Raw genomic sequence first — 128,223 nt, forward strand, 5'->3', positions numbered from 1 at the left:
CTTGTGAAGTTTTTAGTCGAAAACTATCACTTTTGACTAAGAAACAGTGTTGGGCATTTTCGCGAAAAAAGATTAAAAAAAATTTTTTTAGATAGGTACATTTAATGTTTTTCCTACTCAGAATCACGAACCCTTTCAATCCTACTAAGTGAAAAAAAGCGTCCCAACTTTATTTTTTCAATTCGTTACCATTATTCAATCACTTAGTACTACAAGGTGGAAAGTATGACAGTCCACGGAGTTTAGCCGCTGCGTGAACTCCTATATGCCTGAAGAGGGGCCTCCAAATTGGCCCGAAACATGTTGCAGCAATAGCGATATAATAACGTAAAAAAAATTTGGTTGCTCCTATCAATATTTTGATAGTCGTAGTCAAGCATCTTGATTCCATACGAGCCTAATAAGATCTTAGACAAATCGAATAAGGTAATTTTGATTGCTTTTACTTTTGCAACGTAACTGAATCGATTAAGATCTTGTTCAATAATTCCATGAAAAATAATTACGTTAACTAAATTACCTTAGTAAGTTCAACTAAGGATTGAATCAACCTATGTTACATATTTATACCTAACAAGTTCATAATTGATTCAAGGTGTACAATGGTTAGGAATAACAAAACACCTAAGTTATTAGTTCAATCATACATTCCCTTGTTGTTTTTAGTAATCAGCTTTATTTGAATTATATAAGATCGTAATTGTAGTAATTAACTTAACGTCAACTAAGAGAATACTGCTCTTAGTTGGTCTTCATTTTTTAGAGTGTACAACCGTAGATTCATTAATTATTTGAATATGTCTCACGAAAGTTTAACGTGTACGATGGTATTCTTAAAACGAATCTGACATCCGGGCAGGAAAATTAAACATTTGTATGTATTCCGCACCTTAAGAAAAATTTTCCCTGTCCTCTATAGAACCAACATCTTAATATGGGAATGGAATGTTGTAATGAAATCAAAAATCTATGAATGCGAACTTGAATACACTACAGAAATACGTACTTGAGGAAAACAGTTTAGGCCTTTATCACTTGAAATATTTATATAAATTATAAGACAAAAGTGTATACAATACAAGTCAAGCCCATACCTTTGCGGGGACAATATATTAAATCAATGGCTCATGAAGTAAGGGAAAACCCGCTAAAACCCTTACTTCGCCTTATTAATGTAACGTCTACATACAATGTCTACATAACGTCTATAATTATGCTCTATTTAAGACAACAATACAATAATTCATTAGGAATTGTAATAACAGAATTTCCAAGACAGTTTACTCTAAACACAGTTTGAGTTATAATAAATGCACATGTTGTTTAATCTGTAGGATATAACAATATAATATCGGTCGTCTCGTTTCAATCCTTTACGAAATTAGATAAATTAGATATCTCAGGAACTCGAATCCTGGTTTCAACAAATATATATGGAATATATTTAACATAGTGGCGAGGCTCGAACTCGCACTAATATTCATCAATAAAATGTCATACAAGATATGTAACACAAAGCTGAAGAAACATTATACAGTTACTTTAAAATACTAATTAACCATTACGAGGTTATAGAATTTGTCCCAACAATAAATCCAGATTATAACGCAAGAATTGAACTTGCCTTGCACTTGAACAAAGATAATTAAAATATGTTGTGTTACTTAAAATACAACTTGAGACGCTGTTTTGATAAAAGAGGTACTTAGCTCGTTTATCGCCGGATCCGGAACCACTGGCTTTATCTATTTTCTACTATAAAGAAGTACTAAATTAATCTTTAACAATTATTACAATTATACATGATCAGGGAACAAATTGAAACAAAGCTGGAAAGACTTGGGTCTTTCTTGGAGTCTAAAATCAGAGTGTCCTCAACTCCCGGCCTTCATCCTAACTGGAGTCCCTGCAACCCCAACTTATTTCTAGTTACGCTAATATCAACTTTATTAACAATGATATAAGGATTTCGTCGCTACAATTATCCAATTGCGCCCACGCTTTCTCTATGGGATCTTATCCCTTCCAAGGCTCTGATTTGTGCGCTGTCTCGCTCTCTCTTACTGCAGCGGTGCACGTTGTCTCGTTCGGCGTGGTCGGGTCTTCATAGGAACCCCCCGCTGTCACTTTTGCAACGAAGGGTACGGTCATGGTCAAATGCCTCGACACATGGGCTCCAGATGTCCTGGAAACAGTTTACCAAGGAGAGTAGACTTTGTATGGAATAATATACCATATTAGAGTATAATTACGTTATAGGTTTGGCGTACTGTGCATTGTGCGATAGCGGTTTTTCTGTTGTTCCAGTAAACTCATAAATAAATCTTATAATGGGTTTTGTTTTTAAAATTCTATAGAATATCTTTTAACTAAAATATTGGTCAATTGAAGAATGGGAAACTGCCTGCTTTCTATTTTTATTGCCGCCCTTTTTTTTTCGGCTAGCCATTTTAGATTTATTACTTTTAACCGATGGCAATTTTAATCACCTATTTATAACTACTTAGTAAAGCACGTATTCACGTATGTGGAATACGGGTTGCCATCTCACGCCCCTCTCTGGTTAGTCGAACAAAATTACCCTGTCTTCCACGTAACCTATATAACATGAATACGAGAACTTGGAAAAAATGTAAACTCCTTTTATTTATATCTTAATAATTATCGATGGAATCTGGCGTTACTTTGTGCACGTCCACAATACTCAAATCTAGAAAACTACTTTATTAATCCGCGAAAAGGTAGCGCGCTTGTCAATCAATGCTATCCTGCTACTCGCGTCTTTGTCCCAATGTTTACAAAACGAAAGGTAGCTTTAAACAAGTTAATTATGCTTCTTTCTTCTCTAACAAAACCACACTATGAGACTTGTAATGGGCAATAAACCAATAACAATAATATCTTAGCGCTGGCCTATACTTCTGAAGGAACTACCTGACGTTTGGGCACGGATAATAAAATAATAATGAATTTAATATTTTAAAATATAACAATTTTTATTGCATCATATTGTTTGCACTTAGACCGTTACAATTACTGCCTCTAACTGATTAACCATAATAATATGTCTCTTTGCACAAATGATAGCCTATCTTAGAGCGTTATTTGCTTAATGAAATTGAATTAATTTTGTATCTTGTATTTCAAGCTTTATGCGTTTTCATGAAATTATCTATAGTTCACGTTAACCGAGTACTACAGTTTGTGTTAACAAGATCTCTTGACTCATACATCACCATACAATCTTCGAAATTCACACATCGTCACCTTCCCAAGATACTAAGTTGCAATCACACATCTCCTTTCACAACCACGCATTACCCTGGCCAGGGATTTTCCACACAAAGTTCACACATAAGACCTCTAGTTTACTGATTACAATTTACAATCAACTTTCAATAATACTTGATAGCTTGTAGTAGATTATTACATATGTAAATAACACCTATGTTGTCGTCAAGAGATCTCGCATCTCAAATTACACTGATCAAAATAATTTTGTGTCATATAATTTATATTGTGGCATAATAAATGTCTATTTTCTATTTAGGGACATTTATTTACATCATTAAATTTGTTGAGTATAGCTGTCATAAAATAAAACCCTTTGTCATCTCTGTTCTTTAGGGTATTTAGATAGTATTATGATAGTGATGCCAGCTAAATGAAAATTCACTTTAACTTTTGTTAATAAGTGATGCAATTGAACTTTTGTTATGAAATAATGATTTGAACAGACAATGGCCTGACCATACGTCATGTAATGGTATTATGGCTCTATTTAGTAAAGTTTGGACAGACAAATACCTCAGCCACACACCTCAGAGTCACTTCCTCACGGACAGGGCCTGATCTACTATAAAACGCGTTCGTCTGAGACGAGAGAATTAATTCTCGGGTCACACTGCGTCCAGCGTGAGCGGAGGCGTAGAAACAGTCCTTCCTAAGCGTAAGTGAGATGTACTACTCAGGGCAGCCCTGGGTGCCAAAGCTTCTAAAACTGATACTACAACACTGATTTTAAGTTACATAAATCGCGGGAACAATACGTTTATGTTACAACTGACTATTGCTATTTAAATATCAGCACAAAACACGCCATTGCACACAAAACACACGCAATAAAATTCAATAGAATAAAAGTAGGTACACTGTCTTGGAATTTCTGATAATAGTTAAAATATTACAGCAAACTGCATACACAAATATTGTCAACAATGCAAATTATTATAGCACTTTATAGAGCAACCTAACACCCCTCTCAGACTCTTCATAGGTAATCGAAGTGATCGTCATAAGTATTAAGTTTATAAAATTTAAGGTTTCCTACGTTGTGTTTAGTTTTTAAAAGTTAGAAGTTCTTTTTCTAGTTGTGTCTTTTTATAAATGATTTTAGACACAAGCACTAGATCCTGCGTCACGAGCGCCACGTGTAATGGTATTGGGGGACCTAAAATACCATGCTGAAGGCTTTAGAGAATTAAATAAATTAGATTGATTAAGGTGTAGATGAATCTAAGGAGTCTGAGCTACTATATGGGGTAGTTGTAAGGAAAGGCACATGGCGATTTATAAAATTGAAATATATTATCGCAAATTTATTAAGGTATAGGGCGTTCCTATCAAAGAAATCTATAAGGCATTCGTTATATAAAATGAAATCAAAAATCTATGAATGCGAACTTGAATACACTACAGAAATACGTACTTGAGGAAAACAGTTTAGGCCTTTATCACTTGAAATATTTATATAAATTATAAGACAAAAGTGTATACAATACAAGTCAAGCCCATACCTTTGCGGGGACAATATATTAAATCAATGGCTCATGAAGTAAGGGAAAACCCGCTAAAACCCTTACTTCGCCTTATTAATGTAACGTCTACATACAATGTCTACATAACGTCTATAATTATGCTCTATTTAAGACAACAATACAATAATTCATTAGGAATTGTAATAACAGAATTTCCAAGACAGTTTACTCTAAACACAGTTTGAGTTATAATAAATGCACATGTTGTTTAATCTGTAGGATATAACAATATAATATCGGTCGTCTCGTTTCAATCCTTTACGAAATTAGATAAATTAGATATCTCAGGAACTCGAATCCTGGTTTCAACAAATATATATGGAATATATTTAACATAGTGGCGAGGCTCGAACTCGCACTAATATTCATCAATAAAATGTCATACAAGATATGTAACACAAAGCTGAAGAAACATTATACAGTTACTTTAAAATACTAATTAACCATTACGAGGTTATAGAATTTGTCCCAACAATAAATCCAGATTATAACGCAAGAATTGAACTTGCCTTGCACTTGAACAAAGATAATTAAAATATGTTGTGTTACTTAAAATACAACTTGAGACGCTGTTTTGATAAAAGAGGTACTTAGCTCGTTTATCGCCGGATCCGGAACCACTGGCTTTATCTATTTTCTACTATAAAGAAGTACTAAATTAATCTTTAACAATTATTACAATTATACATGATCAGGGAACAAATTGAAACAAAGCTGGAAAGACTTGGGTCTTTCTTGGAGTCTAAAATCAGAGTGTCCTCAACTCCCGGCCTTCATCCTAACTGGAGTCCCTGCAACCCCAACTTATTTCTAGTTACGCTAATATCAACTTTATTAACAATGATATAAGGATTTCGTCGCTACAATTATCCAATTGCGCCCACGCTTTCTCTATGGGATCTTATCCCTTCCAAGGCTCTGATTTGTGCGCTGTCTCGCTCTCTCTTACTGCAGCGGTGCACGTTGTCTCGTTCGGCGTGGTCGGGTCTTCATAGGAACCCCCCGCTGTCACTTTTGCAACGAAGGGTACGGTCATGGTCAAATGCCTCGACACATGGGCTCCAGATGTCCTGGAAACAGTTTACCAAGGAGAGTAGACTTTGTATGGAATAATATACCATATTAGAGTATAATTACGTTATAGGTTTGGCGTACTGTGCATTGTGCGATAGCGGTTTTTCTGTTGTTCCAGTAAACTCATAAATAAATCTTATAATGGGTTTTGTTTTTAAAATTCTATAGAATATCTTTTAACTAAAATATTGGGTAATCCGAGAATGGGAAACTGCCTGCTTTCTATTTTTATTGCCGCCCTTTTTTTTTCGGCTAGCCATTTTAGATTTATTACTTTTAACCGATGGCAATTTTAATCACCTATTTATAACTACTTAGTAAAGCACGTATTCACGTATGTGGAATACGGGTTGCCATCTCAATGTTCTAGATCAAAATAATCAGGCGTAATATTTTGAGATCCTTCGATTGCTTTCGAGAAGGCCGTCCAAAAAATAATCCGATTCTATTTATTTTATTTCATCCACTTGAGTAGAAAATACTCCATTTCATTTGAACGTGGGCATCGTGAAATGATTATCTAAAATGTAATGATTTTTATCATCATACATTTAAGTTTTGATCATACATTTAAGAGCTGGGCTCTTGTCGGTGAAGCAATCTCCAGCTATGTATTTCCTGGGCTTTTTCTTTGACAGCCTGATACGACACGACATTAACTTTTTCTTTAACTTGGTCTATGTATGCCCTCCTTGGCTTTCCCCTCTCTCGTCTTCCTTCTACTTTCCCTTCTATGATGATCTTGATGAATTCGTCGTGTCGTAACAGGTGTCCCAACATATTTCCTCTTCTGCATTCAACAGTTCTTAAAATACACCTCTTTTCTTTCACTCTGTTTAAGACTTCCACGTTTGTGACTTTCTCTGTCCAACTTATTTTCTCCATCCGCCGCCAGCACCACGATGATGATGATAATGATTTATTTCGTCATCTGGCCCGTTTATTGGACAGGATAATAAACAAAACCTGCTCAAAGTCGGGACTTAATTAATCTGTCACACGCGGTGACTTAAAATCAAATCGAATCTATCGAGTTTTGACATTTCAGTTAGATTTTATGGCGCGACAGTTTGTAAGGTACAAGGGGGAAATTTCGACGGACAATAAATTGATTCGTTTTCTATGTTTTACATTAGTACATTAGTACTCTTCAGTAAAAATATTTTGATTAGTTGTAAAACCTACACAAATATTTGGTTCAGAACAAATGCAATTTAAAAGTCGTGGCGCTAAAAGATTTTCAACTTTTTAATTTACAATTTCAATATTTTTTAAACTTTTGAAAAGTTTGTTATTAAACATTCAAAACAATACAAATACACCATTCATTCATTATAAGTTATATCCGTTCAATATTCTTACCTAGATTGACTAAGATAAGCTTAGAAGGCTTTGTGTTATTGGTAGATGCATAAAGGTGTAAGTACCTACCTATTAAATAACACAAAATTTTCTAAAACATAAAAAAACATCAATGACACGAGGAGGTTGCAAAATATAAATACTATAATTGACTACTGAAATACTTCCTTTCACTTGATTCCTTGATTAGCGGTCAATAACTACCTATAGCAGTCACCCCACTTCGCCTGAAGTTGGCGACTGCTGAAAATATTGTATGTATGTACTGGCAGTACTGGCCAAAATTTTATTTCCGCCATTTGAGCCATTTGTACTTGCGCACCTCGTCGTACAACCTACAAAATGCCTAGCTTAACTTTATTTTGGAAAAAGTCTTTCAATGTTTGGATTGACTTGACTTGCGCTGACGCAGGAGAGTGCGTTGACACGCCAAACGAAAGCGATACGCAATACGAAGCGCGAGAGAGATATCTACTAGTCCAGAGATGGCCATTCGGCTATGAGATGGTATCGTGCGCATTACGCGCGCGTGACCCTCCCGCACCACCGCGTTATCGCGCGCATGACGGACGGGCCGCTTGAAACCGGAGCCCTCCGAGAATCTCCTCACCGAACCTCCAATCTGTTGCCATAACTCAGCCCGATAACAACAAGCCCAACAACTGTTAACGACAAATAACATAGATAACGCAACGGGCACGTAAGCGGTTCTATCTACTCGATAATATTTAATAATTATTTACATAATTATCTAGATGCATTTATCAGATGTGATGACGCGTGCGCTGTGACTAAATCGCCTCCCAACTTTTCGACTAATTTGTTTTAGGCGTTTAGTTACTGCCGCTGTAGCGATAAAGTTAAATATTCGTGATACATATAACATTATTTTCAGATAAGAAACTAATAGACAGCTTTAGTTGAACAGTTTCACGAGTAAATTGGATTTCCTGTTTGCTTTTCGAAGAAGCCACAGTGGCGAATTAAGGCGTTTTTCTAATGAGGATGGTTGTCGGGCGAGTTTTACAGCGATTGCCAACAATTAACTGCAGCTGAAGCACAAGGCGCCACAGGCTAATGAACAGAATTAGCATAGAACGCCGGCACTCACTAAATAAATCTAATGACCAACTCGTTACTACCCGCCACGATTATATTTGTTTTGTATGTTTGTACCTAATGGTTCAATTAGTGGGAGACTGATAAATTAAAATGGGTAGAATTATTAATTTGTATAAATGTAAAGGTACCTACTTACCTAGTCTATAGAAACGGAAGCTAAGAAAGGCAAGTAATATTCGGTCGGCTTATGCTGTCGCGATACGAGGCATAAGAAAACTGAACAGTTTTTATGGATTCTGGCCTTAATTTACAGATGCACCCATGCCGTAGGTATAACATGCACTTTATAAGTAATTAGAAATGGCTTTGAAGTCGCAATAGCTGAGATGAGATGTTTCTAGGATGTTGTTCTTGAAGTCGATGTAAGTCATTTAAGGCTTTATAGTTTGTTTATTACTTTTCCATATAAAAACCATTTGCCTTCTCTAGATTTATTATGAGTAAACAAAACAAACTTTTCCCTCAAATTACTCATCTCCGACTAACGCTAATAGCTCATGCGAGGTTAAGAAGTTATTACATGAGTAAATAAAACTTCCAAGTAATTAATCAGAGACATCAATACCGATCGATGTCCACGCCGTATTTGGAAGCCGGAATATACCTACTTGAGATCCTTTTTAGGGTTCCGTAGTCAACTAGGAACCCTTATAGTTTCGCCATGTCTGTCTGTCCGTCCGTCCGTCCGTCCGTCCGTCCGTCCGTCCGCGGATAATCTCAGTAACCGTAAGCACTAGAAAGCTGAAATTTGGTACCAATATGTATATCAATCACGCCAACAAAGTGCAAAAATAAAAAATGGAAAAAAATGTTTTATTAGGGTACCCCCCCGCCCCCCCTACATGTAAAGTGGGGGCGGATATTTTTTTTCATTCCAACCCCAACGTGTGATATATTGTTGGATAGGTATTAAAAAATGAAGAAGGGTTTACTAAGATCGTTTTTTGATAATATTAATATTTTCGGAAATAATCACTTCTAAAGGAAAAAAAAGTGCGTCCCCCCCCCTCTAACTTTTGAACCCTATGTTCAAAAAATATGAAAAAAATCACAATAGTAGATCTTTATAAAAACTTTCAAGGAAAATTGTTTTGAACTTAATAGGTTCAGTAGTTTTTGAAAAAAATACGGAAAACTACGGAACCCTACACTGAGCGTGGCCCGACACGCTCTTGGCCGGTTTTTTTTGTAGTAGGTATCGCGGTACGTACAATTACAGCAAAATTCAATACGAACTACGAGTAACTGTCTAAATGAAATTTGTAATGAAACGTATTTTAAAATTTTACATGTCATAAGTCAGCTATTTGACTTGTTTTTGGCAGTAAATACGTTGCCTTACTTTAAATTTCAAAGGGATCAAACAATTTTCCCATGGTTGAGTTTAGATTTTTTTTTTGTTGTAAATATGTCCATTAGGTACTTATTGTTGTTTTCGACATGAGACAATTAATGATATTCCAACACAAAATGGTTCATAAATAAGTATCAGTAATATAATTTTAAATTATTGCACAGTATTCCAAGAAAAATGTTAGTACAACCCTGCCTTGAGCTCGGAACATACTCCACATATGTATTCCACAGAGACTCACCCCTTATATGTTCGTGGAAATATTGCGCGGCAATTACCAATGACCTGCTTGAACGCCACGAATGGAAATAGAGCAATTGTTTCTAATGATTGCAACAGGACAAAACTTCAGTTTTACCACGTTGGTGGATAATACGACCCGCCCGATGGTAAGATGTCACCGTAGTCTATGTACCTACAAAATAATAGGTATAGAAGTAACCTAATAAATATTAATTAAAAACTAATTAAACATATTCTAATAACTATTATTAACCTTCGCAGTAAAAATAATAAATTGCTTTCATAAAATATCAAAGTTGGAATTAATTTTACGCTGATTGCCAGCCTAGAAATAATATTAGAAACTGCAAAAGTAGAAACAGATAACTACCAAAGTTTTCAGTTAAAATTCATCATAGGAGTGAAAATAGGAGTAAGTAACTTTTTTGAAACAAATTATTTTTAGCCCGGATTGCTAAAGAAGACGACTAGACCGCCTTATTTCCTTATTATATGGCATCTTATTTGAGTTTTGAAATTCGAATAAATTGTTCACACATAAATTGATGATTACGAATGTAATCAGTGTTATTTAAGCCTCTTCGTGTGTCAGGGACTCAAGCACATCTCGACCGCTGATAGAGATCTCAAAGATTTACGTGCACTTTACTCATTAAGGGATTAATTGACATTGTTAACTGCTCAGTGCCATCTGTAGTATACTGTGTGTGTGCACATGCATGGGTACTCGTCATATTTCAGATAAATAACTAAAAGACTAATTCGATTAATCCATAGTTTTGTAAGACAAATACACTTCAAAATAAACCGATTGAAATTTAAAGAAAACAAAATGTAAAGGTAAAGGAATCATATCATTTTTCTCTCTATAAACTTTTTTTCTCTATAAACGGTTTTACTTCGTCACTTTTTCTCGTCGTTTATAAGGCATTGCAAAACCTATCGCACTGGTATCAGAATGCTGGTGTTATCTGCCACAGAACTCGTCCGCGGTCGCCATCGCCACTCAGCCCGCTCTCACTTAATGTCATAAATAACTTTGTCAATCTGCTAACTTAATAGCATAATTTATCCGTCGCAGGACAACATAACGAGCAATGCCGATAATAAACCAGAAAAGCCATGAGGTGATAATAGCAGTACGTAAATAATGATGCCTGATTGCCGGTCCACACCTCATCGCAAGGAAATATAATCCTCGTGACGTAACCCCGGCACTTATAATGCCCATCTAACAGGCCATTTTGAGGCTAAATGATGATAAACCCGCTATAAATTTGAGGATTTATCCTCTAAATTAATGTATACTGCTAGATACTGATAGTATTCAGAATAATTCAGATGATTCTAGTATATATTTATATTTCTGTCATAAATCTTAGCGCTACATCATTTCATTTTGCGTTTCTACTTAATTTTGGTAATAACGACAACAAACACGAGATATTTCATCTTCTACTCTCTCCTTTTCCCTGATTATTCTCTTAAAATCAAGGAATAAATGTAAGTACTGATTTATCTTTAAGTATGATGATTTTATTTATTCGGATTTCGGAGGTATCTCAGACATTTATCACACACACGTCGTTTCGATCAAAAATCTAATAAAAATCAATATTCAAAGTTTTCATCTATATGGTGCTAACATTTACATATTTATAATAGAAATGGCCTTTCAAAAGGCGCTATCTATTGTCGACGTGAACAAGATCTGACCTCCAGCATGTCTTTTGCCTCGAATGCAATCTAAGCTAATTAACTCTCGGACATGGCGAGGATGTTCCGATTAGAGCAGCGCCCGTTAAGGAGAAACAATCACTTCTCCTATATGGTATATCTTTACAAGGTTACTTGTTCTGGTTATGTGTACCCAGTGTTTGCACAAGCGAGTAGACTTCGAGGAAACAATGTGCGCATCTGTAGCAACTTAGCGTAAATTGGAAACTCTAATATTATTTCGCCTGGTGTCGCTCTAGGTATTACTAGCTGAAGCATATATATTCATGAAAACATAAGTTGGAAGTTAATCCCACCGACAATGAACCGAATGAAATTCTGACTGCATTTAATCCATACTAATATTATAAATGTCCGTCTTTCACGGAAAAACGGAGCGACGAAATGCATTTTTTAAGTGGAGATGTTGAAGGGATTGACATATATATTTTGTCTCTTTCTAACGCGAGCGAAACCGCGGGCAAAAGCTAGTTGGTTATATATAGCGGTCACAAAGTGACCTAGAAGCCCATTACGCGAGACTTCATTTATTAGATTACAGCAAATAAATAGAGTACCTTTCAGTTATTTCTAGGTATTAGCTCAAGAGACGAACACATAGAAATTTCGTTGTACTTACCCAGATACAAACGAATAAAATTGCTACCGTATGTCGCCACTAGTTGGGCATAGCGGTCACGGAGTGCCCTAGCCCGTTACGCGTGCATTGCCGTGTCACACATTGAATGGGCCGGGTGTCCGAGCTGGGACCATTGGGAGCTCCAGTCTCGATACGTGCCCCGATACGCTCGCCGACACCATTTATTCATGGTGCAATAAATTCAAATTACCGGATTAACAATAGTACGGATACCATCTCCGGGAGCGATGCTGCCCGCCCGATACCAATAGGTAAATGCATGCTTCCGAGTTTACGCTGCTTGGGCAAATTTTATTGTTTTCATTCCGAAGGTTTACATAGTTACGGCACAGTATAATAAAGAATACTATCGTACAGTATGGCCACTCCCGCTCCCCGCTGAAAGTGCCGCCCACCCCCTCTCGGTTACCTCACAGTTACCGCCTGTCAAAAACGCGAACAGTCGACCTGTCATATGTCACTCATACAAGCATAGTACTCGTTCACCTACACGAGCTTAGACTGTGTGCCAGGAACGCGCCTCTTTCATATATTTGACCGCCAGTGTCCGAGGTGTGGTTACGGAAAACTACTTACTACTATCTTAAAACAAAAGTTTTTAGTATTTGCAGATTTTAACTACTACTACGAACTTACAACGACATAATAGTACATTACGATACAAGTGCGTAAAAAAAGGAAGTTCGAAACGAGTGGCGATAAATTAAGATGTTTTTGTACACACCTCCATTAGTACCTAATACGTGTCTGGGAAGTACAGAGGTAAATGATATGTACCTAACTATTTGTAAAGTTTATGAAATACCCACTGACGCTAAGAGGACAGAAGATTGTTTCCTATGGTCAATCGTAACCTTTTGTCCAGCATTTTTAGTATTGGCACACACGCGTTACTGCCACGTTCACTCTGCCGCTGCGAAGGCTTAGACCTCAGAGCCTAGAACTTTGACTATGAGATTTAAAATTTAAAACGTTAGCCTGAGAAATAATTCATCATCATCATCATCATCATCATCATATCAGCCCTTTATCGCCAACTGCTGAGCATAGGCCTCTCTTCTAGTACGCCACTTCTCCCGGTCCTAGGCTAGTCTCATCCAGTAGTGACCTACAATTTTCCGGATGTCGTCGACCCAAAGAGCCAACGGATGCCAGGGACTTCTTACATTTGTTAGCATTTTTGCATTTGTTTGTTTGTGAAATAGTTCGCCGGCCCATTAGTTCGTGTATATTGAAACACTTCCCCTATTTGGCTGCTCGATACTCCAGAGTCCAGATTCGAATAACTATATCAATTCAACATTCATATTTTGCGATTGAAATTGTTAGGATCATCGTGAAGCACAAGTTTACATGTAATAAAAATTACAATGTCGATAAGATATCTTACATAAAGATACTAGGTAGGTACTGATAATTTTACTTACGTACGCATATATAAATACGTTGAAATAGTGTCGTTAAATCGAAACTCTTCAGTTTAATCACTGGTTTTGATATTAAAATACATTCAGCATTCAAAGATTTCCTTCGCTTAAACGTGTGACATGCAGCACCGTAAACCGACTTGTGTGAAATTGGATCTAATTTTAATAAACACAATTTTGTAGAGACATTGCAATCAATATACGTCGCTGCAAGAAAGGGCATGTCGCGAAGACACATGGCTCTGGGGCGCAGATTACATAATGCTATCTAGAAGAGATACAACGCTCGTACGAAAACAAAGGGCAACCAAAGGGTTTGACAAGTCTAACTTAACTTTGGGGTAGGTACGGGAAATTATTTGTTACCTTACTGTTTTAATAGTTTATCTACTAAGTAAAGAAATTAGCTGGTTGTAATAAATTTGGATCTAAATTCTGCTACAATATTCCAAGAGAATATTATTTGTGACCTAACCAGAATATTCCGCATTGCCTTGAAGTAACTACTTTAAGAGCCATCGAAAATGGGATATATGAAGGTCATTCAAATCTCATTTTTTATTCAAACGAAATTTTCAAATCGAGCTTAAGATTCCTTAATCCTTGCGGCGTTCTGTAACATTTCATACGCTTACAATACACGTAGCGTTTGTGCCGTAAATCACCTAGAAGTATCACCAAATAGGTCGTAATGAATCTTGGTTATTTTGGAGGACATGAGTGCTTAGACAAGTGTAGCACCTTGCATTTCGAGGTCGAAACGGTTTGCTTCTCTATATTATCATTCCATCGAAAGAATTACAATTGCGTTTCATTGCGCACGCACTGTAATGTTGGATAGGCATCCTTGTCACCTAAGCTCGGTAAGAACTGGGAATAGACGTTGAACGACCCTCGCGGGCGGTGCAATGAAACCAGACACCGCGACGAATCGAACTCGGGCCTGTCGCATTTGAGCTCCGCACAATATTTCTACCTTTTCACGGAGATATCCGCGCCCGTGTCTGACGCCGGACGTGAAACACAATATCGCGTCGCGTCCGATTTATAGCGTCGCACTAGCCTCGATTCGGGATAAGTACTCCAGCTAATCATGGGATTGTGCCTGTGAGAGCAATAAAGCTTATTTAATATGTGTGATCTTATCGCTAACTTTATTTTGTCGATTTGTTTTAACAACCCCTTAAGTTTTGTTAACTTGAATAGACAACTATCAATAGGATTGAAAGTTAAAACAAAACAGGACGTTCGCCGAGTTCGTCTGGCAAAACTAGTGCCGACAAACCATCACGCTCACCAAACAACCCACCACACCAAAATTGATGAATTGATGAACTAGATTAGCTTTGCTTCTATGTATTACCTACTTGGGCTACTTGTACTAGGAAATATACTGTAACAAATAAACGGGTAAAAAAGTACCTAATATAATTAATAAATGAAGGTAATCTAAGAAATGCATTAAGTACCTAATATGGCAACTCGTATAAAGAGATATTATAGGTATTTTATGTAGAAGTACCAAAATGTATTCCGTCCAATAAGTATTTCTCTTCGAATACAGTGCGTAAACCTAATAAGGGCGATAAATGAAACCAGGCATACAATTCAATATTGTTATCATCAATTAGGAGTTGTTTTTGAGTTAGTCTTAACTTTCACCCTATAATTAATTTTTGAAAAAATCCAAGCAGCAATGTACTGTAAACGTGGCTGCAATGACAATCAATGACAACTGTCAACGAGCGTTTAACGCGAGTGTGTTTGCATTACGTTGCGGGCTGAATTAATTTGTATGGATAAAAAAATATTTCAATTTTAAGTAAAAGTTATCTCATTTTATTTTTTATGTCCTATACTCACCACCGTTAAGAGGTTCGCCCATATTAGGTTTACACCCTGTATAAAATTAGTATTGATTTTTACTTACCTCCAAAACACTTTAACACCAAAAGTTTTTTTGAGTTAAACTTAGAGGTATTTCTTATTTATGTTCTTGATTAGTTTCATTATGAACTTTAATTAAATACTTTCCCGATAAGTGAGAGTTAAGTTTGAGAAGTGTAGGTCTTGTGTGTTTAAACTATAAGAGGGTAAATATTAATACAAGTAAGCAGATATGTAGGTAATCTCATTGCTTGTAACACAGAGATGCGAAAGTTACAAAAACCTTTAACATATGCGTGTTAAGCTTTTGTGTTTCAAATAAGGTGGGCTGTAACATTTAGCAATGTTTGGATTGGATATTATGTCTAGTCGGTTGGATCCTTAGCAGATTATTTCTGCTGCTATACCCTCCTCATTTAAACTCATACTATCAATCATATACTCGTATTGGTGATAATACTTACTCATAACGTTATCCAGATACCCGGCTCTCCACAAGACTAATCAATAAATAAATAAATATAAATAAATATTGGGGACACCTTACACAGGTCAACTTAGCCCCAAACTAAGCAAAGCTTGTACTATGAGTGCTAAGCGACGATATACATACTTAAATAGATAAAAACATACTTATATAGCGGTTATTATATATATGTATGTATAATATATATTTATGTATAATATATATTTATGTTTAATATATATTTTATTTTATTCTGAATATGTATTTATTATATGTATATAAGTAGGTTTATTGCGATAAGTATGAATACTGACTTGTGTTTTCTTATTTAATTTTTAAAATCCTGCACCAAACTAAGCTTTCTGTTTAGCCCAATGGTTTACTGGTAGAGAATGCCTAAAGGCGTTAAGTCCGCCATTTGTACTCTTTTTTGTAAATTTGTGCAATAAAGTTTAAATAAATAAATAAATATACATAGAAAACATCCATGACTCAGGAACAAATATCTGTGCTCATCACACAAATACATGCCCTTACCGGGATTCGAACCCAGGACCGCGGCTTAGCAGGCAGGGTCACTACCGACTAAGCCAGACCGGTCGCCCACTAATGATCATTTCGTAGTCGTAGTTGTTATTCGCATGTCTTGTTTTATTAATATTTTTTCAATACTTGTCCCGCATAAGGAATAAAATGGTCTAGTGAAACCGTAACGCTGCAAAGGTTTTATAAATACCTATCACAAAAAAAATGAAACGAATGAAACTTTTCCATGACAAATCTATAAATACAACAATATGGAGAGAGGACTAGACAACAAAATACTTAAAAAAAACAAGTAACGCCGCCGGAGTGCGTAATTGCACGCAGTCTTGCGTCGCGTTTACCTAAATAGATTCAAATGAATGCGCGCGATTAGCTGGCTTTGCTGGCGCATACGGCGCAGAACACATCTCAAAAGAAAGTCCTATTGCTTATGATTTGTGCCATTGTGGAGGTTGTCCATCGTCATCATGGAGGTATTTGCTTTGGTTAGGCAAGGCTAATCGATTCACTAAAAAAACTCCTACCATAAACATACTATAAACATAGATAATATTGTCAAGAAGAGAGCAAAATACTCATCAGGTTCTGTGAAACTTCGCCACACTAGGTATTTCACTAGAAAGAAAAGTCGTTTCACTTACATTGTCAAAAAATATATCAGATCTTATGTTTAAGCTTTTAAGATATGTAACACTGCCGGATTCTACCGGACTACCGGACTCTTCAAATGACTTCATAAATTCTAGCACGATCTGTCTGAGATCAACAAAACGGCCAAGCTTCTTGGGCTTGATTCGGTTCGGGTTTTACTTTAACGGCAATGACACCATGCGCCAGCATGAGTGATACTTTCATTCAAACACAAACTATGTAAGCCTTGTAAGATTCATGTCTCCAAAGAAGTTTTGAACTACGCTGATTTCTTTAGAACACAACGTTTTATTGACAAAACTAGACTGAACCTTCTTCGCCCAACTTAATCTACATGTCAGATCCTCGCCAGCAAACGGGTTTGATGTGTTACTATATTTTAATTGGGATCAGACGTGAGACTGACGGGTCGCCTCGGACGCGCCGATCGGGCCGTTTACGACTATTACCTACGAGATATAGATCTCACCTTCTTTATGGAGCAAAACAGCAATTAAGAGCTTCTAACTCTGTACTCGACTTTTCTGCAATAAGTGTTTTGTTTTTCTCTCACTTCTCCTTACACTGCTACTCTTTACTGCATTTGTCTTCTCATTAACAGAAAAAGTTACAAGTTTTTTTTTTCCTTTACCGTTTACAAGAAGATGGAGCACGGCTAAGCTATCAATCAATCAATCAATCAAAAATATTTATTTGTATAAATAAGGGTACATAATAGATGGACAATACATTTTCATTTTCAATCCTTATTTTACCACAGTTTGGCGTTTTAATATTTAATTCTTATAACTAACTTAGCTTTTATACATTATATGTACAAGCATTAGGTATAATTTAAATGGCACAAATTAATTAAATGTCTAGCACTAATATCTAAAAATTAAATATAAATGATTTTGCAATTATATTCAAATGAATTAATTTAATAATACATTTTAAATATACTATAATCAATGGCCAATTCCCTACTTATAAATCACACTGTTCTAAAAACTCATTAACAGAATAATAGGTACATTCCATTAAATGTCTATACAATTTTTTTTTAATAAATGAAATGGGAGTTCCTTAAAATGATCAGTGAGACAATTAAATATTTGTATTGCCATTCCATAAACATTCTTCTTAGGAAGAGATATATTTGTCAGCGGCATAAAAAGTTTGTTCCTATAATTACTTAGCTTTGATGTCATAGTAATTGTTCTAAAGCAAGACAGGTTTTTCCGAACAAAAATACAGATTTCGTATATGTACATAGCGGGTAATGTCAATATGTTTTTCTTTTTGAACAATGGTCTACAAAGCTCGCGAAAGTCGGCACCACATGCTGCCCTTATACATTTTTTTTGGACCTTAAAAATTATGTCTGAATCCACAGAATTCCCCCACAAAATGATACAATATCTTAATTGCGATACAACATAGCCGTGATAGGATGTCATCGCTGAGAATTCCGAAACTACATTGTGAAGACGATGCGAAACATATACAAAACCGTCTAATTTAAGCGGTAGAACGTCGACGTGAGCCTTCCAATTACAAAAACAATCAATGGTCAAACCTAAAAATACTGTTGACTTTACTTCCTCTATATGAGACTCCTGGTAGTTAATGTCCATCGCTATATGATTACTTTTGTAAGTATGTCTGAAATTGGATAATTTTAGTTTTACTTAGATTGATATTCAAATTATTACTATCAAGCCAATTTACAACGTCCCTAATTGCGCTATTAATATTTTCTTCAAATGACTCGACATTATCACATTTTACGAGTATTGTGACATCGTCTGCAAAAAGTAAACACCTATGTTTAATGACCTTTGGAAGGTCATTGATATATAACAGAAACATCAATGGGCCTAATATACTACCCTGTGGTACACCGTAAAAATTAGTTTGGTAGCTTGATCTGTTGGTGACTCTAACTCTACCATGAAAATTTGTAGTTTCCACACACTGTTTTCTGTTTTTAAGGTAACTACCTAGCCACTCTAAAGCTGGGCCTCTTATGCCATATCTATAGAGCTTGCTCTTTAATAATTCATGTTCCACAAAATCAAAAGCCTTGCTCATATCTAGTAATATAGCTACTATAGGAGTTTTACAGTCCAGACTTTCAGTTACGGTTTTTATTAAGTGAAAACATGCTAAGGCCGTTGAACTATTTTTCCTAAAACCGAACTGATATTCTAACTATAAAACTCCCGTGAGACTCATACATATTTAAAAATATTTTAACGCTATATCGACTTAATACGTGAGTAACCCGCTTAAAATATTTTTAAATACGAACTGATATTCACTTAAAATTTTGTGTATATTTATAAAACTTGATAGTCTATCATACAATAATGCTAACTACGAGTATGCACGTTATTTTAAATTCTTCACTTATTAACAATCAACAATTCACGTCAAGTTCTTTCGTAGCGCATCCCTGGCTAATATCGTCACCAAGAGTTAAAGAATTCCGATTAGCTGCCTGAAAATTACATCCGGACCGGATCCGGACTTGGGTAGGCTTTATGTTATTTTATATTTATACTACCTAATTATGTCAATAGACTTAATTTTCTAACGTACGAGTGCATGTCTAGAGCAGGCAATCAATCTAGCTGACCGTCACGGCTCACGCGACGAACTAGCGATGAACATGCGAATGTTAAGCGACGCGATGCGACGCGATGCGATCAAACCGCTGTGTTCATATGGGAGTGTCTTGCGTAAGCGACGGCCCGCGACGGCCCGCGACTGCGATGCGACGCGATGCGATGGCGATGGGCGCGCGATCAAGCTATTTGATTTTTAGAACCAAATTCAATACGTAGAGAGGTCGGACTAGAGAAATAACGATTGATTACTAGTCTCACATTTCATTCTTTATATTTTCTTATAATAAAAATTCAAAATATTCAAATTAACATAAGTTGACCAGAGGAGTAATGTGTCTAAAAAGTAAGGAAATGACAACTTTTGTAACTTGTATTGACAGCCTTTGATTATGTGCACGGTGATACGAGATTGTCTGCGTAAAATATTAAAATTTAAGTGTGAACTAAAAATATGAAACACTAGTGCGATGACCTTACGATATATGTACTAGCACTTGACTTTGGTGAATAGGATCACAAAATTAACTAGTTATTACAACGGGCTCGTAGCCTAGCGGTTTCGACGTCTGGACGCCGCGCCAGCGATGTGAGTTCGAACCTCGGCTGAGGCGTGCTTTTGCAGTTTTATTTTTGTTTCTTTTATTTTCTATTATTTGATTGTTTACTTTTTCTTTCTGTAAGAATCTTCATTCTTATTTTTATTTTATTTTTAATAACTCCGGCTTAACTAACAAGGAAAGGTACCCATACAAAAAAAATATAATTAGACTACTCTTTAAGGGGCGTTCATTGTAATTCCTGCGATTCCTGCATTTATTGTCTCTTAAATAATAATATTATCCTAAACCAGAACTTCTTGTTGCCATATAAAAAAAAATACATATAAGACATACCTTTGTGTCGATAGATATTTTTTAAAGCACATAAAATTCGAATAAAATACACTGCTGACACGGGCCCGCTCACTGCTCAGGGTGGCTAGCCGAATGGCACAATCGCTCACGAAACGCTCACGAAACGAAGCGCTAGTAGATATCTATCTCTATCGCGCTTGCGTATTGGCGCGACAGAGCCAGCGGCGTATCGCTTTCGTTTGGCGTCGGAGAAATGCCATTCGGCTACGGGGCCTGTTCAGTCTGCGCCCAGCGCTCATAGACAGTGGACCTACGTTCGATAGTCCGGCGCACCGTGCTCTCGTAAGCGTAAGCAGCTAGGAAAATTGTCACTGAAAATACTAAGCAATTCACTGTTTTCAACCGGTATTTTAGTGACAAATCCCATATGTGAGATTCAAAAACCGGCCCCCAGGATGAGGTTCTGGTTTTCATGGTGGAGTCAGGATATGGTCAACAAAACTGCTATTTTACTCATAATAACTCCACTATGTTTGGGCTTATTACATTTGGGCTGATGAGCAGCGTCGATCTCGATGATGTCCAAGGTCACATGATCGAGTCAGGAAATGAATAACAGAACTGCTATTCTACTTATCGTAACTCGACCATGTTTGATCTCATTAGCCGGGCCAATAACACATGTAATTTTTTGCACACAGCTCAGCTCTTTGAAACTGTTTATTTTAAGTTACTTACAATTAGTAGGTACCATATAATAATAATATATTCTTATCTCTTGTAAACTTTACAAAAAAGTTAACACATGAAACCAAAAGAATTGTTACTAGCAATTAAATTCAAAACTATCAAGATCACTCTTGCCTGTGTGTTGCGTTACCGGTGGCTCGCGTACCGAGCGCCAACGCCATCTATCAATGGCTATTTCACGAAATTGATGAACGCTCTAAGGAATAAGGGCTCTTAGTGTAGTGGTTATGCCAGTCGACACTAGATGGCAGCATTAAAAAACACTGGGTTACACTGTATGACATTTTTTCATTTCAACATTAAGTAAATAGCATTCGTTATAAGTAAATAGTATACGTTAATTCGTCGCTCAGTTTTGCCGTGAAGGACGGACAAATAAATAGACACACACACACTTTCCCGTTTATAATATTAGTATGGATTAAAATAAACATTAAGTTAATAAAAACAAAATGCAGTATTATTGTGTGCTACTTAAAACTTTCCTTGTTAGTATAAAACCCGGAGTTCTTAAAAAAAAATAAGAAAGTAGAATCTTAGAGAAAGAAATAAGCAGGTAAACAAAATCAAATAATCCATACTGATTAAACTGGAAAGTGTGTGTGTGTCTGTTTGTTTGTCCGTCTTTCAAGAGAAGCCGCGGGCAAAAGCTAGTAGAACATAAAAGAAAAAAGTAAACAAAAATGCAAAAAGATTGCGTGAGCCGAGATTCGAACTCACGACACCCATGGCTCAAACGATTCCACCTAGAAGTCAAACCCGCTAGACCATTTGCACATTGTGAAAGACGGCGAATCTTGTGATTCTAATCACCAAAATGCTAGTGCCGAAGTTTTGCGCGATGGATACGCGATGACCTTGAGCCATCGCCGTCGCATCGCGTCGCATCGCGTCGCGTCGCGTCGCGTCGCCCGTCGCTCACGCAAGACGGAGCGTCACATTGCGCACACTTAGCCGGGCAGCGATCAATCAACCGCCGTGTCCCAATCTAAGACCGAGAGCGCGTCAATCCAGGGCTTGGCCGAACTAGCTTCGTAACGGTGGGATATCATGACCTCTTTCTCTCACTTTAAATTAATTAATTTATTTATTTATTTTATTGTCTCTTTTACAAACGTAGTGCTATATGCTTTTCTTTGTATTTTCACGGAAATGTAGAGGTTTTAGAGTAAATGTAGAGGATTTCAGCCAGTCTCTATACATATAGGACGTATTTACGTTAACTGAAGTAGCATGATAAATACGAACATTTTCAAGACAATACGATGAAAAACTACTATAATTATGCTCTAAATCTTTACTTTCCGTTTCTGTTGTATTTGTGACTGTTCCAGTGTCAGTGAGATGAGGTAATCATCTGGGCCACCAAGATCAGCCAAGTTGCAGCGTACTTGGTACAGAAGCGGTGAGTTCAACTCTAACCCAAGGCAGTAATCTTCCAGCATCGATTGCAGACGTTTCCGCTTGTAAAAAAAAATAGAAGACATACATGTCATTCCAAATCAATTCATTAGTTAGTACTTAAACTACTTAATACACATCAGTACATCACTCATGTTCGCTTGTACTTATTTATTTGAGAAGATACGCCAGCTTTTGACAAAATAGTTTTTATTATACCTATTAAGGAACAACTTCACTGATAAGTTACAGCTGATTTTGAAATGATTTTTAATATATTTATCATTATGTTAACAATGATGTTTCTCTCTCTGATCCTTCAACTATGTTACGTACATTTATACTTAATATTTACTAAAATTACTCGGAAATGTATGATATATCGTCGATTGATTGATAGGTTACGTATTTATTTTCTGAGCAGGTATGTACATTAAATTGAAAATAACACCGATTTCAAAATTCTTTACCAACATCGTCGTAATTTACACGTTGCAACAATGTTCCTGAAGAATTTTGATAACATTCTAAAAATAATCGACCGCTGGCAACTGCCCAAAGCAAATTACCCGTTAACAAATTGATAACAATTTGTTAGCATTAAGAGATCGCAAAATATAGCGACACTTATGTATGAACACACTTAAACAAAGATTAAACATGCAATATTGTCGGCGGTTCGTTTATAAATCCATGCAGTGTTAGGCTGATGGTAAATCAGGGTGCTGGCTTCGGTGTTTAAGCAACACGAGCAAAAAGTATGTAGTGAAAAACTCGTGCCTAGTTAATTTCTGCCCTGCGGCTTCGTCCAATATTTTTTTTGCAAATTGCCACTTATAGTAGTTAATTTTTAATAGATTTTGATCTACGATTATAACATATAATTCAAGAGGTCATTTGTAGTTTGTACGGGTGTTGCTGTTCTTCAATCTGGGCCATACCTTGCTATGGCATATTACCAAAAAAATTCTAGGTAAATATTTGTGCATACTTATTGTGTGCACTTACGATAACTTCGCTCTTTCATCCGATGGTCGCGCTGCAAACAATTTATGCACCAACCACGATAATGGCCGTATTAATGGAAATTGACACCAACCTCACCTCGTGGGACCTCTTCCATGCCCGCTTAAGGAAACATAATATTAACGATGCAATCGTGATATAATAATCTCGTCCTCACACTCCGAAATTGCCTCTCTGTGCGTCCATCATAAGGCTAAGCGGCGATAATTAATTCGTCGATGGCATCAGTTTTCAATTTACTATTTATGATTATAGCCCGTTTTTATTTCACTTGCTTTTTGAATTATTATTGGGTATTGCTTTACTCGAATGCGTGAACGTAACCATTCCACGGTTAAATTCATTTCAAATTATTATTTTACTACTGTGTTAATTTAGTTTACGCAATCCTCATTATTTTTATTGGGTATTTAAATATCCGTTTATAGAAAACGCTTATACGTAATCATATGTGTATTTACCGTCATTTCTATTAGTGATCATTACCGCGACATGAGTTACCGCGGGACTCGAGCGGACTGTCTCCCGCGTTATTTATTGGCATGTAATGGCTTCTAATGGGGGGCTATTGAATCCGCCACCTGGGCCTCTTTTATTTCTGGCGAAGAGGGCGTGCCTTCGTCTCGGACCATGTGAATATTCATATCGCGGGCCCGATTCAGCCAATTTAATTGATACCCGACCGTGCCCTGTTGTCTGCAACTCTGCACGTATGGACAAAACGTAATTGCTCGTTAAGGCCCGATCCGCGATTGTTTCTTGATTATGAAAATAAAAACAATCACGACTGTGAGAAGTATCTTAAAGGAAACCTGACAAACGATCCAACAGCGGGCTGTTATTATTTTGCATTTAAAAACATAATTATCGTTGTAAGGCGATGCGTACTCATAAAGTTCGTTAACTAACATATATAATGAAAATGAGCGCACGGTTTTCTACGCGTCTGGGGTAGATGATGATATCAACGGTGCAACAAATAAGTACATATTCGAATTTATTTAGACCTTTCGTCGATAACACGCAGTACTCGGTTCTTTTATTTGTGCAACACGACAGACGCAAGTGCAATTTATTGATACAGTGTTCGATAACCAGTAGGTTGCATCCCACGCGGCGCGGACACAATACGACGCGAGATGAGCGCCCAATGCCCAACATTTACAAGTATTGTGCTCGGAAGGAAATAGCGAAGGTTCATGCTAAATACGCCCAATAAATAGTGAGTGTTATGGTGTCGTAAAAACAAAGCACAGATCACTTTACATCTAGAAGCAGCATAGGATCAGACGTAGACGCCTCACTCGTGATACAACCATAGATTAAACCATAAATTTGATTTTTTTTAAACACGTTGTTCCTCTTTCGGTAAATTAAATAGTGAGAAAATTGTTGCATCGAAAAAATACAAATAGTCAGAAAAAAAAAAGTATTATGTATAACGTTACAAGGTTTTTTATTTCCATGACAAAATATTGTATTGTTAATTATCTATATACTGGCAAGTTTACGTCTAATATTTATGATAATTATGAGAGCGCAACTGTCTTCAATCAAATAATTCCATCAATTGAGGACATTGAGGTTTACTTAAACCTCAATTGATGCAATTATTTAGTGCAATTATCGTAGATCTTTCTTCTTCATCTCTTCTTCTTCAAACTTAAGAACTCTTGTCGGTGGAGCAACCAACTTGTCCGGTCTTCTGCCAACTCCTTGACCTTCTGGTTGACTGAAACCTTTTCTTTTATTTGGTTAGAATAGTGTCTTATAAGGTCTTCCTCTTCCGCTCTTTATTTCTATTTTCCAATGTATACTTTATAGTTTCAATATTGAGATTATGGTTATTCACGAGCCCATGGTCTGTTATAGAATAGTGTATTGCAATGCGGAGTGCACGGAAAGTGGTCGATTAAACAAAGTCAAGCTGCGCGGACGGCGATAAGCTACGAGAGTCATCCCGCGTGTCCGAGTCGCATTTGCATTGTTTCGAGCGCCTTGGACCGTGTACTTTTATGATTGGCTGACTGTTACAATATGGCACGGAATACATAGTACCTAAGGTACTCTATGAATAGTTCTACGTGCTATAAATTTTAATAAATTATGTTTATAATAATATAATCTACAAATATACCTAACTAAGGCATATGTGCATAGACAAGGATCACAAGGATGTCAGACGTAAAATTTTAAGAATAATCTGTATTTTCTAGTTTTTGTGCTTTTAACTCTAGGTAAGCACATAAGGATTGTGTCAAATTATGTCAACTAACGAAATATTAAGTACTAGCTTTTGCCCGCGGCTTCGCTCGCGTTAGAAAGAGACAAAAAGTAGCCTATGTCACTCTCCATCCCTTCCACTATGTCCACTTAAAAAATTACGAGAATTCGTCGCTCTGTTTTGCCGTGAAGGACGGACAAACAAACAGACACACACACTTTCCCATTTATAATATTAGTATGGATTGTTCCGAATGTGACAGTCGTCTAGCGTCTTCTTTCAGTTTTACTACCTAAAGTTACAATTTACATACCTAAGTAGGTAATTGACGATAAGTGCATCCTGATTTTAATATGCAGTACTTATATTTTATGTCATTTTAATGTAATGGATGTGCATAATTAGAATTAAGAAAATATTACGATATAAAAGTTCTCACGGCTAAAATAACTTTTCAAGTTAATAAATTGTCGTCTAATGGTGTAAAAATCAAAACATACAATTTTATTACAAAATCCTACTAATAATGTGCATATCCACTCCAGTGAATTTTATTTTACGACACCCTGTTTACACATTCTATTAAATTCTTATAATCCAAACTGCATAAATTATATTTAAATAAACATTGAATTTTCCAATAAACGTGGAAAACAAATAAGATGTGACAAGTGACAGTCGGTTATGGGCATTACGGTGCTTGTCGCCATCACGGCCGGGAACTAACACGTTAGAAAACACCTCCGAATATCGTTTACAAGGGCCATTCCGCCTGCATACAAGAGTCGCAACTAGACATAAACCAGTGTCAATGCTGTATTTAGTTTCGTGTCTGATCTCAAATACTCAGAAAATGGAGAAATTCACAACCTACATCGTCAAACTCTAAAGAGAAATCAAAACTCTTCGTCTACCTACGTCATGACCATGAAACCGAATTTTACTCGATAAATAATTGAGTGATTTGGTGAAATCTTTGTTTTGGCCATTTCCCTGCGACATATACATAGAAAACATCCATGACTCAGGAACAAATATCTGTGCTCATCACACAAATAAATTCCCTTGCCGGGATTCGAACCTGGGACTTAGCAGGCAGGGCGATGGCAGCAAATATTTCCATTGCCTATGTATTTTTCAGTACAGATGGTGTTTTTTTACGCACTAGTGCGAGAAGTGGTTCATTATATGCCAGGTCGAAACTTCGGCTTCGGCTCATCTGTACTGAAAAACGTCGTACAGTCAAGTGCAAAAATACGTATCGATTTTATCCGCTCAAAAATATGTACCGAGACCTTATTCCGCCGACATAAAGTGCTATGGGACATATTTTTGATAAGTTGTACGCAGCCATATTTTTACACTTGACTGTACGATACACGTGCGAAAAGGAAATTCGTAACTCGTGTCGATTTAAAATTTAATTTATCGCCACTCGTTTCGAACTTCCTTTTTTACGCACTTGTATCGTAATTTACTATTTTGTATAATACTAAAATGTCTATTCGGTATTTTGATTAAATCTGCAACGGTAATTAACTGTTTTTCTTTATTTCAAAATTGTAACTTTTTTGTTAGATTTTTCATAATAATTGATCATTTACCTTGTTGTCACGGGTTTCAATCTCAACTCAAATTGGTGAAATTTGTAAAGCTTCAAGGATCATATAACCGACTCACCAGAGCTCACTCTATCGATATCGTTAGGAATATCTATAAAGTCATTTCGGATGCTTCACCGTATGAGAATAATCTACGCACGCTGTGCCGAAGTCTCTAACGATCAAAACTGCATTAAACCAAAGGAATCTTGCATTAAGTTTAACTGCTTACAAATATAACATTTTTTATGACAGAGGGCTTTGACACTTTCTACCATGGCTATCTTGGTAGAAACTTAGCAATGTAAGTAATTATGCACATAGCATTCAAAATGATATTTGACAAAATTACGTTTTGGGTCAACAAGTGTAACTAGGATCCAGGTGCCGAGCCGAATGGCATTTCTGCGACGCGCTACGAAAACAAAACGCTGGAAGTCTGGCTCTGTCGAGTCAATACGCAGGAGCGATAGAGATAGATATCTACGAGCGTTTCGTTTCATGAGCATTTGTGCCATTCGGCTACGTACCCAGAAGTGGAAATGGCATTGGATTGGACATGTTCTCAGAAAACCTCATAACCACATATCCAAAGTGGCCCTCACCTGGAATATGCGGAGACCATGCCGCCCTAAGAAGTCGACTTGGCGTCGGTCTGATCAGCATAGAGCTGTTAGGGATGGGGTGGGAGGAGGTTACCCAAACTGCCCAAGACCGGAGTCGGCTCGAGGTTCAGAATAAACAGAATTCTTCATCATCATCATTATCATATCAGCCTTTTATCGCCCACTGCTGAGCATAGGCCTCTCTTCTAGTACGCCACTTCTCCCGGTCCTGGGCTAATCTCATCCAGTTGTGACCCGCAGAATTCTTACACTTCCTCAAAACCTTACTCTGAAGTTGTACCTATCTTGGTTATCTCTTTATTGACTCTTGCGACGTTCTTTTCATATACATATTTACCTAAGCAATATTTTAGATATGCCCACTAAGCACGTATGTGTGCTACGAGTGTTGATCAAAACCGTCAGTAATTGCGTGTGCAATATTGTGAATCGCGAGTAAGTAATGGTGAGAGAGCTCGCTCCTCCGGCACAATTATAAGATGCCCTCGGGCGGACGCGTGGTGCCTTCATCACCACTCCATTCCAAAAAGACATATGTCTCCTTATACTCTAACATATTTACGCCCTTGCAATAAATAAAGGATTATACCAAACGGCTACGCGGCGCCATCAGAAGTACCACTATTCTAGGTTTATATGCTGCTGATAGTCTGGTTGCTATCGTAATTTTGTACAATAACATTGCTCATTCGAGTATTCTGTGTAATTATAGGCCGGAATAGTACCCTGTATAGTAATACCCTTTAATTTTGAGAAATATTCATATTTAAGACACCTGCCGTCCCGTCCACACCATTCCCTTCGGCAAAGGCGAGTTACATAGTAGATATACATATCTTAAATAATTAATCTATTATTGCTAATATAGTAACTTATCGTGGTACCTAACCTATGGAATCAAACATTACCTATCTGAAACTGGACACAGATATACAACACAAACTGTCTTGATTAGAGGGCAGCGACTCCGCCTATGAGTAGAGTAATGGAATTTATGTGATGACCATAGATATCAGTTACTGAGGTAAGTACGGGTGTTTTCCACGTAGGTACATATCGTCACTACTTTTAAAAAAACTTGTATCTTCGTCTGTCAATGAAAAGAAAATTGTAGTAAGTGTGTATGGAATGCATATAGACTTGCTGCGTTTTAACTTTGAGGAGCAGTGTGAGATACGAGATTTTTTCAAAGTAGTGACGATATATAAGTATGTAAATAAAATACATATATTGCATTATCGCCTAGTGCCTATAGCTTAAACTTCCTTCATTTCGAGGTACTAACTAGGTGGTCGATCGTGTATGATGTCCCAGGGATAAATATTTATTGACCTGTTACAGTTAGGTCAGCAGTTCTCAAAAAGTTTGTACATAATTAGCCACGTCAGCAAATTTTAATTGATCCTATTTTGTTACCAACATTTAGTAATAAGTCGACTTTCTAACAAATCTTGGTAACAAACTAGGAATAAAAAAAAACAAATTTAACTTTTTCCTTTATTTTTTTACCTACAAACTTTTTGAGAACTACTGAGGTATGCTAATAAAATTATTTAGTTTAAAGACTAAGAACACTTTTGTTTGTATATGTCGCAGTAAGATAGATAAAGCCGTTATATAGTTATAACCCTAGGGATATAATTATATGCCGTTACATAGCTAAACGAAAGCGATTCCTTACCATCTTACTAGGAATATAATTATAATACGTTACTAGTTTAGTCATACAATTATGTGACTGGATTAAGTTTAGTGAAATGATTGTAGGCAGGAGTGCGGCGGTGCGGCGGAGGTATAGTTATAACCCTAGGGATATAATTATATGGCGTAACATAGCTAAACGAAAGCGATTCCTGACTATCCTACTAGGAATATAATTATAATACGTTACTATTTTTGTTATATAATTATATCATTGGATTAAACTTAGTCTAGGGATATAATTATAATACGTCTCTAGGTAAGTAATATAGTTATATTACTGGATTAAGTTAAGTAGTTTTAGTTGTAGCAGTGTAGTGCGGGGGTGCAGTGGAGACGGGGGCGGGGGTTTACCCGCTACCACAAGGCAGTCGTTCGGCATCAATTTAAATTAAAACTGCCGTCGCACAAATCCAAATGCAGATACAATTTAAAAAATGAATAAATCGGACATTTTGAAAAGAACCGGGAGCACCGGTTCCTAAATTTATGTCCCGGTTCTTTCGCCACCATAAAATTACCGGAATATCCCGGGAAATCAAGAACCGGGAAATACCGGGAGCATGCCCTAACTGTTACGTTTTAACTAATAAAGCTTGGATTCGTTTGTTTAGTAACCAAACCTCGTGTACTATGTTCGATACAAAATAAACTTTGTTCTAACGTCAGTGACGGTGTTGTTATTCCTAATCGTCCCGCTATACGTATTATAAAACACTGATTTAAACTTTTTTTACACATATTTAAAATTTCAAGCGGGACTTAATACATAGTAATACGCGATTAAGTCCCGTTTGCAATTTTAAATACCGTATTATAATTATATTCCTAGTAAGATGGTTATGAATCGCTTTTGTTTAGCTATGTTGCGGCATATAATTATATCCCTAGGGTCATAACTATACCTCCGCCGCACCGCCGCACTCCTGCCTACAATCATTTCACTAAACTAAATCCAGTCATATAACTATATGACTAAACTAGTAACGTATTATAGTTATATTCCTAGTAATATAGCAATTAATCGCTTTCGTTTAACTATGTTACGACGTATAATTATATTCCTAGGGTTATAACTATATAACGGCTTTATCTATCTTACTGCGACATATATACCACTAGCTAGACTAGGTTTTACTTTTATTGAGATCATGAATATGATGATGATGGAGCTGCATAATCAAATGAAACTAGTTTCAAGAGATAAGGCAAAAATAATAAGCCTACTCAAACAGTATGGTGCTAGCCAGTGCTGGTACGTAAGTGTCAAAGTTATTTACACATCGTAAATGTATTAATTGCCTTTCGATTAGTTAGATTTACAGACGGTGGATATTCTTCGTTTTATTTGAATCGTAACTTTAGCTAGTGACCAATTAATTTGTTATGCAAACTGCTACTTAAGGCATATTAGAAAACTGTATTTTCATCGTCGCTTAGGATGCTTGAATGATGATTTACTAAAGTTCATTTTATCTACTAGTCGAACGGAGCGCGTTTTAGGTATGTATCTTTATAAATTAATATTTAATTTGCAATGACTAGGAACATCTGCTTTACATTTAGGTAGAATTTTAAATACCTAATAAGTTAACAAAGGAGAGTAAAGTAGTCCTAGTTGGTAGCTAAGGTACTTACAGAGAATATGCCCTGTTTATCGTAAAGAGAGGAGACTAAGAGAAATCATGGCGGAATTCAATTGTACCTATAGAAAGGCCCTGCAGGTCTATGTTGAGCCCGAACTTCCCATGCATCAGAAGCCAGTGGAGATGGAGCTAAGTAATAAAGTATTTCCTCAGTTAAAAACTCAAGTTGATATCACCACTACGAAAACCACTACATCTGCGCCATTGTTTTCGACGGTACTGACTAAAGCACAGATTCACGAAGAGTCTAAACCAAATCCATTATCGAGCCCTCGAGAACAGCGAGTACCAAGGAAAGTGCGGCGCCATGATTTAAAAGAGAACTTTAATTTGGACCGGGAAGAAGACCTGGATGAACCGATTACGCGCGAGACGGAGTCAGAAACAGAGGCAAAAGGAGACAATGCTTTTCTTAGTGAGCTATTAGGCAAATTAAAAGACATAATATTTATTAAAAAAATCAGCTTCAGTGAAAAAGTGTTCCAAGTTATTAAGTGTTGCATCGAGTGGGTTATTTTGCTGTGCGTAGAAAATGTTACAGACTGGCCGGTTGTTAAAAACTTAATAGATATTTTAAATGGGAAATTTAGGTAAATTAGTTAAATTGAATGTGTTGCAGTGGAATGCTCAAAGTCTTCGTCCTAAACTTTTGATGTTTGAAAATTTTTTGTTAATGGAAAAAATCCATGTTGCAGCCGTGAGCGAGACCTGGTTAGAGCCTGGCAGTTTTTTAAAGGTAAACAATTTTAATATTTTTCGAGTCGACAGAGACGATTCATATGGTGGTGTAGCCCTTGTAGTTCATAAATCCATAAAATGTAAAATCTTACATATAGAAAACAATAATCGTGGCATAGAGATAGTGTGTGTAAAGTTGTTCAACTGCGATAAAGTTGAATATATTCTATCAGTGTACTGCCCGTCTTCAGTTAAAACAAGTCATAACGATTGGGAAGTCCTATTCTCAAAACTTAAAAAGAAAACTTTAATTATGGGTGACTTCAATGGTCACCACACTAACTGGTCGTACAAAATTGACCAAAGGGGATCCCAGCTGTTAGATAGTTCAAATAGTAATGGATTTGTGTCTCTTAATAACGGTGAGTGTACTCGTATGCGGATAGTCAACGGTATTTTACAGCAGTCGTCACCAGATGTCACTTTCGTATCGTCGGATATTGCATTGTACTTTGATTGGAAAATTTTAAATGAAAGTTTGGGTAGCGATCATTTTATGATTAAAACTTCTGCAATTTCTGGGGATAACTTCACAGGAGACCCTATTTTAAGACATAGGAACTTTAAAGCAGCGGATTGGGGTTCTTACACAAGTTTATTATCTAACATGTTTGATGGTTTTAAAGTAACGGATAATTTGCAAGCTACGTATGATAGCTTTATACAATATATATGTATGTCAGCAGACGTACATATCCCATATATTAAAATTTGTAGCAATCCTAGCAGCAAGTTTTCACCTAAACCTTATTGGAATACGGCCCTGTCGAAATCAGTAGCAATGAGGCGGTTAGCACTTTCACAATTTAGAAGAAATCCAACCCCTAACAATCTAGAGGTTTATAAACGCAGAGTACAGGAATCCCAAAAATTAATTCGAAAAGCGAAAGACACATCATGGCAAAATTTTTGTTCGTCTCTTAATGAAAATATTACACAAGCTGATATGTGGCAAAAAATGAGGTGGTTTAAAGGATGTAAGAACCGTCATACCTATGTGGACCAAGAACGAGCGCAAGAGCTTTTAAACAGTTTAACACCGGATTACGTCAGCAGAGAAGACTTAAATTTTAATTCTTGTAATTTACATTTAGAACGCCCTATTACAAAACAGGAGTTAGAAAAAAATATTCGCCATAAAGACACTTCACCGGGGCTAGATAATATCTCGTATTCAATGATAAAAAACTTACCCGATAACGCGAAGCGCATTCTTTTAAATATGTTCAATGTTTTTCTCAATACCGGTTTTGTACCACTACAATGGCGAGATATTAATGTCATACCTATACCTAAGCCGCATTCGGAATCTTTACGACCTATATCGATGATATCCTGCTTGTGTAAATTGTTTCATATTATTATTATGAATCGCATGGAATGGCATGTGGAAAGAAAAAATCTCTTATCGCCATCTACCACCGGTTTTAGGAAATGTAGATCAACATTAGATAATTTAACATACTTAGTGTCAAAAATTCAAACTGGTTTTGCGGATAATCAGCATACTATAGCATGCTTTGTAGATGTGAATAGCGCATATAATAATGTTGATGTGCATTTCCTGGTGGGTGTAATGGATAGAATTGGAATTGGTTCAAAAATATGTCGCTATATTTGGAATTTCTTGAAACACAGAAATTTAAATGTATTTATAGATGACAGATCGGTTATATGTAGAAGTACCAGCCAAGGCTTAGCACAAGGGGACCCTATGTCACCTTTTCTTTTAATTTGGCAACCATAAACATATGTAAGACCGTCAAAAATTACGAAGATGTGCACATATCACAGTACGCAGATGACTTTGTTATATTTGTTACGGGTAAGAAATTAGGGGACAGCATACAAAAACTGCAAATCGTGCTTAATATATTTTCTGGGTTATTGTCATCCATAGGATTAGACATTTCAGCATCTAAAAGTAAAGTTTGCGTATTTAGGAGAGGGTTCTTGAGGGATCAGGTTTGCCTTAAAATAGAGGATATACCACTGGACACAGTAGATTGCGTTAAATATTTGGGCATGTGGCTAGACCGCAACTTAAAGTGGAACAAACACATAAAAGTTATCGTAGAAAACGCTTTCCGCTTTTTAAATGTCTTCAAGATCTTAGCTGGCCCCGGGTGGGGCATGCACCAGACCTATTTAAGGAGACTTTATATCGCATCTATCCGTAGCAGAGTAGACTATGCTAGCTTTTTATATGATACTAGTACTAAAAAAAGTTTGAGTATGTTAGATAAATTACAGAACCAGTGCATGCGCACAATAGGCGGATTCATAAAAAGTACGGCAATACATGTTATGGAATATGAGCTTCACCTCCCACCGCTTTATATTCGTAGATTCTATTTGGCAGGTAAATACTGGCTCAAATCGAGGTCTTTTGATCATGCTGAAAACATGGATACTCTAGACAACCTAACTGTAAGAACTGAAAACCGGTTATGGAGACGGAAAAAGAAACCACTGTTAGTCAAAACACACGAGCATCTTAAATCGAAAGTTATGTATTCAACTAAACAATTAGAGATGTTTTCCTTAAATACGTGGGTCAGCGATATAGATTTAACCGAGATTTTAAAGTTTGATATTCCTAACATAAATATACCTAAACGTCAATGTAACCGCGTTAGTTTGAAAAAAACATGTATTGACTTTATTAAAACGACCTATTCAAATTATTATCACATATATACAGATGGTTCTAGGGATAAGTGTGACTCTGGTCTGGCCGTATTGGATCCTCAGACAAATAGTAGTATTAAATTGCAGCTCAAGGTCAAGACGTCATCTATGAATGTTGAATTGCTGGCAATCGCAGAAGCCCTCTCTTATATTGAGTCGTTCGAAACGGGCAGCTTCGTAGTATTTACAGACTCAAGAAGCGGTTTACAACACTTGGCTCGATGCACCTCGAAGTATCGAGGCGCACCGATAGCCTATATTATATTAAGGTCAATTCGTAAATTGCAAGCAAATAAAATAATAATAGTTTTACAGTGGGTACCGTCACATATTGGAATACAGGGTAATGAGGAGGCAGATCGACTCGCTAAACAGGCGGTTACGGACGGGCTTGTTACTAGGTGGTTACCATGTCATAGTGATCTTTTGTATGGAGTCAAACAAAAGTGCTTTGATATGTGGAAAGAGTATTTTAACGAAAGGTCACTAAGCAAAGGTATCTGGTACCGAACTATACAGCCAAATTTGCTGCGTATTCCTTGGTTTGTAGGTTTAAATATGGCTAGATCAGATGTCGTTACTGCTCTCAGGCTTCGGTCCGGACACATACCGCTAAATAGTTTCGGATTTATAATGGGTAAGAACCAGTCACCAAACTGTACTGAATGTGGGTTAAAAGAGGATGTGCTCCATATATTGGCGGAATGTGTCCGAAACGAGGCTGAGAGGATCCATTTCATGCAGAAATATGGATGTGATTTATATAATATAGGTGAGGTTAACACAATTTTGGCCTACCCACAATCGGAAAAGGCAATAAATTTGTATGAAGTGGTAAATATAGGTATTAAGCGTAGAAATTAAGAGTGTACATGTTTTGCTATGTCACAATAAGGGTGACATTTTCATTTGTGAAAAAACCCTTTTTTTTCAATAAAGATTAAAAAAAAAAAAAAAAAAAAAAAAAAAAAATTAGGTACGTCATCATTTTTTTTTATGGGATAGGAGGCAAACGGGCAGACAGGTCGCCTGATGGTAAGCGATCACCGCCGCCCATGGACACCCGAAACACCAGAGGTGTTGGAGGTGCGTTGCCGGCCTTTAAGATGGATGGATCATATACATCGTCCATTCTTATACCGTAAATCCCACGTGAAAACAATTATTTTCATTTTATTCCCATTAGTACCCTGCATTCCTGATTCAAGTGAATGATCTGAAGCCGATCAAAACTCAACTTCGATTAAATTTACCCCTAAGATGAAGCATGCGCTGATAGGCAGTTAAACGGCCATTATTACATCATAAAGTCCATTTTAGGACTAATTGAAAAAGGAAAAGCGGAACCCAGTCACAAATTACCGACACTATATCAAGTGTTAAACGGCACTTATCGCCGCCGAATCGGCGCGCGGTTATTGACGATGAAAAATACACAATTTGTGGCAATAAATCTACGTCCGCGGCCGTCGGTAGCCGCGCAGATGCTTTACTTTATTATTTATTACTTAAAAGGTAATTTTTAAGAGGAAGCTCTTAATTACATGATGATGGTCCGAGCGAGCTTCTAGCTCGTGGCTAAGGCACTCAGGGCTGGCAAGTACCTTTCTTTGATACTTATCGTGCATTTTAAGATTTTTTTTTTATATTACTCATACATATTTACATGTAGGCATCTATTTTCGCACCTATGTTCTCGTAAGTTTATACTAGTATGTTGTTGTAGGTTACGCAGTCAACGATTCGTTCGTTTCTCAGTGATAACGCACAACGTAAGAAAATAAATATTAGTGGCACGAGTATAATACTAGTAGTCCCACAACAAATGTTATACCTACTTATGTAGTTTTTTAAATGTTATTTTTAGTTTAAAATTGAAACGTGTCCAATAGCATAGGTACTCTGATTAATTAACACTGCACTGTATCTGTATCGATGAAAGGAGTGATGATAACCGTGATTGGTTTTTAGGGTTCCGTTGTCAACTAGGAACCCTTATAGTTTCGCCATGTCTGTCCGTCCGTCCGCGGATAATCTCAGTGACCGTTAGCACTAGAAAGCTGAAATTTGGTACCAATATGTATATCAATCACGCCGACATTGGTAAAATAAAAAGTGGAAAAAAAAATTTGTTAGGGTACCCCCCCTTATTTTCGGAAATAATCGCTCCTAAAGGAAACTTGATACTTGAACAACTTTGAACTTGATAGGTTCAGTAGTTTATGAGAAAAATACGGAAAACTACGGAACCCTACACTGAGCGTGGCCCGACACGCTCTTGGCCGGTTTTTTTATTCATATGCATTAAAGTACTTGTCCTCTAACTAAAATAACACCATTGAAAATATGTTCATATATTATTTTAATAACTGAATTTGTATACTGATGATATTGTCATGCAGTTGGGTGCCCGCCGTGCCCGGCACTTTGTGACTTTCAGTGGCGATGATAATTTTACCGGGTACCTATAGTCTGTAAAGCCTGTAAACAAGTATTTGGCCCAACCCTGCAAGTAAACATTGAGAAATAATAGGACGAGATTCTATGAATAACCAATTCATTGTACTGCTATTTTTGCTATTGTGCACGGTCCCTATTGAACCAGCAGGGTTGAGAATGTCTACACAAGGAACCTGTGCGATAACCGAGAGACTACAAAGAGCCTTATTAATCACACTTGTACCTACTGATCATGTAACTATGGTAGATGGTTATAAAAATGTAGTATTGAAGATGTTTTTTACTAAATATAATTTATAGATCTTTACCATATTCAATAGTAAACTTCATGAGTAGGTATATTTGACCTAGAAAAATATTGATAAGTAAGTATTAGGTACTCTACTAGGTTGTTTTTCTCATACACTCTTGACAAAAAATATCTTGACAAATTAGAGTTTATTGTCTTGAGCAGTGTATCGTCAGTAGAATATATAATGGTATATTTAGGTACGTCATAAATGCCTTTGGCGCATCCAATAAACTGATCCCACTGACTGACAGTGCCGACTATATCGAGAAAACAATCACTGTATACGTTCTTTGAGAAACAAAGTCAATTTATTGTAAAACTAGTACCCATTGGCATACACGCGTACCGTCTCCATTTGTATTCAATACGCATGCTCTAATACGGAGCGCGACACAGACAGCCGGCGATTTATCTCGCCCGGGAATCGAACCCCAACCTTGCAATCGGTGCGTGTATTTCCTGCTGCACGACACCAAATTGCTTCTGCAAACGGCGAGGAATGTAGATTGTCCTATTATTGCTTTGTTCTAGCCATTCGTTGCATACGGTTTAGTCTTGCGCTTGGACATGTAGGAATTACAAGCTTGAAACCATTAAGTAAACACGGTTTCTTCTCGTTTAACCAAAATAAACATAATTATGAGGTTCAGTTTTTAATTTGTCTCATTTTTGACTAATAGTAATAGATTTTTACTTATTCTTTTAATTCAATTGACGAAGCTAGTGTACTTACTTACATATGCACTTAAGGCAATATGTATATAGTAGATATACTTACCTCTAAGTACCTAATTACTAGCAGTCATTTGAGGATGTGTGCCGGTATGATCAAAGTCTTGCACTTCGTGTGTATATCCTCGTCCTGCCCAATGTGATTTATAAAGGACATATTCCATTTTTTGGAAATTATGAATTAAAAGCCTGGATGGGCAATAATATCTATTTTTTTTCTTATGTTTTATCTAAATCGTAGTACAAAGGATAATCTACCCTATTCATTCAATAATTTGGTTTAAATTTCAATGTCTCAAGCTGTATATGGTGGGCATGGGCAGGACGAGGTTATAACCAACCCTGCACTCTATTTACATTTCTATATGTAGTAACATGTTCCAGGAAAATCCTTTTTACCAACAGGTACCGAGTACCTAAAGCTTCCTAAGTTGCAAACGGAAGGCGACGCCACCCACTTTTGAAAACCGTGACGAACATTAACAGCGTCTCCCGGAGGCGGCGCCAAGCCAATCACAGCTAACAGCAATAGTATCAGTTTGCCTAGACACGCCCAGAAACCTAGCGCATAAAAATGATATTCGTCAAAGCTTACTCTTTATCAAATACATTGAAAGAGAACAGAATGGATAGAACTCAAAGCAATATTTAGACAGACAATATGTTTACTGTTTAGGTATCTTTGAACTTTCCTCTATTGAAATATGTTTGTGAACTCGCAACAATCGAGATTTCAAAAGACACGTGACATTTCAAGACTGATTCCAGGCGGGGAGAAATTAAAGATATATTGTGCCAGGAATGACAGGATGATTCACGTACCTGCTGTGTATACAGAGAGTATATTTGAGCCATTTGAGGGCAGTTTGTTTAGACCCATTAACTCACTTTTTATAGGATTTAAGTATTAAAAATCTGAACAGGACGACAAAAATAATGAAATGCAACATTACAAGAAATATTTACAATATTTTATTGAAATGAAACACGTAAATGTATTTTCCCCTCACTAGCTCGGAAACACGTGTTTTGTCCTTTAATACCAGCGGGTAAAAACGCACTTTATCCACTAGTGGGTAAAGTAGTTTGACCTTGAATAAAGTCAAATTAACTGCTATAAAATTGATAAAGTAGGTGCATCTAGTAATAAAGATGATTTACTACCTGTGGAATTACTGGAGCAATTTTAAACGCATTTTTTTATTCGTTGTAGTTTCCTCGCTATAGTGAGGGGAAAAACACGTTTTCCGTGTTACACTCGGGTGCAAATGTATTTTACTTCTCGTTTGTTAAAAAACTCGCAAGTTCAGGATTCTATTCTCGAACCACTCGCTTCGCTCGTGGTTCAACTATAGAATCCTTTCACTTGCTCGTTTTTCAATTCTACACTCGGCGTTAAAATACAACTTTGCCCCCTTGTATAACAAATAACTATTCTCTTTGAGAATATAAATTAGATTTTAAGTATGACGTAGGTTTGGAGAATCCAAGAAGACTTACAATCTACTTATCTACTCAATATAAATTGAACTTATGGCGAATTACAATTAATAAAAAAAATTACTTATTTATAGATTCTGGGACATTGCGCAGTACTATAATTCCTCAGATTAATTTCCTATTGAATAATTGTAGTTGAATGCGGGCTCAGGACGTGTGCCGTGTAGCCGTCACGAATATTGATAGTCGGATTTGCGGGTACCCGCTTGAATAATCATAACCACGACGTGGTTAATTACCCCCCGCACACAATATTAACCGCATAACCTCACTATGCCAGCCATCTACCGCACAGCCTCAGAGTTGGCCCCGTCTAATTAATCTGTGATGTAAAACGCTAAATGAATAAATTATTTAAAAGCTTATTAATTGCACGTTTGTTCCGCCTCTTGGCCTTATTAGGTCGCGTGGGTTTCGTTCAGATCTCGATAATATGTCCTTAAAAGTACAGGTAATCGAGTTTGATTTTTTTTTCCAAATATAAAGACAACAACCGCCATTCACGACGTTAGAGGTACAGCATTTCAATCGGACTTGTATAAGTCTGACCTGTGATTATGAATAGTTGTGAGGTGTCTTGAGGCCGACATATACAAGGTTCGACGTTGATATAAATATATTATGAATGAAGTGGCAGGTTGTCGATAGTCGTGTCGGTGACGCTAGCGCGCGTCCATGCCTTATAAGTCGATCTTCCTATTCGCCCCCGCACCAGCCGCTGACGGAACCTCGGGCGCCGAACGTTTTTCCACCACCAGCCTTAACGATATGCTAATGCCAATAATTTAATTTTATTAATGGACCATATCGAGACCGTGATACAGAACGCTTACGTTAGTAAGTTACGTGGACTAAATAAAACCAACTTTGTCCAATCCAACAGGCAAGGAAAACCGTGCAAAGATTAATGATTTTATTTTTCTTGGAAAAAGGTTTTATAAATTATAATTATTTTGATTATTTAATAGTGATCTTGGATATAATCTGCAACAAGTCTCTATACAGGGTGTAACATTAATGCTGGTGATCCATTTAAGAGCATAACCGGTATCGAATAGCGGTTACGAATACCACTTCCTTTTTTTAAAATAAACACCATGAAAATTAAAGGTACTATAGAAGGTAATGTATAAGCCGTAGGATTTATCTTCGGCAATTATGTTACATAGTGTATTGTGTAAAATGTGTAATCTGATATAGGATGTCCTAAATACAATTTACTGTTTTCCTTATTTACATAGGGGAAGGTTGCTATCATTGGACCACTTAACTTCGCTGCTCTATAATTCATAGATTTTATGTCAAAAAATAAAACTACTATGAGAAGTTTTAATTCTTGACATCTATTTATGAATTACCCTATTCACAATAAAAAAAATATAATAAATTTAGAGAAAATTCGTGAAAAGGTTTTCATAAGCTGTTTTCTTGGACCAGAGTCGCCTTCATTGGACCACAAAGTCGCCACCAATGGACTTAAGAAATTAAGACTAATGGTCCAATCAAGGAAACTTATGGAAATCGACAAAAAATATTTTTTAATGAAATATTTTTATACAAATTTTATAATTAAAAAAATATATATATATTCTTTTCATATGTACTAGTTTTTTTTTACATATTGTCTATTTGCGTACGGATGAATAATTCTAAAAAAAAGTTGCCATGATTGGACCGGTCCGATGATAGAACCCACAGGTGGTCCATTGATAGCAACTAGGTATCACATCACAAATAAAAATATTAAAAAATAGAGAAAACAAAAGCCTGGAAACTGTTGTTTTAAATTAGGCCTAAGGTCACCTTGTACCTTACTGGATTCCATCTAGCACGATTAGATTTAGAAATATTTAAGTGGTCCAATCAAAGCGCTGGTCCAATGATCGCAACCTTCCCTTATAAAAATTTGGATGATACAGAAAATGTTGATGCAAAAAATATTCGTCATACCTCCCGCCGTTAAAAGATCGCAGTCGTTATTGTATAAAACAGTTGCCAAGCAGACATAATTGAACACATAATTGAACACATATTAAACAGTCGTCAATTACGTCTGTCACTGTTTTATACACGGGTCTTTTAACGATCGACATTGACGTGAATGTCACAAACACGGGTCGATCGACATTGACGTGAATGTCACGTTTATTTCGGTCCGGTTATTTATTTATCAGCCCTTATCTAAGTGTGGGGGATTATTTAACGGAAGACGTCATCGATGCGCGGCTTACGGCACAGGTGCGTCACACCTCGGCCGCCCAGGGCCCAGGCGTAGGCGCATCGCCTGGCCCTGAGCCCTTGCCCTTGGCGATTATCGCGTACGTCCTTATTACACAACTGAAAACCTTTATTACCATGGCCTCGAGTGTCATGAGAAATGCACGTTATCACAAGTAAACGGTTTGTTTGTACTTTGTACGGATCAAAAACTGATTTCCTGTAAACACGCATTGATATGCGGTGCAAATGGTGCAATAATTTGAAAAATTAAAACTGTCAAAGTTCTAAATTTCAGTTACAGCGCTTAGATGCATAATAAAATATGTAATACCTACCTACACCTTTTAAAAATTCGCATGATTCTGAAAGGTTTATCTTTTATTAGGAATAAATAGGGCCAGCAATACATAGTTACATACCTTATCAGAGATCAAAATAACAACGCAAAAGTCTAGAAAAATGCTCTAAATTCCTTATTAAGATTCTACACCGCCCTAGCTGGCCGTTTTCATGCTGCCTTAGCCTGAAACTAGTTACTACTACTTACTTACGGGTTATTTTCTGTCGTAGAGTTGAAAGGGGAAGCCCACGCAGGATCGAAGCCCCGCATAAAGAATGCACGTACTCCGTAGTACATAACTGTCGCAATTCGGCGGCGTGGGCGCCGGATGCGCGTAGGCCTATCAGTCGACACATTTTCACTATTTCCACTTCGCATTTGTTCGCTTTTGCAATCCGTCTTAACGTTATTGATATCCGCCCATACTCTTGCCTAATTAATATCGCGTTTCTAATAATAAATAAGGTTATGTCGAGACTAAATAAATTATTTCATAGGACGTGAAAAACTGATTCCTACAAAATTATTTTGGGGTTAGTGTAATAGCTACCTAGTGATAGATTCAGATTCTGCCTATTATTATTACGTGGAGTTTTATTTTTGTAACTATGTATTTTGAACATGTTTGAAATAACTAAGCTGTAATTTAAATTTACGCACTTTTACTTTTTATTGTATTGTATTGTAAATCTTAGAGATCTTACTTACTTTCTATTAAATCTGCATTATCGTAAGGTGTAGGTACAGAGGTAGTCTAAACTTTCAGCGGTACCTATAGCCTACAGCTGATTATTCATGAGTGATGGAGAATAATTCATAGCGATTACTAGGAGTTTTGTGGGTTTTGTATAAAGATAATACTGAATCCATTTGAACTAGCCAAATTGAGATATAAAAATAGTAACTTTAGGTACATTACGATCATAAGTATATTAGCAATTTCACTTGTAAACTATGAAGGCGGTGCCCTACTCCTACGGATGTCTGAATATCTGTACTCGCGTGACCTTTGCAATGATGAATACAAATAAAGGACTAAATAATTGATATCCATCCTCAGTACGCGGAGATACAATTTAGGGGCATTAAAACACCGCCTAGGTACTGCTGGGCTCGTGCACTCTGACATTTGGAGCGGATCAACAGGTGGTCGCCATGACAACGGCGCGACCTTGTTCGGGAATATCGCGTATCAGTCACCTCGCCGCCGGGAATGTTTTTTCCCCGGGGAACCCGCGCGTCTACCTACATACAATGTGTACGGCCGACCTCAAATATATTCTACGTTTTTCGTCCTATTGCAGGGGAATAAGACGCAAAACTGTAAACACATCTTTGACCTCTGTACCTACCATTGACATTCAGCCCATTCATCATTATTCAAATAAATTATTTTGTTCAACGTTGCTTCTCAAAATTAACAAACTGTCTACTTACTTAGTTTGTTTAGTCTAGTAAGGAGTTTAAGTTGTATCACATTGTAATGCCTAACATTGTTGCTATGTAATTAAGCGGATACTTTTATATCAATGGGACGTTACTAATTAGAATCATTCGATAATCTTATTTTTACTTTCAGTTGAAGTCCCTAGTTATAAATGGCAAATCGTAACCGTATTCTCGAATTAAAGAAACGTGGGTGAGTTTGTGCGTCAATAAATACTAAATATATATTATGGGGTAATAGAGGACCATTACGTAGCTATGACCAGGTGAGTATTTTTAGATGATTTATCCGTTCGCTCTACGTAATGCTGCAAATATTTAGACCAGAGAGCTCGACGTCACGGGCTCGTCTAATTACGGCGTGACCAAAAACAACCGCGCGCCGGCCGCGTAGCGCGCGCATTCGGACTGTGATTCATCTACGGGAAAAAAGTTAATTTAAACTGTACTCTTAAAACTTTTTCAGTGGTGATGTTGGCTCGTTGTTAGTAGTTTAGTAGTCGCGTCAGCATCGGGCAGCATGGCGCTACGTCACTTGCACGATCAGCCGACGCGGCGAGCCTCCGCGCCCACGTGCCGGCTCCCACGCGCGGCCGCCGGTGCTCAACCATCACTACACTTGTGCGCCGCGCGCTTTTCGCGCGCCTCCCTTCGTCGTCGCGACGCCGCGCCATTTCTCGCGCACGTGGGCGACGACGGCTGAGCGAGGGCGCCTGGCCCGCTCGCCATTAACGCAGCCGTCGTGAATGAACGCCGACCTCGACCGGGTGGCTGTCCATTGAACAGGGCTCGCGGCCGACGACCGGCCGGCGCTCCGGGGGCGGCAGCACGCCCTCGCCGCGATCACGCCTCAGTCGAGGATGTAGCGTCGACGACGACTCTCTCTCTCTGCGAAATCTGTGTTCATTTACCAGTAGATTCTGACTAAGTGATTATCGTGCCGCATATTCATACCTAGTTTCCTAAAAGTTCTGTGATCGCGTCAATTTTGTTAGGACATAGGTACCTAGGGATAATTAATAAGTGAAGTGTCGTGCGGGTTGTTGCCGGGTGCCGGTGGTGAGTGAGTGCGCACGAGTGCATGTTGTGTAGTGAGGCGAGCGGGGATGCGCGCGTGCGATGCTCTCGGTGATCGCGATGCGTCGGCCCGAGGACGAGGAGCTGGGGCGCGGCGACGGAGACGAGTTCGTGGACATCTCGCAGATGCAGCTGCTGGTGGAGGCGGGCCCCAGCGGGCTGCACTACGGCGGGCCCGCGCCGCCGCTGGCGCAGCCGCAGCCCTACGCGCAGCCCCCGCACCCCGCGCCCGTCACCTCCACCTCCTCCGTCGATGATCTCTTTGCGCTATACTTCACTCCGGCGCAGCATGGTGAGCATAAACTTCACTTATTCTAATCCCGTCGCCATGACATCGTCCATGTAATAAACCGGTTTTACATATTGTATTATATCTCTTTAGGTTAGCTTAGACTATTATATATCTCTTGAAATACATGTATGCAAACGGAACTCGTCGAACTGGTGATACGAAACATTTATCACTGTTCTAATAATATTGTGGTTTGGACAGCCTTTGACAATAGAAGTTTTGCATACGTTATGTTTTGTGTTTATTACTTTTACAGTGGTGTAGTTCAAAGAATATAGACACGAAAAAATTAAAAAATAGTAATACAGAGGGCTAATATAGATAGCGGGAATAACTAATCAATATTTTATCCATGTTCTACAATTATTACATTATTAATTAGTGTCCACTGGATACGATATGGAACTCAAGTTTATTTAAAATATATTTATTTATAAAGAAGATAACACAGAAGACATACATGGCATGAACATAAAGACTTAAAATAACAAATATCCTAAGATACAGATGCTTCTATATAGGTACGTACTGACTAGCCTTATCCACTCAACTTTATTTAAAATAAAGTATGCCGGTCTTGCCGGTCTTACCTTCGTTCAAATTACCCGCCAGCCGAAATTGTCTCTCTGTACTTTATTAAGTACATACGTCGTATGTTCTTCTGAAAACTACCCTTCTCTGGGTGTAAATTATTCAACCTTATCGTGTTACGTAACTTAATCTTCAGTTACAATTGAAAATCTTGCAAAAAAAATTTTTTTTTGCAAGATTTTCATTCAAGCTGAATTCAGCTAAAAACTCAACATTAAATCATGCACGGATATTGGGGGGGAGCCCGAATTAATCATACAAATTGACCACGACCAGACCTGAGTCCGAAGAAGCTGGATCCATCCTTGCATTAAATACACTATAGAGCTCGTTAAACCAAGCGTATATATAATAATTTATCCGACTAATAACACTAAATATATTCAAAACTTTCACTTTTTTTTTTATATGACCGAACCAATATTATTTGTTAGCCTGCAGTGTCTCGTTATTCAGCACCTCACAGCAGTGGAGCGTCTTCTCTTTCTTCCACGTTTACGTTTACGGCAAATTGCCCAAATTGGCAATGTCTGGCGAAATTTTTCGTAGGGCGTCACTATCGTGCCGCTATCTTCTTCGAGGTCTGTAGTCGGACCGCACTATGCCTAGCGTCCATACGGTACATTTCTTAGCCCAGAGGTCGTTTGGCATGTGGCAAATGCATCCCGCTCAGTCCAGAGCTTCGCTTGCAGCTCTGATTTTGGAGCGCAAGTTGGAATTTCTAATCCTGTCAGTCAGTTTGACACGAAGGATACCGCGCTTCATCGCTTTATGGCAAACCTTAAGGGAAAAGACCAAGACTGAGTATGAATGCTGTAGGGCCTGTAGGTCAGTATAAAACATACATACTTACATCCAAATTCAAATTATTTATTTATAAGGTACAAACAAACATTTACAAAGTTTGTGCTTATCCTAAGAATATGTACCTACATTTAACAATAATTTGAATAATAAACAAGTCGAATTGTTTGCCCGAAAGTACTTTTCCCCTATCATTATTTTCCCGATTCTTATTTCGCTGTAATTTTGTTTCGCTTATGATTCGAATCAACAGTTATTAAAATTCCTAAGAATCATTTGACAACTACTTTTTGTCGCGTAAAGTTTTTATTCCGAAATATTATTTAACCGCTATATCAAAAGTTCGAAATTCGAATTAACACTTATTAAAATTCCTAAGTATCATTTGACAGCAATTTTGTATGGCGTATAGTTTTATAATTCGAAATATTACTAAGCCGCTATATCAAAAGTTCAATAAATCCTTAATTTTCTAACAAAAGTTTGATCCTTACCCTCACGGGCGCAGTTCTTACTTGACCTATGAGTCCTTGCCATAAGAGTTTGTGGCAAAGGTTTGTTTCTGTAGGGTCGCAGTTCTAACCTAACCTAACCCACTTTCTTACAAATGTTTGTTTCTGTGAGGATCGCAGTTCTAACCTAACCTAACCCACTTTTTTGGCAAATGTTTGCTTCTGTATGGTCGCAGTTCTAACCTAACCTAACCCACTTTTCTAGCACAAGTTTGTTTCTGTATGGTCGCAGTTCTAACCTAACCTAACCCACTTTTCTAGCACAAGTTTGTGTCTGAATGGTCGCAGTTGTAACCTAACCTAACCCACTTCTCTAGCACAAGTTTGTTTCTGTATGGTCGCAGTTCTAACCTAACCTAACCCACTCTTATGGTAAGGGTTTGTTTCTGTATGGTCGCAGTTCTAACCTAACCTAACCCACTTTTCTTAGCAAGTTTGTTTCCGTGGGGGTTGCATTTCTAACCTGACCAATTTTTTTTGTAATGTTTCTATAAAATTATATTAGGGAAAATGACATTTCGATGTCGCGTAGCATCGGATTTATAAAAAGGTGGTTAACGAAACGGTTGTCAAATGATAAGATTGGCAACCGTTCTTCTGGTTATTGAGTTTCTATAAAATGATATTAGGGAAAATGACATTTCGATGTCACGCGAAATTTACAGGTCCGGTTGCTCTGGTTCCTACACTAGGCTCAGCCTGTCTCGTAGGTAGCCCAGACTCCAATGAGTTAATGTCTAAGTTTTCGATTTTACAGAAATTAACAGCGAGGCATCCTACAATTAATGAAATTTAAACTAATCACGCATACACGCATTTTTAAAGTCAGTTACAGGTCGAACGCGCTTAATTAATATGATTGTACCCTTTTTCCGAAGTTTCAACTAATTTGCAATACATGAGATTGCGTTTCAGCGATATGGAAAGGTCACCCTTCATTATTCATATTCGTTCATGAACAGTACCTTCCAATTCCAAGCATTTTCGGTACGTCTTGATCTCCTTTTCAAGTAACCGTAGCATGAAAAAATACGCCTTACACGAAATGATGTAGGTAAGTTCGTAGTTCGGTATGTTAACCAATAACCAATACAAGTTTTCCACGAATAGGCCTCGAATAAAATAAAAATACCTATACTTAACCCTTAAATGCATGACCTTGACAAAGATTTATTCAAATTTGAATTTTGACATGCTGACAATAGAGTCAAAAATGCATGATGCATGATGTGATGTATATATATCACTATGCATTTAAGGGTTAAAAAAAACAATTAAATTTGTTTTTTTTTTTATTTTTACCACCAAAAACTTTTATTACAGCAAAAGTCACTGTTTTAGTGCACTTAATTACCTATCAAAGAATGAGTTTATTTGGTCTTAGTATGCCTAATACTAAGAGACGTCTGTCTAATGGTTGGGAAGTGTGTGATCTTATATTTCTTTGAGTACCTCCTAAAGGTGTATTACGTAAAATACAAGGCTTTATTCTACAACCGATGCTGGATCCACCAGCTCCTCAAGTTGGTTATGCTAAATCTGTATGATTTCCTGTACTTAACTGCAAAGAATGTTGTACCAGAAGTTGAGGTTGCGTTGCGTTAAAGGACTTAATAGCTAGTCCTGCGAGAATATCCTAGACCTAGACCATGACGACGTTGATAAACCAATCATTAATTTAGTACGAAGATATGCAACCAAAGCAAGCTGCTCTCCAATAGACGTGCTGTGGTTTTAGAGGACCATCCTAGGGCGTTTATAAATTACAACATTTACAACGCTTCATCTTGATAATATTTAAGAAGTCGCAGTTTGGAAACTTTTTGACTTCTTATTGCCAAACTATAGGTACTTATTTGTGTACAAATTCTGTGTACTTATTGAGACCATGTCGGATGTGGCACCGCCACTATTATTCGTAAACATAAAATCGACTAAAACATTTGCAATAATGTTCTTCAATAATGTATCTGATGATAAAAATAGAGACTAGGAGGTATCAAAAAATAGTGTACCCGTTAATTTCTAACAAAAGTTATTTCCTGTTAGGTTTGTCTAAATAAAACACAAATATATTGATTACAATATCTCTTAAAGTTTTTGAAATTAATACTGATACCAAAAGGTTTTATTGAAATTTAATGCGTAAGGATTGTTTACATATATGGACTAAAGCGGCCACCCCTTTAGTCTTAAGAGATACCTATACATAAATATTATTTTTGTAATACAAACAGAGTACCTAATTTTATTAGTTGAGTTCTTCGCACTAAGCTATAAGTATCCATCTGTATAGTGTCGAAGTTTTACGGTACCTAAATAAGTAATGACTCACGTTGTAAATCTTGTAATGGAGAATATACAGTTATACAGAAGGCGTTGTTGCTTGAATGTGGTAATAATGTATAGGTATGAAGAGATCAAATCGGAAACGTTTGAGTCTTGTTATAGAGAGTGGCTCACTGATAATTATGATTATCCTGAAAATGATAGCTCCTATTTATAAGTGTAAATCAGTGAGAGACATATAATAACAGCCATTCAAGATAAGGGATACCGGAACATAACGACATTTTGAGCACGTCAAAATTGTGGTAAAATATGCCAATCAAGAATTTCAGTTACATTACATTATAGCCAAAAGCGGTGCTGTGGCTGATGGATCGCATACGTATCTTCTGTAAAGATGTATGTATACAAGGCCATAGGGCATTCAATAGATAACAATGACAGTCACCTGTGCGAGGATTCATTATTAAAGTACATATATAAAACTATCAGCCTCAGTCTTTTTTCAGACCGATCTTCAATCTCACAAGAAAGCGCACGAGGCGTTTATGCCCTTGGCTTGGCTTCTGTTAATGCTAGAGGCAATTTCAGAGTTCTTTACTTTTGATGGCTCACACGCAGACTGAACTGGTAAAACAGACTCAAAATAATGAAGTATCTAATGAGGAAAATAGGTAACTAGTAACTACCCTTTCAAATTGTAGTAAAATCAGCAGCTATGAAAATATCTGTTCATCTAGTAATTTTCTATAGGTAGGTAGATACAAAGGAGTTTCACTTTTCTCTGCTTTTTTTACCTTTATGACAAGCGTCGATAGGTTTTTTCTTCAAATATCAATTCAATCTTTATTTATATAACAAGTCGTGCATACAAAGTGCATTCGTGTTCTAAATAATTGGGATCAGCGTTGCGTTATCGGAACCGGACGGTACTAATCGGCGTCAGCGCAGGCTTATCAACTTAGACACATTATTAACGCTTTGTTTACAACTCTGCAGCTTCTGCAACAGTACAAAACCAACGGTTCCAATAAACGACAATTACTAGCCGGACGGGAAATACAGCGTAAATTTCTTTAGAAGGAACAGTTTCTATAAAATCCAGCCAAGTGCGAATGGGTACTATCTTTTTTTGCTCACCAGTTGGCGCCACTGTTGAGTAAGGTCCAGACTCCAGAGATATAGCTGTCAAAGTATCAGACTTATAAAATCGGGGCCGAAACAAAGTTTTGAATCTGATTAATTATTTATAAATAATATCTAGATTATCATCATATTTTTGTGCCTCTTTTTCTTCTTAATTCCGCTTTCAAAGCCTGCACATTCATCGCCAAATAATCCATATTTGGGATAATTTCACGAAGAATCACTTTCAATTGTTAAATCAAATATATATACAATAATAGTTAAATGAGCGTTGTAATAAATAATAATAAAAACCTTATTTGTCAGACATAGTGAGGCAAGTGCAGTTTAATTTAATTGTCATGCTGTAACAAATGTAATGTGTTCTCCGGGCTCGGTGGAGCGTTGAGCCTGCCATTGTTTCGAGAGAAGCCAAATTGTCACGCCGAGGCTTTACGTTTCCATCGCTTTAACTGCGTCGCCAGTGTTTAACTCAAACTAAGTTCTTGTCTGTAGTTACCTAATCTTGCAAAACTGCTAGGGCCCGTCAGTTGTTGGCACTGTCACTTTTTTTATTTCTAAATGACAGACCAACTGATCATCAGTAGGCTCCTCAATTGTACATCAACGTCCACCAACAATACCTCTTATTTTCGAAGTATTCCTGTTTTCATACAGTACAATCCCAAACTAGGCAGGTTGCTGCTGGTCTGGCCGGTGGTTGCTGGTCGGTGGTAGGCACCAGCGGTGCTTATAGCCCTGGTTTTCGTCCCTCAAATTCAGCTCCGAGCAGTAATGTGATGAGAGGGACGGCGCCATTGCAGTTGTGTCAAAACAATATGTCTTAGGGCCAGTTGCATCAACCACATTTGGACCATCATCGTTTTATGGTCCTATACATAAAAATTTGCTTTAACTGAACGGTCAACAATAAGTCAACAATAAGTTAAATTATTTCAAAAGCTGAAATATCTTCTAATTAAAACCACTGGTGACCGTAAGGCTGGCTCATTCCTCGCTCAGCGCATTGGCATCGCCATCCAGCGAGGAAACGCAGCTGGCTGCGTAAGACTGGTCTTATGGGCACATTAGGTACTGGCAGCGACTTGGGAGACACCTGTAGGTACAGTGTAGTCCCCCTAGGTTAAGTTAGGTTTAATTTAGTTTTAATTTGTTTCTATTATCTTGATATTTAATGTTTTAAAAATAATAAAGTTTACGTCAATACGTTATTGTTTTGTTATTGTTATTGTCAATACGTTATTGTTTTGTTACTTACCTTTTTAAGTGCGAGTCGGACTCGCCTCACCGAGGGTTCCGTACAAACTTTCTTTCAAACTACCTAGTAAAAATAATCTCATATTTTCATATAACTCTAATGACTTGACTAGAAGACAAAAGTATAGGCACTAATGAGTATTATAGTGTATAGCGCCATCTCCCGGTCAATTTGCTAACTAATTTGCGCGACCTGGTTTTTCAGGGATAATTCTTTATAATGTTAACCGATTTAAACAGTTTTTACTTTATTGGACAGAAGATGGTTTACGTAACACCTCGTATTAATTTGAAGTACGATATACATCCGCAAGGGTGGGTAAATTGAAAGTAAAAATCTGAAAAGTTTTTTATGAATTAAAAAAAAAGTATTCAAAATACAAACACGATTATATTTTTCCTGTAATATATAGCATAAAACCAATGTTTACTAAAATTTTCATAATTTTTCGTTGGTAAACTTCGGAGATAAGGGGGGAACGGTATTTTTTTTTACATTTTCCTTCAAAATTCTTTTTTTTTCCACAACAAAAAAATTATAAAAAATAGCTTATTTACGTTCAATTTGAGCTCTTTCCAACGATACCCCACTTGACCTAGTAACTTGAAATTTACAGTTTGCCCCCCTTTCATTTTGGCCATTTTCTACAATTAAAATTAATATATTTAAAAAAAATATACTTTCTATTTGTAGAGGTTTACAATGTTCACAACTATTCCAAATTTCAAGTTGATAGCATTAGTAGTCCTCGAGATATTTAGGAATGTGACAGACGGACAGACAGACGGACAGAGTCGCACCATAAGGGTTCCTGTTGTTCCTTTTTGGTACGGAACCCTAAAAATAAAAAATAAAAAGTCAGTTATAAACTTGACGAAACCTAAGTGTAATTGTTTTCTTAAAATATGTTTTACAGGAGTCCTTGTAATATCTTAAATTTTAAAAGTTCAGTAACCCTGATGCGTGTTAACTACAGATATTTTGGGTCAACTGGGAGAAGGCATCCGTCTATTAAATTTTCCATTTTACATATTCTTCTACAATCGTCGGAAATGAAAGAAGAACTAACACATTTCTGCAGAACCTCGATTTATGTACACTGTCGTGATGGCTACAGGCTACTTAACTGAAACTGTTTTCAAAGACTATGTAAGCGACGAGAACAACACCCAAGGTCTTATGGTACTCGTATGGCATTCGCCCAATTTCTCGTTTAGGTTCGGTGATTTAAAATAAAGCCTATTAATGTAAATATAGCCCTTTTTGTTGCCTTGCTCGTGTCAAGGTACTCGCACAACTTGGACTGTAAATATTCAAAGCAAAACTGGAGCTGAAATACAGATTAAATAATATACGAGCAGAGGTCGGACAAGGTGAGCTATTTTTCTTATAATTTTACTTCATATTATAGGGCAAAGTGCCCTTTTCTAACCCTGGCCCCGTAGCCGAATGGCATGTCTACGACGCGAAACGAAAACGAAACGCCGCGAAAGGTAGTCTGGCTCTGTCGCGCCAATACGCAAGAGCGATAGAGATAGATATCTACGAGAGTTTCGTTTCGTGAGCGTTTGTGCATTCCGCTACGCACGCTGGTCTTATGACCAGAAAATAAAGATGATTATTCGTCTTAATACATTACCTCAAGCTTTTACCAGCCTGATACAGTTACCAGAGTTTACAACTTTAATACCTACATGTTTTTTTTTAGAACAGGAATGTCAATCTTTAAATGTACCTACATATCCTATTCATATTGTATCTATATCTAATTTTCACGTATTAACGTTCGAATCAGGCCGTATACTTAACTACGAATAGATTAATAGGGATTGTATATCCAGATATTCCAATGTAGATACATATCTACATCAGGCTCTGAAAATAAAAACTTCAAAGCACACTTTATGAACCAAATACACCTATATCTTCTTGAAATCGTTTACAATTTATTTATTTATTAAAAAAACATGTTTACATGACCTTACAGTATAATAGTTTTGGTGATACAATAGTTTTGGCGTTCATTGACAGCATTGTCAACCTACACATGGTACGAGTAGGTAACGGTATGACAACTGTAGTTGTATTTTGAATTAAGTGTTCATCAGTATTAGTGTAAAGGTACACAGGTAAAGAAATTGGCTAAGACAGACTAACAGTGGTTAATCTAAATAGTAAATACATATATGTATTCGTAAAATAGGGGTCCAAATACCTAATTTTTACAATAGGAATGGGCGGAGTCAATTCTTTTCTTGTCGCCGATTGGTTACAACGTAAGGTACGTCAATAGAATGAGGCGGTGAAAGCTTTTATGCGTGGCAAAAACTTTAAAAAATTAGTCACAGCACATATTAGGAAAATAGTTTTATTTTATTTATTTAGTCGTATGGCAAAGAACAGAAACATTCACAAGTCAATAGTCAATATATTTATTCCAATTTTCCTCTATCTTTCGAAAATACAACATTTTTTCACACAATCCATCCAGCGTTGTTTGGGTTTATAAAAGGTAACGTAAAATTTTAATAAAAGGTATATTTTTACAAATAAACTAACTGTTAAACCCCGCTCCTTATCGTTTCTGGTGCAAAAGTACCCATAATACTTATGGCGTTACCCCTTTGGATGGTTATGGAAAAGTTAAAATTAAGTCCAATCAGCCATTTGATGGCCTCGTCGCTAAGGGTGATCAGGTCTTCTGGAGGTCCATTGGCATAGCGCGTTACAGGGCAATCCTCTATTATGTGCTGGATTGTTTGTGGACTCCACCCATCCACACCGGTGTTTATAGTAAGCACAGCGGCCATGGCCAGTACGGAGTCGGTTGAGGTTACACTAGTGCTGTCTTGGGAGACCGTATCCTTTGATTATGGTGCCTGGTACCATTTTTGATCCTAGCTTTCTCTCTATCAAAGACTTCACGACTGTGACCACTCACGGTACGCTTCAGGTTAAAACAGTCATCTACAAGACCCTTAAGATAATGTAGGAAGCACTCCTGGATTTAAAGCAGCACTTGGCTAGGTCAGAAATTCCACGTGAATTGGGAGACTTGGGTTCTTTTGAATTCTTTACCTTAGTTTAATTAAATTGTATATATGTACTACCCTACCTACTTAGTTACTATTTCAAATTTAAATAAATAAATATACAAATAATTGCTCTGTTTAAGCTTATTTAGTTATTAAGTAGATAGAGATATTTTGTCACCTGTCATTGCAAAAGTTAGTATAATCTTGACACGAAAGCAAAACCATAACCAATATTCGGCTATTTTCCGTAATGTTAAATATTAGGTTGTTGCATAATTATTTTCCCACTTTGAAATGCGACTAAATTATTTTGTAATATCTATTTATTGAAACAATTAATCGACAATATAATCACCATTATTATCTAGAACATGAAGCCATCTGCTAGGCAAAGTTTCAATACCCTTAGCCCAGAAATAAAGTAGCTGAGAGGCAAAACAAATTGCATGCCAGGTGATTTTTTAGGTCGTCGAAATTTTCGAATTTCTTTTTACGAAGATGCTGTTTTAAAGCCCGGAAAAGGTGATTGTCGGAAGGTGCCAGATCAGGGCTATAAGGTGAGTGAGGTATCGTAGTCCAAACGAGCTCCTCTAGAAATTTACGGGTCGTCTTCGCAACATGTGGTCTTGCATTATCATGAAGTAATGACACTTCAAGACGTTTTGGCCGTTTTTCTTTAACAGCGTTCGCCAACTTCTTCAGTTGATTCACCAAGGATGTATATAAGGGAAGGGGGTTCCGGGGGTTCAACCCCCCCCCCTAGGCAGGGCCGGATTAAGGGTAGAGCGAGTGGAGCGGCCGCTCGTCTAGGCGCTACATGGTAAGGGGGCGCCAAAATCGAGAATGTGGAAAGATCCATACAAAAAATTATACGTTGCGTGGGCGCGCACATATCACAAAATGGCGAGAGGATTCGGAAATTAATCCACCTATTGAAAATCTAGATTTGTAATTCAGATTAAGTGGAAAGTTGCACCATATTGCCATTCATAAGGGCGCTGTTGCTAGGGCGACGTAAAAGGAGGATTCTAGCCCTTGACGAACCACATTGTGCGGCGAACGGCAAAGTTACGTCGCTATCCAAATGCAAAATATGAGTCTACCCGATAGTCCAAAGCGGAGTTCCTCATAAAGCCAAAGACGCAAAACGTCTCAGGGAGGCGCAATTTTGTGAGTCGCAGCAGATGGTGAGCGAATTTCAAAGCACTCAGATCACTTAGTGGCAAAATACCGAAATGGGCGTCCCATCGATCCCATAAAAATCTTAATTAACTCTTAAGCATTATTATAAAAATAATAGTGATGGCGAAATATAAGGCCTAAAAGTCGGGAACATAGGCGCCCTGTGAAGTCAAAATACCCCAAAATATATTATGTCAAAGACCGCAGAGTGCAGACGATAAAAGCTTGAAAGTTCGCGGATTCGCCGCTGGCGGGTTGTCTTAATTAATCGAGTCAATAGGAAAAAAAATCGCGCTTACGATTTATAATTATCTGCTCTTTTAGTTAGGACAAATTCCGAATCTGCTTTCCTGACTTGGCCACTATAGTGCCCCATTTTGTTTGTTATTTTATGTACATGATATTCACGTTCAGCCACACGTAACTATACTAGGGTATGCGACTACGAAAGTTCAACCATTTGTCCCTTTCGCACTCTGTCTGATAAAATCCATAAATTTTGTATTGCGTTAATCTTCAAATTACGGCATTACTATGAAAAAATTTTCGGCTCGCTACGCTCGCGATTTATTTTCCTACGTAGTCAATCTTCTGCCCAAAGGCGCCAAAAATTTATGCCCTGGCGGTGAACTAGTGGCACCTCGTACAACTGGTCGCCAAACCCATCGCAATAATGTTCCAGGGGAAACTGCGGAGATATACTACCGGCGAAACGTATATTATCCTTTCTTGGAACATTTGATATCCGAGTTAGATCCGAGTCATTGGTCAACCCTGGAGCCTGAAAAAAAACCTAGACCTGAGACTTATTGGGACCATCGACCAGTGTGATCCAAATTTCTTTCCTTCGATCAGAAAGTTGCCATTGATACTGGCCACTTTGCCAGTATCAACAGCAACTGCTGAAAGAAGTTTTTCAACCTTAAAAAGGTTAAAAACATTTTTGCGTAATAGGACGGGACAAGAGCGCCTCACGGGGCTAGCCCTTATGTCTATCCATAGGGAAATAGCTGCCGTAATAATAGACGCTAATGATATTATCAATCAACTAATTTTAAGAAGAAAACGATTAAATATAGTTTTATAACGAAGTACCTACTCGTAGTGTCTTTTATTTTGCATCATTATTAATTAAATGTTCGAGACCTCTTTTTATCCGGTTGAGTTCATGACCCGGACCCCCCCCCCCCCCTTAGACTTTCTATATATACGTGCTTGTGATTCACGTAGACTTCGGCATCAATAGTCTGGTTATCCTCCAGTAACTCTCAAAACAACAAACCTTGCGAATCCCAGAAGACTGACAGGAGAAATTTCCGACCATGCGTACTGCTTTTCGGCAACATTCTGCTATACACCAGATTTATTCTAGAATATTCCAGAGAATACTGGAAAAGCAAGAAATTTTTGAAGTGGGAAAATAATTATGCAACAACCTAATAAAATAATAATTATAACCTAAATGTTAAGCCCAAAATAATCTTCATTATAAATGCTTACAAAGTACCAAAATAGATGTGTCTAATATTTCTATTTCAAACCGAGCGTGCTTCCATTAGAAGCAGAATAATTAATAGGTGAGCACCTTCCGCATTCAGGTAAAAATAAACATATAACCTTTCAACTTTCTTGGATATTTCAATAGGTAGAGATTATTATAGACGTACATTGTAGGTATCGTTAACAATGAACAAAGTACCTACCTACTAGAACAAGAGCCCAGAGCCGCCAAACCTTCCTAATTTTTTCAAGGATGAAACTTTGGGATAATGTAGAGCAATGTAGAGTTAGTATCGACGTTTAATGTCTGCTTATTATCTATGTACTTCGGCCCGAAGGCCATTTTTTTGCTTCAAGGTTTTACAAAAAAAAACACAAACTTTCCTTAATTTTTCAAAGCTGATTTTTATACAATGTATTGGCTTCGTGCGAAGTGCATGAAGGGGGTAAGCAAAGCGATCGCAGTGCTTGCGGTGGTCAAAATCGACACTGATTGTGGTTGTCATCTATCAAAACTCATAAAATATAATACAATGTATAATGTTTGATATGGGGCACCAATGTTGTTTCGTTGTTAATTGTAAAATTAATGGCATAAATAGTCGTTGCACGTTCTATGCGTTTCTTAGAGCACACTGGAAATTGGATCAAAGAAGTAAATGGATAGCTACCGTAAAAAGAAAACGTAAGTGACATGTCAAAACAAAACATTATAATAAATTATATTTAAGCTTTGTTTACCTAATATTGTTCAATGCGCTGTTATTATTTTTCCTACCGTAAAAGATTATGCTTAAAGATTCAGGCCTAGCCTGGGAATAGGCCCGTGTCGGATATTTCTGCGGCCGCGGACAATGGACATGACTAGGTACTTACGTTTAGATTTGTTTTACATGGCATTAACGGGACGGTGGTTTAGCGAATACCATATCACTCGCTCGTAGAACTTCTACCATTACTCCTATGTTCTTCAAGATTCCTTACATGCCCTGCCAGCACCAATTTATTGCCTCTTTCTGTAGTCTGGGGTTGGAAGTATAAACCGTGAGTAATGCTTTGGAAACTGATTTTTATTATTACATATATCCATGTCTTTATAATCTATCTACCTAAATTACACTTGAAATAGAAGGTCTTGTTATTCGATTTATTTAAAATTAACGAAAAATCGCTAAAATATATGCTTGTTTACATGTCATTTTTTGACATTTTCCACTTCAAGTTCACATGGTAGTGGGCGTAATTGTCGTGCACGTAGCCAATACTGTATAGGTATGTGTTAGAAAATTGATAATCATCATTTGCTGACCATTTTTGCCGGTCGTAACTTTTACCAGACGCTTGAAAGTCTCTACCTATTATTTAGGTGTATTGCTCATATATGCTCCATATGAAAATACTTTTGTACATTGTGTTGTGTAACATGGGGCGTAAAGTTAAATATTGCAAATGAGAGTATAGTTAAATCACAATCGCGACGGCTTGGCGGATCGATTTCTGCCACACAAAAAACATACTATATTTATTATATTATCATAGGGGAAAAAATAGCAAGTACCTACTCATTTGTAAATGTATATTAGGTATATGCATGCCTTATTTTCAAAATTACGTATAAGTATTATTACATTAAGTACAAATAATAAAATTAGGTAGCGTAATAAACACAGATACATATACCTTTATTATCTTATACTTTTAAACGAGCAATAAAATTCTTCTATATTTATTTATTTATTTATTTATACCGACGATCTCGGAAACCGCTCTAACGATTTCGCTGAAATTTGTTATGTGGGGGTTTTCGGGGGTGAAAAATCGATCTAGCGTAGCCTTAGATCCCGGAAAACGCGAAATTTCGAGTTTTCATGAGTTTTTCTTTCACGTTAGTAAACGTAAAATATGGTCGTTAATTTCGCCGCGCTCGCATCGATTCCGCTTAGCTCAGTCGTACGAGGTCGGTCTAATGTACAGTACGCAGATAGATAGTAGGTGTCAGGGCTTCGAATCCCGGCCAGAAATTAAGTTTTTGTTTTTTGTCTTTTTTTTGTTTTTGTATTTATGAGTTTTTTTTATCTAAAGACGTGATATATTAAAATAGAACCGAGCGAAGCTCGGTCGCCCAGATATGTAATTTATATGTGGACATTTGGACAACATTCCAAGCTTGGTATACAGTTACAGACTCTACATATAATAACTTTACATAATCTACATACAAACTCACTTGCAATTTCAACTGTGTGATTATTGTAAACTATATGTATGCTAGAGCAGATAAGCTTATCATACAATAACAAGTAAGTTTCTTTTAGCATGATTTAGGCCCACTTGCACCAACCACTAAACTCAGGGTTAGTGGGCTGTCATCTCTTAAATTCCATATAACATGGTGGGTTAACCCTCCATTTTCGTTGGTGCAAGTGCAAGTGGCCCTAAACAAATTACTTAGTGATAGTATCTGACATCGGCATGTAACATTATGAAAGGCATGTTTGTGGTGAAGTCGACGCGCACAGCGCCAAGATCTAAAACAAATGCCGTAGATATCTCTCCATCTTAACCAAGACGTGGCGCCTGTGATGTCGATTTGTCAAAAAGCTTCTGGTTAACCGCTGATACTGTCACAAAGGTGGGCATCCCACGCTTCGGAACCACAGAAAAGGCGGCTTGTCAGAGGTGCCCACATGCCGAGCTATTACACCTTTAAATGGCTCTCATGAAAGACGGAAGTGTGTTTATATTTCTATATACATATGCTGTTTTAAGTAGGTTTGTTACTTCTGGACGTTCCTAGATGCTTGATAGGCGCTCTCTTTGAGTGGCCCGCGGTTAGCAGTGGGGCCACGCACGTGCCTTTGTGGCGGGCACGCCGCCTCGCGTCACCGCACATAAATTGACAATCTAGCCTTCGCCAGACGAATACCGGCGAGTTCCCGCGCTACCGAATGTATCAAATCATACGTACGATCTCGTAAATTGCAAAACGCTTCCGAAACAACTTAAAAAAGTTGCTTAGAGCTTCTTTACGACCGCTTTACTTTGACGTGAGATCAAGGTGAATTAACATATCTAAGTACAACCAGGATATAGTAAGTAAGTAACTACCTACAAAAAAATATTGAAGGTATATAAGTAATGAAGTACCTAATAAACGATGTAAATCTTGGAGGATAAGGTTTGAGCTTCAGAAAATCCCAGAATTACTAAGAAACGACACAATGATTCCAAATTCCTTCTCTTACTCTGATTTATGTGACCATTCAATAGAAGCCTTTTTGAGTAACGAAAACTTTTATTCTAACAATGTCAATTCATAACTTTTTCATGGTTTCACGCTAATTTATGAATGGATTTTATGGAATTCGCCGCTGCTTAAACTTTAGAACTCCCTGCAGTTCACAAACTTTTGAAACATGAAACAAGAGACTTAAAGAGAAATGTCTAGTTACGTATAACGTAGGTATACTGGTACATATACAATTCATTCATTCATTTCATTCATCTCTTTATTTCTTGAACAATATAAATTGTGTTAGAAAAACTTACGAGCTAAGAACATGCTTATGATGTAAGTAAAACTAATCAATGAGTGGACATGTCAGAAAATAAATATAGACTTACCATAACATAATACAATTAACAATCAAATAGCAAGTGAAAAAAAAAACACAATATAATATATATAAATAAAAATAAATAAATAAATAAATATTATAGGACATTCTTACAGATTGACTGAGGCCCACGGTAAGCTCAAGAAGGCTTGTGTTGTGGGTACTCAGACAACGATATATATAATATATAAATACTTATATACATAGAAAATATCCATGACTCAGGAACAAATATCTGTGCTCATCACACAAATAAATGCCCTTACCGGGATTCGAACCCGGGACCGCGGCGTAGCAGGCAGGGTCACTACCGACTGCGCCAGACCGGTCATCAAAATATATAAATAAATATATGTATCAATAAATGGGACACTTGCAAGTCAGATATCAGACTTATCTTCGGAGATAGTGCAATACCGCGTAAACGTGCGGTCGAAATTTGAACGCTGTTACAAGGAAATAGGTCGGGAACTGTCTAACAGTTACACGGTATATTGCCCTAACCCTAACTTCATACTTATTTTAAAAAATATATTTCAAAAATAATTATGCATCTATCGATGGCATAATATGCAAGAACGTATATAAAATATACAGAACACATCAAGGCAGCACGCAGCACTCAATGGTCGACTCCACAAATACCTACACAAGAAGAGCTAGTGCAAGAAGAGCCATTCCTCCCGTAGGTACCTACCTACGGGAGGAATGGCGACTAATTGTTAAGCTTGCTACGATCCCTGAGATGTGGCCACGAGTGGTCGACGAAGAAGAACAACATATGCATACAAAAGTGTACAAAAATCTCTGAAACCGTATATTTTCCGTGAGTCCTTAACCGCACCTGCATCCAATGATGTAGAACAATTGCTATCATTAGGGACCATCGCCCGCGAGCCCACACACTAGTCAATATTTAAATAATGCCAACTACAATGCGAGTTTATTCCAAACCCAATAAATTATCGCTAATGCCCAATTTGCGTCGACCGGCTAACAATAGTAGTTCCCGCAATTACTTAAACGCGTGTAACTGCGTACGATACGATCGCCGTGTGTTTCCATCACTGAGTGCAGTCGAGTCGATCGCTCATGCTAGCAACTTCTTGGCTCGCTCACGAACCGAACCGCTCGTAGATATCTATCTCCATCGCTCATGCGTATTGGCGCGACAGAGCTAGACGACTACCTTTCGCGGCGGTTCGTTTTCGTTTCGCGTCCCAGATATAATATTATAGAGAATCTCCTAAGAACCCAATGGCCCGCTAAGTTGACAATCATACATCGACAAAGGCGAAACGAAATAGTTATTTGTTTTACAAGGGGGCAAAGTTGTTGTTTAACCGCACGTGCCAATATTGATCCCCGAGCGAGCGAAAGATTCCAATATTGAACCGCGAGCGTAGCGAGTGGTTCAAAAAGTGGAATCTTGAGCGTTGCGAGGGTTTCAAGGCACGAAGGTTAAACAAACTTTGCCACCGAGTGAAACACAAAATTTTTCACCACACCAACACGAACAAAATACTGAATATAAAACATGAAATTAAATCAAATCCATCAATTTATTCAATATTTATGTATGATTCAAAACCATCATTTGTAGGTAAAATCTACCTGCCCGCTTGAGACATCTAGTTAAAATTTGTATGAAATTACTTTGCACTCTTGTGGATAAAATGCAATTTTGCTATCCGTTTTCGAGTAGCAAAGAATGCCTTTATTAGTTGGTGTGGTGAAAAGGAAATTATATGGATGTGACGAGTTTTCTATCATCGATTGTCTTCTACTTACGATTCACGATCTTTTGAAATATCAGCTAAATGAAGGACTTAGGTGTCTGCTCTTCACACACAGCTACAGTGGGCGACCTTTCCGTTCGACTCCATATGCACTGAGAACAAAAGTCTCGCGACGTCATTGTCTCTCGATACATGCTCCGCAATTACACCGTATCGATTACAGTTGACTCAGACGATTGAACCGATTGACTACGCCATAAAACATACTTTTTAGTAGCTGCAATTAGTCCGGGTAACAAGATTAGCCTTCTATGTCCACGATCCTCCTTTTGAATCTCAAATAAGCCTTTTGTTGGCCACCGTCTTTTGTTTGGTGAGTCACGCTTGATTTTATTCAGAAAACGTAGCTTTAGTGTTGTCACTTTGAGGACTGTGTGTCAAAATCTGATTAACGTATAGTGATTCAAACGTATAACGGGTGATTCAAACAGTTTTGTTATCCTTAGATCGCCGGATGTTATTTACTTACTCGTTTAAATTCCTGTGTTGAAGATGCCAAAGTTGAAAGCTTTAGAAGCAAAGAAATCCTTACCACAAGTCTGTCATATTCCTACTTGGTTGCGATTTCCACTGCGAAATTTATTTTTTACCTATAATATTTAAACATAAACAAATTACTATGAATGCCAAGCCTACCGAGGCATTCCATTGATAAAACACTTTAATATGTAGGTAACGGGCAGACATAGGTACCTACTCCGTAACAACCACAAAGATGAAAGATAATCTGGCACGGAATTCCAGCAAGTGCGAGAACTGTACGACGTGACTGCCCTGGCGGGACCATTCACTGCGCACCGCACCATAAAATACAATTATTTTTAATAATGAAACAAAGCTATGTACAAAAAAAACTTTTTAATTCACTATTTATAAGAGAGCAAATAGTCTCAAAGAAACTAAACTATCACTGAAAACAAATTTATCAAACCATAAAATGTAGTACATCTCCGCGAGGGCCTACTGCGAAACACCATAAACTATATTTCGTTATCTGCCTCTGTATTGCTCCAATATGCAAAAGTGGTAGAGCGGCAGATGATATTTCGATTTTCGTGTTTTGCGGTAAGCCTCAGCTATTTCGTGCGTGCGCGACAAACGAGATGGGGACAATTTAGTATTATCAGTGCGCCGACTGGACGGGAGCCAAGTGGTTTTGTGCAATCGCCCTATTTTTCTAAACCGAAACTGTTGCACGCGACGCGACGCGGCGTCCGCGAAATGGGGCCCACTTTCTTCATTACACGAGTGCTACAATATTACCACTTCGCTGATCTTAAATACGAAGATGACAAGGGAAATACAAAGACAAATATACAATAATTGCTAGCCACTGTTCTCGTTGAGTCACTGTTTCCTCCTTGACCCTATGTAGATATAACAAATACACAGTTTCGCTAAACTGCGAAGCAATTTCTGTCCCTACGACCACAGGATCTGTTAATTCCATGTTCCTTGTTGTCCGCCGCATTATACGCGATCATTACGTTTATTCCGTCGTTCATTGTATTCAGCTTATAAACTACATTTCAGTATTTTTGAATGGTATATTTTAACCATGATTTTAACATTAACTGAGATACGCGTCATACTCGTGAACGGGTGCCGTCTGTGAAGACCGGTCTGTTTAAACTTACTGGGGCTGTTATAACTTAGTAACTTTAATTCTAATTTTTATTAAATTAGGACACTTTGTTCGGTTGTCGTTTGTTTCCTTTCTTTTAGTGAATATTTTAAATATATGATTTTGACTCATGGAGACCATATACATCTCTAAGGAGAATTAGATTAAGTAGATATACATTTTATTTTTAGTTGTGACATTTAGAGTCATTTGCACCTCTAAAGTAATTTTAGACTTTTTTTTTTTGTATTTGTACCTTTTATATTAAAATTTAGTGTAGTTCTTGGTTGTAATTCGACATTTAGAGACCTTCTACATCTCTAATTAATTGTATAGAGTTAACTTTAGTTAGAACTTAGAATTAGTATATAATAGTATCAATTGTAATTTCAACTCAATTTTAAATATTTTTTTAAATACCTATGTACATGTGACGTGTAAAAGTGCCCCTGTAGCCTATTTGCTGAATAAATTATTTTGATTTTGATTTTTGATTCATGTGGTCAATTCAATGTACCTACCTACCTACATTTTATCACCGATAAAAAACTAAGAACACCCGACAGAAGTACCCACCTACTGATATATAAAATAAACATTATATCGGTTGAATACGACAAATTAATACATTTTAAATTGTTTATTGGTATTAAATAAGTATCGCTTACCACCCACGTCGCCTGTTTTGTAAACCCAGGTAGTGGCGTGATTACATGCATAATAAAATTGTTGATTTATACTTTGAAATCTGGTTTCTAACTTCTATTTACCGTAATAAGTTTTACGTAGAATTGTGCTTACTTTGATAAACTCAATCGGATGATTCTGTTTACTTAGGTTTGGTTTACCCTTCTTTATTAGGTAGTACATATTAAAATAAATAATAAATAAATATTGTAGGACATTCTTACACAGATTGACCGAGTCCCAACGGTAAGCTCAAGATTCAAGAAGGCTTGTGTTGCGGGTACTCAGACAACGATATATATAATATACAAATACTTATATACATAGAAAACATCCATGACTCAGGAACAAATATCTGTGCTCATCACACAAATAAATGCCCTTACCGGGATTCGAACCCGGGACCGCGGCTTAGCAGGCAGGGTCACTACGTGCTAGGCCAGACCGGTCGTCAAAGTATTTCCTTTCGTAGAATGTTCATTACGGTTAATTCAAAGAGATGAAAACTTTTTCTCCGTAATGCGTAATCCTCTCTTTTCATATAAAAAATGTAGCATCATGGTGTGGTGTAGAATCCTAATAATTCATCCCATCCTATCTTATCGCGAGTTTCCTTCCTTCTTCAGTCGTTCTCTCAATGCTCAGGATTGTGAAATGATATCCTTCTGTTGAAGATCAGATCCTATGGATTAACGTTGGATTATGTTCCTCGCTAAGCGCATGGCCTCGTGCAGTTTTAATTGCATGGGTGCAGTAAATAAAGTTAGTTAATCACGATCTTAGATCACGATAAGCTAAATTTTTAAAATTAGAATTCCCGCACTGGAGCGATCGGGCGCGGACTGCCGGCCATTGCGTTAAACTAATTATCGTTGTCGCGTGCCCTCGCGATTGACTCACCAGCCTCGAGGAGCACTAATGTAATAAACGGCCTAATAGAAAAAAAGCGGATACTCTAATTGATGGGCAAGCGCAAGGCCCCGGCGATGGACTACAGACGAGTGACAACAGACATGTCTAAATTGTCTAAGTATAACAAAAAATAAAACCGCCTTCAAAAATAAGCGCGTTACAAAACACGGAGAAACTAAAAAGCCAAAAATAATAAACCTTTCAATTCAGATTTCTTATCGTATTGCAATAAGCTAAACATCCAAATTATAAACAAATCAATTATTATTGTAGTCGGTACCAGACCTATTCGTCGCCTTGCTATTGCCTGTTTGCCCCACCCAACCATACACAGGCTGGTACCGACTCCAAAAATAATTGATTTGTTTATAATTTGGATGTTTAGCTTATTGCAATACGATAAGAAATCTGAATTGAAAGGTTTATTATTTTTGGCTTTTTAGTTTCTCCGTGTTTTGTAACGCGCTTATTTTTGAAGGCGGTTTTATTTTTTGTTAAAAAGTTTATTTATTTGTTGATTTTTAGTGGTTCCTAGTGATATTATATGTATCAGTCCGAATACATGTACAGTAGTGAAAGAATTATCCTTTAACTCCTAACCATTGAGGAGTTGATCTTCCATCATCAGCTCAGCCACATAAAATTATTACCATCAGACGTAAATACTGGTGTACCTTTGAAAAATAGACTAAAAACATTACATGTGCCTATAACATTTGAAGAGTTCCCTCGATTTCTCCAGGATCCCATCATCAGACCCTGACTTGGTGCCAATGGGACCATCTCGGGGTTATACCGGTTCGATCAAAAAAAAAATTTTGAAAATCGGTCCACGATTCTCGGAGATATCGAGTAACATACATACAAAAAAAAAAAAAAAAAAAAAAAAAAAAAACATTCAGTCGAATTGAGAACCTCCTCCTTTTTTGAAGTCGGTTAAAAAGTAGACATTACGTCTAGTTTACCGCGACGCGATTTGCAATAGGTTCTCGTCCTTGTTCATATTTATGCAAGAAGTTTATAACCACACACTAAGATAATTTCCTAAATTACCTACAATACCTACATCTCTTCATGCAGATCAAATCTAGCAACCAATTAGTCGTTAAATGACAATTCATGATTGACGAAAACAATAGAGAAACAATATAAGTAAGATTATAACTTCACCACACGATATCGGCCTTTCAGGTAATCTCAAAAGGTATCTGTGGCCAATAACAAACAACTGACTGTGGGTACCATAATAGGCCTGACAATCGTCAAACATCAATGTCATCAAAGTCAGTTTATAAGATATTAGGTAGTGGTTATACATTCGATTGGCATGAGTTGTCTGCCGGCATACACGTCTGTGCAAATAACTAACCTTGAAAGCAAAAAACTAAAGCACAGTGTATGCTCCGTTTGAACTGTCGCCTTGTCAAACAGATAATGGCTGAAGAGAAATGAGTTGTTTATACTTCGGGATGACAAGTCATCAGTCACACTGGCTATTACGCTGACCGAGACTTCCTAGTATCTTTTAAGTGTTGCAGACTAATTTTGAAACAATACTGATTAATTAGCACGAACGTAAACATGCTACAATGTGACAAGGTGTGAAATGTCACGGACGCGAGATATGTTTCGTTTAAATTCTAGATCGTAAGCTATTTTTAACACGCTTTTATTAGGTCGTCGTGTATGTAACTAACTATGTAATGGAATCTGCGGAGGCTAATTTAACCATCTTCCAAGGATCGTAGCGTAATGAAAATTGGCAGCTATGTGTAGTTCCGATGACAATACAATAATATGGTACTGTTGAGCTGATCTGATGATGGAGCCGGAAGATATGAGCTGGAACTACATGATGGAACATCGTATCATAGCTGTTTTTGGGTTTCTTAGAAAAGTCTTGTAATGAACTTTGACTACGATTAGGTTTCAAGGTCTGATGATGGAGCCGGAAGATATGAACTGGAACTACATGATGGAACATCGTATCATAGCTGTTTTTGGGCTTCTTAGGAAAGTCTTGTAATGAACTTTGACTACAATTAGGTTTCAAGGTCTGATGATGGAGCCGGAAGATATGAGCTGGAGCTACATGATGGAACATCGTGTCATAGCTGTTTTTGGGCTTCTTAGAAAAGTCTTGTAATGAACTTTGACTACGATTAGGTTTCAAGGTCTGATGATGGAGCCGGAAGATATAAACTGGAACTACATGATGGAACATCGTATCATAGCTGTTTTTGGGCTTCTTAGAAAAGTCTTGTAATGAGTTCATAGTTATGACTACGATTAGGTTTCAAGGCCTGATGATGGTGCCGGAAGATAAGAACAGAAAAAGGAGGGGGGTTCGAGGGGGGAAGCATGAAAGAAAGATCAACGTAGTATTTAAAAAAAGTTGGATTAGCGTTTTCTTGTGACCTTTCAGAGCAAACAAAGGGGGGCTCGGGGGGCGAAGCCCCCGCATGAAAGAAAGATCAACGTAGTATTTAGAATAAATTGGTTTAGCGTTTTCTTGTGAGCTTTAAGAGCAAACAAAGGGGGGCTCGGGGGGCGAAGCCCCCGCATGAAAGAAAGATCAACGTAGTATTTAAGATAAGTTGGTTTAGCGTTTTTTTGTGACCTTTAAGAGCAAACAAAGGGGGGCTCGGGGGGCGAAGCCCCCGCATAAAAGAAAGATTAACGTAGTATTTAAAATAAGTTGGGATAGCGTTTTCTTGTGACCTTTTAGAGCTAACAAAGGGGGGCTCGGGGGGCGAGGCCCCCCGCATAAAAGAAAGATTAACGTAGTATTTAAAATAAGTTGGGTAAGCGTTTTCTTGTGACCTTTCAGAGTAAACAAAGGGGGGCTCGGGGGCGAAGCCCCCGCATAAAAGAAAGATCAACGTTGTATTTAAAATAAGTTGGGTTAGCGTTTTCTTGTGACCTTTAAGAGCAAACAAAGGGGGGCTCGGGGGGCGAAGCCCCCCGCATGAAAGAAAGATCAACGTAGTATTTAGAATAAATGGGTTTAGCGTTTTCTTGTGACCTTAAAGAGCAAACAAAGGGGGCTCGGGGGCGAAGCCCCCGCATGAAAGAAAGATCAACGTAGTATTTAAGATAAGTTGGGTTAGCGTTTTCTTGTGACCTTTAAGAGCAAACAAAGGGGGGCTCGGGGGGCGAAGCTCCCCGCATAAAAGAAAGATTAACGTAGTATTTAAAATAAGTTGGGTAAGCGTTTTCTTGTGACCTTTCAGAGTAAACAAAGGGGGGCTCGGGGAGCGAAGCCCCCCGTATAAAAGAAAGATCAACGTTGTATTTAAAATAAGTTGGGTTAGCGTTTTCTTGTGACCTTTAAGAGCAAACAAAGGGGGCTCGGGGGCGAAGCCCCCGCATGAAAGAAAGATCAACGTAGTATTTAGAATAAATGGGTTTAGCGTTTTCTTGTGACCTTAAAGAGCAAACAAGGGGGGGCTCGGGGGGCGAAGCCCCCCGCATGAAAGAAAGATCAACGTAGTATTTAAGATAAGTTGGGTTAGCGTTTTCTTGTGACCTTTAAGAGCAAACAAAGGGGGGCTCGGGGGGCGAAGCCCCCGCATAAAAGAAAGATTAACGTAGTATTTAAAATAAGTTGGGATAGCGTTTTCTTGTGACCTTTCAGAGCAAACAAAGGGGGCTCGGGGGCGAGGCCCCCGCATAAAAGAAAGATTAACGTAGTATTTAAAATAAGTTGGGTAAGCGTTTTCTTGTGACCTTTCAGAGTAAACAAAGGGGGGCTCGGGGGGCGAAGCCCCCCGCATACAAGAAAGATCAACGTTGTATTTAAAATAAGTTGGGTTAGCGTTTTCTTGTGACCTTTAAGAGCAAACAAAGGGGGGCTCGGGGGGCGAAGCCCCCCGCATGAAAGAAAGATCAACGTAGTATTTAGAATAAATGGGTTTAGCGTTTTCTTGTGAGCTTTAAGAGCAAACAAAGGGGGGCTCGGGGGGCGAAGCCCCCCGCATGAAAGAAATATCAACGTAGTATTTAGAATAAGTTGGGTTAGCGTTTTCTTGTGACCTTTGAGAGCAAACAAAGGGGGGCTCGGGGGACGAAGCCCCCCGCATGAAAAAAGATCAACGTAGTATTTAAGATCAGTTGGGTTAGCGTTTTCTTGTGACCTTTAAGAGCAAACAAAGGGGGGCTCGGGGGGCGAAGCCCCCGCATAATAGAAAGATCAACGTTGTATTTAAATTAAGTTGGGTTAGCGTTTTCTTGTGACCTTTAAGAGCAAACAAAGGGGGGCTCGGGGGGCATGAAAGAAAGATCAACGTAGTATTTAGAATAAATTGGTTTAGCGTTTTCTTGTGACCTTTAAGAGCAAACAAAGGGGGGCTCGGGGGGCGAAGTCCCCCGCATAAAAGAGAGATTAACGTAGTATTTAAAATAAGTTGGGATAGCGTTTTCTTGTGACCTTTCAGAGCAAACAAAGGGAGGCTCGGGGGGCGAAGCCCCCCGCATAAAAGAAAGATCAACGTTGTATTTAAAATAAGTTGGGTAATGGTTTTCCTGTGACCCTTAAGAGCAAATAAAGGGGGTCTATCTTTTACGGATAACTTAATATGTATAAACATTTTTATGATAATACCGTAATAAGAAGGTAGCCGCTGGTTATTATTAAGTAGCAATTAGCAATAAGTACACGTTAAGCCACAAATGGCATGTAAAATCCGCCTACTTGAAATAAATTTATGTATAAATGTTAAAAGTAAATAAATAATAAATAAATATTTGGGACACCTTACACAGACCAACTTAGCCCCAAACTAAGCAAAACTTGTACTATGAGTGCTAAGCGACGATATACATACTTAAATAGATAAATACATACTTATATACATAGAAAACATCCATGACTCAGGAACAAATATCTGTGCTCATCACACAAATAAATGCCCTTACCGGGATTCGAACCCAGGACCGCGGCTTAGCAGGCAGGGTCACTACCGACTGAGCCAGACCGGTCGTCCTGTTCCAGCGCCCCACGCTTTTACAATCAAATATTATAATTAAAAGCACATAGTTTTTAAACTTCAGCTCACAAATAGAGAAAACTTGAACGATCCATAATTTATTTTTGGCTTTTGCGTGCATTTATAAAAGCGTGTTTTATAGTGTTTTTTAAACTATTAATTTATTAATCTAATTTCTACAGTATAAATATATGATATTACTCGGTGTATATCTACAGCACGAACATATGTGGTATTTACATACACTGTAATAGGTAAAGAATATTTTGAGTGAATAAGTCGACATTTGCTCGAATTTATGTGCACGCTTTTGTCTAGCACCAGTTCAAACTTACACTGATAGTCAGTCTAGACTAACTTGTAGAACAAAATATCTGCATAGACGGGCACACAAAGGCATACAACATAGGTATACATACCAATCTAAAATATACTTCGATATAGTGCTGACACCATTTACTATAGGGCATGAACCTCAAAATAACCTATGCACCTAAACTATTTCAAAATTAAGTAATAACTAATAACGCTTTTCCGTGATTTTAGGAATGATCTAGAAATGTCGTTCAGTACTTCAGTTTTAATCTATTACTCCATGTAAGTATTAGCAGAATCCTCATAAAGAGCAAACGTGATGTGAAATACTTAGTGAATTAGATGGCAGGACCGCGCCATCGCCATGTGATATGAATGTGAGTCAGTGCGGCCTATATCGGCTAACAGGACAATTCAAACGTACACTAGTATCAGAACGATATCCAAAAGATGTCCTTCAGTCATAGCCTGCGCCAATACAGCTGCGGGCAAGCACGAGCGAAATGCACGATATCCGAATGACATCAAATGACATCATCATCACATGAATTATAACAAATACAATAAATTATTAAGAAAATGTATGCACAAATCTAGGCAAATATTAAACAGAAACTACATAAATAATGCCAAGAACATCTCAAAGGCCAGTTGGGACATAATTAAACTAGACAATAAACACAAACAGAATGATAAAACTAGCACAATTAAGGAAATTAAACACAATAACAAACTATTAAACAAACCAAAGGACGTCGCGAACGCATTTAACGAATACTTCATTAGCGTAACTCATAAAACAGCTCAATTGGACATAAACTTAAGACAATATAATCACTTTCTAAAATGCAACAATTCAAATATGTTCCTCTCTCCTACTGACCCAACTGAAATAGCTAAAATCATAAGAAATCTTAAGAATACCCAATCGGTAGGGCACGATGAGATTACGACAAAAATTACTAAATTAACTGCCGATATTATTGCACCAATACTTTCTCATCTAATCAATATCATGTTTGAACAAGGTATATTTCCTGATGTCCTAAAGGTGTCTATTGTAAAGCCCATTTTTAAAGATGGGGACAAATTACAACCAGGCAACTATAGACCAATTACTCTCATACCTATATTTGCAAAAGTAATAGAGAGAGCTATGTTTACCAGACTTATGAGCTTTATAAATAAGTGTAATATAATTTGTGACCAACAATACGGCTTCCAAAAAGGAAAGTCTACAACGCTGGCTACATTTAATATAATCAATAATATAGTGGATAAAGTAGATAGAAGAGAAAATACAGTTGCAGTATTCTTTGATATGAGTAAAGCATTTGACCATGTCTCACATAAACTTTTACTACATAAATGCGAACAGTATGGCATGAGAGGATTGGTCTACACATGGCTAGAGAGCTACTTAAGCAATCGTCGGCAAACAGTTGAAATAACAGATTTAGACACGGATAACGTTCAAGTAAAATACAGGTCAGACATAAGAAACAATACTGTAGGAGTACCCCAAGGAACCATTTTGGGACCTTTGCTATTTTTGTTATACATTAATGACTTGCCAACAATTACGGAACACGAATGTACATTGTTTGCAGACGACATATCGGTAGTCATTTCTGACACTTCAAACCAAAGTTATAATCAAGTCATTAATGAAACTATAGTTACAATAATGAATTGGTTAAAGGATAATAGCTTACAAGTCAATATTGGAAAAACTAGATACATCCAATTTACCAATCAACGAGGTAACAAAGAAGTACTTAGTTTGACTTACGATGGCCTGCAATTAACAGAATGTGATAGCAATAAGTTTCTAGGTATTATTCTAGACGACCGTTGCACATGGAGCATGCATGTAGACAAAGTGTGTAACAGTATCAATAGATTTGCATATGTTCTATGGCGCTTAACAAGAATCGCTGATAGAAGCACTGTCCTCAAAGCATATCACGGGTTTGTAGTCTCCAATTTAAGATATGGAATATTGCTTTATGGCAATTCTCCGCAAATAAGTCGTGCTTTCATAGCCCAAAAACAGTGCATCCGGGCAATGTGTAACGCCTCGCGACGATCATCTTGCAAAGATCTATTTGCTGAGTTGAAAGTGTTAACTGTACATTCACTGTATATTTTTGAAGTATGTGTTTTTGTAAAACAGCATCCAGACTTGTTTAAAAAAAAAAGCGAAATAACACATTTCAACACCAGATACCCAAATAGATTAGTCTTGCCTAAAATTAAAACCAAAATGAAAAGTTGCTCCTGTTATGCAATGTGCATTAAAATATTTAATAAGCTGCCTGATGACATGAAAGAATTACCCCTTCACCAATTCAAAAAGAAATTACACGCCTACCTGGCCCAACAGAACTACTATAGCTTAAAAGACTACCTCAATTTGAATAATGTATCAGCGGATTAGTAAATATAATCAATACCTTATTGGATAAAATTGTAAATATATTTGAATTAATAATCCATTACTGATCAATTGTTTCGCATAATTAATATTGTTTAATAATAGTACAAATTTCTGACATTTCATTTTTCTATTTTAATAATATCATTTGTAATGTAATTTGCCATCATCATCATGTCATCTTGTTTATTAGCATGTTATCTTAGTAAGTACCTAGTTAATTATAATAACATTGTGTCAAGATACAACTTAGTTATTAAGGAAAAATTTGCATGACTTTTTTAAGTCTGAATGTACGCACATACTAACCATTATTTCGTAACACCATGATTGTACTACATTTAAAGCAAATAAACACTATTACTATTACTATTACTATTACATCCTTCACCCTAATGATACCAGACCAGTGTAAAGTTAGAATTGTCCTGCATATGGTTGATGTACGGGCCGTGGCTGTCGTGTCGTAATTGCGGTCCCGACCCCGCGACTTACGGCTCGTTTATCTAATTAGCGAGAGCGGGCGAGTCTGCCGACACGTCTGCTTGTTAAGAATGAGAATCCCGACAAGTTTCGGTACTACCGCGCCGACGTAAATGCTCCTTTATATGAATATGACATACTTATACGAATTTGCAAAGTAGCTCTCACATTGAGTTAAACCGTAAACGTTATATAAGCTTATAACTGTATAAACGGTAGCCCAAAATGCTTGGCCTATTGTAGTGGCAGGCCTAGGAGTAAGATTTTATTGTCCATTAATGTACCTAAATAAAAAAAATCGTACATGCAAATTATAGTTGACGACGTTGACGTGTGTCAATTGACTAAATCAATGCCTGCATTTTGTAATCGTGTCCCAATAACTCGTACGATATATGTATAGCAAATCCGATGAATCGTAGTACCTATACTAAATACTTTGCATGCGATCAACCGACCAACAGAGCTGCAATAACAATGATCTAGTTCTAAGCCCGTTCGCTACAAAGTTGAGGTCGTAACACTAACTTGGCTATGGCTTATCTAGAAATCGGAGCCAGCGACCGCGAGTCATTTCATGAAAGAGACACGTGTATAAGGTAATACTTGTCTGCAGTGTGGGCCTATGCTAAACATGGCTCTTAAGCAAGGTTTCTTTGATAGGATCATCTTCAAGCAACACCGGCTTCCGACAAGTCGGAACTTCATACTTCAGACTTATGAAGTTCCCAAGCGATACCTTACCGCACAAATCGTACTGCCATTTTTGCGGGGTGGGGGAGGGGGTGGGACACGTGCACACAATCTCTGCACACAGGGGCAATACTCAGAATGCTGACTCTCTTTCGTGTTACTCGAAGGGTATCATAGGCTACTCATAAATTCAATACAATTTATCTCTCCTCAACCAGGGGATCATGGTCAGATTATGCAATTCTTGTGTGCAAATATGAATGTATTCCTTTGCGTTTTGATTCAAACCTAATGGTTGAAACTGTCTATTTGCATTAATTATAAGAGTATGTTTCCGCTTGCCAGACCTCTGCGGTAGTATAATTTCTACAAGCTTGATTACCATTGACATGAACGGTTTCCGGGCAGATGGCAACAAGTGTGTTGGCGGAGACAATGCTCTAATCTGTGCGTGGAACCTGCAGGCCTTACCTTGACTCCTACGCCCAATGCCTCCTTTTACCGGTCGACCGAACCTTGTCTGCAAGCGTTTAGATTACGCACTATTAACTTAATCCAAGGCTTAGTTCAGATGGTTCAATTTAGGTGCGAATATCTTAATTGCAATGTAGTCAAATTACAGGAGCTAAATATTCCTAAACGTACACGCGTGCTCAGGTTTTTTTATTTAACACGCTTTTATTAGGTCGTCGTGTATGTAACTAACTATGTAATGGAATCTGCGGAGGCTAATTTAACCATCTTCCAAGGATCGTAGCGTAATGAAAATTGGCAGCTATATGTAGTTCCGATGACAATACAATAATATGGTACTGTTGAGCTGATCTGATGATGGAGTCGGAAGATATGAACTGGAACTACATGATGGAACATCGTGTCATAGCTGTTTTTGGGCTTCTTAGAAAAGTCTTGTAATGAACTTTGACTACGATTAGGTTTCAAGGTCTGATGATGGAGCCGGAAGATATGAACTGGAACTACATGATGGAACATCGTATCATAGCTGTTTTTGGGCTTCTTAGGAAAGTCTTGTAATGAACTTTGACTACAATTAGGTTTCAAGGTCTGATGATGGAGCCGGCAGATATGAGCTGGAACTACATGATGGAACATCGTGTCATAGCTGTTTTTGGGCTTCTTAGAAAAGTCTTGTAATGAACTTTGACTACGATTAGGTTTCAAGGTCTGATGATGGAGCCGGAAGATATGAACTGGAACTACATGATGGAACATCGTATCATAGCTGTTTTTGGGCTTCTTAGAAAAGTCTTGTAATGAACTTTGACTACGATTAGGTTTCAAGGTCTGATGATGGAGCCGGAAGATATGAACTGGAACTACATGATGGAACATCGTATCATAGCTGTTTTTGGGCTTCTTACAAAGTCTTGTAATGAACTATGACTACGATTAGGTTTCAAGGCCTGATGATGGTGCCGGAAGATAAGAACAGAAAAAGGGGAGGGGGGGCTCGAGGGGGGAAGCATGAAAGAAAGATCAACGTAGTATTTAAAAAAAGTTGGGTTAGCGTTTTCTTGTGACCTTTCAAGGCAAACAAAGGGAGGCTCGGGGGGCGAAGCCCCCCGAAAGAAAGAAAGATAAACGTTGTATTTAAAATAAGTTGGGTTAAGGTTTTCTTGTGATCCTTAAGTGCAAAGAAAAGGGGGCTCGGGGGCGAAGCCCCCCGCATGAAAGAAAGATCAACGTAGTATTTAGAATAAGTAGGGATAGCGTTTTCTTGTGACCTTTCAGAGCAAACAAAGGGGGGCCCGGGGGGCGAAGCCCCCCGCATGAAAGAAAGATCAACGTAGTATTTAAGATAAGTTAGGTTTGCGTTTTCTTGTGACCTTTAAGAGCAAACAAAGGGGGCTCGGGGGCGAAGCCCCCGCATAAAAGAAAGATTAACGTAGTATTTAAAATAAGTTGGGATAGCGTTTTCTTGTGACCTTTCAGAGCAAACAAAGGGGGGCTCGGGGGGCGAAGCCCCCCGCATGAAAGAAAGATCAACATGGTATTTAAGATAAGTTGGGTTAGCGTTTTCTTGTGACCTTTAAGAGCAAACAAAGGGGGGCTCGGGGGGCGAAGCCCCCCGCATAAAAGAAAGATTAACGTAGTATTTAAAATAAGTTGGGATAGCGTTTTCTTGTGACCTTTCAGAGCAAACAAAGGGGGGCTCGGGGGGCGAGGCCCCCCGCATAAAGGAAAGATCAACGTTGTATTTAAAATAAGTTGGGTTAAGTTTTCTTGTGATCCTTAAGAGTAAAGAAAAGGGGGCCTCGGGGGGCGAAGCCCCTCGCATGAAAGAAAGATCAACGAAGTATTTAGAATAAGTTGGGTTAGCGTTTTCTTGTGACCTTTAAGAGCAAACAAAGGGGGGCTCGGGGGGCGAAGCCCCCCGCATGAAAGAAAGATTAACGTAGTATTTAAAATAAGTTGGGTTAGCGTTTTCTTGTGACATTTCAGAGCAAACAAAGGGGGGCTCGGGGGGCGAAGCCCCCGCATGAAAGAAAGATCAACGTAATATTTAAGATCAGTTGGGTTAGCGTTTTCTTGTGACCTTTAAGAGCAAACAAAGGGGGGCTTGGGGTGCGAAGCCCCCCGCATAAAATAAAGATTAACGTAGTATTTAAAATAAGTTGGGTTAGCGTTTTCTTGTGACATTTCAGAGCAAACAAAGGGGGGCTCGGGGGGCGAAGCCCCCTGCATAAAAGAAAGATCAACGTTGTATTTAAGATAAGTTGGGTTAGCGTTTTCTTGTGACCTTTAAGAGCAAACAAAGGGGGGCTCGGGGGGCCAAGCCCCCGCATAAAAGAAAGATTAACGTAGTATTTAAAATAAGTTTGGTTAGCGTTTTCTTGTGACCTTTAAGAGCAAACAAAGGGGGCTCGGGGTGCGAAGCCCCCCGCATAAAAGAAAGATTAACGTAGTATTTAAAATAAGTTGGGTAAGTGTTTTCTTGTGACCTTTCAGAGTAAACAAAGGGGGGCTCGGGGGGCGAAGCCCCCCGCATAAAAGAAAGATCAACGTTGTATTTAAAATAAGTTGGGTTAGCGTTTTCTTGTGACCTTTAAGAGCAAACAAAGGGGGGCTCGGGGGGCGAAGCCCCCCGCATGAAAGAAAGATCAACGTAGTATTTAGAATAAATTGGTTTAGCGTTTTCTTGTGACCTTTAAGAGCAAACAAAGTGGGGCTCGGGGGCGAAGCCCCCCGCATGAAAGAAAGTTCAACGTAGTATTTAAGATCAGTTGGGTTAGCGTTTTCTTGTGACCTTTAAGAGCAAACAAAGGGGGGCTCGGGGGGCGAAGCCCCCCGCATAAAAGAAAGATTAACGTAGTATTTAAAATAAGTTGGGTTAGCGTTTTCTTGTGACATTTCAGAGCAAACAAAGGGGGGCTCGGGGGGCGAAGCCCCCCGCATAAAAGAAAGATTAACGTAGTATTTAAAATAAGTTGGGATAGCGTTTTCTTGTGACCTTTCAGAGCAAACAAAGGGGAGCTCGGGGGGCGAAGCCCCCCGCATAAATGAAAGATCAACGTTGTATTTAAAATAAGTTGGGTTAAGGTTTTCTTGTGATGCATAGGTCGCAGACGTGCCGCTCACGAGCGGAACCTGCCACCCTAAAGACAGCCAGCGGGCGAGGGATGCATGAGAGCGCCCCCGCCCAATACGCTGGCTCTCGAGTTGGAGAGTGCGACCCTTGTGTCCAGGAAGCGCTCCCACAGTGAGGACCGGTCGGCTCATGGCCCGACCTGCGAGGGATTCTGATCCAGGATGGCCGCTGCGGGGCCGCGGATGGACACCGTGGGGTTTAGTGGGTAGGGGGGACTCTTTACAGCCTCGAGCCCCACATAACCGACCGGGTTGCCCACCACCTCAGACCCGGCGGTATACGTAAACGCATTCCCCACGAAAAAAAAAAAAAAAAAAAAAGTTTTCTTGTGATCCTTAAGAGTAAAGAAAAGGGGGCCTCGGGGGGCGAAGCCCCCCCGCTTGAAAGAAAGATCAACGTAGTATTTAGAATAAGTTGGGTTAGCGTTTTCTTGTGACCTTTAAGAGCAAATAAAGGGGGGCTCGGGGGGCGAAGCCCCCGCATAAAAGAAAGATTAACGTTGTATTTAAAATAAGTTGGGTAATGGTTTTCCTGTGACCCTTAAGAGCAAATAAAGGGGGTCTATCTTTTACTTTTTATCTTTTATCTTTTACGTAATAAGAAGGTAGCCGCTGGTTATTATTAAGTAGCAATTAGCAATAAGTACACGTTAAGCCACAAATGGCATGTAAAATCCGCCTACTTGAAATAAATTTATGTATAAATGTTAAAAGTATTTCATTATTAATGACTTAAAAGTATAAAATAAATTAATAGTTTAAAAAACACTATAAAACACGCTTTTATAAATGCACATAAAAGCCAAAAATAAATTATGGATCGTTCAAGTTGTCTCTATTTGTGAGCTGAAGTTTAAAAACTATGTGCTTTTAATTATAATATTTGATTGTAAAAGCGTGGGGCGCTGGAACAGGAAAGACTTTCTTGTAAACAAATACTAATCCGAACTTCCTGGCGAATGAAGTTGCATAAGAACATAACGTTTACATATGCCGCCTAAGGGTTACCAAAAAGAACCAAAGATATCTCGTCCACGAACAAGAACTCTGCATCCTGTCACTGTAGACACTTTCCCCTTTTGTACTTTGATTACCGGAAAAAAGCGGCGTTCTATGTGTCGGTGACTGTCGACTCTCCTCGCTACTAGCGCATATTTTGTCTGAGTTCGACAAACTGGTACCTACTTTGAACACTGACTTTTAATTGATTTGACTGTTTAATGTAGAACCTACTAGTCATGCTGCAACTCCAGTTAGCGCGTCAATCTGTGTAACCTCCTTCCCGTAGCATAGCATAATTTGATTTATCAGCAAGTTATACAAAACGTCTTTCCTGTTCCAGCGCCCCACGCTTTTACAATCAAATATTATAATTAAAAGCACATAGTTTTTAAACTTCAGCTCACAAATAGAGACAACTTGAACGATCCATAATTTATTTTTGGCTTTTACGTGCATTTATAAAAGCGTGTTTTATAGTGTTTTTTAAACTATTAATTTATTATTACTGATAGAATCAATCCTCGTAATGCTACCAACATACTACTTATATTACTCTTAATAGACCAATCATTAGGAAACAGTTAATTTAATGGAATTATACATATTTTTATTAACATAGGTACGTACTTACCTAATTGTTAGTTCGGTACTCTTCTATGAAAATTACTCTAACCAAAATTATGTCATCCAAATTGTTATTGTCGAATGGAATCAACTGCGTGCCACCTTTATCGTCAAGTTTGTTATGCTATTATTTATAAGGAATGGCCTCGAAGCTAATGAATGGGCCACGCTTGCCGCCGCCCACGAGTTAGTTCATTCATACTTAGCCCTGCGTGGTCGCGCTCAATGCCGCCTGCACCGCTGTCGCACGACACACTACACGAAACACGTGGCGCCACATCTCAATCAAACATTTCGTAATCTGCTAATTCACTATTCTCTCAGCAGTGTTAGCAACTGACAACGCAAGCCCACACGGAATGGGGCACGACTAACAGGACAAGCGCCCGCGAACGGTAGCAGCGGAAAATATACGCTAAACTTTAAATGTCAAATGTTAAAGCTTTGTGAATGATAAAAGACTCCCTAAAGCTTTTCATTAATTTTAACAAACCGTTTACCATTCGACTGGTCGACCCGCAAAGGTCATAATCTATAAGACAGAAATGTCAAAGTTCGAGACAAATTAGGTGAAACGTTCGCCGGCAGCGACGGAGCAGCGGGAATCACCGCAAATGGCTAGCATGATCGGTGCGGTCGCTTCGGAAGACGAGTAGATGTAGGGGTAAACGTGGAGATTCGTCTCGTTTGGATGTGATGCTAGGCGGGTGTAGGGGTGGGTCCGATGAATGGGGCTCGGAGGATGGGTGTCCTCCCCGGTTGTGGTCGGGTGTGGGGGCCGGCACGCGTTTGGTGGCCATGGCCACGGGATGACGTCTGACATTCAGCGGCGCGTGCGCGCGAGTGGCAGGGTTCAAGGACGGCGCATCGATCGCCCTTAGTGGCGGGTTGCTCGGGGCCACGGCCGGACGCCGCTCCGCGCCCGATCGATGCCGCTGTCGCCATCCACACATGGACACTGTCACTATTTACATACAGCTATCCTTCCTTGCTCAAAAAACATCATTTTCCGGTTGCATATACTAAAAAGTAATGATTCATGACACAGACTCAATCAAACATTGTAACTGAAATTAATATTCAATTTGAAACAACAATTTTACCCTACCAGTGGTTAGTGCTGGTCTATTATGTACTAATATTATCGTTACCTACCACCACACGTTTGAGCTAAATTACCTACTTATTTATCTACTTCTGATGACCTAGTGGGAAACAAATGAACAATATCTATTGAAAATTACGTACTTCCATTAAAGTTCATGTTTGTTTATTCCAATTCAAAAGCAATGAGAAATGTTAGTAAGATTTTATGATGGCGGTACCTTACACAAATACACAGGTGTCGACGCACCGTGTCCACTTAAGTGTTAAAATCATTAGCAGGTAAAGAAATCTTGGTACAGTAGATACAGTTACAGGTCGATAGGTTATTTCGTTAATAACTGCAATACTTTGTTCGTATAGACAGGATATCAAACTCTGATATTTGTTCCCACCCAAGTTATGTAATAAGAGATTCGACTGCAGAGTCGGATTCTCAGAATTCAAGATTATAAAATCTTCAGATGATATGAAATATCATAACCGATTTTTATGCACCGCTAGTCGTGTCGCTACTAAAACTTGATTCCACATCTACACTATCCGCAGTAATCTCGATGACATTATAGTTATAGCTGTCATCAAGCGGTGGCCTTAAAATTATAATAAACAAACTTGCTCAATATTCAAGAAAGTACCCACACATAAATACCTACCTAAGCGGCAATTCTACCAAAATAACAACTGCAGGTTACGTTACGCGTATGGGAACCACTGAGACCATGCAGCCACTAGGCACTCTATATAATAGTGATAAAGAATGAAAATACACTGCACCTATCGGTAAAGCTGTGCATGCTAACTGTTATACCTAACTCACAGTATAATACATATATACATACATACATATAATCACGCCTGTAGTATCCCATAAAGGGGTAGGCAGAGCACATGAACTACTAAGTTTCAGTGCCACTCTTGGCAAAAAGGGGTTGAAAGAAATCCAAATTGTGACATTGCAGTGACAGGTTGCCAGCCTCTCGCCTACGCCACAATTTAACCCATATCCCACAGTCGACTTCTACAACCCCCACACACACCCATACAGTATAATAAAGAATACTATCGTACAGTATGGCCACTCCCGCTCGCCGCTGAAAGTGCCGCCCACCCCCGCTCGGTTACCTCTCAGTTACCGCCTGTCAAAACCGTGAACAGTCTACCTGTCATATCTCACTCATACAGGCATGCTACGTGTTCACCTACACGAGCTTAGAATGTGTGCTAGGAACGCGCCTCTTTCATATATTTGATCGCCAGTGTCCGAGATGTGCCGAACCTATAAAATTAATGCAGATTTATAGAATGCAAAGTCGTATGTTCTTATATACTTAGCTAAAACGTCAATTAAGGTCAGTGTGGGGAAGACCGTCTTCCCGGAAAGACTGTCTATTGACTATAACTTTTGTGTTTATATATCTACGCCTCTCACACCTCCGAAGGTATACCAGTTTTTCACCCTCAAGCCATTGGTCTTCAATACATATCCCTAGGACGAACACTAGTTAACAATAATCTTGATTTGTGTTTCGAACTCGAACACCGAGTTCAACATGGTTCCGCAAAAAATTAAAATAAAATAGAAGCAGTCGGAATATTTGTATATTGTATATGTTACGTAGTCATTTAATAACCGTTCTTTCTGACTAGTACTATTAATCTACTCTAAACGCGCTCAATTTCTAGTTTTATGTTCTGAAATATGTAACTTAGAAATTGTGCCTACTCAGAAAGTCCGGCATAAAAGAGAAAGGCAAGACCGGCATATGATAAACAAGGAGTTGCCAACCTTTTTTAGGCTTTATTGGAAATAAGTCGAGTGTAAACGATATCAATATATAAGTACGTTTTTGGCTTATGGTAGTTGTACCGCTTTTGATTTTAACTTCGAAATACAGTTTTGGTAATGATTCGTATGGTGTTACTAAAATCATTCGAAAGTATTAAGTATATGTGACATGGTTGTGAAGAATGATAAGAGGTGAACAGAAGTAAGTCTACACTGCATTATTCATCATCATATTTAAGTTGGTAGAATTATCATAAGTTCTACCCGTTTTTTATTATTTTTGTTTGTATTGTGCAAAATGAGGCGACAAATATTTCAAAAGAGAGTAGGGTTTCAAGTTGGTCATTGTTTTTATAATCAGCATTACCCAACAGGGACCGTATGGGTACCCTTAAAGACGGTTTTGACCGACTATTTTACGGCTACCTGACCGTTAATTGACATTGCTGACTGTCACTTTGACACAAAAGTCGTCATGGGTGTCATCAAATATGTTTTCGGGGGTGCTAATTTAAAAATTAAACACCACTTTGGAATCTGACATTGCTGACTGTCACTTTGACACAAAAGTGGTCATGGGTGTGGTCAAACAGGTTTTCGGGGGTGCTGATTCCAATAACCATTACAGCCAAAAAACTGTTTGATGACACCCATGAATACTTTTAAGTCAATGTGACAGTCAAATATGTCAAATTCTAAATTGATCATTAATTTAGGAATCAGCACCCCCGCAAACTTATTTGACGACACACCAGACGACTTTTGTGTCAAAGTGACAGTCAGCAATGTCAGATTTCAAATTAGTCATTAATTTTGAAATCAGCACCCCTGACAACATATTTGATAATGTCTGGGACATTGCTAAGAAATGTTACCAAACTATTTCACGTACCTAATATCCTATTACCTTACTTAATAACCAAGTTTCAAAAACAAATAAGTTGTTGGATTTATATGAGCCTGTAATATCGTGACTAAATTGGACCTGAAAAGAAAAGGTTATGAACCCCATCTACGGGACATATGCCGGTCTTGCCTTATAAATGGAAAAATGCTTATATGTTTAAAATTTCAACGTTATTTTATTAATTATCTAGCACATTCTGCCCTGTTATTACGTAAAATAACAATGATCATGGTTTTGGAACCTAGTCTCATATGAAATTACGGGACAACAAGCACTAGACGGTCTTCCCGTACTCACCGCGGGGGGACGGTCAACCCGCCGAGCCTTAAAAAATGTGATTTTTATCAATTAAAATTACCATATTTCGCCAAAATATTATAAAAGCTTTGTAAAATATAATATTTGCTATCCCATAGGACCATGCGCATTACGCCAGACTACATTAATTATAGAGTTTTATCCACTCAAACTTTATTTCAAATAAACTATGCCGGTCTTGCCCACACTGACCTTAGGTAAAAAGCTTCCTCTGTTTCTTCTATCAATCATATGGCATCTAAAGATCATAGAGGCAACTAAAGCTAGCCTAAAATAATTAAATTCAGTTCTCTTCAGAATCATTTATCATGCCATAGAATCATTTAACTGTACAAAGCAGCGCAATTTACTTAATATAGATAACACAATGAGGCTCTAGATATCAAATTACTTCAGATATTTCAAGCACTTATTTCTGGAATTGTTATTTCAGGTATGTGACGGGACTGACGGGCCCATTTCTCAAAACTGAAAGTTACAAGTTACAAGCGGAAGTCTCTTTCCAACTTGTCATATTAGACACTGACAACCACTTGTAAATTGTAACTTGTAGCTTCGAGAAATGGGCCCCTGATGTTGTGTTATGATTGCGCATAAGTAACTATTTGCGAGAAGCTCACTACGACTGATCCCTGCGGTTGGAAACTGCCTCTCAACTACTTAATGGTTGGTTGCCGAGATCAGGCAGGCAATTATGGTCGCGCGATAAATGATAAAAACATCTGGCCGTCCCTATCGCACTTACTAATAGTGCGATAGGGACGGCCTGATATTTTATCGTCTATCGCGCGACCATGCTACCCGTGCAGATATGTATTTCATTCAATCACGTAATGTATAGATATAAAAGAATAACGTCATTAGGGGCTATCGATTTTGGATTAGCAAACAAGTACATAATTGTTGGTACTGGATGACGCAATTGGGGCTAACCGCCATTCTGAGTGTTTAGCAAAACAGTTCACATAAAAATGGGACGAATTTGCTGATTTAAGACTCGGATAACAATTTTCCCACTCGTACCTTCTCAATACGTTAGGTACATAATACAACGAAACGAAAAATACATGCAAATGCTACATTACATCAATTTCCGATCTTCGCATCAATTTAGAAAGATTTTTTCACCTCACTAGCTCGGAAAGAACTTTTTTATGCTTTAAAAACAGATAGCAAAATCGCATTTTATCTACAAGAGTGCAAAGAATATTTGAAATCCGAACGTGTCATTAGTTACTTTTTTAAATATAATTTCTTGTAAAGGCATCTCCCTGCAGACAGGACAATTTTATCCCTGTGCTTAAATTGTCTTAACAAATCATGTGATGCGAACATAAAAATAATTTCATAACGAATTGTATCCGACTAAAAACATAAAATACAAACAATTTTATAACATGATTTTACCATAAGACACTTGAAATCGTACAAGAAATTGTATGTTTGACTCTTCTATTGTACTTATTCAGAACGCACCTTAAGTAACATTGCAATCTCAAAACGCGTGAAACGGAACGCACCCAAATAGATTTTTCTTCTTGATTCTTAAGAGGGCTTTCGTGTTAAAAATAGTGAAATCGCAACCGAGCGCTCGATCATACCGTGTGTGGTATCAAATTAAAGGGCTTTGCGAGTAGTTTATAAATATATATCACATTATAGAACTTTTTCTACTTGGTCTAACAAAATATGAGAAAATGTCCAAAACTGGTAATAATTGTACCGGTGAAGGCTCGTATTCAAAAAATCGGAAAAAATCAATAATAGCAATTTATAATCACTAAGGCATAACAGCAATTTAAGTAAACGTTGCAGATTAATTTAGTACAAAACTTACTTCGATGTGATGTAGATTTTCAAAGAAATTGTCACTTAATTTTAGGTAATTTCTGAAAAAAATTGAATTCGCCTTAGGCTAGTTTACTCTTTTTCAAAAACTTAAAATAAACATCTAGTCTGAAATGATTGTGGTACAGGATATACGAATTATAAATTTACCCGTTTTAATATTCAAAATTGTCCAAATTTTACAAATAAGATCGACTGATTCAGCTCTATACGTGCGTTTTTCTAAACGTGCATTAGAGAAAATATCATAATTAATTTAGTGAGTTAGTTTTTAAAAATCCAGTCTTATAAAAATCAAGATAATAAGATGCTCTAACTGGAACTTGAATTAAATAAATCTATTGGATAACGGAAAGTGTAGTATTTCACCGACTAAAACTATAAATTTTACATTATTTTGACGTTTTTTTTGAAAGCAGCCTTAATTTGAAACTTTTGTGGTGTCGGTCGGTGCTTCGTGGAAATTGTAATAAACGCAAATTGACTTATTTCTGTGCAATTATGTTCCAGTTGTTTTTATTGCGCGTTTCCTCGCTTTAGTGAGGTGAAAAGTTATGTGTTACACACGGGATGCAAAGTTATTTTAACTCGTGTGTATTGCAGAACTCTCTACGCTCAGGATTCTATTTTTGAACTACTCGCTTCGCTCATGATTCTATTTTCGAACCACTCGCTTCGCTCGTGGTTCAACCATAGAATCCATTCGCTCGCTCGTAGTTCAACCCTAGAATCCATTCGCAAGTTCGTGTTGCAATTCCACACTCGGTTAAAATACAACTTTGCTCCCTTATATAACAAATAACTATTGAGTGTTTTTCCTATTTGAGGTGAAAGAAAATGAAAAGAAACCACAAAAGCTCCTGCCATTTTAATCTCCCCGAAACGAACATTCCAATGTAATCATTCTTGATACGAGTATGCACGTCCTGCTAAAATGGTAGTGATGTCCGCGAATGAATTCACAGATCAAAAGTAACGACACATTGTGCGCGGTGTCACATGGTGTGTATTTTTGCGAGCGAGCTGATTGCGCGCGCATAATCCCCCGTAAATAAGAGACGCGTGCGCGTTGATTACACGCACGCACAGGGATGCCGAGAGTCGCTCTTTACAACACTTCAATTATAATATAGTCTAACAGAAAGAGAAGAGGCGTGTAATAAAAGAGAACCCAAACATTCTACGACTATTCTCTTCTAAGGGCATTTTCGTGAGAACAATCACCGAAAATATTTTTTCTAAGGTAGGTAAGTTTTAGGACTTTTAGGTATGTTTTTCCTACTCAGAATCACGAGCCCTTTCGATCTAGGACAAAAAACAAGACACAAAAAAATGGTCCTTAAATTTTCTATTATTTGGCATACTTTCCACCTTGTAACCGCTGTACAAAGTGTTTGAAAAATGGTAACGAAGTGGAAAAAATAAATTTGGGACGCTTTTTTCCGCCTAGTAGGATGAAAAGGGTTCGTGATTCTGAGTAGGAAAAACATTAAATTTACCTATTTTAGAAAAAAAAGTTTTTGAATCTCTTTTTCGCGAAAATGTCCCTGAAGTGTGTGCTACTTTTAGTCGGACTCGTTAGCCCGAAGTACAGTCCTAACCGGAACAGAGCATACAATTTAGCATGCAAAGCTTGTGCCAGTACCTAAACAGTAAATTAGAAGCAACAACTTATCAAGAGATCATTTCCCTTCTTTACTGTCCTATCTTGCAGTTTTTTTATTGCAAAAACGAATGAAGTTACTACAAAATGTAAATAATGCACCCCTGCCGAATATTTCTCTTATCGAACAGTTTTCCCGATTGTCGTTTCCTCTATAATACCAATTATTAGACACATACCAGAAAGTAGATCGGATTCTACTTAGAATTTCATTACAAAACATACAAATGAACAAAAACGGGACGTATAAATAGAAATCTCGTAAAGGATTTTAATAAATAACAAAAGGGTAAAGCCCTTCTTATGGAAGCACTGAAACTGAGTCGTAAAAAGAATGTCTACAAAAATAGTTTTTAGAGCAAAGACAGTTCAAATCAAAGGGGACAGGATCGAATGGGATAGGTATGCAAAATATTTTTTCTCAAACATGCAATGAAATATTGTCTCTACGTTCCTTAAAATGGGCTGGGAAGTATCGCTTTTTGGGCGCAACAACTCGAGAGGACTGTAAAGGGATTTCATATTATTTTTCAGGCCTAGGCCTGCAAAGTAACTTTTTTTTATAAAATATTGTCCTTTAGAGCATTTTTAGGGTTCCGTAGTCAACTAGGAACCCTTATAGTTTCGCCATGTCTGTCTGTCCGTCAGTCCGTCCGTCCGTCCGTCCGTAACCGTTAGCACTAGAAAGCTGAAATTTGGTACATAAAGATACAACAGATCAAAGCAGGTGCCCGATACAATCGTTTTCGGTAGACCAACAGCGGTTCGTATATATAATTTGTTGTATGGATTCAAAATATCTGAGAGTTCTATACCTATTCAAAGCCATTTATTCCGAGCCTGAGATAGCATATTGACCAATTTCATTTTAGAGTCGTGCCACATAAAGATGCGTGATAAAGAGTACGCCAGTACAAAGTGCAAAAACGCACTAAAAAAGGCTCATGGAAGGCTCATAAAAGGCATGTTTTTCATAGTTAGTACCCCCCAACGCCGGGCCAGGGCTGCGTACATGTGAAAACTCATTAGTGGGGTATTTGTAGTTTTGCTGAAGGATCTGTTTGTGTGCGGATTTTTTGTTACATTCTAACCCCAACGTGTGATATATTGTTGGATAGGTATTTAAAAATGAATAAGGGTTTACTAAGATCGTTTTTTGATAATATTAATATTTTCGAAATAATCGCTCCTAAAGGAAAAAAGCATTAACTTTTGTGCGTCCCCCATTATTCTCTAACTTTTGAACCATATGTTTAAAAAATATGAAAAAATATGAAAAAAATCACAAATGTAGAACTTTATAAAGACTTTCTAGGAAAATTGTTTTGAACTTGATAGGTTCAGTAGTTTTTGAGAAAAATACGGAAAACTACGGAACCCTACACTGAGCGTGGCCCGACACGCTCTTGGCCGGTTTTTTTTTTTATTTCATTGTATGTTTGAGAAAAGCACTATACATGTCTCGGCGTGAAAACGGATTCCCGGCCTCGTATCCCTATCCGTATCGTATATACCCACTTGGCCGGAAATCCTCATTTTTAACCGACTTCAAAAAAGGAGGAGGTTCTCAATTCGACTGAATGTTTTTTTTTTTTTTTTGTATGTATGTTCCTCGATATCTCCGAGAATTGTGGACCGATTTTCAAAATTTTTTTTTTTGATCGAACGGGTATAACCCCGAGATGGTCCCATTGGCACCAAGTCAGGGTCTGATGATGGGATCCTGGAGAAATCGAGGGAACTCTTCAAATGTTATAGGCACATGTAATGTTTTCAGTGTATTTTTCAAAGGTAAACCAGTATTTACGCCTGATGGTAATAATTTTATGTGGCTGAGCTGATGATGGAAGGTCAACTCCTCAATGGTTAGGAGTTAAAGGATAATTCTTTCACTAGTGTACATGTATTCGGACTGATACATATAATATCAATAGGAACCACTAAAAATCAACAAATAAATAAACTTTTTTAACAAAAAATAAAACCGCCTTTAAAAATAAGCGCGTTACAAAACACGGAGAAACTAAAAAGCAAAAAATAATAAACCTTTGAATTCAGATTTCTTATCGTATTGCAATAATCTAAACATCCAAATTATAAACAAATCAATTATTTTTGGAGTCGGTGCCAGCCTGCGTATGGTTGGGTGGGGCAAACAGGCAATAGCAAGGCGACGAACAGGTCTGGTACCGACTGCAAAAATAATTGATTTGTTTATAATTTGGATGTTTAGATTATTGCAATACGATAAGAAATCTGAATTCAAAGGTTTATTATTTTTTGCTTTTTATCCCGGCCTCTGATGTAATGTACTATTGAAAGCCGCTAAGTAGCCGCTTGATTAGCTGCCGACGTCGCAAATCTTATTTTCAATGTTGAATTTGGATCCTCGACTTACATTTATTAAATTAAATGATAGTTAAAGTTTATTTAGGAACCGATGGAACTAGGATACACAGACGACACTTTGCAGAAAACAGAATGCGCGCAGGAACGGGAAAGCACAAATTTGTACATAGTTTTAATTGCATTAACAAATAATACTACACACACGAGGCATGTCAGTGTTCGCGTGCAGTAATTGCGAATGCAAGTGTCGCGAGTGCGTGTCAAATCGTTCTGCGCCCACGCAGCGCATCCGCTGTCGCGGAGATTCGCCATACTACCCCACTCCTCAAAACGACGTATATCTCCTTCAACAACGTACAGATATTGGGTTGGCACAAAAGTAATGAGACACTTGGTTTACGTTTTATATTTTTTATTATTATTACAATACAAAAAGCTTAGTCGATGATGTAATCACCATTGGCATCTATGACTTCTTGCCAACGATCCGGCAAAGTTTGGATGCCTTTCGCCCAGAACTCTGATGGCTGTGCCTCGAAAAAGTTGTTCAACTCCACCTGTACATCATGGAAATCATTGAATTGTTTACCCCGCAAATGTCGTTTCAGGGCTCTAAACAAATGAAAGTCTGATGGTGCGAGGTCTGGAGAATAAGGTGGGTGGGGTATCGTCTCCCAGCCCAAGTTCTGCAGCTGTTGGCGATCGGTAGATGCGACATGAGGTCGAGCGTTATCATGTAGTAAAATAACAGTGGCTCGTCTTCGTCGTTTTTTCTTAATAGCAGAAGATAGTTCGGTGAGCTGTGTTGAATATTTGTTAGCGTTTACAGTTTCATTGTGTAATAGTTCATGAAACAGCATGCCTTGCGAGTCCCAGAAACAACAAAGCAAAACTTTTAAGCGGTTCTTTTGACTCAGCTTCGGTTGAGTTGGTGGCGTTTCTTCTCGAGGCAGCCAAAAAGCACGACGTGTATCGTTCTCATAATAAATCCATGATTCATCTCCCGTAACCAGATCAGTCAAAAACTCTTTACGTCGGGGTCGCAGCAAAAGTGATTGACAGATGCCGACACGGACTGCACGACTGGCGTCTGTAAGGATGTGCGATACCCATCGAGCCAAAACTTTTCGATACCCAAGCTCATGCAGATGGTATTCCACAGCGTGGTGACTGCAGTTAAGTGCTTCCGCTAATTCACGAGTAGTAGCATCAGGATTCGACTGTAGTTCGCGGCGTAAATAGTCATCATTGAATGCAGGTGGTCGCCCTGAGCGTGACTGACTTTCAAGGCTCCTGTCTCCTGATTTAAAACGGTCAAACCATCTGGACACCGTGGCATGGCTTGTACTTCCAGCGCCCAATGCAGTGTTGATATTGTCAGCCGCAGCCCACGCACTGTGGCCTAACAAGTACTCGTATAAGTAAAGTGTTCGAACTTGTCGCTCGTCCATTTTATTTAAATCTAACTAAACCAATCACGAGGGCGGCTTTATATACCCTCACATTAGAAGTACCTAGAATGTTCTACAACATACTAGAATATTATCGAAAACAATAAACTTAAGAAAGGAAATGTATAGAGTTTTGTAGAATGTGTCATTACTTTTGTGCCAACCCAATACATACGACTGCCTGCTACACTGGCTTCTTTAAGACGATACGGTAGGGGTCAATTCTCCATACAAACGCTCTGGACTATTTCCTCCCTGGTTTTTGAAGATAGAGCAATGACTTTTTCAACACAGATTGTTATTATTTTTATCTGTGTCGGACCGTTTTGATTTTTTTGATATTTTGCTTTTTAAAGACTCTAGAGCCAATCAAAAATTTCCAAAAACGGCCTTTTTCATTGTGGCGCAAAAAAGGTGTGATACTCAAGATTGGTAACAATTAACCAAAAAAGCAAAACGGTCCGACATAGATTATTTCATTGTTATTCAGATTCTCAAATTTCGTTCCGGTTGATTAAGTTTTGAAGGAGGAAAGAGTCGAGAGCGCGAGGTTCCGCTTTTAAAGATTTTTTTTAAATATCTTTTGACTGAGTTGTTCTTAATGGACAATTTTTTTTCGATAAATCTAGTTAATAACACTTGTATTTAACTAAAATTCCCAAGTTGAAAGGGGGGCTCCTTTGCATTTTAGCATTTTCGCTACCATATCCTCTTAAAAAAACTGCGTCTCGTTAAATTTCTTAAGTCGCAACAGGAGCTAACATTCAAAAATCGAAACTAGCCTCTCTGTCTAGATTTGGACAATTCTATAAAAATCGATGTTTTTTTTGCTCTCCAATGTTTCCTCCTCCGAAACTGCCAATCGTTACGAAATTGTGAAATCTGAATCTAATGAGATTATCTTGGCTTTTTGATATCAGAGTTGTATATGATGTTTATGCGGTATGATTAGCCCGTTGTTTTCCATGTTTATTAACATCTTGGAAACGAAAAATTAAAAAAAAGCAAAATCGTCCGTCACAGATACTTAAATATTAAAATGTAGTGAAAAAAATCATTGCTCTTGCTTCAAAAATCAATAAAATCAATGAGGAAGAATCAGAAAACAGTAAAAGGCGTTTGTATGGAGAAATTAGCACTCCTTTTCCATCTTAAACATTTAGGTCTCTTTGGACAGACCGACCTGGGCGACCTGCTTAGCATAAATACGACATGGGAATGGGACTCAATATTTATTCAATAATTCATCATTTTCATCAACTTTACAGTTTAGATTTTAATTTAGTTTAAATAATAAGTAGTCATTATTTTATAAACTGAAATAGATACCATACACTAAAGAAAAAGCGATCAAGCCCACTGGTGGTGGTGGTTTATCACGACAGCCGCGTTAGCTGGAGACCCGGGTTCGATTCCCGGCTTCGCCACCAGTGGGCTTGATCGCTTTTTCTTTAGTGTATGGTATCTATTTCAGTTTATAATTTATATATAGTAGTGTTACTATTTAAAAAAAACATATCAAAAATATTTAATAAAATAATTTGATTTGTTCCCTACATCGATTAGTCATTATTTTATTTTTAATTCATTATACCCTTATTCATAGTCCCATAAGTACAGTGGTTCACCTACGTAAACTAATTTAGGATGTCCCCTATTTGTAGAATTAGGTTTTAGGTCGCACTGTATTTTTACAAACTACTATGAAAATTAAAAATCCTGCACCATTCCCACTCCTATTATTATTATTATTCAAAGCCATGCGTTGTCTATCAATATTGCAATCATTTTTAATGTAGTAGTAGACATGTGATCTCATCCACTTTTTAATGCAAATCATTGTTGGCTCATGCAACTGTAAAGTTTATCTATTGATCGAGCAAAACAAGAAAATTATTAGTTGAAGAAAACTCCTAAATTAAAGGAAAGAAATTACATAATGTTATGAATTAGAAACAATGGGGATATAAAAACCCACGCACGTTGCGTATTGTAGATACACCCACTGTTCGTAATTATTATAAAATTTATAAACAGAGTTGTAGGCTACCCACATCCTAACCCTTCTAGAGAGATGAAAAAGGTCGTTTGGCTCACTAATGAAGGGCACGCCCTTTTACCCAAATTTTGCTTGCAAAATAAAGGCATAACTAGTAACTACCTAATTTTGCTCGTTACCTTTGACTTTTTGACTGACTCTCATGGGAGCTGGAGTCCACTTTTTTACAGTTTGTAAGTTGAGAACAAGCACTTTGAGCTCAAGAACCTCAACCGTTTGGCAGCTGCACGATTAGCTCATCTCGACTCCCGATACTTATCGAAAATAATTTTAGTCCCCTTATTATAAATACCTATCTATAAAATGTTGGTCTGGAAAATCTCATACCTTCAATTATTCATTAGCAAAACTTCCTGCCCTAATAACGTAATCAGGCAGCAAGACATAACCTGCAGTGGGCGTAGAATTAAAACCAAGTAAACAACAGATTTGTTAAAAAGGCCTGACATTAAAATTATCTACCTACGCTATTTTATTGAGCACCATTCACCTTTCCCGACCATAACAGATGTCATGAAATGTAAAGTGTAATAGTGTGCGGCGTCATTCATGAATTTCCACCCGTTACTGGAACTTGGGAGTGGTGTGGGGTCCCCCCTCTAGCGGAGCGGGGGTGGGGGCCCCCTCTTTCATGAATGAGGCCGTACGTCATTGGTATCGATTGTGCAGAGGGTAAGGTTGCCACGCAAGGGCAATGTTGGGGACGAAGCAACAGGTGGGTACTGACGCACGTGGCAGTACTTTCCGCGGCGAACATTCATCACTTTTGTCACATGACGTCAGACACTGATAAACACAACCTGCGCATAATGAGATCGTTCAGCCATTTATTATTATTCGACGACTTTCATAAAAATAAACAAAACCAGAGCAACTGTTGTTGACTTACCACCCTGTCCATATTTATACCAATTGATTTATACTTGTAATAACAACTTGTTTAGACAATCCTTTCGGATCTGATCTATTTTGTACGTACCTAAACAAACTAAAGTGGATTCACAGAATTATAATATTGGAAATAAGCTCTACATTTATCAAAGTCAAGTTTGCTGCGAGCGGAGACCTGAAGTAATTTGAAACTGGACTTAACTTGGGCCTTTACAGTAACTGCTTGATAAATATACTATTTCAGCTTTGTAGGTTAAATACAGAATACTGTTCCGCAGTTAAATATTGGAAATGATATTAGGTACATTAGCGAAAAGGTGAACTCGGAGCGTGATTGTTATACACATATCTACAATACGTACATTTACAGGTGTAAGGTACAGCGGGACAAATCTCGACTGGGGGGCAATTGGACCTATTCCATTTTTAGGGTTCCGTAGTCAACTAGGAACCCTTATAGTTTCGCCATGTCTGTCTGTCCGTCCGTCCGTCCGCGGATAATCTCAGTAACCGTTAGCACTAGAAAGCTGAAATTTGGTACCAATATTAATAGAAAAAAATGTTTTATTAGGGTACCCCCCCTACATGTAAAGTGGGGGCTGATATTTTTTTTCATTCCAACCCCAACGTGTGATATATTGTTGGATAGGTATTTAAAAATGAATAAGGGTTTACTAAGATCGTTTTTGGATAATATTAATATTTTCGGAAATAATCGCTCCTAAAGGAAAAAAAAGTGCGTCCCCCCCCCCCCTCTAACTTTTGAACCATAAGTTTAAAAAATATGAAAAAAATCACAAAAGTAGAACATTATAAAGAATTTCTAGGAAAATTATTTTGAACTTGATAGGTTCAGTAGTTATTGAGAAAAATACGGAAAACTACGGAACCCTACACTGAGCGTGGCCCGACACGCTCTTGGCCGGTTTTACCATTATTACACTATGATGTTGAGTTCTACATGTATCCACTGAACATGCTTACCATATACAACCAGTGGACACTCTATTTAATAATGAAAACAGGGAAAAAATGGACCAGTTACATTTGGCCCCCAGTCGAAACAGCCTTTGGCTACACGTATATTATAGGTATATTGCTTTTTTATTCGGCAAAAAGTAGATCGTAATCTTGTGATAAGCAATGATACAAGAATTTGCGTCACAAGTCACAACTCCCGGGGGCCGGGGGGCCCGCGTGACGTCAGGCCACCGCCGTTTCGCACCATCGCCGAAATATTACAGTATTTTTTAGTCAGAAACCCGAATATTTTGCGATTGATGTTCCCTTGCGTGCAATCTGTAATGATATGGTATGGTGTTGTGCGTCAAGTTGCAGTGAAGCGGGTGGCGGGCCGTGTGACGTCACGACTCCCTCTGCTTTTTCTCCAAGTAATTGTTTCACTGCACTGAATAAGTAACAACTGTACCTGCGGTTTGACGTCACGGAATTTAACATGTATATGGGATTGGATGCAATAACTTTATTAAATTGCATGTAAGAACAACGTAAGTAATGACAAGGTAATGTAACGTATTGGGTTAACATCTAAGGGTTGCACCCATACGCTTGATGGACTGACCAACGTAGGTACAATAACATTTTTACGAATATAGAAACATAGTTTTGTAAACTGTTAACTGGAAACCCTTTTAATGCGTTGGAGATACGATGTTATAAGGAAATGTTTCAAAATCCCTGTCCTGTTATCCGGACAAAAAGATGTTATTGTTATCTTACACGAGTTAAACATCAAGACGTGATTGACAAACATATGTATGCTCGGATTATTCAAGTTATTTGACCACATAGCCAAGTAAAATAGCCACGTTCTGAAACACCTCATTGTAAATGTCATATTGATGTGCCAAACGACCTCTTAGCGGCCGGAGCCCAATAAGATGGACCGAAACCAAGGTCCGCTCAATGTCGACACAAAACTGTACGTTGCTCTACATCACACCAAACACTAAAGGCTGGTTCACACGTATTAAGTTGTCAAGTAATTAACTAAATTTTAACTTAATTTTAAGCGACTTAATTTTAAGTAAGCGTTTACACGTAGTAACAGCTAAGCTCTTTAGTCAGCCTGAGATGGACGATCAACAGCGCGTACAAGTTATTAATTCAGTCAAGGTTTTAGATGAACTCAAGGAAGAAATAGAGTCATCAAGTCATCGGTGCCAGAGCCGGATCTTGTAGAATCTTTAATTTTTTTTAATTCTTTTTGGCAACGCAGATCCGCCTGACAATCTCTGCTCGCAGAGGCAGTGGGACGAGCCACTCTGCCGTCTAGTACGGAATAGTCTTGTTGATACGTCAACTAGCTCGGCAGAGCGAGCTCGTCTTCTTGCCACTGCGGAATGGGAGTCGGGCCTGTGGTTGCAAGCAGTACCCTCACCATCCATAGGCACCTTACTTGACAACTCCACCTTCCGACTGGCGACATGTTTGCGTCTAGGGATTACAACTAACGTCCCCCATCGCTGCCGCTGTGGTACCATGGTGGATAGCCATGGGCATCATGGGCTCTCCTGTGAAAAATAATGTACATCTTATATGAATTATATCTTTGTTTTATATAAGCTATTTTAAGACATTGCATGATTAGTTTTAGCAATGACCTGTAATTGACTTACTAGATGTAACGTGTTTTGTTACTTGGCCAAATAAAGAAACTTGAAACTTGAAACTTGTGGCAGAAGCGCCGGCCGCATACCCCGACATGCCGGCATCAACGATATCATCCGAAGGGCCTTTGTCAGTGTCAAAGTCCCAGCCATCCTTGAGCCAGTCGGCCTGGCAAGGGACGATGGCAAGAGGCCCGACGGTATGACTCTGGTGCCTTGGAAGTTGGGTCGGCCTCTGGTGTGGGATGCCACGTGTGTTGACACACTTGCGCCGTCCCATCTTCAGGGCACCAGCGGTGGTGCTGGTCATGCGGCGTCTGTGGCCGAAGACCTCAAGCGCCGCAAATATGCTACCCTTGGCAGCAGTTACATTTTTGCGGCGTTTGGTGTGGAAACACTGGGGCCATGGGGGCCAAGCGCGCGTCAGATGTACAAAGAACTAGCGGCGCGCCTTATTGACGTCACAGGTGACCAGAGGGCTGGCCAACATTTTGCTCAACGCATTAGCATTGCCATCCAACGTGGCAATGCGGCCAGCCTTCTGGGCACACTGCCCGGTGGCAGCGACTTGGGCGAGGTTTTTTATTTCTAAGTTATTTTAATTTAATCTAATTTATTTTATTTATTATTATTTCTAAGCTTATTTATAGTTGTTATGTTGTTTGTTTCTCAATAAAAAATCTTTATCAACGTCAACTTACAATATTACAATTTTGCAAATTAAATATTAATTCTTGAGAGTATGTCGATCGGATACTTTTGATCTTTGATTCGGCTTCTTTGATACCAAAATTAGGTATCGCCATGGCCGACACTATATCGGCAAGCCCTTGTTGTTTAGCTTGCTTATTTCTATAATTAAGGCTTCTTATATTCCACAGACAATCGCGTTTAATATATTCTTCGATAAACTTTACTGTAGTGTATTTTCAAAAAAGATACTTAAACTCACGAACATACGATCGCAACCGCTCCGCCTTATACAATTAACTAATATTTAACTAAATCGTGCCTGTCCAAACGTGTCAAGTGTAAATTCACGCCCACCCACTTAACCGAAAAATAGACGAAATTCTAATCTACTTGCTTAAGTGCACACTAAATATTAACTTGTAACTTATTACTAAATTGATTGTTTACACGCTTTAAGTCGCTTAAAATTAAGTTAAAATTTAGTTAAATACTTGACAACTTAATACGTGTGAACCGGCCATAAGTGCGTTTTCACATTATCCGATCCGATATCGGATGTCGGACCGATATCCCATACATTACAGGCGCCATCTTGGATTTTTTCCATTGAAATCCTTCCGAATTCAAATTCTACATTCCGAAGACGGTAGTCCGTGGACGGTATCCAGATATCGCAGTCACAGGCTACGTACGCAGCGTAGGCGTGATTACGCCCGATTACTCACACTTTAAATGAAACGAGCGTTTCAGGTGTCGCGTACGTCATGGGATCCGCTCGAGATTAGCTTTCGAGTGTTGTCGTAATTATAACTCTCCTGAATTATATTCTCATTGGTTACGCGAGTAACGTTGAGTCGATACCAATGCTACGTGAACTCGTACGTGACAAATGTGTTAGACATAATAAGGGTTTTTTTTTATGGAATAGGAGGCAAACGAGCGGACAGGTCGCCTGATGGTAAGCGATCACCGCCGCCCATGGACACCCGAAACACCAGAGGTGTTGGAGGTGCGTTGCCGACCTTTAAGATGGGTGTACGCTCTTTTCTTGAAGATTTGAAGGTCGTATCGGTCCAGAAATACCGCAGGCGACAATTCATTCCACAGTTTAGCTGTGCGGGGCAGGAAGTTTACGGCATGTACGGCATCCATCGATTTGATCATTGAACTGATTGAACAGAAGACCAGCACTGATTAGATTCCAATGTCATTTTATTATCGGTTTGAAGCACACAATTGAATTTGCTTGAGCTCGGAAAAACAACTAAATTACAAAATATTCTGACCCTATTATAAAATATTGTCCGTTTTATGATCGAATATAACACTTCTTATCTTCTCTTACTTCTTCTTTACTAGTTCAGTCTAAGCCCGTAATATATTATAATTTATAATAATTGATTCAAAAACGTTACATTGGTAGGTATGTGACTATGTGTAAACGTGTAACGTGTAAGCGATCGCAATGCCGCTGTGTGACGCGCGCGATATGTTGCCAGCATTATTGTCCGATGAGCGCGCGCTATTCCGCGCGTTTGCATCACTGCGCTATTTCGGTGCGCGTTATCGGTCAACGCTGGCCGGTGGCCGCCCTGCGCCCTGGGCGGGCGATTATCCAAGTCCGAATCTACTTGGATTTGCACGCCATGATTATTGGCCAAATTCTAATATACATCATAGATTACATCTGGATACGTGTACGATATGAATCGGATCTGTCATTGTTAAGTTTCATGTTTTGAATCAACATAGTACATTACGATACTAGTGCGAAAAAAAGGAAGTTCGAAACGAGTGGCGCTAAATACAAACACGACCGAAGGGATCGTTTTAAATCGTCACGAGTTACGAATTTCCTTTTCGCACGTGTATCGTACGACGTTTTTCAGTACAGATGGCCCTCCGAAGTTTCGACTTGGCGGACTTGGCATATAATGAACCACTTCTCGCACTAATACGTAAAAAAAGCACCATCTGTATTGAAAAAGTAATGACATTCTCGCACGTGTGACGAACGATGTTTTTTAATACAGTTGCGAAAAAACACTACTATAACGAAATAAAACGATAAACAATCCGAACTCCCAATTTTCGCATTGACATTGACACATTTTTTGACAATTCAATCGTTGAAGCTTTTAAACTTGCGTTCATTCATATTTTCGATTTTGCTATCCATCCAACACAATTTATTTATTTAATTTTTTTCCCTAAAAAACATAAACTTTTACGATTTGGGACGATTGTTTAATATATACCTACATTTTAATTCAATCGACTCATTTATGCCTCAAAGTATTGCAAATAACATAAAATAATTATGACAAATCGCGTAACATATTAAGGTTTTTGAACGTGCTTGCGTTAGGTTGGTAAGACAAGACGCCACTACTTTAAATGACAGACGACGCGTTTCGTTCCATTACACGTTTTGTTTACACGACTCATTATGAGCCACTTTTTCGAAGTATAAACCATTTTATAAATTATGTTTAGTATGACTAAAAGTAAACAATTACATATGAAATATCAATGTATTAAACATTAATCACTTAATAGTATGTTTATAGTTTTATTCAGTCTTACTAAAATAGACTAATATTAAAACAGTTCGGTATATTTTTACGCACGACTGTGTAAAATACAATTTCTCGCACGCGAAACAGCCAAAAAACGGGCACTTTTTGAGCGACTGTATTAAAAACGTTATTTTTGTCACTGTATCGTCATCTCATATCCATCATATCGAATATCGTCAAACACCCAAATACTATGTAGTCATAATACATTTTGCAAGGATAGATAAACTATTTTAGAAATATACGAGATCAATAGGTACATGAGGAAGTATCCCGCGTAAACATTTCCCGGTTTCAGAAAGTAAACTGTTCCTAGTGTGTGTGTTTATTTTTTTTATTATGCAGAAACGTCTGCGCGCGATATTACATATTTTTAAATTAAAGGAAAAATGGATAAATTCACACCTCCGGCACTTCCGGCAGGACTCGAACCTGCGACCTTTGGCCCTACAGAAGTGTTATACATATCAAGGGTGAAATTCTTATACGTAAGCACTGGAAAATTACTCGAAAGTATTCTAGTTATAAGCACGATCAAAAGGTCATGTGGTGCGCTGGGGAGATATACATATGTAGATAGCCAATCACCACCAAGTGTCACTCTGTACTTTTCTACTGCATATGACTGAATTGAAAGCACTTCGCCTGAAAATCAATAGACGAAACAATCGATAACCGATATTGCACTCTATGAATAGAAACGTTCAAATATAAACGGAGGCAGTGGTTCTATTTCAGTTCGCTATTGGCATCGTGACCGCTTGCAGAGGGAAGGTATTGTTAGTGGTGATATTTACTCCCATCGCTTACTAAAACCAAGTTAAGTTTCACCTGACGATAGAAATACCTAACTATGGATAAGGTATGCAATTGGTGAAAACTTTTTTGCGGGTTGTTTTAAATGCACGATGCGTAAAAACCTGTATGCGAGGGAACAGCTTTTGGGTATCATTCTATCAACAATAGCTATCAAAGCAAGAGCCATACTACCACATAACATAGATGAACTAACATAGAAGCTTGCCAAAGGAGCTTATAGGGTTACTGACAGCCAATAAGTTTTGCGAATTACAAATCAGGTTTCATGGGTTTTAATCGTCAAGTTAGTTTAGTTGTTGATTTGGTGACGGAATACATTTTCAATGTACCATGCAGACTAATAATAATAGACCGGGAGATATAATGCATTGGCAACGATTTGATAAAAGCTAGTAGACATGTAATTTTTTGGGATTAGATTGTCAAAACTAGACTAGGCACTAAATCGAGAACAATCACACATCTCAAAGTCAAGTTACACTGGCTCACCCTAAAATATGACGCACCCGCGCTCGCGCAGCCCAGAAGAATCCACGGCACTATTTGCGCTCGCTGCTCGGATGGCTTTAGTGCCCGATAAAATGACTTGCACACTTGACATGTCATCATACACAGCTCAAGACTTCACCTAGACTGCTGGTCTCTTCGCCTACTCGAATAGGAACTGTTTCATATTTATGGTAGAAATCCTTGAAAGACTTTTCAACATTCTGTATGTTATTGCGACAGTAAGTCACTGACTGCAATTGTACCTACTCGTATGTGGAATTGTGGACTGGGTATAGGTACAACCTACGTCCTAAGTTGAGACCTAATCGCCCATGAGACCCTGCCCTAAGTCAATAAGAATCTCTGCAAGACAACCTCAGAACTTATCAAATAGCTGTTCTAACGAACTACCAAATATACAGTGAAATCACTAGTGCTACTACGTCCTCAATTGACCCAGCCGTCCACCCACCACCGGCGCCTGGGCCGTGGGAAGCACCGGAGTACCCGATGTTTGTATACTCATTGAACACGAGGTGACAAATATGACTCACTGGCTACTGCTTTACGAAACTATCATCCTTTCTCTGACCCGTAATCATAGTTCAACACCTCACGCGAGCGATATGACCCGTGGTTTATGCAAATAAACAAGCGTGAATACATAGGCAAAACTAATAGGACAAAAATGTGGAAAATACCTAAACGTTATTGTAATTACTTAATACTGTCCCTGCGGCTGCGTCGCACCCGGCCACTAGCCGAATGGCAATTGACCTTAAGGTCAAACTACAAGTGTCTACATACGTTGCTAAAGGGTCGATAATGGGATTAATGAAATACATACGTACCTACTTAATGATTACGTACCAAACTTGGAACTTAACCTTAAAACTTGTATGATTTGCAGCTTGTTCAGCAAATACCTAACACGACAAAGAAAAATGTTTCAAAGACCATATCCAAATATCCTCTCCTGAGAGTTGAGACTGCCCAACAACTGTGGAAAATATTACAGTGATTATTTAGGAAAATATTTTATTCATAAACTTAAGTAGGTCCGAATCCGAAATAAACGAAAAGGAGCAATAACAAGGCTGTAAAGTATCTCCGAGAAAAACAACTTTTCGTAGGTGTTTACGCAGAGTGCGAGAACTATTAAGTTATCCTGCCAAGCCAGAAACAGCAATATAAACTCGGGTTACTCACTTCACAACAATAGCAGATTTGTTTAGGCAATTAAACATTCATAACAAGCCAAGTCGATATGAATAAACGCGTTCGAAATAGACAACGGTCATTGAAGCGCCGTGGAAATAGCACCCCGCCTCCGGACCAAAAGCAGTCAAGTTAAATTTAGAGCGATTCCCACAGGAGCATTTTCATCTAGTGATTCACCTGCTGAAAGCTCGATTGTTCGCATTTTACGTCAATCGGTTGCGTGGTGTTTACGAGCCGGGAGCGTCAGCTGACGGCCAGGAATAGCCCTGACATCGCGGCCACGCTATGCCGGCTGCGCGAGCGCACCCACAAATAGCGCGCTATAATTAGACCGCAGTGAAATCGTGGGTTTGTTATTTTTCTTTATCGTCTCCGTTACGCGATAATTGGGTTAGCGGCTGCATGTGGGCCCGAGGCGTCGGCGTGTCTCGTGCGCCGGGGCTGCCGGCACCCACCACCGGCGTGTCGCCGCCACCGCACACCGCACCGCATGCCCACCGCAGCTACTCATCTCATTGCTTATTAATGCCGAAGCGACGTACATTTAAAAGTAAAACCACAGACCACCCCGGAGTTGCCGTGCCGTACCTAAAACTCGTTAGAGTGCTTGCTACTGGTTGCGTTGCGATATCCGGCGGCGCAGACAACCACTGTAAAATTATGAATATACGTATAAATATTGTATTGACCATATTTCTATAAAACATTGATTTTATAGTATTTCAAATCTGTTTATACCATATTCACCCATAATGGTAAACAACAATAGTTATTTGTTATACAAGGGGGCAAAGTTGTTTTTTAACACACGAGAAATAAAATACATTTGCACCCGAGTGTAACACAAAACTTTTCTCCTCACTATAGCGAGGAAACTACAACGCTAATAAAATAAATAATTAAAAAATTAAAAACACGACTGCGGTTTTAAAGCGAACTGAAAAGATGAAAATAATCTTTAGATATGCTGGTCAGTTAACTTGATTAATATAAATTAGAATAATGAGTGTTTAGTCAGGTACATAAATAGCAAAAGTTAATGCTCATGGAGGATATCGTGACCGTACCTAGATATTTTATTTCGATTGCAGTCGGGGGACAATGGACAAAAACCTGACAAGAAGGTCCCCCGACTGCAATCGAAATAAAATATCTAGGTACGGTCACGATATCCTCCATGAGCATTAACTTTTGCTTTAGCTATTTATGTACCTGACTAAACACTCATTATTCTAATTTATATTAATCAAGTTAACTGACCAGCATATCTAAAGATTATTTTCATCTTTTCAGTTCGCTTTAAAACCGCAGTCGTGTTTTTAATTTTTTAATTATTTATTTTATTTCTTAAATTTTAGTGACTACACAAACGAACCATAATTATTTTATTTAGGTCATGGTGTTGGCCACTGTTGGCTCTTGATATTGCATGAAAGGTGTAGGTAACTTTATTTAACGGCATTCGCTTTTAGACGCTTGTACTTTTGTTCTGTGCTTTAAGCACTGACAACATACCTATTGCATAGCCATAACTCGGCTACGGAGGACAGAGAGAATGGCACACCGTAACAACAACACTCTTTCTCTGCATCCGCACATAAACAGATCCTTCACTTGCCCGCAAAACTACAAATACTTACGCTTTATTTAACTAATACTAATGAGTTACCACATAAAACTCAGCAGAATAGTAGTGACGCAGCCCTGGCCCGGCGTTGGACCGCGTACATGGCTTCACTCGACTCTAACTATGAGGGCCTTCAACCACGTGCGTCGGGCTTCGCCCGACTCTATGTATGAGGGCGGCTTGGGCCTCCGGCCTTCAACCGAGTGCGTCGGGCTTCGTCCGACTCTACGTATGAGCCTTGGACGCCCGGCCTTCAACCGAGTGCGTCGGGCTTCGTCCGACTCTACGTATGAGCCTTGGGCGCCCGGCCTTCAACCGAGTGCGTCAGGCTTCGTCCGACTCTACGTATGAGCCTTGGGCGCCCGTCCTTCAACCGAATGCGTCGGGCTTCGTCCGACTCTATATATGAGGGCGCCTTGGGCGCCCGGCCTCAACCGAGTGCTCGGGCTTCGCCCGACTCTATATATGAGGTCTCCTTGGGCGCCCGGCCTTCAACCGCGTGCGTCGGGCTTCGCCCGACTCTATATATGAGGGCGCCTTGGGCGCCCGGCCTTCAACCGAATGCGTCGGGCTTCGTCCGACTCTATATATGAGGGCGCCTTGGGCGCCCGGCCTTCAACCGAGTGCGTCGGGCTTCGCCCGACTCTATATATGAGGTCTCCTTGGGCGCCCGGCCTTCAACCGCGTGCGTCGGGCTTCGCCCGACTCTATATATGAGGGCGCCTTGGGCGCCCGGCCTTCAACCGCGTGCGTCGGGCTTCGCCTGACTCTATGTATGAGGGTGCCTTCGGCGTCCGGCCATGGACCGCTTGCCTCAGGCGTCACCTGATTCTAAGTATGAGGGCGCCATCGGCGCCCGGTCTTGGACCGCGTGCGTCGGGCTTCGCACTACCACACCTCGGACGCTGGCGATCAAATATATAAATAAAAGAGGCGCGTTCCTAGCACACAGTCTAAACTCGTGGAGGTGAACGCGTACTATGCTTGTATGAGTGAAATATGACAGGTCGACTGTTCGCGTTTTTGACGGGCGGTAACTGTGAGGTAGCCGAGAGGGGGTGGGCGGCGCTTTCAGCGGGGAGCGGGAGTGGCCATACTGTACGATAGTACTCTTTATCACGCATCTTTATGTGGCACGACTCTATGTATGAGGGCGCCTTCCGGCCTTCGGCCGCATGAAATTGGTCAATATGCTATCTCAGGCTCGGAATAAATGGCTTTGAATAGGTATAGAACTCTCAGATATTTAGAAACTTTTTAGAAAAGTTAAAGGTAGGTAGTAGCTTCTTGAATCCATACAACAAATTATACGCGAGTCCCAGAAAACTACCAGTACCTAATGCCAAATGATCTACAACTACAGATGAATATTATACTAAATTTAAAAGTGGAAAATGTCTGCCTTGGGTGAGACTTGAACTCACGGCCTCTGGAGTTCAAGTCTCACCCAAGGCAGACATTTTCCACTTTTAAATTTATTCTAAGCCTAACGGCATCGATTGCAGACGTTTCTGCTAATCAGAAGTTAAAAATATTATACTATGCGTAATTAGATTCTTCTAATTGTTATTCGGCAGAGAAGCGGTCGGCGAACCGCTGTTTGTCTACCGAAAACGATTGTATTTTTTCTCGGAAAATCAGTCGGGCACCTGCTTTGATCTGTAAGTCGACGCAGATTTCTTTTGGTATCTTTATGATCGTATTGCCTAATAAACAGACGTAGATGTACCTATCTAGATTAAGTTTTAACGTTTTCAACCCTATTCGCGCGATTCATAGTCTATTAACTATTAGGTCCCCGAATAACACCTATTGTTATTCCGGATTCTATTATCCTCTACCTAAAGTCTTCATTTTAATGTCTCATTCAATAATATTTGTTTTTATTATTAGATTTGTTTAAGTTACATATTTGTTTAAGTTACTAAAGTTTGCGCATTATGACGTAATACGCCCGCCATGTTGAATTTTAAGTGACGTCACATATCCTATGTTCATTGGGGTGACATAAGGATTCCAATGATACATCATTCATTTAAATCGGTTAAGGCATTCAGAAGTTATGGTGGAACAAAGAAACTCACATACATACATACTTACATACTTACAAACATGAACGCTGAAAAAAAATACCTAATGTACCTACGATCAGTCTCATAAAACGTCAGCTACTTTCTTCAGATTCATACCTGCCAACGTACCAACTAGGAGTCGTTGGATACGGATACCGGCGCTTCCTGGCTATAATGGCAGATTCCGTTAGTTTTTGCGGTGTTTACCAGCTTTATTGTGTCAACAGTTTGCGGTCACGGAGGTGTAGGCTTCGAGTGGGCGCGACCTGCTAATGCGAACAAGATCAAGGCGATCCGAGCTCAACAGTTGAAAGGATAACACTTATGCGGGCATATATACATTATTTTGACGAAGTCGTACTTAAATATTGTTTTATTTACGTAATAATAGATATTATTTATTTCCAGGCTCTTATGAGCCGTGGCAAAATGCCGAGATAACAAGGAAGCAGAGATAATTATTTTTTATTCCGTGCCTTATATTATATTACACGTAATAGAAACTAATTTAGTTCATGTTTGAATTTGTTTATAAATGTGTTAAAATAAATGTTTAAAAAAATAAGTTTTAGAAGTAACACTTTTGCGTAGTTTTCGGTTAAAAATATCTATGAGGGAAAATGAAACAAATATTACGAAAACACGCATTTGACGCATTAGATCATAACCTAACCGCGACATAGTAGACCGATTTTCATGAAACATGGCTAAGAACACTCCCGACTAACTCAGCTTTCAGACAAAAAAAACTAAATGTAAATCGGTTCATCCGTTCGGGAGCTACGATGCCACAGACAGACACACACACAGACACGTCAAACTTATAACACCCCGTCGTTTTTGCGTCGGGGGTTAAAAATCAACTCTAATTTGAAACTAATTATTAGAAACCTCTCTGAGTGGATAGCTCTATCTCTCGCTCTGTTTTGAATTCTGCTGTGTGACTATAATATCTACAAGATTTTTAAAGAAGTATGTCTTACACAAGATTATCCTATCTACCAAATAAGATTGTAACTGATAAGTAATTTTAATATTTTTCAGATAACTAATTAAATAATCCTGACCTTATTCACAATCAAATCCATGTCTGATATCATTGATAATTTCATCGTTTTTTAATAAAGCTAGCAATATCATGAAGTAGATATTCTACAATGACTTTTCAGGAACATAATCAAATTCTTTGAAATGACCACGTCAGACCAAAAGACCAAAACTGGTTTAGGAATTTGTATAACTTTCAGATCAGGAAATAATTGTTTTACACTCGTACCTAAAATCTTTTAATCTGATGGTTACTTTTTTTAAATTGAATTTTTAATTTTCTGTACAGCTCTACTTGACTTTTAGCTCTACACTCAATAAAATAATTGCTAACTACCATCATAAACCATAAAACTATTTATTTGTGTACGTTACTGCAACGACATAAGGTTTACCAATAGACAGCTACGATGTCACTGTAAAACACTTTAAAGCTTTGTCACAGTAAACTTCAAATTGGACACGTAATCGCAGTAAGCAAATTTAAACCCAATATTCAAAATGACAAGGTTGTAATTAGGTACGAGTTCAATTTGTTATGACTTAATAAACATTAAGATTAAACTGACAAACAACGTCAAGCTCGTAGCGGAAAAAATAATCGTCCAAGTAACCAGCCAGTATTAATACCCCTAAATACTGAAAAAGGTAAACAACCTCTAGCAATACGATATACACAATGTTGTATTGCGAATACAATAGAATAGGCACATAAAAAATAACTAATAATACTAATTTAAATAAAAATATTACCCCCATCAAGATATAGCTCAATCGATTCTAGAAGTACTCTCGATTCTGAACAAACGGTTTTCAGTGTTAAGTGAAACACGGTGTATAGCTCCTTGTTATAAAACAAGTTTTGTATGGAAAAATTGAATTCGCTGTATTTTTTACTGCGGCTATAAAGTTTCAGAAAAATCTAGGTAACTATTTTATAATGCAAGCGTAACTACGTGCATATACAGGATGTAACATTAATGCTGGTGATCCATTTAAGAGCATAACCGGTATCGAATAGCGGTTACGAATACCACTTCCTTTTTTTAAAATAAACACCATGAAAGTTAAAGGTACTATAGAAGGTAATGTATAAGCCGTAGGATTTATCTTCGGCAATTATGTTACATAGTGTATATGAAAAGCCGGACTTTTTGTGGACTTTACCATACCAATACGTCGGAAAGGGACAAACGAACTTTATCGGATTGATAACTTTAGAGCACGTTTATGAATAAGGGGGTAAGACTTCAAACGAAATATATAGATACAAAATGACTCTACAAGATATTATGTCGAACAATATTAAAACGAAGTTTATCCTCTTGCCGCCCAATTTACAATCAGATGTACAATTGGTTTGAATGGAATTTTAACTTTCATGTAAACAAATAAAGTACCTATAATTTCTTTTCCTTCTAAAATTTTTCGAACAATGGTACTCAACTCAATTTCAGGTATAATTAGAATCAAAATTCTTTAGCAAAAATTTTGTATGATAGGCGTTACAAGGCTAAAATTACCTAAAATTTTGACTGTTACCAGTAATAACAAAATTAAAGTAGAATTAAATAATCTTCCCTGTCAACAAAATTGGTTACTAGTCAAGAGTTTTTTAAAACTGGGGATACCTACTCTGATATTCGTGAATTTAGATTTTTCGCACTACACACATTACACACATTAAACCAATTATATGTAAGTACCTACACATAAACTATTATTAAATACTGTGTTCTTAGGTATGCAATTAAGAGTTAAGACATCCAAAATAATAGAGTAAAAGATAAGAGCTATGTGTTACCAGTGTTACACGAATAATAAAATTATTTATTATTTATTTATTTATTTAGGTAATTACAAACAAAAATATCTAATTAATTTACACAGTATCGTTAGACCAATAAGGTTCGTTGTTGAAATAAAAAAATGATCCCTAAAATCCATACTAAGGGAAAGTGTGTGTGTCTGTTTGTTTGTCCGTCTTTCACGGCAAAACGGAGCGCCGAATTGACGTGATTTTTTAGGTGAAAATAGTTGAAAGGATGGAGAGTGACATAGGCTACTTTTTGTTTCTTTTTAACGCGAGCAAAGCCGCGGGTAAAAGCTAGTAATATAATATATTATAATTATATTATAATTATGTTGTTTATATGACACAACACTATTTAAAAAAAATAAGCACGACCTTATTACGTAACCTTCAATTAGGTATAATTTAATTATTTTTTTTAACAAAGGAGTCAGGTTATTTTTTTAACTCCGCATATAACCAGATAAAAGAGGTCAATGAATCTCTATTTAATTATGATTAAATTGTTTAATAATAATAAAATTCAGTGCATTTAATTAACTTTACTTAAAGTAACAAGCAATTAATCAGTAAGTCATTCTTTTAATATAAATAATTATTATAACTTATGTTGGTTTCGAGAAATGAATCACCCAACAAAATGAGTGTACTAAGTAGAGTCAGTGTCAGTAAGGATTTATTGTCCCAGATTCGTAAGAACCTCTTTTTGACACATGACAGCGTCCACAATACGTAAACTCGCGCAACCTAATAAAATTTTAAATAAAATCCTGTAATAATATTTAAAAAAATCAAGTACTTAAAAACAATATTTCGCTTACTTTAAACATAATCTAACACATGTTACATCTTTGCGGATGAAGATCCGTTAGTGAGTATTTTACGATATTAATTTATCACCCAGAATTTACTTATTATGTCATTCATCATTCATTTTTATTTTTAAACTAGTGCTGTGGCAGAGTCTGTCATTTCGATTCAAATGACATTTCACTAAGTTGATAGAAATCGTATATTTGTTTAAGCACCTCCTTGTACATAGGGCCTAATCGATTCAACCAATTCGAAATTATTCGTTAGATTTGGCAAACAATACGTCTTAGCAAAAATGTGAACTTACCAATCTGGAACAATAGTTTGTCAGTGGCAACACAAAAAATATGTACCTACATTAGGGTGGAGCGAAAAAACACTTTTCTGGAATTAGCAAACCTAATAGTTATCAATCAATGCCCCTTAGTCTATGAAGCCTTTGTGCAAATTTTCAGCTTTTTAAATCAACATCTTCTGCCTCCGCATTAGGGTTGAAATTTTGAAAATCTCATACAAACCTAAAAATTCAAATTTCAGATAAAAAAAAATTCGGCAGTATTATGTTTAGTATATGTTATTGATACATATCATTATGAGAAACTACAAAAAGTTGCGAAAAAAGCGTCAAGAATCGCCAAAATTTGTCTAGTTTCAGTACATTCGCCAAAATAGCCGCTAAAATACTGAAAATTGGCGATTTTTAACGCTATTTTCGCAATTTTTGGTAGTTTCTTGTAATAATATGTATCAATAATGTATACTGAACATAATACTGCCGAAAATAATTTTTTATCCTACATATACTTATTGTTTTTATTTCCTTCAGTTTAATCGATCTCAACATTAAGTAGAGTTTGGTACCTATTTTAAGAAAAAAGTAGGTACTTACTATCGAATCATAAAATTTAGAAACTTTTCAACCCCCTTATAAAATTATAAATGGGAAAGTGTGTGTGTCTGTTTGTTTGTCCGTCTTTCGCGGCAAAACGGAGCGACGAATTGACGCGACTTTTTAAGTGGAGATAGTTGAAGGGATGGAGAGTGACATAACCTACTTTTTGTCTCTTTCTGACCCCCCACTTCCTAAAATGGGTGGTGGAGGTTGTATGGAGAATTCCGCAATTTTCGAATGTAACGCGAGCGAAGCTGCGGGCAAAAGCTAGTATTATAATAAGAGTAACTATGGTTATTAGCGCTCGCGACTTATCAACGCTATAAACAAAAAAATACATCAAACTAAACTAATCGAGTCAGCTCTATCGAACGGGCCAAAAGCCAAAGTTGAATGAAGTTGCCGGTGAGCGGAAGCATACGCGACGGAATAGGAGGCTTCTCGGCTCGTGCCTTGTGCGGCGTGCGGCGTGCGGCGCGCGATGCGGCGGCGGCAGTGCGGCGTGCGCTCCGGCGGGCGGGGTGGCGCGGGCGGTGGGCGGGCCGGGCGGTGACGTCAGCGCCGGGGGGCCGCCGCGCCGCGCGATTGGCGGAGCGGCGCGCGCCGCTACCGAATATGGGACCGCTTCTCCATTGATAAAACTGCGACGCGGGGTCGCGCGGAGCCAGTCCCCTTCGCACAGGCCGCGCGAGAGGCCGTCTTCACGCTGGCGCTGTTCGTAATTCCGCTCGGCCAGTGGGCCGAGGAGCAGGTGGTGCCCGACGGCATGGGCACGGACGCGGAGCCCCCGGTGGGGGCGCACCTGCTGTCGCTGGCCGACATGGGCCTGGGCTTCGACTGCCCCATCAAGCCGGCACCGGCGCCCGCGCTGGGCCACATGCCGGCGGACCTCAACACGCCCGTCTCCACCTCGGACCTGCCGGCCTTCTTCCCGAGCCTGCTAGAGCCGCCGCCGATATCAGGTGCGGGTCCGCTCACCGAGTACGCGCCGGGACGGGAACGTAGGCGGCCCGTGCCCCCGCAACCGATAACGTTGTAAACAAACAATGCGATTTCTTCCCGTTGCGTGTCCTTCGCTGTCCTTCACCTTTAGTATAGTTTAATTGCGTTGTTTATAATTTTCGCGTTGCTACAAATTTGCGAGTGCTTCAAAGTTAGTGTGAAATGGAAAGTCGTATCCCGTGGCGGGTCGGATCGATGCGCGACATTGAATGGAGCCGAGTTTGTGAATCGTCGCTGTCTGCCTTCCTCCCTCACTTCATTTATTCCGATATAGAACGTGTCTTTTCGTATAACGATTTGTGATGAAATGTGTAGTTTAGTGTCAGTGTTCATAGTGAAAATTCACAACTCGTGGTGAAATTTAAAACCATAATGGGAGATCGGGTGAATATGCAATGGTTTTTACTGAATTAGACTTCAACGCGTTTCCAAAATCGCTTTCACAATCCTAATTTGATTTTCTTCTAATCACATCATAAATTACAAATAAATCTTTAATTAATATTGTCTTCGGTTACCGCGATAGAAATCATGAAATCTTTAATTGTGAATTGAATACACGTTTCTATAAATGTATAAAATATTAATTTATTTTAATATTTAAACAATTTTGTAACTTTTGATAATTTCAGAGATTACAGGTACAGTTAAATTTAATCACAAACATAATATTGAAATGCAATTTGATAAAATCTCAGTTCTTATTAATTCTTACGAATAAAATAATTGAATTAAATAACAAGTTTATTATATAAATCTAAAAATGAATTAAAATTTTCCGTTTACTTCAAGTTAAAACTAACTCGTGTTTAATTATTGTCAGGTAATCTATGCACATAGCCATAAATTTCGTAGCAGCAACAGTTGTTTGCCGTAAGAATGTCCGACTAGGATGTGAAATCTGACAGTGTGGTGCGCACTGCGCACTGCCGAGCGGCGGCCGCGGCCCGCGGGCCGGCGGCGGCGATACCGCGCAGATACGCCGCGCGCCGCTTCCTGCGCGTATTATCAGCTCTTCCGTTCGCGATCCTCGAATCAGTTAAAAAAAGAATTGTTTCGGCAGTAAAAACATGTTTTGGTGTGTTCAATGACAGTTAATGATTATCGTTTCTGGATAACAATGTTTAGCTTAAAAATCTAATGCAATTAGTATTTATTTACACTCGTCTACAACGCAATTAAAATTGTGTAAAATATATGTTTACAAATTTTAATTACGTTGTTTATTTAAATTCATAACCGATCGTGATATAATATCACAAATAACCGAAAAACAAAAAACTACGTGATTTAATTTGCAAAATTACAAAAGGAGTGACTACCTATACTAAAACGTAGTCTCGTGTAAATGTTTCCCGACGGAATACGCCTTATGAATGAAGCCATTAGTAATTAAAATGTGTATTATATGAAAATAGTAATGCAAAACTAATTATCTGATAATAGGTTTGGCAGGATGGTCGACAGCAAATTGACAAACTTTTAAAAAAATAGGTATATGTAAACACAGAAAGGTAACATCTGTGAGGAAAAGTAATGAAAATGTGAATGATGATGTAAGATCGATGCTTCGAATTCATGAAAGTTCGTACGATTATCGTTATATCTTTCCAGTGAAGTCTTCTCAATATAACTTTAATGTTATATTACGGTGTATGTTTTAGTGTAGATATTCGTTTTAGATTCGATGCGTCGGTTTTGATCAATGTTTAATTTAAGTAATTGAATTAAATCGTGAAAAATATCTCATAACATCGTTATAAATCTTTCTGACAAGTCAGACTTTGTGTATACTTGTCAAAGCAGGATAATACGTGATAAAACGCAATAATTTATATCGGAGAGGAAAATCTTAGGAAACGTGTTTGTCCGTTTCTAGTCAGACTTTAGTCCAATGAACATTGACAATAACAGTGGTTCGTTCGTTTGTTGCAGGTAGCCTACCGGGCGACGAGTTATCTCTGGGGTGTTCCCCGCGACGCCACAAGCACGAGGCGTCGCTGTCGCCGGGCGCGCGCGCCGAGGACGCCAGCAACGCGTCCAGCGCGTCCGCGTCGCTGTACGGGCCCGCGCCGCCGCCCGCCGGCAAGCACGCGCCCTCGCCGCCGCTGCAGTGGCTGCTGCCGCCCGGCCCCGGCCCCGGCGACAAGTACTACCAGGAGTACGAGGAGCGCGTCGACCTGCTGCCGCCGCCCGACTGCCAGTCCGCCTACTGCGCGCCGCCGCAGCAGTCCTGCCCCACGGGCCACGTGCCGTGCGAGTACCGCGCGCCGCCGCCGCACTGGGAGCAGGAGTACCAGCCCGCGCCGCAGCCCGCGCCCGGGCCCTCGGGGCTGCCCAAGCGCGAGCCCTACCCCGCGCCGCCCTCCGACCGGCCCGTGCAGCTCGCCGAGTACAACCCCTCCACGAGCAAGGGCCACGAGATCCTCTCGCAGGTCTACCAGCAGAGCGCGCAGCCGCTGCGGCTGGTGGCGGTCAAGCCGCGCAAGTACCCCAACCGGCCGAGCAAGACGCCGGTGCACGAGCGCCCGTACGCGTGCCCCGTCGACGGCTGCGACCGCCGCTTCTCGCGGTCGGACGAGCTGACGAGGCACATCCGCATCCACACGGGCCAGAAGCCGTTCCAGTGCCGCATCTGCATGCGGTCGTTCAGCCGGTCGGACCACCTGACGACGCACGTGCGGACGCACACCGGCGAGAAGCCGTTCGCGTGCGACGTGTGCGGGCGCAAGTTCGCGCGCTCCGACGAGAAGAAGCGGCACGCCAAGGTGCACCTCAAACAGCGGCTGAAGCGCGAGCGCGGCGGCGCGCACGACCACCCGCCGCACCTCTAGCGGCCGGCCCCAGGCTCCGAGTCCACACATTCCAGTGACAGTGAGCCCGACTCCACCGACTAAGTGGACAACTGAACTTTTACTTTCACGTTGAAGTTATCAAATAATTTCATCGCCTAGACGTAAGAATTGTCTTTAACGAAGCTTTATTAACTCTACATATGTAAATTCATTGAAATTTATATATCTTTTTATACATATTTGTAATTAATATGATAGGAGATGATCAGCTCGATGTATTTATTTTTAATTTAGATAGGCTAATTGAATGAAATCGACTGGGAACAAGGTACGGCGATGTGGCCTAAAGTGTCCTAGTAGCGCTTCTCGCACCGCCGGGTACTCGGCCTCGGCGCGAGCCTGAACATATCTCCTGCCTGCCGGCAAGGCTGTCGCTAGACTCGGCTCTCCCGACGGCACGCTTGTCGATGCACAAGTCAAAACCATAGCATGATAAAGTGATACGTAACGAGCCTATCCACAGGTAGGTACGACCAAGGTTAGAAAAAGTTTACTAGCCTCACACAACTAAATTGCATCAACCACATTTGACAGACACATCCTCGTGACGCAGCAGATGTCTATGGAACTTCTCTACCAAATAAAATTTTACGAACGCTTTAACGATGACAGACGGTTTGGTGCAACCGACCCTAAATATTATAAAATTGCCAAATTTTCATTACAGGTTTAAACTGTCCTACGTTTAAGATAGGAATAAAGTTGTGTGTAATGAACCGAGGCGGTTAACCTTCTCTGATCGCGACTACCTAACTTAAGTATTGTATGTTTAATATTCTTGTACTTGACGAAACTAACGTGAAACTGTGCCATTAATTTAACTTTACAACGTGCCACTGCACTTATTGTTTAATACTAAGTGTAACACGACTGCTGAATACGTGATAAATATTATTTTATTTTATATTTTCTAGTCGAAGATATGGGCATGAGAATGTCGTCTACGATATCTTACGCTGTTTTTACATATGTATGTTGGTACCTTTTCTATTTCTCGCGGTACGTTAGAGAGCTGCTGTCGAGTCTTCTCTTGCTCAAATATTTTTTTAACAATATTTGCTCAATTCGCTTCTTCTGTATCTGTAGGTAACAGGCCTTCGGACTAACCTCCCTAACTATACTTTCTTCTGCACTTCACCTCGCTATATTGTTTTCGGCATTTCGCTAAATATTTCTTGTTATCTTCAGTGTTCTCCCAGTGGCATATATGTTTTAATGTTCGTATTATAGACTAATCTAGTGAAAAGGATAGTGTTAGCGTTTAAATTATGATCTCTTAATCAATATTAATTAATTTCAAATACAGCGAGTGCTCCTTATTTATAATACTCATAGGTTTTTGTATAGTTAACATAACGTGTAGATAGGTTATTTGTACAAGGTAGGCTTCTGTAACTGTGATTATGTTGACCGTTGCGAGCAGTTTCCTTCCTCCATGCAGTGTGACGCCCGCAGTTCGCTTCTCGACTCATAGCTGGAACTGCATTATTAGATTTCCTTTATAGTACAAAATTAAGCACAAATAGCCTTTAGAAATCATATAACGTGAGAACGAGAGTTTATGAAATTGCCTTCAATACCATATACCTACTGTTAAATTCCTAGTTGTCATAAAGTCATATTGTTGTGTTAGTCATCACGCGTCTACTAGACTAAAGAAACATAAATCAAGGTAGTGCAATTATACTGAATCTAAGGCCGTACACGTACACGTCACCACAGTGATAATATGTAGAAACAGGGTGGACTTCAGTGATCGGTCTGTAAGAATTTAGGATAACTGACAATAATAATACTAATTCTTGAGCCTAAACCGTTTGTAAACGCAGTTCAATTTGATTTTTACTCAAAAGTTAAAGATTGTTCCGAATTGTCAAGTGAAGTAGTGTATTGTTCGCGGGCGGCCGCGCCCTCCGCGCCCGGTGATCGTATACAAGGAGGTGTTCGAGTTATATCTAAACGTTTTTACTGTTGTAGGCGAGACGACGTCTCCGATAGAGAAGGCTAGAGTAGATAGGTTTTAATAAAGTGTAATCATGTTAGTCAAATGAGTGACAATTGAAACGGAGAAGACTAAATTCTTACACATTTTACGTAATGTTGCATCGCGTTAAAGTTATTGATATACGGTGTTTGTATGAAATAAGAGTAGCTCGGGCCTGGGCCGCCGCGCCGGGAGCCGGGGCGCAGGCCGAGCGCCGGTCGACCACGTCTGCTGCTCGTCGCTACCGCTACCGAACCGACTCTATACGACTAAGATTATGACTACATGGTGGTGTTCACAAGATTGTGAATGAGAACGAATTCTTTACGAATTTTGTGTACCTATGTTTATAATTTAAGCTATCTATATATATATATATTTCACCGGTGTGAAAGTTGTTGATGTTCTAAGATAGTTTTAAGAATGTAGGTATTGTTAAATCTCACTAATTTTTACTAAATTCTATTTAATATATTTGTAAATACACTCTGACTAAATTTGGATTTAATGTGTATATAAGAGAAAGAGAAAATTTTTATTTAATATGCATCCACCTAAGGTGAGAAAATACAAATTGTTGAAAACTTGAACTTTGTCTTTTATGATTTTATTCCTTATCCCCTAAGAAAATAAACAAAGCATAAGAAAATAAACAACTGAAAAAATAATAATATTGCTCTAATAATTAGTAATTCAAAAATCTTTCAAACACGAAGGTTATGTTACAGTTTTGGTGACAAACTATGTCATCGTAGAGCGCAAGTAGGTAATATTAAATTACATGAATGTGGCACCTGTCACCGTAACCTTTGAGTTTGAGAAAAAAAATACATGTAAGTAATAAAATATTGAAAAAAAGTAAAATGTTGAACAAGAGTTAAAAACCAGAAACTATTATAAAGTAAATTCTTTGTTAAAGTCACACACTTGGCACAGAAGGTGAGCCGTTCGTTAAATTTAGCAACAACAGAATATTGGCACACTTCAATGAGTGTCCGTATTTTTAACATTTGTAACAAAAATCTAACTCTTGGAAACTCGCTAAATTGCTGTGCTATATTTACCTAACCTACTTGTAACATAACAGATGGATGGAAAAGAACATCTCTAATGAGTTCAGTTAAATTTAAGAAAATTTATGCTAGCTCTCGGGAGACCATTTTAAATTATATTTATTGGCTAGATAAAAATACTTTTAAACATAAATAAGATGAGTATAAAATAACATGAAAAATATTACATTGAAATAGAATCATCATTTTAGTAAATTCGGAAAAATACGTGTACAGGCTGTAGCCAAATGGCATTTCTGCGACGCGAAACGCCGCAGAAAGGTATTCTGCCTCTGTCGCGCCAATACGAAAGAGCGATAGAGATAGATAGCTACGAAAGAGATATTATCGTGAGCGTTTGTGCATTCGGCTACGCACACTGGAAAGAAAAATATAATAACATTGGTGTTTACGCGCCCAACTGTACAATGGCAAACTCTAAACAAGGTAGACAGCGACATCTACCGTCGCACCGTAGTTTATTAACTAAGCGAGGAAGCTAAAACTAACCGCCACAGCTTTAATAAGCGAACGTGACGTGGGTAAGCCCGTTATGTTATAGTCCTGCCAATACTCTACAGATGGCGCGCGCGTCTAGCCTAAGCCCTGGCACGTTATCAGGGATCTACATACTCTCTTCGCAAATGTGAATTTGGCCCTTTCTTCTAAACTTCGACCCACCAGCCAGCGGACCAATGAGTTTTTGAACTTATGTACATGTCATTTGATATTTGCCATTCGATTTTGAAGGAAAATTTCGTGAAGAAACCGGACTAATCCCAATAGAGCATAATTTGCCCTGTGAGTTGAAACTTAAAATAAATTAATAGTTTAAAAAACACTATAAAACACGCTTTTATAAATGCACGTAAAAGCCAAAAATAAATTATGGATCATTCAAGTTGTCTCTATTTGTGAGCTGAAGTTTAAAAACTATGTGCTTTTAATTATAATATTTGATTGTAAAAGCGTGGGGCGCTGGAACAGGAAAGACTTTTTGTATAACTTGCTGATAAATCAAATTATGCTATGCTACGGGAAGGAGGTTACACAGATTGACGCGCTAACTGGAGTTGCAGCATGACTAGTAGGTTCTACATTAAACAGTCAAATCAATTAAAAGTCAGTGTTCAAAGTAGGTACCAGTTTGTCGAACTCAGACAAAATATGCGCTAGTAGCGAGGAGAGTCGACAGTCACCGACACTTAGAACGCCGCTTTTTTCCGGTAATCAAAGTACAAAAGGGGAAAGTGTCTACAGTGACAGGATGCAGAGTTCTTGTTCGTGGACGAGATATCTTTGGTTCTTTTTGGTAACCCTTAGGCGGCATATGTAAACGTTATGTTCTTATGAAACTTCATTCGCCAGGAAGTTCGGATTAGTATTTGTTTACAAGAAAGTCTTTCCTGTTCCAGCGCCCCACGCTTTTACAATCAAATATTATAATTAAAAGCACATAGTTTTTAAACTTCAGCTCACAAATAGAGACAACTTGAATGATCCATAATTTATTTTTGGCTTTTACGTGCATTTATAAAAGCGTGTTTTATAGTGTTTTTTAAACTATTAATTTATTTTATACTTTTTAGTCATTAATAATGAAATACTTTTAACATTTATACATAAATTTATTTCAAGTAGGCGGATTTTACATGCCATTTGTGGCTTACCTCCTTATTACGGTATTATCATAAAAATGTTTATACCTAGTAAGTTATCCGTAAAAGATAGACCCCCTTTATTTGCTCTTAAGGGTCACAGGAAAACCATTACCCAACTTATTTTAAATACAACGTTGATCTTTCTTTTATGCGGATGGCTTCGCCCCCCGAGTCCCCCTTTGTTTGCTCTGAAAGGTCACAAGAAAACGCTAACCCAACTTATTCTAAATACTACGTTAATCTTTCTTTTATGCGGGGGGCTTCGCCCCCCGAGCCCCCCTTTGATTGCTCTTAAAGGTCACAAGAAAACGCTAAAACAATTTATTCTAAATACTACGTTGATCTTTCTTTCATGCGGGGGGCTTTGCCCCCCGAGCGCCCCTTTGTTTGCTCTTAAAGGTGACAAGAAAACGCTAACCCAACTTATTTTAAATACAACGTTGATCTTTCTTTCATGCGGGGGCTTCGCCCCCCGAGCCCCCCTTTGTTTGCTCTTAAAGGTCACAAGAAAACGCTAACCCAACTTATCTTAAATACTACGTTGATCTTACTTTCATGCGGGGGCTTCGCCCCCCGAGCCCCCCTTTGTTTGCTCTTAAAGGTCACAAGAAAACGCTAACCCAACTTATCTTAAATACAACGTTGATCTTTCTTTCATGCGGGGGGCTTCGCCCCCCGAGCCCCCCTTTGTTTGCTCTTAAAGGTCACAAGAAAACGCTAACCCAACTTATCTTAAATACTACGTTGATCTTACTTTTCATGCGGGGGCTTCGCCCCCGAGCCCCCCTTTGTTTGCTCTTAAAGGTCACAAGAAAACGCTAACCCAACTTATCTTAAATACTACATTGATCTTACTTTCATGCGGGGGGCTTCGCCCCCCGATCCCCCTTTTGTTTGCTCTTAAAGGTCACAAGAAAACGCTAAACCAATTTATTCTAAATACTACGTTGATCTTTCTTTCATGCGGGGGCTTCGCCCCCCGAGCCCCCCTTTGTTTGCTCTGAAAGGTCACAAGATAACGCTATCCCAACTTATTTTAAATACTACGTTAATCTTTCTTTTATGCGGGGGGCTTCGCCCCCCGAGCCCCCCTTTGTTTACTCTGAAAGGTCACAAGAAAACGCTTACCCAACTTATTTTAAATACTACGTTAATCTTTCTTTTATGCGGGGGGCTTCGCCCTCTGAGCCCCCCTTTGTTTGCTCTTAAAGGTCACAAGAAAACGCTAACCCAACTTATTTTAAATACTACGTTAATCTTAATTTTAGGGCTTCGCCCCCCGAGCCCCCCTTTTCGTTACTCTTAAGGGTAACAAGAAAACCCTAACCCAACTTATTTTAAATACAACGTTTATCTTTCTTTTATGCGGGGGCTTCGCCCCCCGAGCCCCCCTTTGTTTGCTCTTAAAGGTCACAAGAAAACGCTAACCCAACTTATCTTAAATACTACGTTGATCTTACTTTCATGCGGGGGGCTTCGCCCCCCGAGCCCCCCTTTGTTTGCTCTTGAAGGTCACAAGAAAACGCTAACCCAACTAATTTTAAATACAACGTTGATCTTTCTTTCATGCGGGGCTTCGCCCCCCGAGCCCCCCTTTGTTTGCTCTTAAAGGTCACAAGAAAACGCTAACCCAACTTATCTTAAATACTACGTTGATCTTACTTTCATGCGGGGGGCTTCGCCCCCCGAGCCCCCCTTTGTTTGCTCTTAAAGGTCACAAGAAAACGCTAACCCAACTTATCTTAAATACAACGTTGATCTTTCTTTTATGCGGGGGCTTCGCCCCCCGAGCCCCCCTTTGTTTGCTCTGAAATATCACAAGAAAACGCTTACCCAACTTATTTTAAATACTACGTTAATCTTTCTTTTATGCGGGGGGCTTCGCCCCCCGAGCCCCCCTTTGTTTGCTCTTAAAGGTCACAAGAAAACGCTAACCCAACTTATCTTAAATACTACATTGATCTTACTTTCATGCGGGGGGCTTCGCCCCCCGATCCCCCTTTTGTTTGCTCTTAAAGGTCACAAGAAAACGCTAAACCAATTTATTCTAAATACTACGTTGATCTTTCTTTCATGCGGGGGGCTTCGCCCCCCGAGCCCCCCTTTGTTTGCTCTGAAAGGTCACAAGATAACGCTATCCCAACTTATTTTAAATACTACGTTAATCTTTCTTTTATGCGGGGGGCTTCGCCCCCCGAGCCCCCCTTTGTTTACTCTGAAAGGTCACAAGAAAACGCTTACCCAACTTATTTTAAATACTACGTTAATCTTTCTTTTATGCGGGGGGCTTCGCCCTCTGAGCCCCCCTTTGTTTGCTCTTAAAGGTCACAAGAAAACGCTAACCCAACTTATTTTAAATACTACGTTAATCTTAATTTTAGGGCTTCGCCCCCCGAGCCCCCTTTTCTTTGCTCTTAAGGATCACAAGCAAAACTTTAACCCAACTTATTTTAAATACAACGTTTATCTTTCTTTCTTGCGGGGGGCTTCGCCCCCTGAGCCCCCCTTTGTTTGCTCTGAAAGGTCACAAGAAAACGCTAACCCAACTTTTTTGAAATACTACGTTGATCTTTCTTTCATGCTTCCCCCCTCGAGCCCCCCCTCCTTTTTCTGTTCTTATCTTCCGGCACCATCATCAGGCCTTGAAACCTAATCGTAGTCATAGTTCATTACAAGACTTTTCTAAGAAGCCCAAAAACAGTTATGATACGATGTTCCATCATGTAGTTCCAGTTCATATCTTCCGGCTCCATCATCAGACCTTGAAACCTAATCGTAGTCAAAGTTCATTACAAGACTTTTCTAAGAAGCCCAAAAACAGCTATGATACGATGTTCCATCATGTAGTTCCAGTTCATATCTTCCGGCTCCATCATCAGACCTTGAAACCTAATCGTAGTCAAAGTTCATTACAAGACTTTTCTAAGAAGCCCAAAAACAGCTATGACACGATGTTCCATCATGTAGTTCCAGCTCATATCTTCCGGCTCCATCATCAGACCTTGAAACCTAATTGTAGTCAAAGTTCATTACAAGACTTTTCTAAGAAACCCAAAAACGGCTATGATACGATGTTCCATCATGTAGTTCCAGTTCATATCTTCCGACTCCATCATCAGATCAGCTCAACAGTACCATATTATTGTATTGTCATCGGAACTACATATAGCTGCCAATTTTCATTACGCTACGATCCTTGGAAGATGGTTAAATTAGCCTCCGCAGATTCCATTACATAGTTAGTTACATACACGACGACCTAATAAAAGCGTGTTAATGACAGCCGCTTCCGTCAAAAACTAGAGTTCACACCAAACTCCGGGATTCGTTTCCAAAACAAACCCCAAGTTAAGGGGCACCACACGGTTTTCATCGATATTTGACAAGTTTTGAGTTGAAACTCCTTTTGCACAACAGATAGAATTATTAGACCAACGGCCATCGATTCTTCAATCTTTTATCTCTATTCGTAAGAGCCATATTTTGAAGAAAAAAATCATGATTTTTTAAACATGGTCTAAAAAAACACTTTTATCGAAATTTGAATGTAGTGAAAGGTGTCACAAACATAAAATTGACATGTTTGGATTTACCTTTGACTTTTCTAAAAATTCAAGAGAGATTTTAATATTAAACTAATTAAAACAAAAGTTATGACCAAAAAAACAGTTTTGACCCCAAAACTGTAAATTTCAAGATACTAAGTCAAGTGGGGTATCGATACATATCAAAACAATTTGTAAAAAAAAATTGTAGTGGAAAGAAATAATTATGAAGAAAAATGTAAAAATAAATTAACCCCCCCCCCCCATCTCCGAAGCTTACCAACGAAATATTTTGAAATATTATTTTAAAAAAACCTTTCGGATTTTAACTTTTAATTTTATTACCCTTGCGAATTTATATCGTACTTCACACGAGATTTTACGTAAAAAATGATCTTTTAAATAAAGTAAAAACCGTCGAAATCGGTTAACATTATAAACAATAATCCCTGAAAAACCAACATACTATACAGGTCGCGCAAATTAGTTAGCGATTTCACCGAGAAATGGCGTTATACCTATACTTCTAGTCAAGTTTTAAGGAGTAACAATCTTTCGTCATATATTCCACAGTTTTATTAGTATGTGTTACAGATTTTGGTCAAGGAAAAACAAGTCTTAAACAAATAATAATTTATTTCATAGAAAAACACCACTTCAACAAAATCATACTATATTTATAACTATCCCTATACTTCATATACCTAGGTTTAAAGTAGGCATCCATCACTGCCCCAAAAGAAAGTGTTACCTAAACTGATGAAAAGTAATGGACAAAATCTGAATAAATAAATCGTAAAAATAATGTCTTATTTACAACATACGCTCTTCACTTGAAGACTGAAACATGTCATATTATATATTCTGCTTAAAAATATCACCAATGAATGGGACTTGAAATATGTTGTGCTATAGGAATGATACAAGGGCATTTTCAAAAATTGGGACCCATTAGTGAAAGTTAACAATAAAAACTTTTTACAAAAAAATACAACCGACTTCAAAAAGAACAATCACCATCATGAGGTTCACTTTATGAAAGTGCTAGTTTTCTAGAGAAACTACTCGTGTCACTGAAGAAAACACCGAAATCACCATACATGTTGCCTTTAAAAATTAAGGAGTTCCCTCAACTCTTAACTTTTTAAATAACTTTATTATAGTAAACAATAGGTATTCCTTGATGTCTGTATTTATTGATGCTTTTTGAATCGTAATTGTATGTGTTGCATTTCTTTTTTGAACTACGTTGTATTTATTATACTATGTACTACGCTGTTTTATAACTACATACCTACTGTTTTAAGTTAACTTCATATGTATTTTATGAACCTCCAGGTCTGTTTGTATTACTTTCAGTTTTTTGTAGGTACTCTATGTACTACACCTATGTATGATGTATATTACGACTGTTTGTGTTCTAAATAAATTAAAAAAAAAAAAAAAAAAAAAACTCTTCATGGATCCCATCATCAAAACAGCTCCAGATTAATATGGGACCACCTTGGAGGTAGCTCCTTTCAAACAAAAAAATAATTATTGAAATAGGACCACGAGTCTCGGAGTAATCAGGTAACATATATAAAATGAACCCGAATATCGTCACTACTTTGAAAAAATCTCGTATCTGACGCTGCTCCTTAAAGTTAAAACGCAGTAAGTCTGTATGCATTCCATACATACTTACTACAATTTTCTTTTCATTGACAGACGAAGATACAAGTTTTTTTCAAAGTAGTGTCGATATACAACGTGTTTCCGGTATCACTCAAAACCTCAGACACCCCAACTGATTTTTATTTTTTTAAACTCATCTAGAGTATTCATCATCATATGATGGTTACTTTTTTTTTAATTTATTTTTTTATTTTCTGTACAGCTCTACTTGACTTTTAGCTCTACACTCAATAAAATAATTGCTAACTACCATCATAAACCATAAAACTATTTATTTGTGTACGTTACTGCAACGACATAAGGTTTACCAATAGAGCTTTGTCACAGTAAACTTCAAATTGGACAGGTAATCGCAGTAAGCAAATTTAAACCCAATATTCAAAATGACAAGGTTGTAATTGTAATTAGGTACGAGTTCAATTTGTTATGACTTATGATAAACATTAGGATTAAACTGACAAAAAACGTCAAACTCGTAGCGGAAAAAAATAATCGTCCAAGTAACCAGCCAGTATTAATACCCCTAAATACTGAAAAAGGTATACAACCTCTAGCAATGCGATATACACAATGTTGTATTACGAGTACAATAGAATAGGCACGTAAAAAATAACTAATAATACTAATTTAAATTAAAAAAAATATTAACCCCATCAAGATATAGCTCAATCGATTCTACTTTTGATTCTGAACAAACTGTTTTCAGGTTTTTAGTGTTAAGTGAAACACGGTGTATAATCTCCTTCTTCTTTATTTTCAGTAAAGAAGTCGGTTAAAAATTAACTCGATGTCAGTTTTGTGACGACAATTACGCATGAAATTTCAATAAAAATATTGCTTTTGTGAAAATATTGCATTTAGAACATGAAAAAAGATTTTATTCATAAATTGCCGTCACAAAACTGACATCGAGTTAATTTTTGTTAACAACTGTCACTAATTTTGGGTCCCTATTTCTGAAAATGCCCACAAATACTTACTGACTACCAGTGTTGGGCAAAACGTAATTGAATTACAAATTACAAATTGCAATTACAGAATGTAATTTCAATTATAAATTGAAATTACAGAAATGTAATTTCTAATTGAATTACGATTTTCACTAAATTACAAAATGTAATTTGCAATTCAATTACAAATTACATTTTGTAATTTTAATTGGTAATTCATTACTTTATGAAATTACAAATTACATTCACCTAGGAAAAAGATTTTCATTGTCCTAATATATTTAGCTACTAAGTATATTTTTTGTGGGTTTGTGTTTCAATATAATATTAGGTATTAAATTAGAAACATTTAAAAAAATTTAGTTCATCTTTGTCATACTTGTTTAAGTTTTTAGTACGTATTTTAGCTCTTACATTTTACTTCGGATGTGAGCTATTTACTAATATCAATTTTGATAGTTTGTTAGACGATAACTTGTCTCCGATATTTATGAAATTCGGGACGATTACAGCTGAGGTGCACTCAATAAAAAATATACAGACAATCTAAAATTGAAAAAAATGTACCTAAGTACTTTTTTAAATTCCATATTAGTAATTTAAATTGTGTAGGTAATCGTAACTGTTTATTAAATAAATGTTTTAAACTACACTAATTGTTTTCCTTAACCATTCCAAGTGGGTAAATTGGGTATTTTAGTGTAAGTAATAATAAAATTTACATAACGTAATTTCGTAATTCAAATTACAAATTAATGTAATTTCAATTATAAATTACCAAGTAATTTCAATTACATTTAATTCAATTACGAACGTAATTAATTACAAGTAATTGCAATTTATATAATTTAAATTGTAATTCAATTACAAAATAATTTAATTATGCCCAACACTGCTGACTACAAAGTCAAACCATCATTAGGAAAAAACAAACAAACCGTTATTAGGAATTACAAAACGACTTTTCCTAAGCACCCAAGTCAAGTGACATCAGTCTTAAATTTTAAGCTAAAATAATAACTACCGCAAGTAGTTTATGCTATGTATATTCATATGTCACCTAAACACGTAATATTATAATATTTATAATATGCAACTCGTTGAGTACATACTGTAACAGGCACTCATTTACCTACGCAAGATACGATGTTCGAATTTTATGTACATACAATTATTTTTTTATTATAAACATTGTTTTTATATCAGATAGATAAATAGAATTAACTATTTAAGCCGGTAAGACATTAATTTCTTATAAAAACATGAGTAGGATATTGTATAAAGAATGTTCATTTAAAACCTTATCGGGTTTGTCGTGTTTTTGTCTCTATGGAAAACTGTACATGTATATAATATTATTGTGATGGTAATTTATTTACCATAAATACATAATGTATGTAATGCCCGACCGGTCTTTCCGTCATCGGTCCGGTTACGGTCGAAACTAAATGGAAGAAAAACCAAATTTTCGGTTAATTTCAGTAAAAAAACTGTCTGAATGTGACAGTAATTATCCCATCTGATCTAAATGAGTCAAAATATATTAGTTTACTTTTTTTTTTTTTTAGTTAGAACACATTTATTAATTTGCCATACATGAAACACTTTATTTGTGTTTAGTTTACTTATATATTTTATTAATACTTAAATCAGTTAACCCCTCAAAAAATTAAGAAAAAAATCATTCCGTCAAAAATGGACCTAAGTAGAAAATGTCAAGATAAGGAAAAGAAACAAATTTGATGAATATAGAAGAAT

General features: G+C 38.1%; 1 protein-coding gene across 1 annotated transcript; it reads left to right on the forward strand.

Annotated features, from left to right (window-relative positions):
- Positions 1-44,806: 44,806 nt before the first annotated feature.
- LOC125229466 (early growth response protein 3-like) lies at positions 44,807-116,103 on the forward strand. Its single transcript, XM_048134312.1, has 2 exons — positions 44,807-45,558; positions 114,677-116,103. The coding sequence occupies exons 1-2, from the start codon at positions 45,309-45,311 to the stop codon at positions 115,573-115,575; spliced, it is 1,149 nt and encodes a 382-aa protein (XP_047990269.1). The 5' UTR covers positions 44,807-45,308; the 3' UTR covers positions 115,576-116,103.
- Positions 116,104-128,223: the final 12,120 nt, after the last annotated feature.

Source organism: Leguminivora glycinivorella, chromosome 9 (assembly GCF_023078275.1).
Source record: "Leguminivora glycinivorella isolate SPB_JAAS2020 chromosome 9, LegGlyc_1.1, whole genome shotgun sequence".
Taxonomy (NCBI): domain Eukaryota; kingdom Metazoa; phylum Arthropoda; class Insecta; order Lepidoptera; family Tortricidae; genus Leguminivora; species Leguminivora glycinivorella.

Excerpts from the sequence above, each read along its gene's own strand:
- LOC125229466 (XM_048134312.1), top strand. The coding sequence starts at position 45,309 with ATGCTCTCGGTGATCGCGATGCGTCGGCCCGAGGACGAGGAGCTGGGG. Across the intron at positions 45,559-114,676 it reads CTTCACTCCGGCGCAGCATG|GTAGCCTACCGGGCGACGAG; the intron begins GTGAGCATAAAC and ends CGTTTGTTGCAG.